The sequence below is a fragment of the Microtus pennsylvanicus genome, chromosome X (genome assembly GCF_037038515.1).
Source record: "Microtus pennsylvanicus isolate mMicPen1 chromosome X, mMicPen1.hap1, whole genome shotgun sequence".
Classification (NCBI taxonomy): Eukaryota; Metazoa; Chordata; class Mammalia; order Rodentia; family Cricetidae; genus Microtus; species Microtus pennsylvanicus.
Genome location: NC_134601.1, coordinates 55,215,392 through 55,320,710, shown reverse-complemented (window position 1 = coordinate 55,320,710; position 105,319 = coordinate 55,215,392). Strand labels below are relative to the sequence as shown.

Genomic DNA, 105,319 nt, shown 5'->3' with positions numbered 1-105,319 from the left:
TAAAAATGGCAATCTTACTGAAAGCAATCTACAGATTCAACACAATGCCCATCAAAATCCCAGAAAAATTCTTCAAAGACCTCGAAAGAACGGTACTCAACTTCATTTGGAAAAGCAAAAAACCCAGGATAGCCAAAACAATCCTGTGCAATAAAAGAACTTCTGGAGGCATCACAGTCCCTGACTTCAAACTCTAGTACAGAGCTACAGTACTGAAAACAGCCTGGTATTGGCATAAGAACAGACAGGAGAACCAATGGAACCAAATAGAAGACCTGGATGTCAATCCACATCTTCGAACACCTGATCTTTGATTAAAGAAGCAAAAAAATATCAAATGGAAAAAAGAAAGCATATTTAACAAGTGGTGCTAGCATAACTGGATATCGACATGTAAAAAAAATGAAAAATAGACCCATATCTATCACCATGCAGAAACCTCAAGTCCAAATGGATCAAAGACCTCAACATAAAGCCAGCCACACTGGACCTTATAAAAGAGAAAGTGGGAAGTACACTTGAATGCATTGGCACAGGGAACCACTTCCTAAATATAACCCCAGTAACACAGGCACTGAGAGAAACAATCAATAAATGGGACCTCCTGAAACTGAAAAGCTTCTGTAAGGCAAAGGACACGGTCAACAAGACAAAATGACAGCCTACAGAATGGGAAAAGATCTTCACTTGCCCCACATCAGACAGAGGTCTGATCTCCAAAAACTACAAAGAACTCAAGAAATTGGACACGAAAAGATCACATAATCCAATTTTTAAAAAATGGAGTACAGACCTAAACAGAGAACTCTCAACAGAGGAATCTAAAATGGCTGAAAGACACTTAAGGAAATGTTCAACATCCTTAGTCATCAGAGAAATGCAAATCAAAACAACTCTGAGATTCCATCTTAACCTGTAAGAATGGCCAAGATCAAAAACACTGATGACAACTTATGCTGGAGAGGTTGTGGGGAAAAGAGAACACTTCTGCATTGCTGGTGGGACTGCAAGCTGGTACAGCTCCTTTGGATGATAAGGGCGGGCACAGCCCATTGTGGGTGGTGCCATCCCTGGGTTGGTGGTCCTGGGTTCTATAAGAAAGCACACTGAGTAAGCCAGTAAGCAGCTGCTCCCAACATCACGGCTTCTGTATCAGTTCCTGCCTCTGGGATCCTGCCCTGTTTGTGTTCTTGTCCTGACTTCCTTCAGTGATGAACAGCAATGCTGAAGTGTAAAATAAACCCTTCCTTCCCCAACTTGATTTTTGGTCATGGTGTTTCAAAGCAGCAATAGAAACCCCAAGACAGTACCTAGTCTTAAAAAGCCCGAGCACGACTCTCCTCTATAGCCCATAGCCACACTTGATGTCTTATTTTTCCAAGTGCCTCCCCACCCAAATCTTCGTGATTAAAATCTACATTGTAATTTCTTTTTCCCTGAAGATTTAAAATTTTAGGTTTTATTTATTTTCATTGAAGTGTATGAGTTTTTATCTGAATATATACTTGTGTACCACATATGTGCAATGCCTATGGAGGACAGAAGAGGTTGCTAGATCCCCTGGGGTTGGGATTAGTGACCATTGTGAGCTGCCTTGTGAGTGCTGGGATAGGAGCCAGGTTTTCTGGAAGAGCAACCGGTGCTCTTAACTGAAATAGCTCTATATTTGCCATCCCAAAAAGATAAGATAGAAGATACTCCACCAGAGTTGGGGCTCTCCTTCCACCAAGTGGTTTGTGGGGATAGTACTCACTTGCAGGAGGTGCCTTTTATTAGTTGATTGATTGAATTTTTTCGAGACATGGTTTCTCTGTAGCTTTGGAGCCTGTCCTGGAACTCACTCTGTAGACCAGGCTGGCCTCGAACTCACAGAGATCTGCCTGCCTCTGCCTCCCGAGTGCTGGTAGCAGGTGCCTTTATTTGCTGATCATCTCACCAGCCCTTTAAACCCTTTAAATGAACATATTTTGAGTGTGTGCCTGTGTGTGTGTGCATGGGAGAGGAGACCAGTGGACACCCAGCAGGAGTTTGTTCTTGCTTTTCACCACCTGGAACCCCGGGATTAAACCGATTCTAAGACTTGCCATTTTGCCCGAGAAATCTCTCCAATCCTTAAAAAAAAAGATCCTTTCTGTAAAACAACTTTTACTTAGTGTCAGTGTGTACGCGTGTTTGCTTATGCAGAAGGTAAATGATACCATCCCCACCCCAGTTCTTTCTCTCCTGCCATCATCTGGGTCCCAGGAATGAAGTTCACATCCTCAGGGGTTGCTGCAGGCTCTTTTACCTGTAGTATCTGGTATTTTTTAAAGCTATTTTCTGACACTTTTTTTTAGAGCATGCTTGTTGAGGTGTACCTGTGTGCGTACCAGCAAGGAGATTATATAACAACATCCTCCCCCAAGTAGGTTCTCTGCTTCTACCAGGTGGGACTGGAACTTCAGAGAAAATGGATGACAGGAATCTTTATCACCTGATTCATGCTCCCCAATAAACACACAGTACCTTAGGGGAAAAAAATTAAATTAGTAGGTGATAAGCGCTGGAATGCAGACGCACCATGCATGTAGTACCCAAAGAAGCCAGAAGAGGGCATCAGATACCCTGGGACGGGAGTTGTAGACAATTGTGCCCTGATGTGTGAGTTCCGGGACTTGAACCTGGGTCCTCTTGGAGAGCAGCATCTCTTCAGCCCCCCAAATTTTAATCTTTTTTTAATGTCTTTATTTTGTGTGTGGTACACGTGTGTTTATGTAGCTGAGGAGGTGAGAAGTCATACGACCAGAGAGGGCTGAAACCTTCCACCTGGTGCTTTGCAGGGACAGAACTCAGGTCATAAGGCTTGGCAACAGGCACCTACACACACCTGCTGAGCTATCTCACTACTCCCTTTAAAATACATTCTCAAACTATTTTTTATTCATTGGGGTGTGTGTGTGTGTGTGTGTGTGTGTGTTTCTCTCTGTCTGTCTGAGAGCCTTCTGGTGATGCTACAGGCCAGCTGGCCAACTGCAGCTGCTCCACTCCATGGGTCCGGGAAATGAAACCCAAATCGCCAAGCTTTGCAGCAGGCGCTTCTGCCTTCTGAGCCACCTCACTGGACCTTTACCTTTTTTTCCTCCTTAAGCATGTGTCGTCTTTGGTTTTGGTGTGCTTGTGCTTCTGCACTCCTGGGAATGTTAAGATACCCAGACATCATTTGTGTTCCATTTTCACCATGTGGAAGTGGAGATGGAATCCTGAGGTTTACCCTTGGCACACACACCAGCCGAGGCATTTCACCACACTTCGTCATAAAACATGGTTTATTTTTATTTGTTTGTTTGTTTGAGACAGTGTGTTTTTGTGTAACAGCCCTGACTGTTCGGGAACTTGCTTTGCAGATCAGGCTAGCCTTGAACACAGTGAGATTCGCCAGCCTCTGTCTCCCAAGTGCTGGGATTAAAGGTGTGCCCTCCACCAGGCTTTAAAATATGTTTTTAAATAGTTTATTTTCTGTGCGGTGGTGAACTATGTGTGGCTACGGGGGTTTGTGTGCAGGTGCCTGCAGGCCATGGGTTTAGATGGCACCCAGAAAGAGTTGAATCTCTCCTTCCAACTCCAAGATTCTCAGAGGTCAAACTCAGGCTTGGCACCCAGAACCTTTATTTATATCTTGCCAGTGCTTTAAAAAAATGTGTTTGAAAAATTTGATCCATTTCGTGTATGTGCCTGGGTGTGTGTTTTGGGTGGCTGGGACACGATGCTCAGAGGACAACCTGCAAGAATTTGCTCTCTCTTCCCGGCTATTCAACTCACATTGTGAAATCTGACAGCAAGTCCTTTTACTTAGTGAGACACCCAAACACACACACACACAGAGGCACATACGCAAAATATATCCTTTCGCCAGCTTGGGTTCTATAGCTATGGTCTGACATCCAACAAGAATAAACCATGTCTTATAAATTGAATGCAGATATTTGTCACAGGAGGCAGGAAATCTCCTCCAAGAGCAAAATGCACCCGAGGTAAAAGGCCCTCCGCTTTTCCCCCTTCTCCCAGTTCCCCAAGGCATTGCCCATCGTGCGTCATTCTTTCTGTCATGTTCTGATGGGATGGAATTCAGATCCCTAAGCTTGGTGTCAGGGGCCTTTACCTGCTGGGCGTCTCATTAGCTCCAGGCCAACTAGGGCTATATAATGTTGCCCTATTTCAAAAACAAACAAACAAGCAAACAAGAAAAAATAAGAAGAACAAATTTCGTGGTAAGTCTTACTTCAAGTTGGGAGACATGAACAAATAAATGTCTATTCACTGCAGATAAGGAACTGGTAACAGACCAAAGTAAGGATACCATCAAAGTCCAACTTGACGAGCCAATGAGTTTTATTGGGGTTACTCACAGGGATGTGGGTGAATGGTTACTTCCAGTTTCAGAAATGACTCAAAGATATCACCAGTATGTGTGGTAAGGGAGGGGCTTAGGTATCTGCTCCGAGCCAGGGACTTTCTACAGCCTTGGCATTGCTTACTTCCTGAGCTTCACTGGCTTCTTTATAGGATGGAAGTTTTCCCTTCCCTTTAGAACAGTGGTTCTCAACCTTCCTAATGCCGCAGCCACAATGCTTCCTCATGTCATGTCATGGTGATCCCCAACCAGAAAAATATTTTCGTTGCTGTTTCACAAATGTAATTTTGCTACTGTTATGAATCATAATGCAGGTATCTCCAATGTGGGATATCTGATTAGTGACCTCTGCGAAAGGGTCATTCAGCCCTCAAAGGGGTGGAGGGCCACATGTTAAGAATGGCTGCTTTAGAACATCCGATGTCTTAATGAACTTCTCTCCAAAATAGAAGGTTTTAATCTGGAAGGAGTCTGCTACACAACACAGAATTCCACATAATTCTGGTTTGCACTTTTGACCTCCGACTAATTGTCTTTTTTTTCTTTCTTTTTGTTTTTTTTTTCAACATAGGGTTTCTCTGTAGCTTTGGAGCCTGCCCTGGAACTAGCTCTTGTAGACCAGGCTGACCTCAAATTCACAAAGATCCACCTGCCTCTTCCTCCCAAGTGCTGGGATTAAAGGTGTGCGCCCCCACCGCCCAGCTTGTCTTTTCTTTTTTCATAGTCTTTTTTTTTCATAGAATATATTCAACAGGCCGGGCGGTTGAATATATATATATATATATTCAACATAAGGCTCGCTTTTCCCATTTAACATTTCATACAACTTTCTCTTATATTTCAAAGGAAATGGCTCATACTCCAGTTTATTGGTTTTCAAAGTGTGATGAGTTACTGCTAGCCCTGATATTCCACTGCAAGTCTATGTGCCTTCAAACATCCAAATTAGAGCGGGCTGACAGTGCCCCCAGGAGAGCCATACACTCTATATAATAAAACTCCAATACCCGCAGAATTATTAATCAGGGTTCTCTAGAGTAACAGAACGTATAGAATGAACCACACTATATATAGAAAGGGGATTTATTAGAATGACACACAGGCTACAGTTCATCTAATCCAACAATGGCTGGCTGCTAACAGAAAGCCCAAGAATCCTGTAGTTGTTCAGTCCATGATGCTGGATGTCTCACTGGTCCAGGAGACACTGGAACCCTGAAGAAGGAGGTTCTAATGCAGTGAAGGAAGGCATTTGCCAGCAAGGCAACGGTAAGCGGGTAAAGAACAAAAGCTTCCTTATTCCATATCCTTATATAGGCTTGCAGCAGAAAGGTGTGGCCCAAATTAAAGGTGTGTCTTTCCACCTTAAGATCCAGATTTATTATTATTATTATTTTGGGTTTTTGAAACAGGTTTCTCTGTGTAGCCTTGGCTGCTTTGGAACTCATTCTGTAGACCAGACTGGACCCAAACTCAGAGATCTGCTTGCCTCTGCCTCCCAAGTGCTGGGATTAAAGGCATGTGCCACCAGAGCCCTACAAGATTCTTCCCATGTTTCTTCCCACCTCAAGATTTGGGTTAGATATGTATCTTTCTATTTTAGATTAAGCAAAAAATTCCTCCCTGGTATTCCCTCCATTTTTGGATTTTGTAGTTCATTCCCGATGTAGTCAAGTTGACAACCAAGAATAGCCATTACACCAGATAAGAAGCCCGCTTTTGGGTTATTGGTCAGAGGAGAGAGACTCTCCTAAGAGACTCTTTAAACATAAACTATTGCTGTTGCTCTTTGTTGCCTCTCAGAAGTTGAAAGTAAGTTCATATTTTGAAGGCACCACACACCAAACAAGGACCTGGAGGATCTAAGCTGGATCTGACCTTAAAGCTTCCTCCCTGAGGATTAGCTTTTGTGATACCAAAAGGTGCCATACAAGCTTCCAGAACAACCAATCGTCATACCTATGAACTACAACATCAACCGGCATAGCACTATATCCCTAAAGATGCAGTAGGGATATCCCTAAAGATGCAGTAGGGGCATGAATATCCTGGAAGTAACCTACAGCTCTCTAGTTGGCTGCACCCTTTCTTAGATAAGTCTGCCTGCCTTTGAGTCTGGCTTGTCGTTCATTTGTTTTCTCTTTGCATTTTTATTTCTGCCTGCCTTGCAATCTTTTCAGCCCTTTTTTCATTCCACCCCACAACCTTTTTACTTATCCTTTTATTCCTTACTTTTTCACTCATCCCCAGACTCCTTCATAAAGTAAAGCCTGCTCAACAAGAGGGAAGTGGTGCCTGGTACTAGAAACCCAGTCAACTAACTTCCCAGGGCTAGTTAGGACATTGATACTTGCAGAGAACCTACAACCATCACTTCACTAAACCAACATAGTTCTTACCTGCATTCTAAATTTTTATCTTAATACCCATAAATACAAGCATAACTATCACCTCTCATCAAAGAAACCTGTCTTTGCAAGAGACAGAGACCATCACAGAAAATTAAATTGCCGGGCAGTGGTGGAGCACACCTTTAATCCCAGCACTTGTGAGGCAGAGGCAAGCAGATCTCTGTGAGTTCGAGGCCAGCCTGGTCTACAAGAGCTAGTTCCGGGACAGGCACCATAGCTACAGAAAAACCAAAAAAACAAAAAAAATCACTGCTTGGCCTATTAGCTCTCGCTTCTTATTGGCTAACTCTTACATCTAGAATTAACCCGTTTCCATTATTTTATATTTTACCACGAGGTTCATGGCATACCAGTAAGGTTCCGACTGGCTGCTTGCATCTTTCTCCTCTGGCGGCTCCATGACTTCTCCTAACTCTGCTTTCTTTCTCCCAGCATTCAGTTTAGTTTTCCCTGCCTAGCTCTACTCTGCCCTATCTCAGGCCAAAGCAGATTCTTTATTAATTAACCAATAAAAGCAACACACATACAGAAGGACTTCCTACATCACTACGAGGTTTCAGCAACATCGTTACTTAAGCAAGACCTGAACAAGGATCACACCAACATATAGATAAGGTGAGATGAAAGAGGGAAATCACAAGAAGCTCCAAACCTAGACAAAGATCTACAGGCAACCAAGTAATGCTGAGAGCCAAGAGAAATAGCCTTCCCCCAATTGACTATCTAATACTAAGTGGTCTGCCCAGAAAACATATACATACAGGTAATAGTATATGCATTGAACAGGTTATTGAAACAGGGCTCCAGACCTTAGTGGCCCCCAAACCTTAGCACAACTGATTCCATGATTGAAGTACCATTAAGGCTGTAAAACTCAGCATGTAGACAGTACCACCTGCCAAAACAAAAGACCCAATCCATCAAAGTGTATAGTTCTGGAAAGTTTCTAGATGTACTAACCTTGTCTTTTGTCTTCTCTAGTTCCACTTCCGGCTGTTCTTGTTAAGTGAAGTATGCCAACCCAGGATATTTTTTTATTTGTTTGTTCTTAAAAGTTCACCCTGAGAAAGTCTGGGAGCTAAACTGAGATCCTGAACACCCAGTGTATTCGTTAGCTAATAAAGACTTTCTATTAGCTTAAATGCATGTCCAAAGCAGTCTTCTCTGTTAAATACCACACAATGGTTAAACAATTATATTTACATTCTTTGGAATATATATATATATGCACACACACAATATGTAATGACAATTAAAGAAAAATAAGCTATGAATTGAAGAGAGTAAGGAGGAGGCACATGAGAAGGCTTAGAGGGAGAAAGGGAAGGAGGAAATGATGTAATTGTATTTCAATTTCAAAAGAGATTAAAAAACCCAAATCAAAGCCGGCGATGGTGGAGCACGCCTTTAATCCCAGCACTCGGGAGGCAGAGGCAGGTGGATCTCTGTGAGTTCGAGACCAGCCTGGTCTACAGAGCTAGTTCCAGGACAGGCTCCAAAGCCACAGAGAAACCTTGTCTCGAAAAAGCAAAAAAAAAAAAAACAAAAAAAAACAAAAACAAAAAAAAACCCCAAATCAAAATTAGCATTTGGATGCCCTTTTTTTTTTAAAGACTTCTTTTTTTTAAATTTTTTTATGGTTTATTTAGCTTTATTTTATGTGCATTGGTGTGAAGGTGTCAGATCCCCTGGATCTGGATTTTCAGACAGTTGTGAGCTGCCATATGGGCGCTGGGATTTGAACCCGGGTCCTTGGGGAGAGCAGTCAGTGCTCTTAACCGCTGAGCCATCTCTCCAGACCCTTGGATGCCCTTTCACTTAAAATAGTATTTAATAAATAGAATTAGGGATCATTTACCATGTATTGCTGGACTAGTGTATGATGGACTAGTTTATGGGGCTGAACAAATTCGTTTTGTGGAGACACTGGTAGAGATGGGTGGCTGGGGGCTAAGTTCTAAGATTTTCCTCTGGGCTGTTTATTTAATCGGAGTGCAACAGACTGAGTTATCAGAATGTATGTCTTCTAAGAAAACCGAAAGACAAGGGTCTTAGATCAAAGCTTAAAAAAAAAAACAACATTTTTTTTTGGTTTGGGATTTCAAAAGAAAAAAGGAGCCGTGTGTGTGTGTGTGTGTGTGTGTGTGTGTGTGTGTATACATACATGGATTTTTTTTTTCTGAGACAGGGTTTCTCTGTGGAACGGAGAACTGGCTGTCCTGGAACTCGCTTTGTGGATCAGGCTGGCCTCAAACTCACAGAGATCCTCCTACCTCACCTCCCGATTTCTGGGATTAAAGGCCTACGCCATCACTGCCCAGGATAATTTATTTATTTTTCTTTTATGTACATTGATGTTTTGCCTGCACGTATGTCTGTGTGAGGGTGCCGGGTCCCCTGGAACTGAAACTACAGTTTGTGAGCCGCCATATGGGTGCTGGGAATTGAACCCGGGTCTTCTGGAAGAGAATTTCAGTGCTCTTAACTGAAAGACCCCACAGACCCCCTCCTCAAAACCCGCAGCTAGCATGCTCCCGGGGGAATGTCCTGTTTGTTTTAAACAAATCTCCGGATCAGCAGCCAGCCTGCTCCCATAAGAACATCCCAGGTGCCTGGGAGAGCAGGAGATAGAGATAGGAAGACTGCAAGGCAAGATGTCAATAAGATAGGATGTCAACAAAGCAGGTTAGTTATAAGATAGGAACAGGATGACTGTTGCCAGGCATCCATGCTGAGAGAGGAAACCTTTCATGCCCCCCGCCGCATTCCGATAACCATGCTTTTGCTTCTGTAAACTTGCTTCTTGCTGACACCCATGCTAAGAGGGGAAACCATTCATGCCCCCGCCTCATTCCGGTCGATCGATAACCACGCTTTTGCTTCTGTAAACTTGCTTTTTGCTCTTCCCTATAAAAAGCCCATCCTCCAGTTGGCAGGTGCGCAAGTCCTCCGAAAGACTTGTTGCCCGCAGGTACCTGTGTTTACTCAATAAACCTCTTGCTAATTGCATCCTGTGGCCTGGTCTCGGAGTGTCCTGGTTCTGGGGTCTTCATCAGAGAGGAAAGGTCCTCTCTGAGGGTCTTTCATTTGGTGCATTGGCCGGGAATTGAAGACCTTCACCCAGGAGCTACCGACCCACCACCGGGAGGTAAGCTGGCCAGCACCCATTCGTTAGTCTGTGTCTGTGTCATTTGTGTTCTTTGTTAAGCTCTGTACGCTCAGATCTGAGTGCTCTGAATCTGGCGAGGTAGAAAGGAACTGACGAGTTCGGACTTTCCCTCGCAGCCTTTTGGAAGACGTTCCAGGGGCGTCTGGAGCCTTCGGGGCTCAACCCGTGTCGGAAAGATACGTGGATCTGGTTGGAGAAGGGAGGTCTGGACTCCCATTGTCTCCGTCTGAAATTCTGCTTTCGGCATTACGCCGAATCCGAGCCGGCGCATCTGTATTGTCTGTGTATTTTTGTGCTTAATATGTTCTTTGTTTTGTATATCTGTTTGTACTCGAGTCTAAATCTGGTACCATGGGGCAGTAAATAACCACCTCTTTGACCCCAACTCTATGAAAATCCAAAAGGAATGCTGACAGTCTGCCCCTCCTTTACTTCTCTAGGCTGTGCCTTGCTGAGGCTGTGCTGCTGAACTGCCCTGCTTGCTATTGCAAGGGGGGAGGGAGCAGGGCTGTGATCTCCTGCGGCACAGCCTGGAGCCAGGCCTAGGCGGGCAACCAGCCTCTGAGCAAACTTCTCAGCAGGACGCAGGGCAGGGCATGGCAGCAACCCTGGCCCAAGTCAGAGAAGGGGGCAGCTGTGGGCACCCCCTGAAATCCTTGTGCTGAGAGTGACGTCCTCTCTTGCTGACCTGAAGTCCACCAGCAGCGCAGGGGAGGACTGGGGGAGGAGGGCTGCCTTAGACAGTCCAAGGTGTTCCCTCCCCCTACAGCCAGTGCAAAGGTCTTCACAGCTGCTACTGGCAGTGTGAGGGCTAAAGAGGAACTGAGTTGAGGCTTCCAGACGGTGGACCAATCCTGACCTCACAAGTTCCCTGGAGGGAATTCCTCCTGGGGCCTCTGGAATCCCATTCAGAGAAAAGCTGCTAGATTGCTGTGAGTACTGAGGTGGGGTATGGGAGGCTTGTGCTATACAACTAGGAGCTCACTATGGACAGAGCTGAGACTGAAGCCAGGTCCTGGGAGGATCCCCAGTGGGGTTCCCTGTGGAGAAGGCTTGTTTTCCCTGGAAAATAAGGTGCTAGAGATTGAATGGCAGCCCCCATCTGCAAATGCCATGTAAAACCTTGTGCCAAAGATCTGTGGCCCTTGCCCAGGGGAAGTAGCTGGTGCTAACGCCAGGGTCACAGAACTAAGGCCTCCTGTGGAGACACATGCCAGCCAGTTGGGTCCAAGCTGGTGCTAATTCCTCCCCACAGGACCCAGTAAGCCTGGGAACCTACAGTAGGTTATTTCTCTGGGGTCGGATACCCTATTAAAAAGCAAAGGTCCCCTAAAGAACCTGGACCTTTCCATTTTGGCAGTAGGGCAAGAGATTGCAAGTAAATATCCCTGTGGCTGTTGGTAAATGGTAAATGTGGATTCAGAAGTGGCAGGTAATGGAGTAAGCTGACATTAAAAGGGCCTACCAGCCCTGATAACATCTGTCTTCCGGGGATGCTCTATACCAGTCATCATGTGCTGCATCCAGGTAAAAGCCTCTGGTTTAAAAATTGGGAAAATTAAATTAAGTCACTTTAAAATAATATGCTTATAAAAAAAAAAAACTACAGATTGTTGGTTTCTATATTTCTTACTATGCAGTGTGTCCAGAGGAAGTAAATTCCCAGCTCTGTTTAGATGGATGCAGGACTACACTGTCTTCAAGAACTATTGCTGTAAAAGGCCTGGCACAGGGCCAGGGCCATATGAACAGCCCAGCTGAGCTTCTAAGCCAGCCCATGTTTAGATCTGAATTTAACACTTGTTTGCTCACAATGCTTGTGATAAGGTGGGGGCCCCGAGTTGCCCCACAAGGCAAAGATCTGCTAAAGCCTCTCACCCCACTACGATGGCAAAGGGGGTGTTACTGAATGATGAGGTTGAGTTAAAATGGCCCTTTTGACTCTTTATAATGTTTATGGCTATTTAAAAAAAAACATGGCAAAGATTCTCATTTATTATTAATATAAAAAAGGTGCATTTTGGGTTGTTTTCAGATTCTGTCAATGATAATATAAAGGATGTCGCTAAGTTTTTAAGGTAATATGTTATCTAATTCTGAAAATCCACCATGCTAATGTTCAAAGTAGCTGTAAGCATAAATTGTCAAATGATATTTTTAATCTTGGTCAGTTTTACAGGAATAAGATAAAATCTCAGAATTGTTTAATTTGCATTTCCCTGATGATTAAGGATGTTATATTTAAGCAAATTTTAAATATCTTTCAGTCATTTCAAGTTCATTTGTTGAGAATTTACAGTTTTGGTCTGTGACATAATTGTACTGAAATATTTGTTTTTATGAGGATTAAGTTCCTAAGTTCCTTATATGCCTCATGATACCTCCCCATTCTACAGGTTGATATTACATTCCGTTGATTATATCCTTTGCTATACAAAAAGCGTCTCAGTTTTAAAAATCTTATTTATTGATTGTTTCTCTCAACGTCTATGCCACTGAGGCTGTGTTTGAAAATGAATTTTAAACATTTTTTCCTTCTATAAAAAGTTCAATATTGTTGGTTTTATGTTAAGGTCTTTAATTTGTTTGGATTTCAGTTTTGTGCATAGAGATAAATATGGATCTATCTTCATTCTTCTACATGATAATGTCTAATTAATTCTTAAAGGGAGAAACTGACAGTCAAAATGCTGGGCTCATGGCAAATCTCAGGGGGGGGCTGCAAGGCACCCCACTAATTCGGCCAAGGTAAGAGAGGTTCTCCAGGGACCAGTTACAATCTATGCTCCTTAAATGATTAATAAAAGTTTACAGGCATTTTACCCAACCTCTGAAGGTCAGCAGACAGCAGTAGCCATGGCCTACATAGGACAGGCAACATCAGATATAAGAAAAAGTTACAGCAAGTAGATAGGTCACAAGATTATACCTAGTAAAATTTGGAGAGACCAAAAAAAAAATGTTAAACGAGGGACAGAGAAAGGGAAGCGAAAGAGAGAGAGGCGGGAAGCAAAAGAAAGATAGGACTCAGACAGATTAGGAGCCTGGGCAACAGAAGATCAAAGACAAATGAAGAGGAACACTGGAACTGAGTAAAGAATACAAACTGGACACCTTACGAACTAGAAATTTGGGAAAAAGACAAATAAATGACTCGTTCCTCCCTGGTCACTTCTGAATGTATGACCAAAGCCTTATGTTGACCAAACGAGGGACTTTTGCTTTCGCTGCTGTTTTCAGTTCTGCAGGAGACGCAGGCTGCTTGTCTGCCTCTGCCTCTACCACGCCCTCCTCAGCAGGATGACCACCTCTCCCTGCCATCACCGCTGAAGAAATCCTCACCTCCTAGCAACTGCCTTGGTGCTGTGCTTGCTCTAAAGCCTGCATGAGCTCTGACTGCTCACTCTACAGTCTTGCTCCCCTCACCCATGTCAGACTGTGATACAGCAGTCACCATGCTACCACAGGTGCCCTCCTGTGCCAGACTACTGCTCCTGTGCTGGGCTGACGTCGATGGACTATGGATCCTGCCAGCATCTGCATAAAGGACAGGCGAATGGCAAAATGGCAGGCTAAGCTGTGCCAGACAGAGCCGAAAATGAGGGCGAAGCTTGCCAGGGGCACAAGGCTGGCGGTCCGAGCTAAGCAGGTACACAAGACTGAAGGTAAGCGGAAGGCGGGGGCAACATTGGTGGACAGGAAGCAAATGATCTGGGCCAGTAACCTCCCTTCAGGGATGGCGGCCCGACTGGAACGCTGAACTTGTGGCTTTGATACAAGCTCTACAGATGGCAGAGGGAACGTCTATACTAACAGCAGGTATGCTTCAAAGCAATATACAGACAAAAAGGACTGTTGACATCTGCTGAAATTTTGAGCCTCCAGGAGGCCACACATTTGCCAAAGAAGACAGCCATCATACATTGACCAAGATTGAGACATCCAATGTAATGGCTAAGAAGATCATAAAAAAAAATCATCCTAAGGTTTGGGATGCCCAAGATAATCATGTCCCATAATAGACCTGCCTTTGTTGCCCAGGTAAGTTAGGGTGTGGCCAAGACATTGGGGATCAATTGGAACTTAAGCTTACCAACCCCAAAGCTCAGGGCAGATAGATAGGATAAATAAGATTCTAAAAGAACAAATTGACATAATTGGCCCTGGAGACCAGCAAATGACTGGACAGACCTCCCTCCTTCCTGTCCTGTCCTGGGTTCAAAACACCCCGGCAATCGCTGCCACTAGTTCTGTTGCCTGGCTAGTTAGCTGCTGCTCATGTATCCGCTGACAGTGGCTGACCCTGGTGATGAAATCCTGAGCTCAAGGCTTACACAGGGCAGGCACATCCGCTATAAGGTGGGCTTATATCACCTTTAAGGCTCTTCTTTCCTAGAGTCAGAAACCCACAGGGCTCTGCTCATTTTTTTAGGGTCTTTTGAAGCACAATATCAGACAGCAGAAGCAAAAGGCAATTCTGTTCTGTTCCTCCACTGTGTGTCTGGGACCTATTGACAGGAATTATTTTTTTACAGTTTGAGATTTTTCCGGATCAGACCGTTTTGTGCAGATAACTTCAGAGAAAAAGCAAACACACCTAAAGCTTCCTTACCTCTTGATAGGTTTTGTTTTTCTACAGGAAAATCTTGTTTTAATCTGTGGGGTTATGAAATGATATGGCTTTCAAAAGATAAACAGATATGGTTTAATATATGATAAAATAGATATCAATGGGATGTTAAAACTTTTTTTAATGCTGTACTTACAAATGTAAAGCCTGAGTAAGTCAGTCTCAAAAAGATATTTATGTCCTCATTCGCTGTCCTCTGGTTTTAGGGCTTTTTGTTTTGAACATTTGTCATCCTGTATTGTATTTTCTCTCATTGTTTGTTAAAGTTCTCACAATGGACACAACCCTGTACATTTGGATAAAGCTGATGCTACAGGATGCAATGGAAACCTGTAGATGCCATGTGGTGCCAGCTGGACCGAAACTGACTTCTCAGGCACATTCTCTGGAGTTGAGGAACAACACTCCCGGTGTCTACAGCAAAAGAGATTTGTATTCATAATACTGAACTTGCCTCTTATGAGAAGGCATCCATGTGTTTCTTAGGGCTGAGTTAAGCTCTTTGTAGTCAATAGACTATTATTGCCACAGTGTTGGGTGCTATTCTCGGGTCTACAGTGGTTCACAATGTCTACCATGTAGTTACTTTCAAGCCTCATTCAGATAATTTTGTTAAGAGCTATGTACACCCTAGAGATGTTCTACTATCTTCTCCCAATACTGCTCTGTAAAGTATAAGTTATTTTGTCCCATCAGTTGTACTAGTTTTCATATGGCTATTGTCTGAGCAAATCTTTCAGAGGTGGTGCTCCATAACAGGAGGGGCCTGGACCTGTTGCTTTTAAAGAAAGGGAGTCTTTGTGCTACACTCAGGGGAAAATGTTACTTCTATGCTGACCATACTGGATTGGTTAGAAGATCCATGACCAAGCTTAGAGAGAGGTTAAGACAGAGACAAAGCTGTTCGAATCACAACAAGGATGGTTCGACGGATGGGTTAATAAGTCTCCCTGGTTTACAACTCTATTGTCTTCTTTGATGGGTCCCTTGATTATCCTCCTTCTGCTACTCCTGTTTGGGCCTTGCATCTTAAACCGCCTGGTCCAGTTTATAAAAGATAGGCTGTCAGTCATTCAGGCCCTAGTACTGACCCATCAGTATCACATGTTACCACAACAAGATACCGAGGTTCTGTAATTGCTTTGAGTAAAAGATTTAACTCATTAACAAAAGAAAAAGGGGGAAATGAAAGACCCCACAGACCCCCTCCTCAAAACCCGCAGCTAGCATGCTCCCGGGGGAATGTCCTGTTTGTTTTAAACAAATCTCCGGATCAGCAGCCAGCCTGCTCCCATAAGAACATCCCAGGTGCCTGGGAGAGCAGGAGATAGAGATAGGAAGACTGCAAGGCAAGATGTCAATAAGATAGGATGTCAACAAAGCAGGTTAGTTATAAGATAGGAACAGGATGACTGTTGCCAGGCATCCATGCTGAGAGAGGAAACCTTTCATGCCCCCCGCCGCATTCCGATAACCATGCTTTTGCTTCTGTAAACTTGCTTCTTGCTGACACCCATGCTAAGAGGGGAAACCATTCATGCCCCCGCCTCATTCCGGTCGATCGATAACCACGCTTTTGCTTCTGTAAACTTGCTTTTTGCTCTTCCCTATAAAAAGCCCATCCTCCAGTTGGCAGGTGCGCAAGTCCTCCGAAAGACTTGTTGCCCGCAGGTACCTGTGTTTACTCAATAAACCTCTTGCTAATTGCATCCTGTGGCCTGGTCTCGGAGTGTCCTGGTTCTGGGGTCTTCATCAGAGAGGAAAGGTCCTCTCTGAGGGTCTTTCATTAACCACTTAGCCCTCTCTCCAGTGCCCACAGATTTCAAAGGAAAAAAAAAAAGGAGCGGTGTGTGTACGTGCACGCGCGCGCGCGTACGTGTGTCTGTTACATTACATACACAGATACAAAAGCTCACACCAAATAAAACCGCACACGGAACACATTGAGAATTGGTGTTGCTCACACAGCTACTCAATGAAATATGTACAGCATTCATCGTAACTTTGCTCCAGGTATTAGAGTTCCAGAACGAACAAAGAATTAGTGTTCGCGCGGTTTACATTTCTGAAGCCTCACTAGGAACTGTACGAGTCCGTGGCTCGAGTTTCCCGACCGGCTTCTTTATACTAATACACCCATCCCTTCCTGTTGGCTGTAAGGAGCTTGGGTCCAGGGGAAGGGGTTTACCGACGTACCCGGAACTGTTTCCAAGGGTTTTTTTCTTTTTTTTCTGGTTTGCTAAACGCTGCGGGCTCTCGGACGCTTGGCATCTTAGACCCTTTGGGGGCCGCAAGAGCGCCCCCTTGTCCCGCCCCTTGGCGGGTTCAGCTTCCACTACCATGGCTCCTGTGTCGGGCTCGCGTAGCCCTGAACGGGAGGCCTCCGGGGGAAAACGGCGCAGTTCGTCGAGGAGCCCTAAGCCCAGCAAGTCTTCCCGCTCCCCGCGGGGTCGCCGCTCTCGCTCGCGCTCTTGTTCTCGGCTCTGTGACCGGAATGGTCTGAGCCATTCGCTGAGCGGCTTCAGCCAAAGCTCTCGAAACCAGTCTTACCGCTCCCGCTCTCGATCGCGTTCTCGAGAGCGGCCCTCTGCGCAGCGGAGCGCCCCTTTTGCTTCTGCATCCTCGTCTGCCTATTATGGCGGCTACTCGCGCCCCTACGGGGGCGACAAGCCCTGGCCAAGCCTGCTGGACAAGGAGAGGGAGGAGAGTCTGCGGCAAAAGTGAGTGAGATCGCCGCATCCTCTCTTGGACGAGTCCGCCTGCCTTTGAGTCCGGCTAGTCGTTCATTGTTTCTGCTTCCCACCTACCTCGCACCTGTTCTTCAGTCCATCTCACGACCTTTTTATTTATCCTTTTCTAACTTAAATTTTCATTCATCCCCAGACTCCTTCATAAAGTGCCCCGTTTTCCCACTACCTACTTCCCTCCTCCTGTCTTTGCAGGCTGATAACGCTAAGAGCCTCGGCTCTATTGTAGTTCTTTGGTTGTGTCATTATCCGTGAGCTTCTCTTTATTCTTCACTAAACTGAACTTGTGGAAAGTAGAGGTTCTATTTTATTGTTCACAGAATTAGTAGTGCCTGCCTCTTGGTAGGCATGCAACAACCATCGCTTGTTGCATGAAGGAACAGACGAGCTTGCGGTAACACGATGTCAGTGGGAAAGTTTTGCTGGGAATTGGTAAGGATTTTAATTAAGGATCTGTATTGGGTAGGAGGAAACCTTCCTCTATGCAAGATGGTTAGATGAATGTAAGAAAAGTACTCTGCCAAACTGTGGATGAGGCTATATTAGGAAAAGTTTTGTGAAGTGGTCTCAGCCATTTTTGACCATGAAAAGCAATGCAGGTATTGAGATCAGATCTCCTCTAATGGAGTTCTTGGTTTAAAAAGCCTGTGGTTGCAACAGCTATGAGTCTCAGCAGGAAGTCAGATCAGTGTCGTCCTCATCTCCGTAGCAAGTTTAAGGCCAGCCTGGTATACACGAGACCGTATCTCAGAAAATACGTTAAAAAGGCTGGGCATGATGGCTCAGCATTCAGAATGGAGGGCAGGTAGCCTGGACTGCAGAATAAATTCAAGGTCAGCCTGAGGGAGAGTGAGACCCTAAGAGAGAGGCATTTATTGCTGCATTAGTCATAGTGCTAATATTATGAAGTTTATTATGTTTGTTAAGCATTATGTCTTAGGCACTGGACTAGGCCTTTACCATGTGTTTTAAAAGGATAAAACTTAAAACATTACAGGCATTAGGGGCAAGTAAACTCTCTAACTGTTGAGAAATGTTTTAGTGATATTTTTTTTCCTTCCAGGAGGGGAGGACATAAAGTCTAATAGTAAAAAGGGCAGGCTTCACAGGCACTCTGCTTAAGGATGAAGATTTTGTTTGCCATGAAGCAGGTAGCTTTGGGCAAGTCAGTTGACCTTTCTGAACTTCGCTTCTTCACCAGAAAGGGGTGCGGGAAATTAGCAACAAGGCTTTTAAGGTTCTACTAACTTCCATAAATGCGTGAAAACAGAAACAGTAAGATAGTTCTGAATTGTTAGAGACTTAATTATCCAATTTAAATTATTCAGCATGGTGTAGTCCCCACAGAGTATGTGGGCCGGAAAGCAAACGGTGAGCCAGGAGTTTTGTGAGCTCATGTCTCTAATCCCATGACTTGAGAAAGGATCAGGAGTTGAAGACTAGCTGGACCCTGCTATATGAGATCCAGTCTCAAAAACAGGTGGAGAGGGTTTACTGGAATGTTATAATTCCTTTTTTTTTTTTTTGGTTTTTCGAGACAGGGTTTCTCTATGGTTTTGGAGCCTGTCCTGGAACTAGCTCTTGTAGACCAGGCTGGTCTCGAACTCACAGAGATCCGCCTGCCTCTGCCTCCCGAGTGCTGGGATTAAAGGCGTGCGCCACCACCGCCCGGCTATAATTCCTTGAATGGAATTTGCATTTGTACTTTTAGATGACTTGAAGTTTATTCTGTCTGTTAAACATTGTGTCTTAGGCTCAGTACTAGGCTTTGTAGCATGTGTTTAAAAATGAGAACTTTTAAAACATTACAGGAGCAACGGGTATGAGGCTTTGTGTTCTTTGTGGTTGGGTAGGCATTCTTCCCCTAGCAGTTACAAAGAGATGAATTCCCTTTTAAATTATAGTTTTGACCAAATTAAAAAAAACCTCCAAGTTTTTCCCATGATGAAAGAAGTTAAAAGAAAATCAAGCCAATTATATTTGTGTTATAATGATTAATTTTTAAACTGTAAGTTGCAAGCTACTACACTTTAAGAAATTCAGGCTTCCACCCCAATAATTATTTTTTATCTTCAAATAATTATTTCTTTTGGGGGGGGTGGTTTAGACAAGGTCTGTCTATACAGCTGTTCTAGAACTTATGTAGACCAAGCTGGCCTCAACAAAAAGAGACCCGCCATACTTTGCTTCCCAAATGCTGGGACTGAAGGCACCAACCACTATACATGGTGTTATTTTTATTATGTTTTGAATTCTGTGTAGGAATGTGCGTCTATGTATGGATATGTACATGTGAGTGTAGATGCCTTGGAAGGCCAGAAGCATCAGATCTCCTGGAGCTGGAGTTACAGGCAGCTGAGAATCAACCGTCTTGGATGCGGGGGACCAAACTCCAGTCCTCTGCAAGAACAATATGTGCTCTTCATTGGGCCATCTCTCCCGCCCAGAGTTTGTATTTTAAGTTTATGAGTAGTAGTAAATATTAAAACAGAATTAGCCACATACACAAAATGAAAAAAGGTGTCCTCCCAAGAGTAGAGAACATACTCTTTCCCCTGAAAGGATCTGGATGGAAACTGGTCATAAGCCTTATGGAGCATGAGGACAGTTTTTGTTAAAGAAAATTTTCCTTTCTCTCCAGAATCCCCTTTATTTTTATTTCATTGTTATCTTCACTAATTCCTAGGTTTCTGAAAACAAAGTTTGACCAAATCAAAAGATTTCACTACTTTATAAATATACGTAAACAAATGAATTTATTTTTAAATATAAACCTTTCTTAGCCGGGGGTGACGACGCACACCTTTAATCCCAGCACTAGGGAGGCAGAGGCAGGTGGATCTCTGAGTTTGAGGCCAACCTGATTTAGAAAGCAAGTTCCAGGACAGACTTCAAACCTACACAGAGAAACTCGTCTCAAAAGAAAAAAAAAACCAACAACAAAACACCAACCTCCTCCACCCTCAAAACCTTCCTGTTACACTTTACAGTTAAATGGGCATTTAGAAGCTATGCCACACATTCAGTAAAAGAGATGCCCTTGACAGTCTGACTGCCATTTTTGCCTCTGCCACTGAAGCACTCTATAGTTTACACCTGTTTATGATACTATCAGAGCATCGACTCCTACCTACAGAGCTTATATTTAAATCAAGTTTTTATTAACTTTTCAAACATACATAAATCCAGGTGTTTCTGTAGCCCCAGCTATTTCGAAGGCTGGATCACTTGGGCCCAGGAGTTCAAGGCCAGCCTAGTCAACACGGTAAGATCCTGTCTTAAAAGATATATGAGGAACATAATACTAGAAGACTTGATTCCTGTTGAGTTTTATTATATGTCTAGGAAACAGTTCATCCATTGAGTTATAATTTAAATATTTATATCTTTTAGGAGATTAAGTGAAAGAGAGAGAATTGGAGAATTGGGAGCTCCTGAAGTTTGGGGACTTTCTCCAAAGAATCCTGAACCAGAGTAAGTAGGTTAAAAAAATATAATTTTAAAATGTTAATAGCATTTGTTTAAATCCTGGTCTGCAGGCAAAATTTTTTAAATTATTTTCTTACGTTTTATTTATTTGCACATGTATGTATGTGCACAGGTGGAGGTCAGAGGACAACTTGCAGGAGTCTGTTCTCTCCTTCCACTATGTGGGTCCCAGGGATTGAACTCAGGTCGTCAGGCTTAGCAGCAAGCGCCTTTACCTACTGATCCATCTCGCCAGCCCTACTGTCAAAATTTTTAAGTGAAGAGCTTCAAGTACTTATCAAATTTTTTTTTGCTTTCTTATGATTTATACTATTTTACCCCTTATATTAAAAAAACCCCATGGAACATGGGTAATGATTACAGATACAGTTAGTAGATTTTAGCACATTCATTGTGTGTGTGTGTGGGGGGTTGTTTTGTTTTGTTTTGTATTTGAGACATGGTCTGATTCCGTGATCCAGGTTGTTTGGAACCCACAGTGTAATAACCAAGGCAGAACTCAGCCTCACAGCAATCCTCCTGCCTTAACCCCCTAAATGCTGGAATTCCTGGCATAGATCACCATGCCCTGCTTAACTGCTGTCTTGAAATTATAACTCATGAATCATTAATTTCCTACTCAGATTCGTTATTAAAAATAATATATTTATAATATTTTTCTTTTTTTTTTCAACTAACCCACCATCAGACTGCTAGGTATTAGCATAAGTAATAAAAATAGAGGTAATTTACTAAGAAAGAAGGTCCTTCTGAAAGTGGAAGTGGGCTAGTGAGCTGGGGAAAGTAGACACTCAAAAGCCTGGAAAATTCATGTGTGTGAGTGATTGTGTGCGGGGTTCAGAATTTGAAGTCAGATATCTTCTGTGATCTCTTCTCTACCTTATATTTTAAGTTTACATTGATTTATTCTCTCTCTCTCACACACACAGTCCGTGCATGGGTGTTCTAGGTGTACTCACATAACACATGTGGAGGTCAGAGGACAACTTCCAGGAGTTGGTTATCTTCCACTGTGAGGGTTGTAGGAGATATAATTCAAGTTGTTAGGATTGGCATCAAGTGTTCTTACCTGCTAAGGCATCTTGCTAGTCCAGCACCTTATTTTTTGAGACAGAGTTTTTCAATGAACCTGGTGCTGATTTAGTGAGCATGATTGGTTGACCAATAAGCCCTAGGAATCTTGCTGTCTCTGCCTCTGAGTGTTAGAGTTACAGGTGAATGCCACCCCACCCATCATTTTTCTGTGGGTGCTGGGAATCTGAACTCAGGTCCTTGTGTTTATGTGACAAACATTTGATCAACTGAGCTACCTCTCTGACCCCTGAATTAAAAAAAAAAAACGTTCCGACAGATATAACATTGTCCATTGCCATATTCCCACCCCTTGCTTCCTTTTGTTCTCCTAAACACTTTCATTTTTTCTTTCATTTTATACATACATACATGATCTTATGGGACTGTATGGAATCTGGGAACCACAAATCAGATAAAACATGAAATTTGTATTTCTGGGACTGGCCTCATTTGCTCAACAGGATGATAGGCTTTTGCACCTGTTTTCCTGTACATGGTGGAACTCCATTCTTCTTTTTGACTGGAAATGTTTCCACTGTGCACATACACTACGTCTGTAGGTCTGTCTGTAGGTTTGTCCCACGGCCGAGCTGCTGTGAATAGTCTGCAGTTTACATTGTGTGTGTGTGTCTCTGTGATGTGATGACTCTAGTCCTTCGGGCAGATCAGGCAGATCAGGCAGATGCCCAGGAGTGGTAGAGCTAGATTCTGTGGAGGATCTATTTTTTTTTTTTTGTTGTTGTTGTTTGAGAAACCTCCATACTGCTTTCCACAGACGCTGGATCAGTCTATTTTCCAACTGATTGTATATAAAGGCTCCCTGTTGTCTACATCCTCAACAGCATTTGTACTGAGTTGTTCTCTCTCTCTCTCTCTCTCTCTCTCTCCCTCCCTCCCTCCCTCCCTCCCTCCCTCTCTCTCTCTCTCTCTCTCTCTCTCTCTTTCTTTGTTTTTGGTTTTTGGTTTTTTTTGAGACAGGGTTTCTCTGTGTGGCTTTGGAGCCTGTCCTGGAACTGGCTCTACAGACCAGGCTGGCCTCGAACTCCCAGTGATCCGCCTGCCTCTGCCTCCCGAGTGCTGGGATTAAAGGTGTGCGCCACCACTGCCAGGCTCTTAGTTGTTTTCTTAATGGCTGGGGTAAGGTGGACTCTCAGTGTAGTTTTCATCCACATTTCACTGATGGATAATGAGGTTGAATTTTTGTGTATGTGTTTATTGACCATGTGTATTTTGTCTTTTGAGAACCATCTGTTCATTTCATTAGTCTGTTTTTATTTATTTATTTTTTATTTGTATGTTTATTTGAGACAGGGTTTTTCTGTGTAGACCCAGATGTCCTGGAACTTATTCTGTAGACCAAGCTGGCCTTGAACTCACAGAGATCAGCCTTCCTCTGTCTCCCAAGTGCTGGGACTAAAGGGGTGTGCCCCCACCACCTGGCTGAGTGCATTTATTGTGTTGGTTTCTTGCTTAATGTTTTTGGTTCCTCATATTCTTGTTATCCTCCTCTGCCAGATGTAAGGTTTTCTCCCATTCTGTAAGCTGTTTCTTCACTCAATTTTTTTTTTGCTGTGTAAGAGGTTTTAATCTTGTAAGGCCCCATTTGTTGATCTGGGGATTTATTTTGTGAACAACTGGTATCCTATTTAGAAAGTTCTTACTTACGCCTATCTTTTTTGAAAAAAATATTTATTTTATAAGTGTTTTGCCTACATTGTGTATAAGTGTACTGCATACATACCCTGGGCCTGCAGAGGCCAGAAGAGAGCATTAGAGCCCCTGAAACTGGATTTACAGATGGTTGTGAACTGCCGTGTAGGTGCTGGGAACTGAGCTCGGGTCCTCTGCAAAGAACAGCCAGGGTGCTAAACCACTGAGCCATCTCTTCATCCCGTATGTTCGTATTTCAAAGGGTTTCCTCTTAGATTTTCAGAGTTTCAAGTCTATATTAAGGTCACCAAGAATTTTTAAAATTAATATGCTGCTATTTAAAAAAATGTTTCCTAGTGCTGATGACATCATTTTTATTAATTAAATTTGTTCTTTGACAATTTCAAATAAACGTTTTCTATATCTAATACTCTGAAGGCCTAGTACTTTTTAGTTGATGCTTAGTTTCTTTTTAAACGTTAATATTTTCTAAGCGGGTATCTGTGTGCCCTAGCACACAGGTGGAGTTGCTCTCTCCTTCTACAGTATGGAGTCTAAGGATTGCACTCAGGACCTCAGGCTTGACAACAAGCACCTTTAGCTTGCTGGCCCCCATGCTTATTTCTTTTATTTATTTTAATTTTATTTATTTATTTATTTATTTTGGTGTTTCGAGACAGGGTTTCTCTGTAGCTTTGGAGCCTGTCCTGGAACTAGCTCTTGTAGACCAGGCTGGCCTCGAACTCCCAGAGATCCGCCTGCCTCTGCCTCCCGAGTGCTGGGATTAAAGGTGTGTGCTACCACCGCCCGGCCTTTTTATTTATTTATATTTTTGGTTTTGTGAGAGGTTTGTCTGTGTAGCCCTGACTGTCTTGGAACTCACTCTGTAGACCAGGCTGGCCTTGAACTCAGATCCAGCTGTGGGGATTAAGGGTGTGAGCTACCCTACTCAGCTCCACTCTTGGATTTTTTTGAGACAGTGTACTTAACAAGAAACCTATAATTTGTGTCAGGATGATAAAGCGATATTATCTGAAACCTGTTCTTACAGATACCTGAACTCATTGAGTGAGGATTAAAAGAAACCCTAAAAATATTTTGATAAGTAATATCCAAGTTATATCATGTGATCTTCCAAACTTTAAGGATGACACAATATTTTAACTTTCCTTGGGTACCATCAAAGCATTTTAATTTTTTAGAGCCTGTTCCAAAGAATTAAAATTTTTGTTTAGATTTATTTACTAGTTTTGACAAGGTCTCACTATGTGGTCCCCAGCTGTCCTGAAACTCACTGTGTAGACCAGACTGGATTCAAACTCACAGAAATCCACCTGCATCTGCCTTCCAAGTGCTGGGATTAAAGGTGTGTATCACCATGTCTTGCTATTTTTATTATTTTTAATTATATGTATTGTGTGGGTTTCCATGGGTATGCACAGCTAGGTGCTAGTGCCCCCAGAGGCCAGGGATATCAGATTTCTTTGAACTCGAGTTTTAGGTGATTTTGAGCCACCCAGCATGGGTACTGGGAGTCAAGCTCAGCTGCTGTTCAAGAGCAGTGCACACTCTACTTGCTGTGCAGTAACAGCTGGTAGAGGGCTTGTCTAGAATGCCTAAGACCCTGGGTTTAATATCTAGCACCAAATACACCAGGCATGGTGGTACATGATTTATAATCTCAGGATTGAAGAGGTAGAGGCAGGGGGTGGGGGTGCTAAAGTGAAAGGCTATCCTTAGCTACAGAGTTAAACCCCAGCATGAGCTAGAGACCCTGTCTCAAAAGCCAACTCTACAGGCCAGCCATATGTTTCAGCAGATAAAGGTGCTTGCTGCCAACTCCGACAACTTCATCAGATCCACGGGACCTACATGGGTAGAAGGAGATAACCAAATCCTGAAAATTGTTCTCAGACCCCCACAGTAGTGTACACATATGCGCGCGTGCACTTGCGCACACCTACACACACTCACACACGTACTAAACAAGCTAAATGTGAAAAATGTTTTCAAACCCCCAAACAAAAAGCTTACTTTCAGAATTTATTTTGCTAATTCTGTGGTCTGTTAAGGTCTGGGGAGATGGGAGTTGTTCCAGTGTATATCCTTTACCTACTTAGAATAAAGTTCTGAAGCTAGGATATCTCCTGGTTATAGAGCAAATGCCTAGCATCAGTGAGACCTAGGTTTGATTCCTACAGTCAATAATAAAATCATGAACTCTTTCATCAACCTTCATGTTTGCCTTTTCTTGATCTTTCCTTATGTTTTCTTTTTTTTTTTTTTTTTTTTTTTTGGTTTTTCGAGACAGGGTTTCTCTGCGGCTTTGGAGCCTGTCCTGGAACTAGCTCCGTAGACCAGGCTGGTCTCGAACTCACAGAGATCCGCCTGCCTCTGCCTCCCGAGTGCTGGGATTAAAGGCGTGCGCCACCATCTCCCGGCTTCCTTATGTTTTCTATTTCTCAACTTTTATCTTGTGAATTTCTTCTGAAAATATAAATCTTACACATTGCTTTTTTTTTTAGATAGGGTTTCTCTGTGTAGCTTTGGAACCTGCCACGGACTGCGTGGGGAGCCACTCAGACCATGGGAGAAGCAGGTCTTGGTAATCAGGAAGGTGCAAGTTCGGTGAATGACAGACAGACACAACACACAAGAGAGTGGTTGGGATCTGCTGCGATTTTACTGAATTCATGTTTTCATTATATAGTATTTCAAACAAAGAACAAATCAGAAGGTCATGTATCATTGGTTGGCACAGTATGAAAGCTTCTTTTAGTCACATCAGCTATATTTAAGAAAAGTATATTATCAGGAACAGGTGTTAGACATAAAGCGTCCTTAGAAGAGGAAATCTTGTCCTTGGGAATGTAAACCTTAGGCAAGTGGTTTCATCTTATGAATAGAAAGTTTCTGTCTCATTATCGCTATCATGGCCCTTCCTCTTCCTAACCCTTTATTCATCTAGTGACAAAATATACCCAATCAGTTCTCTGCACCTGCTGAAATATACTTTTTAGTACCTCCTTATGCAGCAGACACCATGGGGGTTGGGATCTAGCAAGCCTATCCAGAAAGTTCAGAGTATAATATAACCCTCTTTGTCCATACCTTATCTATTCCCTTGCTCATCATACATCCCGTGTATGTAGTCTTATACATTCCCATACTGTGCTTCCCTATCCCAGAGCTGTTCGTGAAGAGACAATCCTTGTCTTGTAGATACATAGACTATCATTATTGGAGGCTGGAGAGATGGCTCATCGGTTGAGAGCATTGCCTGCTCTTCCAAAGGTCCTGAGTTCAATTCCCAGCGACCACACGGTGGCTCACAACCATCTGTAATGAGGTCTGGTGCCCTCTTCTGGCCCACGGGCACACATGCAGACAGAATATTATATACATAATAAATAAAAAAATATTTAAAAAAAAGAAAAAAAAGGATATCATTATTATAAAAGAGATTGTGCAAAGCCCATATCCCTCATAGCCAGCTAATCGAGAAACACATCTATGCCTCAGCAGTGGCTAATACTGGGCCGTCTGCCATTGACCTCCAGGGAGCCTAGTCCCATAGGACATGTAGCTCCCGTCCGGCATAATGACATATGTCATGTCACATAGACAACACTGGAGTTGGTGTGGCAGGAACCTGTCCTGGAACTCGCTCTATAGACCAGGCTGGCCTTGAACTCACAGAGATCTGCCTGCTTTTGCTTCCTGAGTGCTGGGATTAAAGGTGTGCACCACCACTGTCCAGCTACACACTGTTTTTTTAAACATTACTGTGTAAACTCTGAAGCATTATATAAATATAAGTTATTTTATTATTAAGGAGATGGTAGACTCTTGAATATACTCTTACAAAAATGGCTTGTCTTTGGGTGCTAGAGAGGTGGTTCAGTGGTTAAGAGCACAGGCTATCAAGCCTGAGTTTGAGCCACAAGACCCATATAGTAATTATTCTGTACAGCCAATTCTAGAGGACCCGATGCTCTTTCTGGCCCCTGTGGGCACCAGGCACAGTCATATGTGTCGGCAGAATGCCCACACAAGTAAGATAAAAGCAACATTAATAATAAGAATAATTTTACATGCTTTAAAGGTTCCTAGGCAATGAGCGCTGTTGCTGAAAAACTGTAAGTGCTTATTTTAATGCCCTATGGAACATATTTCTTACAACCGTTTTCTGTAATTCAGCTCTGATGAACATACACCAGTAGAGGATGAAGAGCCAAAGAAAAGCACTACTTCAGCATCTAGTTCAGAAGGTAATTTTGTAAAATAAGGAATTAATTCATAAATTTCAAAAGTATGTTTATAAATAATTGCACATTGGACCTTGCTTTTACCCAGGCTACCAAACAGCTGTTTCTTTTCATCATTTCCAATATAGTAAGATGTTTGGAAATACTTCTGTAGAAGTTAATTTTTCATTTGTACTTACAACAGATGAAAAGAAGAAGAAAAGGAAATCTGGTCATTCAAAAGAAAGATCCAAGAAAAAGAGAAAGAAAAAGTCATCTAAAAGAAAACATAAGAAATATTCTGAAGATAGTGACAGTGACTCTGAATCCGAAACAGACTCCAGTGGTAAGAAAGCTGTGTCATTCTGCAAACCTTGGACTGCATTCTCATTGTTCAAAATGTTATGTGTGGGAGTGTTTTGTCTGCAAGCGCATCTATGCACCATGTGTATTTCCTCTGCTGTCAGATCCCCCAGAACTGGAGTCACAGTTAGGACCACCATGTGAGTGCTGGGAATCAAACCCAGTCCTCTGGAAGAGCTGCCAGGGCTCTTAACTACTAAGCCATCACTCTAGCCCCTGAGCTTTTTAAAAATTTGTTGAATTATAGCCGTAATTCTAGCCATGTTAGTTTTCTGATTATATTTTCTGCACGTAAGTATGTGTCACTTGGTACAGCAGGCCTCTGCCTTCCGAGCTAGTCACTCCCGGCTTCGCCTTGGCTTACTCTGAGCAGCAGTGGACATGCAGTAGGTTTGTGATACACAGATTTCAAAAACAACTAGTCACCACTTCCAGGTCAACCATTCCTTAATTATTGTCCCAAATCAGCCATAGTTTTTATTACATTTTTCTTCATTTATTTTGTTCATATGTGTGTATGTGGACATGCATACCACAGGATATGTGTAGAAGTTAGAGAGTAACTTTGAGGAGTAGAAATTTCTCTCCTTCCATCATGTGAGTCCTGGGGGTTGAACTCAGGTCCTCAAGCCCAGCAATAAGCAATCTTATCAACTGAGTCATCTTGCCAGTGCATTTCTGGCTGCTTTTAAGATTCCTCTGTATCCCCATGCACCCTAAGCTGTAGTGATATTTTGTTTGTCATCTAACAACTAAAGCTTACCTAAAGATCAATCAGAGTGCAGAGCTAAGCCACTAGTTAGCCATAGAGGCCAGGCAGTGGTGGCACACACCTTTAATCCCAACACTCGGGAGACAGAGGCAGACAGATCTCCTTGAGTTCAAGGCCTTCCTGGGCTACACGAGATTGAATCTGTCTAAACAAGAAACATAGCCACACAAAGGTGATCCTAGCACTTGTGATCACAGGCCTTTAATCGTAGCACTAAGGAGGAGGAGACAGGAGTTATAAGGATGGGCAGAGAGGAATATAAGGTGGGAGGAGACAGGAGCTCAGTCTGAGGATGCAGTTGGAGATACAGTCTGAGGATGCAACCTGAGATGTAGTCTGCGGGTGCAGTCAGAGATACAGTCTGAGGATGCAGTCGGAAATGCAGTCTGAGGATGCAGTGTGAGATGCAGTCAGGATGAAGTCAGAGATACAGTCTGAGGGCAGTCTGAGGGTGCAATCTGAGAATGCAGTCAGAGATACAGTCTCAGATACAGTCTGAGGATTCAGTCAGAGATGCACTGTGAGATGTAGTCTGAGGATGCAATTTGAGATGCAGTCTGAGGGTTCAGTCAGAGATGCAGTCTGAGGATGCACTCAGAGATACAGTCTAAGGATGCAGTCTGAGATGCGGTGGGAGGATGCAGTCGGAGGGATTCAGAATTCGTAGAGATAGATGCATTTTGAAGTTTCATAGAGACGCAACAGTCTGAGGATTTGTAGAGATGGGGTCGGCCCTTCAATCTGAGCATTGGTAGAGGTAAGAACTCTCTAGTGACTAGCCACTCTGCTTCTCTGATCTCTCAGCTTTCACCCCCTAATATCTAGGTTTTTATTGTTAAGACCAGTTAGAGTTTGTTCTCCTCCATGCTTTCCTCTGTCAGCCCAGATTCTGCTTGTTTCATTACCATCTCTCCTCCATTCCACTGAGATTCTGGAAAGCATTCTCTTCCTCTGCTACATACACAGCGTTGTTCCTTTTTGCTTTTGTTTTTCTCGCTATGAAACTTTGACAATTCTCGGGAAGTAAAGGGAATAAGGTAATCATCATCTTTATTATTAGTTTTGTTAGCATTTTGATATAGTTGCATAAAATATGGGGATAGGGGAAGTTGCTGAGCTCTTCAGAGTAAGTTGCCATTTTCCTTGACTAATTTTTTTTTTTTTTGGTTTTTCGAGACAGGGTGTCTCTGTGGCTTTGGAGCCTGTCCTGGAACTAGCTCTGTAGACCAGGCTGGTCTCGAACTCACAGAGATCCACCTGCCTCTGCCTCCCGAGTGCTGGGATTAAAGGCGTGCGCCACCATCGCCCGGCTATATATATCTTTGAAATAGGACATTTTCCTACTTAATCAATGCTATTAACTCAATGAGTAAATTAATAGTGATTCCCTATATTATTAATACTTAGTGGGGACTTTAATATTTTACATTTATTTATTTATCGTTTGTTTGTGTTATGCATTCATACATGCCTATAAGTTGTGTGGAGATCAGAGAACAACTTATAGGAATCAAGTCTCTCCTTCCACCACATAGTTCTGGGGCTCAAATTCAAGTCAGTTTTGATAGTAAGCATTTTACCCATTGAGCCATCTTGCTGGTCCATGGCTTTAATTTCTTTGATTCCTGCCCCTAGTATAGTTCCTGGCAAGTTTCAATAAATGTTAGAATGAATAAATTTCTCTGAAACAACTAATGAATATTTACAATAGAATATTTACCTGTTAAAATATTGGGATTTTGAACTTTAAATTCTTTTTAATAATAATGTGCTTTAATTTTCAGATGAAGATACAAAAAGAAGAGCAAAGAAAGCTAAGAAAAAAGAAAAAAAGAGAAAACGGAGGACGTCAGTTTTTCTTTTCTTTTTAATGAAAAAGTTTAAAATGTAGATAAAATTATGTAAAATAGTATAATGTTCATACACACACACACACACACACACACACACACACACACTCAGTCTGGCCTATTACCCTCTCATGGGTAATCTCTACCACCCTCCAGTCATTTTGGTACTAATGAGAGCTATCATTCCCTCCATAAATAATTTGATAATTTAGTACCTTTCTCTAAAAGGTATTCGTTTAAAGAAAAGTAAAGATAGTAATTTCTATTGTGCTTAAAATGTTAACAGTCATTGGGGAGTGGTGGCTCACACCTTTAATCCCAGCACTCAGGAGGCAGATGTAGGCTGATCTTTGTGAGTTCCAGGCTAGCCTGGTCTACAGAGTGAGTTCCAGGACAGCCAGTTCTATTCAGAGAAACCCTGTCTTGAGAAAACAAAAAAATTTAATAGTCAATTCCCTGTAGTTTTTTTTTCCTGTAGTTTATTCAAATCAGAATACAATTAATGTCCCTAATCAAATTGGTTATTCAGAGTAAATTAGCATGTTTTTCTGTCTTCTCTATTTCCTGGAGAGAGAAGGGGAAGGTATCTTGAGGTGGGCAAGGTTCAAATTGGAACTTCGGCCAGAAATACTTTCTAGGTGGTGCTATGTAACACCATCAGTAGGCAACAGATGTCTTGTCTCTTTTTGACATATTAGCAAACACTAATGGTCTTTGTCAAGAGTCAGTATATCCCTGAGATTGTAAAGCAGTGTGGGAGTTTACTTTGAATGCTGCTATTTAAACATATTTGCTGTATTTTAACCCATTATACTGAAAACTTTTATTAACGCTTACATTGATGAGAACTCGTTTTTGTTTTGTGGCGGTTATTTATTTTTTTTTGCATTTTGTTTTGTTTTTGTGGGGTTTTTTTGTTTTGGGGATTGTTTTATGTGTGTGTGTGTGTGTGTGTGTGTGTGTGTGTGTGTGTGTGTGTGTGTGATGTTTATACAGGTACCTGGAGAGGACAATAAAGGGCATCAGGTCCCCTGGAATTACCTGATGTGCTGGGATATGAACTCTAGTTCTCTGAAAGAGCAGCAAGCATTTGTAACTGCTGAACCATCTCTTTAATCTCTGATGTTTCTTTTCTTTTCTTTTATTTTTACACAAGGGTCTATAAACCCCAGGCTGGCCTCAGGCTCACTAGATATCATAGGATGTGTTTGAACTCCTGATTTTCCTGCCTCTAGCTCCCAAGTGCTAGGAATACATGTAGTTAGTCTTTTTTTGTCCAACCAGCTCCCAAATCACACCACAGAGACATTTTATTAATTATGAAAGCTCGGCTGATAGCTTAGGCTTTTTTTATAACTTAAATTAACCCATTTCTATTCATTTCTATTCTGTGTGGTACCATGTGGCTCGTGGCTTTTACCTCTCTTCCTGCAGGTTTTGCTTCCTTTACGTCTGACTGGAGACTCAACCTTCTCCCCAGTATTCTCTGTCCTGAAAATCCTGCCTAGCTATTGGCCATTTAGCTTTTTATTAAACCAATCAAAGTGACACTTCTTTACAGTGTACAAAAAGATTTTTTTTTTGCAGCAATTACAGACATAAGCTATCACCTCCGGCCTGAGAGTTAACTTTTAAGTTATTTTATTTCTATTAACTTTCTACATGATAAATATATTTTATTGATCTTTTAGTTATTTCTTGTTGATAGTAAAATACTACTTGGTTAACTGAGAAAACTGAATTGAAAAGAAAACATGAGAATGCCTTTTAATATAAGAATACTTAATTTGTATTATAATCCTTGCAGGAAGAAATCTAAGAAAAAGAAGTCTAAGAAGAACAGAAAAGACTCCAGTGATTCAAGCTCCAAAGAGTCCCAAGAAGAATTTCTAGAGAATCCTTGGAAGGATCGATCAAGTAGGTTCTTGCAGTTGACTAACTCAAAACATGAAACAGTAACTGATTAGTCAAGTTGTGAATGTGCTTCTTAATATTTTTCATGCAGAGGCAGAAGAACCATCAGATCTCATTGGCCCAGAGGCTCCCAAAACACTTGCTTCCCAAGATGATAAGCCTTTGAAGTAAGTAGAAGCGTACAGTTGTGGGGTTTGGTGGTTCTCTTTATTGTAGGCTATTTGCTTTGTTTTCTGCATTACTGAGTATGGTCATGCCAGGTTAGCAGGCTGACCCTGAACTGTGCGTTCAGCCAGTAGCAGTGTATTTGCAGTATGTAAAGGACTTTCTTGGCTCAGTATGGTGCTTATACCTGTGATCCCAGCATTTGGAAGGACGAGGCAGGGAGATCTGGGAATTCAAGGACATTCTAGGCTACATCGTGATCTCAAGGCCAGTCTGGGCTACAGGAGACCTGGTTTCTCCAAAATAAAAACAAGCTCTTTAACTGTCCTTCAAAGTCCCCTTCCAATAGAAGGAGCATATGGCCAATCCCAAAGCTTCTACCCTCTTTAGTCCTCACAGCACTGCTTGTTTCTCGTGTTCAGTGCCATTTTTAAAGTTTTTATCAGTTTACCCATTTTTTTATGGGGGAGGGGAAAGCATGAAGTCAGAGGACAACTTTTAGGGGTCGGTTCTCTTCCTCCACCATATAGGTACCAGGGATTGAACTTGGGTCAGCAGACTTGATGGTAAATGTCTCTACCTTAACTGTGAGCCTCCTCTGCAGCCCATGCAGTATATTATTTGTGTTTCCCTTATAGTGTAGTATAGTTATCTTTATAACTATATAAATTTTGTAAGTGCAGAGATTACTTTTGTGTCACAAGCTTCAAGTTTAATAGGAAATACAAGAAACCATCACTGAACTGCTTAAAAAAATCTCTTTTAATCAAAGGCAAAAGATAATTTTTACCGTATGGCATTATTTTATTATTTGTTACAAGTTATTTTGCGATATATTATTTATTTGGGTTTTTTAGAGAGAATGCTGTGAGGACAAACAATAATTGTAATACCTGATTAATTAACCCACAGTTATAATGTGTGAGTTTTTACTTGTGAACATTGGTTCATTTGTTCTTCCTGATTATTTATACATTTCTAGGTTAGTAGTACAGTATAATGTTTTCTAATAAAAATGAAGTAACTCACATCAGGCACACAGCTGCTCAGTACTGTGATGCTCACTACTATCTGAGGGAAAATGACGTGTGCGCTCCTTTTCTATGGAGATAGTTTAATGAGTCTTTTGTGAATTCTGAATTACCTTGTAGCTATGGCCACGCCCTGTTACCTGGTGAGGGTGCAGCTATGGCTGAATACGTGAAAGCTGGAAAGCGAATCCCACGAAGAGGAGAAATTGGCTTGACGAGTGAAGAGATCGCATCATTTGAATGTTCGGGTTACGTAATGAGTGGTAGCAGGTATTTTCTGGGCATTGAATCAGTTTCCATAATTAACTCTTTTCCTTCTCCTTCTCTATTACTACTAGGATTATATTTTGGTGATGTTTTCACTAAGTGACTATTTCCTAATGGAAAATAGTATACACGTACACACATGCTCACACACACACACACACGCACACACACATAAATACTGGTTTCATTAGGAAAAACATACTTAAATAAGATTTAACTATGTATAAAACTTAGCCTCAAACTTTACAGTATCTCCAAATTTAAAGACTAGTTTCCAGTTTTATTTTAAACAACTGGTCCACCAGGCAGTGGTGGTATACACTTTTTTTTAAATAATGACTTTAATTATGTATACAGTGTTCTGTCTGCATGCTAGAAGAAGGCACCAGACTTCACTATAAGTGGTTGTGAGCCATCTTGTGGTTGCTGGGAATTGAACTCAGGTCCTCTAGAAAAGCAGCCAGTTCTTTACCTCTGAGCCATCTCCTTAGCCCTCCAGTTTTATTTTGTATTCATATTTTGGTATAATTTTCCCCCTGGAAAATATAGTTAAGTTCAGCCATCTATCATATAAGAATATGGGAATCCATGAGATAAACTTTGTTGGTTTTTGAGTTTGCCTCCAGGTCTCAGAGGACCAGAATTTCTGGAAGTGAGTAACAGTTAGGGATCATGAAGGATGCGAGGTTCAGCATGAGGAAATAAGACTATGGAAGAAACAGAAAATACTTGACCAATCAGGGAGAGGAAGGGCAGCAGTACTGAACTCATGTGGAACTGTGGCTTCTTTAAGATTACAAGCTACCTACTAAAACTGCTATTTTGAATTGATACAGAGACAAATATATGTGGACACTTCTTTCTAAAGTACCCCAGAATCTTAGATTTCTGCAAACCAGCATCACTTTGGAGGATGACAGTATGATAAGGACAATCCACTACAAATGTAAGGATCAGTAAGGAGGGTTCAACATAGCAATTTGTTTTGATTGAGATGATTATTTACATAAAAGGTCCCAAAGACTCTTCAGGGCGTTAACAAATGGTTGCATATAAAGTTATTACAGAACCAATTGTGTTTTTATATCTCAGCAACAGGAAACTAGAAAATACTATTAAATATATCATCAATATAACTAATAATGTATAACTGCATAATATATAAGGAAATATAATTAAACATTTATAGTTTAAGTATATTATATAGTATCAGAATATGAATAATTTAGCACTAAATCTTAACAAAAGGATCCCCAGACCCCCACAGGAAAAACTATAAAACATAAAGAATCCTTAAGAGAATGTAGACATTGCTTAGTGGTTAATAGCACTGGCTACTCTTTTAGAGAACCCAAGTTCAATTCCCAGCATCTATATGACAGCTCACAAGCAGCTTTAACTCCAGTCCTAGGGGATCTGAAGTCCTCTTCTGGCCTCTGCAGGCACTTCACATATGTGCTGTATAGATAGATATACATTCAAATATACAAAACATTCATACACATTTAAAAAATTAAAAAGTTTAGCTGGGTGTGGTGGTACAGATCTTTAGTTCTAGCTCTCTGGCAGAGGCAGGCAGGTCTCTGTGTTTGAGGTCAGACTGATCTACAGAGAGTTCTAGGACAGCCAGGGCTACAAGGAGAAACCTTGTCCTGAAAAACCAATGAATGGATGAATAATAAAAAAGAAACACTAAAGAAGAATTATGGAGACAGATCATGTTCAAATATAGAATAGCAATATTGTAAAATCAGTTTTCTCAAATTTATCTGTAGATTCAATAAAATTTAAAACAAAATCACAGCAGTTTATGAAACTTAATAAAGCTGTTCTAAATGCTCTAAATGTTCTAAAATGTATTTGTTAGTTTGAAAGGCCAAGATTAGCCATGTTACTTCTAAAGAAGAGTAGGCAAATAAGATGTGGCCTACAAGAGATGAGAATTAAGGAGCTTGCAGGCCTTAGGAAGCATAGGGAATAACCTAATTATTCAGTGGGATAAAATGCAGAGCCCAAGGACAGTTTTACATGTGTGGAATTTGTGTGTATGAGAGGGCATGCCAGATCTGTACAGAAAGAATTATTCAGGAAATGGAATAGGAAAAATGTCATCTATATGTTAAAAGAAGAACATAGAACACTGAGTCACTATATATAAAAAGTAGCCACTAGATAACATACTTTCAGAGAGGGTGCCTCTTAGATAAAAATGTATTTTATAAGCAATACAAAACATGTGCTACCTAGAAGTTTGCCTAGGCTAAAAGTAAGAACTTGTGTCCATCAAAAGACATTAAAATGTGAAAATTCCAAGCTCAGGTAAGATTCTTGCAATACACACAATTGATAAAGTGCTAATAATGAGAATATTTAAATGAACACCTATAAAAGAAGTATGGGGGAATGACAGAAGGTCAATCAAAAGAATACATGTATCCTATATATAAACCAAATGATGTTCATGATTATTGGAAATGGAAATCAAGACCTTGGTGAAATACTGTTTTGTACCCACTTAATAGGAAGAGATTCAAAGTTTTGACAGTGGCAGATATTGAGAGAATGTGGTACCACAAGACCTCTTAAACACTGGTGGTAGCATATCCATTAACAATGTGACATTATCTTGGAAAGTTGGATTCTCATGTGCATTATAGCCAAGCAGCACTATACTAGGGTACCCAAGAGAAAATCCTGCCCATGGACTAGAGACACGCATGTAGGTGTTCATTATAGTATCTTTCTGTTCCATGTAACTGCACTAAACAACTAAAATATATTCCCATTTCCTCGACTCTCCCATCTTTTTTTTTTTTTTTTTTTAAATTTTTTTATTGATAAAAGGAGGATAAAGAAAAGAAAAAAAAAAAACAAATTTCCACCTCCTCCCACCAGCCTCCCATTTCCCTCCCCCTCCTCCCACTCTTCTCCCCCTCCTCCCACCCCTCTCCCCTTCCCCCCACTCCTCTCCCCCTCCCTTTCCAGTCCAAAGAGCTGTCAGGGTTCCCTGCCCTGTGGTACGTCCTAGGTCCTCCCCCCTCCATCCATATCTAGGAAGGTGAACATCCAGACTGGCTAGGCTCCCACCAAGCCAGCACATTGCATAGGATCAAAACCGCGTGCCATTGTCCTTGGCGTCTCATCAGCCCTCATTGTTCGCCATGTTCCGAGAGTCCAGTTTTATCCCATGCTTTTTCTGGTAACAGTCCAGCTGGCCTTGGTGAGCTCGCAGTAGATCATCTCCACTGTCTCAGTGGGTGGGTGCACTCCTCGTGGTCCCGACATCTTTGCTCATGTTCTCACTCCTTCTGCTCCTCATTGGGACCTTGGGAGCTCAGTCCATTGCTCCAGTGTGGGTCTCTGTCTCTATCTCCATCCATCGCCAGATGCAAGTTCTAGGATGGTATGCAATATATTCGTCAGTATTGCTCTAGGGTAGGGTCATTTCAGGTTCCCTATCCTCAGCTGCCCAGGGAACTAACTGGGGACCTCAGCTTGGGCACCTGGGAGCCCCTCTAGGGTCAAGTCTCCTGCCCACCCTAAAGTGGGTCCCTTAACTAAGAATTGTGGTTCCGTGCTCCCCTATCCAACCTTCCTTTATCCCGATCCTCCTGTTTCCCCAAGTCCACCCTCCTTCCCTTCTACCTTTTCTCTCCCCATCTCCCCTAACCCCCATCCCACCCCACCCCCAAGATCCCACTTTTCCCCCCGGCAATTTTGTCTACTTCCCTTATCCAAGAGGATAACTATATGTTTTTCCTTGGGTTCACCTTCTTACTTAGCTTCTTTAGATTCGCCTATTGTAGACTCCGTGAACCCTATTTATGGCTAGAAACCAATTATGAGTGAGTACATCCCATGTTCGTCTTTTTGGGCCTGGGATACCTCACTCAGGATAGTGTTTTCTATTTCCATCCATTTGCATGCAAAATTCGAGAAGTCATTGTTTTTTACCGCAGCGTAGTACTCTAGTGTGTATATATTCCATACTTTCTTCATCCATTCTTCCATTGAAGGGCATCTAGGTTGTTTCCAGGTTCTGGCTATTACAAATAATACTGCTATGAACATAGTTGAACAAATGCTTTTGACATGTGATAGAGCATCTCTTGGGTAAATTCCCAAGAGTGGTATTGCTGGGTCCAGGGGTAGGTTGATCCCGAATTTCCGGAGAAACCGAAACACTGACTTCCACAGTGGTTGCACAAGATTGCATTCCCACCAGCAATGGATGAGGGTACCCCTTCCTCCACAGCCTCTCCAGCAAAGGCTATCCTTGGTGTTTTTGACTTTAGCCAATCTTACAGGTGTAAGATGATATCTCAAAGTTGTTTTGATTTGCATTTCCCTGATCGCTAAGGAGGTTGAGCATGACCTTAAGTGTCTTTTGGTCATTTGAACTTCTTCTGTTGAGAATTCTCTGTTCAGTTCAGTGCCCCATTTTTTAATTGGGTTAATTAGCATTTTAAAGTCTAGTTTCTTGAGTTCTCTATATATTTTGGAGATCAGACCTTTGTCTGTTGCGGGGTTGGTGAAGATCTTCTCCCAGTCAGTAGGTTGCCTTTGTGTCTTAGTGACAGTGTCCTTTGCTTTACAGAAGCTTCTCAGTTTTAGTAGGTCCCATTTATTCAATGTTGCCCTTAATGTCTGTGCTTCTGGGGTTATACCTAAGAAGCGATCGCCTGTGCCCATCTGTTGTAGGGTATTGCCCACTTTCTCTTCTATCAGGTTCAGTGTTTTCGGGCTGATATTGAGGTCTTTAATCCATTTGGACTTGAGTTTTGTGCACGGTGATAGATATGGGTCTATTTTCATTCTTCTACAGGTTGACATCCAGTTGTGCCAGCACCATTTGTTGAAGATGCTTTCTTTCTTCCAATGTAAACTTTTAGCTCCTTTATCGAAAATGAGGTGTTCATAGGTTTGTGGGATAAAGTCCGGGTCTTCTATACGATTCCATTGGTCGACTTCTCTGTTTTTATGCCAGTACCACCCTGTTTTCATTACTGTAGCTCTGTAATAGAGTTTGAAGTCAGGGATGGTAATGCCTCCAGAAGATCCTTTATTGTATAGGATTGTTTTGGCTATCCTGGGTTTTTTGTTTTTCCATATAAAGTTGATTATTGTCCTCTCCAGATCTGTGAAGAATTTTGATGGGATCTTGATGGGGATTGCATTGAATCTATAAATTGCCTTTGGTAGAATTGCCATTTTTACTATGTTGATCCTCCCAATCCAAGAGCAAGGGATGTCCATCCATTTTTTGGTATCCTCTTCAATTTCTTTCTTCAATGCCTTAAAGTTCTTGTCAAATAGATCTTTCACTTCCTTGGTTAGATTTACCCCAAGATATTTTATGCTGTTTGTGGCTATCGTGAATGGAGAAGCTTCTCTGATTTCCCTCTCTGCTTCCATATCCTTTGAGTATAGGAGGGCGACTGATTTTTTGGAGTTGATCTTGTATCCTGCCACATTACTAAAGCTGTTTATCAGCTGTAAAAGTTCTTTGGTGGAATTTTGGGGGTCGCTTATGTACACTATCATATCATCTGCGAATAACGAAAGTTTAACTTCTTCATTTCCAATTCGAATCCCCTTGATCCCATTATGCTGTCTTATTGCTATTGCTAGAACTTCCAGCACTATATTGAAGAGGTATGGCGAAAGTGGGCAGCCTTGTCGTGTTCCTGAGTTAAGCGGGATGGCTTTGAGTTTCTCTCCATTTAATTTGATGTTAGCTGTCGGCTTGCTGTATATAGCTTTTATTATATTTAGGTATGACCCTTGTATCCCTAATCTCTCCAAGACTTTTAACATAAATGGATGTTGAATTTTGTCAAATGCTTTTTCAGCATCTAATGAAATGATCATATGGTTTTTTTCTTTCAGTTTATTTATATGATGGATTACATTGATAGATTTTCGTATGTTGAACCAGCCCTGCATCTCAGGAATGAAGCCTACTTGATCATAATGGATAATTTTTCGGATGTGTTCTTGGATTCGGTTTGCCAGTATTTTGTTGAGGATTTTTGCGTCGATATTCATGAGTGAGATCGGCCTGTAATTCTCTTTCCTGGTTGAGTCTTTGTGTGGTTTTGGTATCAGAGTAACTGTAGCTTCATAAAAGGAATTTGGTAATGACCCTTCTGTTTCTATATTGTGGAATACATTGAGGAGTATAGGTATTAGGTCTTCTTGGAAGTTCTGGTAGAATTCCGCATTGAAACCATCTGGCCCTGGGCTTTTTTTGGTAGGGAGGTTTTTGATAACAGCTTCTAGTTCTTCGCGACTGACAGGTCTGTTTAGCTTGTTCACCTGGTCCTGATTTAATTTTGGTAAATCGTATTTATCTAAGAAAGTGTCCATTTCTTTTACATTTTCCAGTTTAGTGGCATACAAGCTTTTGTAGTAAGATCTAATGACTCTCTGAATTTCCTCTGTGTTTGTGGTTATGTCCCCCTTTTCATTTCTGATCTTATTAATTTGCAAATTTTCTCTCTGCCGTTTGATTAGTTTGGATAGGGGTTTGTCAATCTTGTTGATTTTTTCCAGGAACCAGCTTCTTGATTCATTGATTCTTTGGATTGTTTTTTGTGTTTCTATTTTGTTGATTTCAGCCCTCAGTTTGATTATTTCCAGTCTTCTACTCCTCCTAGGTGAGTCTGCTTCTTTTTTTTCTAGAGCTTTCAGGTGGGCTGTTAAGTCTCCAATATGTGCTTTCTCTGTTTTCTTTAAGTGGGCACTTAGTGCTATGAACTTTCCTCTCAGGACTGCTTTCATAGTGTCCCATAAGTTCGAGTATGTTGCTTCTTTATTTTCATTGAATTCAAGGAAGACTTTAATTTCTTTCTTTATTTCCTCCTTAATCCAGGTATGGTTCAGTAGTTGACTGTTCAGTTTCCATGAGTTTGTAGGCTTTCTGGGGGTAGCATTGTTGTTGAATTCTAACTTTAATCCATGGTGGTCTGATAAGACACAGGTGGTTAGTAATATTTTTTTGTAGCTGTGTAAGTTAGCTTTGTTACCAAGTATGTGGTCAATTTTCGAGAAGGTTCCATGAGCTGCAGAGAAAAAGGTATATTCTTTCCTATTTGGGTGGAATATTCTATAGATGTCTGTTAAGTCCATTTGCTTCATTACCTCCATTAATTCTCTAATTTCTCTGTTAGGTTTCTGTCTGATTGACCTGTCCATTGGTGAAAGAGGAGTGTTGAAGTCTCCTACTATTAGTGTGTGCGGTTTGATGGCTGCCTTGAATTTTAGCAATGTTTCTTTTACATACGTGGGTGCTTTTATATTAGGGGCATAGATATTCAGGATTGTGATTTCTTCCTGATGAATTTTTCCTGTTATGAGTATAAAATGTCCCTCTCCATCTCTTTTGATTGATTTAAGTTTGAAGTCAACTTTGTTAGAAATTAGTATGGCCACACCTGCTTGTTTCTTAGGTCCATTTGCTTGATAAGCCTTTTCCCAGCCCTTTACTCTGAGTAGGTGCCTGTCTTTGTGGTTGAGGTGTGTTTCTTGTAGACAGCAGAATGTTGGATCCTGTTTTCGTATCCAGTCTCTTAGCCTGTGCCTTTTTATAGGTGAGTTGAGTCCATTGACATTAAGTGATATTAATGACCAGTGGTTGTTATTAACTCCGGTCACTTTTTAAGTAGTAGGGTTTGTGTGTTTCCCTTCTTTGAGTTGCGCTGGTGAAGGGTCTCTAGATGTCTGAGTTATTGAGGTCTTTGTTGGACTCCTTGGTTAGTGATTTTCCTTCTATTATTTTCTGTAAGGCTGGATTTGTGGCTACGTATTGCTTAAATTTGTTTTTATCCTGGAAAATTTTGTTTTCTCCATTTATGGTGAACGAAAGCTTGGCTGGATATAGTAGTCTGGGCTTGCATCCATGGTCTCTTAGTTTTTGCAGTACATCTATCCAGGACCTTCTGGCTTTCATGGTTTCCATAGAGAAGTCAGGTGTAAGTCTGATAGGTTTACCTTTATAAGTAAGTTGGCCTTTTTCCTTTGCGGCTCTTAATATTCTTTCTTTATTCTGTATATTTTGTGTTTTGATTATTATATGGCGAGGGGATGTTTTTTTTTTGGTCCAGCCTATTTGGGGTTCTGTATGCCTCTTGAACCTTCATAGGTACATCCTTCTTCAGGTTGGGAAAGTTTTCTTCTATAATTTTGTTAAGTATATTTTCTGGACCGTTGAGCTGCACTTCTCCTTCTTCTACTCCAATTATTCTTAGGTTTGGTCTTTTTATTGTGTCCCATATTTCCTGAATGTTTTGTGATGAGAGTTTGTTGGACTTGCTGTTTTCTTTGATCAGTGCGTTTATTTTCTCTATGTTATCCTCAGACTCTGAGATTCTTTCTTCTATCTCTTGTATTCTGCTGGTTATGCTTGTTTCTGTAGTCTCTATTCGTTTATCTAGATTTTCCATGTCCAGCCGGCCCTCTGTTTGTGTTTTCTTCTTTGCCTCCATTTCATTTTTCAAATCATGAACTGTTTCCATTATCTGCTTGATTGTTTTTCCTTGCTTTCCTAGGGTATCATTCACTGATTTACTCAATTCCTCGAACTTTCTGTTATACTTCTCATCCATTTCTATAAGGGCGTTTTTTATATGCTGTTTAAGGGTGTCAATCACTGTCATGAAGTCAGTTTTTTCTCCTTCTTCATGATTAAGGTGTTCATGTCCTCCTGTTGTGAGGTCGCTGGCTTCTGGTGGTTTCGTGTTGTTCTTCAGATTGTTGGGTGAATTCTTGCATTGGCGTCTCCCCATCTCTTCCTTCCAATATTCTCCTATGGATCTTCTTTTACAGGATCAGGTCTTCTTGCCAACTGATGTACCTTCCAAGTGATGTCACTCCCCCGTGATGTTTCTCCTGGAGTCCAGTTCCGATCTCCTTGCTGCTTGGTTAGCTTCCAAACAAAGGCCCACCCTGCTTGCTGCAGGCAGGTTATGGAGACAAAGGAGCTACCACCTTCCCCTTTGCACTCACCTTCGGGTTCAGTCCCAGCGCCCAGGCAGGCTGAACAGGGAGGCACTCTGCTCCAAGAAGGGAGGGATGGAGGGAGACAGGGGGTTGGGGGATCTGGATGTAAGCTGGATGGGATAGGAAGAGAGAGGAGGTACCGGGCAGTGTAGCCCTGTAGGTTGATCAGGAAGTGTAGGCGGGCTGTTCCCGGGTGCCGCAGCACTCACTCACCACAATGATGTCTCACTAGGTGCCCTGATCGAAACTCCGTGCTGCTTGGTTCGCTCGCAGACAAAGGGCCCACCCTGCTTGCTGCAGGCGGGCTATGGGGACAAAGAAGCCCCCGAGCTCCCCTTTACCCTACGCTTGGGGTTAGGACCCAGCGCCCAAGCAGGCAGAGCAGGGAGGCTCTCTGCCACCAGGGAAGGGAGGGGGAAGAGAAACAGAGGGTGGGGGGATCTGGATGTAAGCTGGATGGGATAGGAAGAGAGAGGAGGTACCGGGCAGTGTAGCCCTGTAGGTTGATCAGGAAGTGTAGGCCTCGACTCTCCCATCTTATCCCTAGATACCATTACACGAACCTGAAATGATTCTCTCCTCTTGTTACCCAGTCTTTCTTGGTTTTTCTAAGAGAAGTTTCGTGAAATAATTATGTAGGCTTGGGTACATATGCACAAAAAAGGTCATTAATTTTTCTCTCTAAATAACAGACCCTTTGAATCCAACATTATAGTTTTCCTCTGCTTCTATACTTTACTGATCTAACTCTTAGACTGCATCCCGTTTTCTTTATGATCCTTCTGGATTCTAAGGATACTAAACTATCCACAGGATTCCTCGTCAGTTAGAGATTTTCACTTCATTCTCTTCTTTGTATCAGTGAAGTTGAACATTGATGTGACACTTGGTTAACTAAGAAATCTTTCATCTGCCCTGTTATGGACTCCACAAAGACAGAACCCACTATTACTGGCTGGGCATGGTGGCACGTGCCGTATATTACAGTGCTGGAGAGGCAGAGGCAGGTGGATCTGTGTGAATTTGAGGTCAGCCGTATTAGCCAGAGCTATTTAATGAAACTCTTTTTAAACAACACACAAAAACCCCAAAACAAAAAAATACACATCATCTAAAACATTTAATAAGTTTCCCATGTCAGTTTATTAGAAATAAGCAAAAAAGAATTGTCTTTAATCTGAAATTAATGATAATATCCACTATGCTGACAAACATTGGTGATCATAACTACTAGATATAAGTTGAAGGAAAAGGGACCATCGATAGATAAAATGTATAATCATTTGATGACCTATCTCCAGGTTCTATTGTCACCTTTTAAATAGAAGATTCTATATTAAGAAAGGATTAATGAGGATATAGTATAAGAATTATTAGTAAGAAATTAATTAAAAACTAAAATTGTCTTTAGGCATCGTCGAATGGAGGCCGTGCGACTGCGGAAAGAGAACCAGATCTATAGTGCAGACGAGAAGAGAGCCCTTGCATCCTTTAACCAGGAAGAAAGACGGAAGAGGGAGAACAAGATTCTGGCCAGCTTTCGGGAGATGGTGTACAGGAAGACCAAAGGGAAGGATGACAAGTGAGGACTTTCCCACTGTACAAGTGGACATTTCTAACATCAAAAAGGAAATTGTGGGTTCTAGGCATAAAAAGGTTATTGTTTTGTTTGTTTTTGGGGTTACTTTTTGATGTGTGGTTTCAAGCAGTTCAGGTTGGCCTCAGGCTTTGTGGCCAAGGATGACTCTGAGCTCTTGGTCTCCTGCCTCTACCTTCCAAGTGTTGAGATTCCAGATGTGTGCCACTATGCCCAGCCAAAAAGGCTACTGCGCTCTGGAATGGCTTTTCAGTGCTTCCGTGCCTTCTGAATCCTTCAGTCCTTCAATAAAAGATGCTTGTTGATACAATTAGTAAGTTATTTTGGGCTTTTCAAGGTTGACCCTAACTTTCTGGTTTGAAAGTCCAAATTTTGAGTGAAATCATGCAATGTTAGAAAGGCGTCACAGAGAGAAAGTGGCAGCGGCAGCAGAAGTTTAAATCTTATGTTGTGATTTGGTGTGAATATTTTTAGCCAGCAGAACTTGGAAATGGCATATCTCTGTCTTGAATGTGTCACAAATGGGCTGTTAACAAAATGAATGACAGTGTTGCTGTAAAAAGCAATTCTGGAATTTGAAAACTGACTGTTTCTATAGTCTGCCCTAGAAATGTATTTTGGGCTAAGTCTACCTCTGCTCTAAAAGCAAGCAAACCAAAAGGCTAACTCACAGATGTGTGGAATAGAAAATGTGAGCATTAGATGTTTTAAGTTGTTAATGAATTACTTAAGATAGTTCTTTCAGCTGCCAGGGTGTAGCTCAGAGTTAGAACATGTGGTTATCATGCATGCAGCCCTGAGCTACATCCCCAGCAGTGCAAAACAAAAAAAAATTTGAAATGCAGTCTTGGGAAGTCTATTGTTGTGCCGGTATAAAAATACTATTTCTAGCTAAGCTGATATTTAATGATAGGATAATATCTAAAGGAATGAACGTCAGGAGTGCTAATGAGGGAAAATATAATGTCAGTATTTTAATTAGCTGTTTCATGATAATGAAAGTAAAATATTAAATGTTTTCATTTGTGTTCTTTATGTACTCAGATTTTTTTTTGAGACAGAGTCTCACTGTGTAGCCCTGGATAGCCTGGGATTGCTAGAATTCCGCCTGCCTCTGCTTTCCTGGTGCTAGAATTAGAGGTGTGCGCCACTGCACCTGGCTATCAGCTTTGATTTTAAACATTGTTAAACTCTTCAGCTTTTTTATATCAACCAATGTCTTTAATCCCTAACTTTGTAGAAACCCTCCTCGCTTTATCACTGCTCGAAAAGTTGAATATATGTTCTTGGAAAATGTGTTTTTAGCCCACAGTTGCTGAACTGGCCAGCAGTTAGCATGTCGTAACATCTGTGATCTTTGAACTTGAAATGATTTCACTGTATCTGTTCTTCTCAGTCTAGTAAGTCTGCAGTTTCCTAAAACTTCATGGAAACTAGCTTCCAAAGTTTCAAGTCTTACTGTTTCCTACACCTCCTCATGTCATACAATGTAAAGTTTATAATTCCTACTTTAAACTTTATTCTGGAGGGGCATTAGCTCCTAGCGACTGGATGAATATGTTTTCATTTTTCTTAGGTAATGTAGTTTAAATGCAACAATTTTATGGTGTATAAGTATTATGGGTTTTATTTCGATTCTTCTCTTGTATAGAGTAGACACAGTCAATGAAAGAAAAGATAGGAATTTATTTCAAAACCTGCCATTCCTTGAGTCAGTTCATTTGGATAAGATCTGCAAAGACCAGCTTTAATAGCAGATCCTTTAAAAAAAGTGGAAGGCTAAAAGTATTTTATTTTTAGCTTGAGTTATTGCTTCAAACTGTGTTTTATCACCTGAGCTCTAAGCCAGCCACTGTTTGCAAAGGCAAATCTTCCTGGTTTACACACATATGCACACACACGCATGCGCGCACACACACATGCACACACACGTGCGCACACACGCGCACGCACACGTGCGCACACACGTGCACGCACACATGTGCACACACATGTGCACACACACATTTGTAATTGAACAAACATTGAGTTAGGACTTCTTACTGCTACACTCCCAGTGAACAAGATGGTGGCTAGGGTTCTAGCTGTATTGTTCAAGTTCTTTAGGCCCATTTAAAATCTATGTAGAATGATTATAATTTAAATACTTCATTTTGTTCTCTAAAGAGACTTACCTAGTTTCTTACCTCTTCACCTGTTGTTCACAGGGTTTTCTCTCCTTTTTAAATTGTTTTTTTTTTTGAGGTTGAATATTTATTCAGGGGGTTATGGAGGAGGAAGGGTGAAGGGGGGGACAGAGAGAGAAGAGGAGAAAGAGACAGAGAAGGGGGGGAAGCAGAGAAGTGGGGAGAAAGGCAGAAGCGAAGCTGCCTCTCCGAGAGGAAGATGGAAAAGCCTTTTTAAATTGTTGTACAAAGATAATAGTAAAAAAATAGAAGACTTGCTCAGTCCTACCACATGTCTTGTTTGTTACAAGTATTCTGTGTTCCTTGTATGTCTTTGTCACTCAAAGTATAGTGTAAATTTGTCTTGGACATTTTAAAATTGTGTGACCAAGCTTAGGAGTCTCATAGGGAAGGTAGGAATACATGATGACCCAGTGTGAAGGTAGAAACAAGACCAGAAAGGAATAAGGGCGCTAACCCCTCTCTAGTTCATTGTACTAATAAGCATGTGATGTGTTCTAGAAGCCAAAACATTCGGTTTCAGAATTTGGCAGTGAGGCTCACCTTACAGTAGAAGAGGTCTGTGAGTAGGCAAACCCTTCAGACTGGGTAGTATGAGCTCAGAAGTGTTGCCGTTTTGTTACCCAGCATACCCATAAAAATGTGTATCAAGCCTGGAGGCAGGCACAGAGAAGGACCAAACAGCTAAGGGCCAATGGGTGAACTTGAGCATTGTTGGAAATGCAACTCTGTGCTTGCCAAACTCCAAAATTATGATATAGTGTTGACAAAAACCTTTTCAAAAACAGAAAACAACTTATTACAGAATGGATAACGAATAAAAGCAAAAATGCAGATGGGTTGTGTACCACAAGTTTATTATTCAATAAATATTATGTGGTTTGATGTTCTGTTTCATATTTTAATGTATCATTAAGAGTCTTCAGACATAACACAAGAATCAGACAACTTTGAAAGGAATAGACTCCAACAAAATATGTTTGGTCTCAGTAATGTCTCTCAGCCATTGTTCTCGAAATCGGATCTTTCCTGGTCTATAGAGGAAGGGGAAAAACATGCATACACAAAGCTTTTATAATCAAAACATTGAGACAGGAATTCCCTCCTTACATTCCCAGTGAACAGGGTTCTGACTGGTTTCTACTGGATTCCTTACTGTTCTTTAAGCCTAGGTATAAAGTCTTTTGGAGGGCTGCCATGAAGTAACATGGGTTGCTACACTTGAGCAAATTCATTGTGAGTTTCATGTGGTTCTTTATTGGAAGCGGAAGTCCTGAAACATAATTTTACTCTATAGTCCAGTCAAGCCTGAAACTTACAGCAGTCCTCCTGCCTCAGCCTCTCAAGTGCTGAGGTTATAGACATACATTATAATGCCTAAAAGGGGTGTTTACCCATAGTAAATTCAGTATAATTGTCAAGTTTTCCTGAAGAGGGCTAGGGCCGTAGCTCAGTGGTAGGTTACCTGCCTCATGTATGCAAGGTTCTGGGCTTGATACCCAGAAAACACACGCACACACGCACTCACACACACACATTTTCAAGCTTTGATGTTTCTGTAGAAATAACAGATATGACTCACTTTGCATTACCCTGTTCTATCAACTAATTCATAAGTTTCTAATTACTGAAAAAAAAACACTAAGAAAAACAGTTTTCTAGACTGCTGCCAGAATCATCCTTTCAGCCAGTCCTGTAGGGAAAGTGGTCAAAGATGAGGTGAGCTCTGCATGAATTATCTGTGGGTGTGGGCCTGTGGGATTCCTAGAATGTGACAACCTTTACCTCACCCGTTTAGAACAAGTCTCCAAATTTTAATTACCTTTGAAGTAGTCCTGAATTCTCAAAGATATAGGAAACATCAACAGGCATATCCTAAGAGAGAGGGACAACTGTAAGTCTGGACCAAGCATGCCAACGCTCAATCCTCCCCCTCTCCCCTTATCCAGAAGTATATATTTGCATTTTCAGGACCCATAAGTGGGAACTTATTAGCTGGTAGTTCTTTTGTCATTTAAAGGCTATTCTGCTAAAGACTTTTTTTTTTGGTTACAGGTACCTTAAGCTACACCACAAGATTGGAGACAGTCGCCAGAGGCGAGTGTCCCTCAATAAGAGCATGACTCAGTCTTTTGCCTTCTATTAATTTCTTTTGGCAAGGGGGGGATTGAAATGGTTTTTTAATATCGAAGTTTAGTTCTGTTGTCTTCTTTACATGGTGCATTTTAGTCAGCTGTGGCTTTCTACCTCTTAGGAATGGAACAAACAAGAAGGAAATAACATAGATGAACAAGTTGGAACATTCTCATTTTGAAGCAGTGGTTTTGCTGTGTTACCTGTACTGGTGGTACATACATACACACCGAGGAATGAGGACCAATAGTTACAATAGTAAGTAAGACCCTGGCTAAAAAAGAAGCTAGGCGTGATGGCACCTGTCTGAATCCCAGTACTCAGGAGGTAGAGGTAGAAGGATTGTCACAAGTTTGAGGCCAGCCTGGTCTACCAAGTGAATTCAGTGTCAGCCAGGGCTTTATAGCAAGACCCTGTCTCAAAAAGCGGGAGCGTTTGGGGATGTAGCTCAGTTGGTAGAATACTTCTCTAGCATGCCTGAAGCCAGTGCCACATAAATTGAACATGGTGACCCGTGCCTGTCATCCCAGCACTTGGGAGGGAGAGGCAGGTTGGAAGCCAACGTGGACTATATGAAATCCTGACACATAAGATAGAAAAAAAGGAAGGAAGGAATGGGAAGGGGAAAGAAGTAGAGAGAAGAGGGAACAGGCAATGCATTGTTTGGGAAGAAAATGTTCTAGTTAGAAGGAATGGTGGATGTCTCTATCAGGTTTATTGGAAAAATAGCAAGATTGGAGTGGTAGAAACAGAATAGAGGGAAAGCGGTAATGAGAAAGCAGAAGTAGTATATTTATAATATGTATATTAGATATAGTCATAGCTCATTGTTATTCAGATACAGTCTCTAGGTGTGTGCTATCAGAATTACCTAGGAGTTTGCTGAGAATGTATTATCTCAGCTGGGTGCTGGTAGCCTATGCCTTAACCCCAGCACTTAGGAGGCAGCCAGAGGCCTGTGGATCTCTGGTGGCCAGCCTGGGCTACAAAGTGAGTAGGACAGCCAGAGCCACACAGAGAAACCCTGTCTCCAAAATAAGACCCTCTGAATCTGAATCTTCATTTAACAAGATCCTCAAGTAATTTCCATGTACTTTAAAGTTCAGCACTATTGCGGGGACATTTTAAACAAAGGACCTGAGGCTGGAGAAATGGCTCAACAGTTAACAGCTTTCCTTCAGAGGACCCATAGTAGGCAACTTAAAACTGCCTGAAACTCCAGATCCAGGGGATCTGAAGCCCTTTCTTGGCCTCTGTATGTTAGATGCACTCATATGAACACACACACACACACAATTAATAAAAATAAATCTTTAAACACAGGAGTGACAGAAATTCGCTTTAAAGGGCTACTGCATGTGGGCAATGACAAGGAGAGAGAACAGTTAAGCTATTGAAATAATCCTGGGGACAGAGGGAGGGAGAGAGACAGGAGATGTGGAACCCTGTCCATACTTTCTTGATGGGTGAAGGGAAGGACATGATGGAAAGAGAAGAGTCAAGGAAGATGCTGAGGAATCAGCCATCAGCTCAGATGCAAAGACTTGAAGTGGGTCAGTTGTGGAGCGAAATCAAACATTCAATTTTAAGGCTGGGGAGACGGCTCAGGGCTAAAGCACTTGTTTAGCATCCAAAGGCCCTAGGTCCAACCTCCAGAATCACAGAAACAAAACTAATTTTAAAAATAATAAGTGAAAGGTGCATTAAATCTCAAAATATGCTAGAGATTTGGAAATCATAAGATCTAGTGACATTAATTTTTCTTATTGAGTCACTTTTTTTTTTGGTTTGTTTTTTATTTTTCAAGACAGGGTTTCTCTGTAGCTTTGGAGCCTGTCCTGGAACTAACTCTTGTAGACCAGGCTGGCCTCGAACTCACAGATCTGCCTGCCTTTGTCTCCCTAGTGCTGGGATTAAAGGCATGCGCCACCACTGCCTGGCTTGATTCACTTTTTTTTTTTGAGATGAAGGAATCACAGTGTGTCACCAAAGTTGGGTATAAACATTCTCAAAAAGTGTTTTTTGGGGGGGGGTAATAAACATTTTCAAGGTTCTTATTTTTATTATTTTATGAGTGTTTTGCCTGCATGTATGTGTGTGCACCACACATGTACCTGGAACCAAAGAGGGTTTCAGGGTCTCTTGGACTGTAGTTACAGATGACTATGAGCTGCCTTGTGGATGCTAGGAATCTAACCCAGGTCCTATGCAAGAGCAGCCAGAGCTTTTAACCACTAAGCCAGCCCTGGATTTTATTTTTAAATTGTATGTGTGTGTGTGTTTGTTGGGGGATATGTGCTTATGAGTATCCAGAAGCTAGATCCTTTGGAGCTGGAGTAATTATGAGCCCTGTGTCTTGGGTCCTGGGAACCAAACTCAGCAAGAACAGCAAGCGCTCGTAACTGCCATAAACTGCGTTCAAGTGATTCTTAACCTCCTGAGTGCTGAGAGCAAAGTGCATCACTGTACCCAGCTTGAGGTTTTGTTTGATTTTGAAATGTACCTCTTGCTGTTGGTCAGGTTGGTATGCGGATTCAAATGATTCTCCCATTTCAGCCTCCTGAGTGGGTGGGGCGGCTATAGGCAGGCATCCACGTACCCAGCTCTGGGTGGTGGTTAAAGCCATATGACTGGATAAAATAACGAAGCTAAGTACAGAGAATGGATCTGGGCATTGGGACATTGTAACATGAAGTTGACCGTGTGAGGCAGACACCAGTCCATGCCGCAAAGGAGTGGTGAGTGCGGGACAAGGCATGCCAGGAGAGCGTACTAGAAACCAGATGCAAAGTGTGGAGGACAGTAGTCAGCGTGATAGGTGCTGCGGATGGGCCAAGTAAAATGAGGGCAGAAACGTGACTGCTAAGTAGAGTGGCATATTATTTGTGTTTTAATAAATAAAGCTGGCCTGAAGGTCAGTGCAAAGAAGCCACACTAGTCAGCCATACAGGCCAGGCAGTGGTGGCACACACTTTCAATCCCATCAGCCACACTAGTTAGCCATAGGGGCTGGATGGTGGTGATGCACGCCTTTAGTCTGAGCAGTAGAAAGGAATATGAGGTGGGATGAGACAGGAACTCACTCTCTCTCAGTCCGAAGGTTTCACTGAGGTCAGAGCTCTCTAGTGCCTTGACTGCTTTGTTTTTCCGATCTTCAGGTTGAACCCTAATATCTGTCTCTAGGTTTTTATTATTCATGCTACAATTAAGTTTTATGTGTTGGAGATACAGCTAAAGGACAGAGTAACTGCCTAGCACATGCAAGACCCAGGGTTTCATCCTCAGCACCACATAAATAAACAAACAAATGGCTTGAATTTGTTAGAGTGAGCACTGGTAGCACACACCTGGAATCTCAGCACGGGGGAGGCTGAGGCAGGAGGATCAGGATTTCAGGGCCATCCTTGGCTATTTAAGTAGTTAAAGATCACAACCTGTCCCCACAAAAGCCCAGTGTTTTGCAGTAGGCAGGGGAGTCGATGATACCCATGACCAAAGATGTCATCATTGCTGAATCCTCACTGAAGGGACCAGGATGCAAAAAGCAGAGCTTACCGGAGGTTTGCTCTTGTTGAACTTGATGGTGAAATAGGCGTTAGCACTGACTCTTGCTAGGGGTCTCACGGCAGTAGGGGCACTCCAGCGCACACGGTAGATATAGTGGAAGGAGTGAATTAAGTCTTTCCTCTCTATAAAATCTGCATAGTACACCCAGCGATTTTGAAACTCCCAAGTCTGTTTCACAGAAAAAAGAGAAAGCTCACAGAGAGAGAACAGCAGGATCAGCTCAACAAAGGCAGTACGTAACAGGGTTACAGATTCTGAAATCGTGACCTTGTTCAGTTTGTTTCGAACTAGGACCCACTCTCAGTTATTCCCACAGGAGAGAGACAGAATAATTCGGAAGTGCGAAACATTTGAGATGAGCTTTGGGCGGTGGCAGAAGCAGAATGGGGCAAGGGTTAAGGTGTGGATGTACACATCACACTTGACATTCTCACTTGGGAGGCAAGTGTGTGGCTAAATTGGAGACTAATCAGTGATTGGAATAGGTGTTCTGTTTACCCCAGGAGGCCTCCAGGGTAACGAAGCCCATTTCAAGCACCTGTCAAATTGGACTTACTTCCTTTGTTGTGAAACGTGGCTTAGAAAAGAAGGGCCGTGTTCTGGGGGAGATTTTTCTTTGAAGGCACTTGCTATGCAAGCCTGAGGACTTGAGTTCAAACCCCAGGATCCCCATAAAGGTCCCAGCTAACTCCATAGGGCTGTCCTCTGACCTCTCTATGTGTGCACTGTGGTCGGTGTGTGACCCCTCACCTCCCCCCCCCCCCGCACACAACAATCAAGTATAAAAGTAAAAGAAGGTCAGGCAGTTGGTTTATCTACCTCAAATGGGGGGCTGGGAAGGGGGTGGTGCAGCTCAGTAGCAGAGTGTTTGCCTCCTGTGTGGAAGGCCTTGGGGTCTGATCCCCAGCATGGGTCTTCTACACTCTCTTGAGACAGGGTCTCACTAGATAGTCCGGTAAGAAAAGGCGTGAGGGTGGCAGGTCTCATCTGATTGGGGGCTGAGGGTGTAGCTAAGTTGTCAGAGTGCTCATGTTTGCATGCACAAAGCCCTTGGCTTGTCCCCAGCACTGAATAGGCCAGATGTGGTGGAGCACACCCGTCATACCAGCTCGCGGGAGGTAGAAGCAGGAAGCTCCGAAGTTCAAAGTCACTCTTAGACATTCGATGAGTTCCAGGCCAGCTTGGGCTTCAGGAAATCCTGTGCCTTTCCACCCCCCAAAATGCAATGGGATGGAGAGACAGGTACACAAGGAAGTGCCCTGAAGTTTGGCTCCCCAGAAACCCATATAAATGCTGGCTGGGTAATGGTGGTGCAGCTGTAATTCCAGCTTTAGAAGGTCAAAACAGAAAGCTGCATAGGGCAAGCTGTGGGATTGACTCATTGAGAGATCCTTCCTCAAAAATAAGGTGGAAGAGTGACAGGACCCACACACACGCGTGCTCACACATGTATTCCCATAAAATGCATATTCATAGGCAACATATACCATACACATGAAGAAAAAAGTCATATCTTTTTTTAATCCAGGCTGTGGGAAATTTTGTTTTGTTTGCTTGTTTTTCGAGACAGAGTTTCCCTGTGTAGCTTTGGCTGTTCTGCAGCTCACTCTATGGACAGGCTGACCTCGAACTCACAGAGATCTGCCTGCCTCTGCCTCCTGAGTGCTGGGATTAAAGGCTTGTACCACCACTGCCTGGTTTAGACTGTGGGGAATCTTAAGTGGCACAGTGAGACATTTTCCCTTTCTTTTGGCCATTAGTAAAAAGTAACGGGCTACTGACGGTTTCAGAGCCGAGTTTGTAGGTTTGAAGCCAAGCTTAAGGAAAGTAGGCTTGGCTTCACAGTATGGGGTGTTCCGCAGAAGTGAGGTTCAGGGCAATGGAGTATAGAGAGGAGGCCACTGCCCAGGGTCTGGTGAGCACCAACAAAGGTTAAAATGGAGTAGTGGTACCAGGATCTGAGAGGAGTGGAGAGATGTGAGCCACAGTAGTAAAGGACCCACATGAATGAAGAGTTATTCAGTATATGCGCATTACAAAGGGCCAAAGACATGAATGAGTAAGATGTTGTTTATATGCGTATGCATATGTGGAAATAATGGTTAACCTTTTGTTATTTCTTAGGATAACTTGTACCTTTTCTTTTTCTTTCTTTCTTTTTTTTTTTGAGAAATGGCTTCTCACTGGTCAGTCCTAGGCAAGCATTTGCCTGTCTCTGCCTTCCTGGCACTTGGATTACAAGTACACAGCATCACGCATGGCTTTTTAAGTGGCTGCTAGGAACTGAACTCAGGTCTTCGTGCTTACACCATAGGCGCATTCCTGACTGAAATATCTCTCCAGCCTTCCTCACCTTTTGGAGACAGAGACTCATGTAACTCAGACTGGCCTGGAATGGTAGTTGAAAATGACTTTAAACTCCCAATCCTCTCACCTTCACCCCCCCACCCCCCCAGGGCTGGGGTTACAATCCTGTACCACTATACCTAGAGGTACTTCTCTCTCCTTAGGCCAGCTTGCCCCCATTGAATATGTCAGCACAAAGTGCTTATGTGGAAATAGCATATCTTTGGGAAATGTACAATTAGGACGATACAAATGCATAGCAATGTGGTTGCACTTTTCTCTTTCAAAGATCATCCTACCTTGGGGCTGGAGAGATAGTTCAGTGGCTAAGAATGCTTACTGATTGGGGAAGTGGTGCACCCTTTTTAAGCCCAGCATTCAAGAGGCAGGGGCAGATGGGATCTCTTATGTGTTTGAGGTCAGCCTAATCTACATAGCAAATCCCAAGCCAGCTTGAGTTTCATAGTGAGAGCCTGTTTCAAAAAATTAAAATAGGACTGGAGAAATGGCTTACTAAGAATGTTGGCTACTCTTTTCAGAGAACCTGGCTTCAACCCTCCGCATCTACAGCAACTCCCAGCCACCTCCCACTCCAGTTCTGGGGCATCTGACACTCTTTTCCAACCTCCACAGGCACCAAGCGTACACATGGTGCACACACATACAAGTAGGGGCAAAACCACTCGTACACATACAATACAAAGATGTTTTTCTTTTTAAAAGAAAAGAGCAGTGCCCGAAGGGTTACAATGCTTCTATTAAAAACATAAGACAAGTAAGCAAAACTTTCCAATCTTGACTTTGGAACTCACAGGAAAATTATGTTTACTTATTCTAGGTGTCTTTGATGCCACCCCTTTTGTTTTCATGACCTCAAACTTTTGATCAATGGAGGACTTTTTTTGTTGCTGCTCACACCCTGGGGTACCAAACTGGAGTGACCAAAGTCACTTACCGAAACAAACTTCTCAATTTGTTTCCGACCCTTTTCTGCTGTGAATTCTCCATGAGTGAGCCACTTAATGTTCTTGATGGGGTTTCTGGCTTCTGCAAACAAGGTAGAGGTGTGTTAGTTGCCTGGTAGTGTGCTCTTACAGCAACGAGACAATTCTTTAGACAAATAAACCAGAAACTTACCTTCCACAAATTGAACAGCGGCAGCCAGAACACCCTCAACTATAGTCCGAGCTACCTCACCTGTCCCATCGTCTTTTTTTTCCTCTACCACAGGCTTTTTCTCTTTGACTTCTGGCACAACTTTCTTCTCTTTTGTTTCTGTCTCGGGTGACTTCTCTTTTACCTCGGGTTCAGCCTTCTTGTCTTTTATCTCTTGTATTCGCAGAGACTTGAATCCCTTTACCTCAAGCAGAGGTGGCATGTCTTTCTTCTGTCTCATCTCTGGCATGAAGATCTTCTCTTTAAATTCTGGAACAAGTGGCACAGCTGGCACGACTGGCGCAGCTGGAGCAGCTGGAGCAGCTGGCGCAGCCGGTGCAACTGGCGCAACCACCTTTTCCTTTGGTTCTACTGGTGGCACAATTTTCTTTTCTTTGGCTTCTGGCACTACAGGCACAACCACCTTTTCTTTCATCTCTATTGACATAATCTTGTTTTCTCTCGTGTCTGTCACAATTCTCTTGTCTTTTACGTCTGTCACAAATGTCACCATCCTTTTGTCTTTCGTCTCTGGCTTCTTGTCCTTGGGATCTGAGATCGTCACAGTCTTCTTTTCTTTTGGCTCAGACACACTCTTTCTGTCCTTCTGATCTGTGACGATGGTCACAGTCTTTTTCTCTTTCTGATCTGTTACAGTCTTCTTTGGGTCCGCCGCAGTCTTGCTGTCTTTTGGCTCTGTAGCACTCTTGGGCTCTGGAGCATCCGGTTTCTTTGCCTTGGCTGCGTTAGTGTTCTCCACAGTCTTACCCTTCTGGGGTGGGAGTCTTTTTCTGTTATCCATTTTATTTTGCCTAGATTAAAAAAAATATTTATGTGCGTGAATGTTTTGCTTGTGTGCATATCTTGCAGCAAGTGTATGCCTGATGCCTGCAGAGCTTAGAAGAGAACATTGAATTCCCTGTAACTGGAGTTACTGACAGTCACATGCCACCATGTGGATGCTGGGACTTCAACCCAAGTCTTCTATAAGAGCAACAAGGGCCATAAAACAGAGTCATGTCTCCAATTCCTCCACCCTGTCCATTGGAAGATCAAAATACTCAGGCCACACCCGCTGCCTCTTGAGAAGAGACTAGGGGTGAAGGGTGCTAGTCAGACCTTTTACTACCGACCCTTTTGATCTGCTTGCTGAGATGGACCTTACTGAAAACCAAGGATTTTCCATGCTGCAAACTGAGAGAACTTAAATCGAAATGCAACAGAGGAATTCCTAGCTTCCTTGAACCATAACTCCAAATACTGACTCTAAATGCCTCAGTTCATGCTTTGAACAGATAAGGGGTCGAGACTAGTTTAAAATTCAAATTTCATTTTTTAAAGACTTATTTATTTTATGTGTGTATGTTCTTGTCTGCATGTACATCTGCACATCAGAAAGAGGGCATTGGATCTCATGACAGTTATGAGATGGTTGTGAGCCACCATGTGGGGGCTAGGAATTGAACTCAGGGCCTCTGGAAGAGCAGCCCGTTCTCTTAATCACTGAGCCATCTCTCCAGCCTCCAAATTTCATTTTTAAATCTGTGTGTGGGTTTGCTTGTGCATGTGAATATGGGTGCCTGGAGATGCCAAAGGAAGACTAAATTGCCCTGGAGCTGCGGTTATGAGGGGATGTAAGTCACTTGATGTAGGTGCTGGGAACCAAACTTGGGACCTCTGGAAGCTCAGTACATGCTCTTAACCACTGAACCATCTCTCCAGCCCCAGCACGACTTTTTTAAAAAGTTGTGAGTTGAGGGAATAAAAGTGTATTCCAGTAGTAGGCCATTTATCTAACCTTGAGAAGCCTTGGGTTCCATCTCTAGCAACACACAACACACACACACACATACATATACTCTCTCTCTCTCTCTCTCTCTCTCTCTCTCTCTCTCTCTCTCTCTCTCTCTCTCTCTCACACACACACACACACACACACATGCAAGCACACGTAATGAATCAAGAGGCAAGCTAGCAGATGAGTGTTTTCATCTTGAATTTTCCAGGTATATAATTCTCAAAGATCCCAGGCATATATTATCTCAAGGAAACTATTATTTTTACCATTTCTTTCCCGAACATGTTATGTCACTTGTGCTTAATTAGCTTTGGTTAACCCTTTCAAAAATGTTAAATGGAGGTCAAGATGATGAGTATTCTCCTTTCTGTCTGGATTCAGTGGGGCTCTAGAATCATTTGGGATGACTCTGGTTTATGTTCTGAGATTTGAAGCTGGGAATAGTGACAAATATCTTTCATCTTAACTTTTGGGAGATAGGAAGAGTGCCGCAAGTGTTGCAGGAGGCCTCTTGTTGGTTCCTGGCTGCTCAGAACCCAAATAATCACACAGAAACTGTATTAATTAAATCACTGCTTGGCCCATTAACTTGCTTTTTTTTTGTTTTTTTTTTCGTGACAGGGTTTCTCTGTAGCTTTAGTGCCTGTCCTGGAACTAGCTCTTGTAGACCAGGCTGGCCTTGAACTCACAGAAAACAGAGATCTGCCTGCCTCTGCTTCCCGAGTGCTGGGATTAAAGACATGCGCCACCACCACCCAGCTAGCTCTAGCTTTTATTGACTAACTCTTTCATCTTAATTTAACCCATCTCTGTTAATCTGTATATCACCACGAGGTCGTAGCCTACCAGGAAACTTTCAGCATGTCTATCTCCTGTGGCTCCATGGCGGCTCCCTGACTCTGCCTTCTTCCCAGCATTTACTTCTTTCTTTCCCGCCTACCTAAGTTCTGCCCTATCAACAGGCCAAGGCATCTTATGCTACATAGTGACACCCTGCTTTAAAAAAAAAATAAGTGAACGGAGCTAGAGATAGCTTAGTGGTTAAGAGCACTGGCTGCTCTTCCAGAGGACCCCTGTTCAATTCCCAGCAACCACCTGGCAGCTCATAACTGCCTGCAACTCCAGTTCCAAGGGGTCTGATGTTCTCTTCTGGTCTCTGCAGGCATCAGGCACATATGTGGTGCACAGACACATGCAGGTAAAACGCTCATACACATAAAATTTTGTCCCTGTTTGAAGGAACAGGAATGTTTTTCTTAAAAAAATCATAAATGCAGTTCGAGTTTTCCAAATACCTTCAGCATTTGCTGATACCGTTAACAATAACTGAGCCTTAGCTTTCTCAGGACTGTGGACATAATAGGGGTGTGTCCATCGGGAGTTCTGTTTTTTCCTTTTTACATCTTTCCTCTTGAGTCTTGAAACACTTCTGAGAAATCATTTCTAGCTTGTAAATCATTTCTTGCAGGCAAATCTTTTTTTTTTAATTTAAAAAATTTAGTTTTTTTGAGATGGGTCTTTTATAATTTATTATTTTTAAAAAGAAGAACTATCTTTTTTCATTTTACATACCAATCCCAGTTCCCACTCCCTCCCATCCTCCCATTCCCTTCACCTACTCCCCACCCCACTCCCCATCAAATCCTCAGAGAGGGCAAGGCACATTGCTTTGGGGAAGGTCCAAGGCTGTCCCTACTATATCTAGGCTGAGCAAGATATTCATCTGTAGGAAATGGGTTCCCAAAAAGCCAGTACAAGCAGCAGGGATAAATCCTGGTGCCACTGCCAGTGGCCCCTCAGTCTGCCCCAGCTATACAACTGTCACCCACATTCAGAGGATCTAGTTTGGTCCTATGCTGGTTTCTTCCCTGTCCAGCTGGAGTTGGTAAGAGAAGGGGTCTTATTATGTAGCGTTTGCTGGCCTGGAGTACCCCGTGTAGACCAGAATGGCTTTGGACACACAAAGATCCATCCACCTGCTTGATTAAAGGTGTACAACCCCATGCCAGCCTCCTTGCCAGCAAACCTATAAATGAAAGGGAGGGGGGTGGCAGCAGGTGTTTTTCCAAACTGAGCTCTTTATTTTTCTACAAATAAAGCTCCCAATTTTGGGATATTTTATGTGCCATGTTTCATTTAACTACCACGACCCTATGAATGAGACAGACACTGGCTACTTTCCACATCTTCTGTCTCCTGCTTTGCTGGAAGGCTGACGGGAGTAGACCACATGAAATGGCCCTCTAGTGTCCTAGGGAGGTCACATGCCAGGAAGAGCATGTGGACCTGTGAGAGGAAAACTACATTGCTTGCTGGCCCCCCTCTATGGAATACCTGTGACTGGCTGGCTGCCTAGAGAAACTTCTAGCTTCTCTGGGCTGCTGTCTTACACAACTTGTGTCTGGTTCCCTCCAACTCCTACAAGCCTCAGCAAGCTGAACTCTGTATGTCTGTACTATGGCCGCATCTTTGTATTTCCTTGACCAACTATCCTAATTTTAGTATGCTGAGTTTTTTTGATTGTTTTGAGACAGGGTTTCTTTGTATTTCCTTGACCAACTATCCCAATTTTAGTATGCTAAGTGTTTTTTTGATTGTTTTGAGACAGGGTTTCTTTGGTAGCCTTGGCTGTCCCAGAATTCACTTTGTAGATCAGGCTGGCCTCTAACTCACAGAGATCCTCCTGTCTCTGCATCCCGAGTGCTGGGATTAAAGATGTGCAACACCGCTGCCCGGCAAATAGAATGCTAATTTTTAAACATGTTGATTTAGTTCAGTTGACTGAGTGTATGCAAGTGTACTGTGTATGTGCAGGAGACTGTGGAAACTAGAAGAGGGTGGGATCCCCTGGAACTAGAGGATTTTTTTTTTGAGACAGGGTTTCTGTCTGTGTAAAAGCCCTGGTTGTCCTGGAACTAGCTCTTGTAGACCAGACTAGCCTCAAACTCACAGAGATCCACCTGTCTTTGCCTCCTGAGTGCTGGGATTAAAGGTGTGTGCCACCACTGCCGGGCCTGGAACCAGAGTTACAGGCAATTGTGAGCCAGCTGATATATAAGATAGGAAAAAGAAATGCAAAAATATTAATTCACAAAAGGCTTCAGGGGCCTGTTTTCATCTTCATCTGGTCCAGATTGTGCTCCTTCTTCCTGCAAGCCTCTTTTTTTTCAGCTCCTTAATGGGAGGGGGCATGGGTGCTCCAACACACATGTGGAGGTCAGAAGACAACTTGCAGAAGCTGGTTCTCTCTTTCTACCACGTGAGTCCTGGGGACCACATTTATGCCCTGTGCCATCTCACTCTTGCTGCAAGCCCCTTTCATGAAAGACAACCCTTTGTTTCCTTTTTTAGCATCATTGGTCCTAAGTGTATGGTGGACACTGTATAAGGCAATCAAATTCCATATATATATAATAGATATATATTATATATAAAGCCCTGCATATCCTTTAAACATTCCTGTAATAACTACAGATAACTACAGACTCATGCTCATTTAGGCCTTGATATTTTCATTTTCCGCTCCACTCCCCTCCACCTCAGTTGTCCTCTTGCGGCAGCTGGCGTCTTTCCAAAGCCCACCTTTGGCTACATAGCAAGTTTGAAAGCAGCCAGCCTAGGTTACATAGATTCTCTCATCTCCAAAGTAACAACAGCAAACCAAAAAGGGAGGGCTTGAGGAAGGAAAGAAGGAAGGGTTTTAACTTCACCCATCTACGGACACATCAGTCTTAGGTGTCCCTCCCACTGACTTCTTTGGGGTCTGGGTAATTAATAGAACCACTCCAGGTCCCCAGTTGAGGCCTCCCCCATCCCAAAGAAACTCCGGTACCTAAATGAGTAGATTCCTTTTTGAAGCAGGCTAAAGCCAGGGAAGCTTTAGCAGTTCTTGCAGGGCTTTGCCCCAAGATTCCTGGAGAGAATGTTTACAAATGCTGCCATGGCAACGACGGCTCTTTGAACAATGGGAAGCTAAGCACATGTGCCCCAGTCAATAAAAGCAAAGAAAGCAAGAGGAGGAACACACATTCTCCTTGCCATTTGGCCTCAGTACCAGAACTGAGCTGTGTGACGCAAGCTCAGCTTCTTCCCAGGACATATGAGCTTTCAGGGCAGTGCCTGGAGGACTGGTGATGCCGCATTCCTCAGCCAAGAAGCACTGGGCCTTTGTATGCTCTGCAGGTTACTGCAACAAGCTATCTACTTTCTGCAGTGCCGTCAGAATGTAGGTACCAGTGTTTCATATTTGGATGAAGCGAGGCACAGAGGATGTCATGCAAATTGCTGAGAGCTCAAACCCAGAACTATCTGACATCAATGACCACAATCTCATCTTTTCATGCCCACATTCTGAGGTTAGGAGCTCTAATATGTTCAACTATTCTGAAAGATGTATTTTGTGCATGGAGGATGAGAGAGTAGAACAATGATATCTGTACAGACTCAGACAGTTTGCTTTGCACTTTTCTTTTTCCATTTGTTGTTTTTTTGTTTGTTTGTTTTTTGAGACAAGGTTTCTCTGGGTAACAGCCCTGGCTGTCCTGGAACTCACTCTGAGACCAGGCTGGCCTTGAACTCATAGAGATCCACCTGCCTCTGCCTCCCAAGTGCTGGGATAAAGATGTGCACCACCACCCAACTTTTCTCTATTTCTTGTCTACAAAATAAAGATGATCATGGCTTAGAATAGAGGGTGTTGTCCTTTTTAGACAGTGTCTTTCTATAGAGCCCTCCCTCCCTCTCAACCAGGGTCTCATGTATGGGATCTGAACTTGCTACACAGCAGAGGATGGCCTTGAACTTCTGACCCTAAGCTATGGAATTCATGCAAGCTGCCAACTGACTTAACGTTCCAAAATCCCCGGGCGGTTCCCAAGTGGCCTGCCCAAGATTCCTGGGTGGTTTCCCGAGCAGCTAGCTGCGGGAAATGTTGGCGAGTCCCCGGGGGCCTCGCAGAGCAGCGGGGCAGGTGCCAGGCCCTGGAGTGGCTCGTGGCAGGTCCTAGGTCCCACCACCCGAGTGGCGGTGGGTTCCCAACGGCAAGCGGGCGCATGGGTAGGGACATGTGACAGACACATAGTATGAATCAGAACTGAACCTTTACTACTTAGAGGAGAGAAAGAGAGAGAGACAGAGAGACATGTGCACACGCACACCAAGAGGGGACAGCGAGAGAGATTCAAGATGGTGGGGCAGGGGTCAGAGGTCACTGGGAGTGGGTGTGGCTTGTCCCTTAAAGGGACCAGAGACCAAAAGAATAACATTCCCACGTCTTCCTTACAATAAAAAGCAGAAGATTAGACACCACAGTTTGAAGGAATTGGGGCGGCAGATTCTCAAAACTGCTTCTGGCTGATTGTGGGAATCGTCTTCGGGGGGAGGGGGGGCTGGGAAGGCTGGGTGCTGGCCACATCCTGGCATAGCTGGTCTCTTTGCTTCTGACTGGTGTCTGTGGCATGGAAATTTCTGGTGTCCCTTATCCTGTTTAAGGTATTGGCAGAACAAAGAACAAAGTTAAATTAAGGGAAAAAAATTTTTTTGGACCAGGGAATTGATGGGTGTAACTGACCTGTTTAAGATCCTTTAATTCGGCTCCCTGGAACTCACAAGAATTCCTTGGGTTTGTGAAAACAGAAGTTTTAGACACATGGAAGGCAGCATAAGAGAGAAATTTGATTTGAAATTTATTTGGTGTGGTAACCTGGCAAAACCTCTCAGCTATCAAATTGTCAGAGATCTTTGAGAAGGATAAGATTTTACTTGAGTTACTGATTAAAAAATGACAGAGAACTTACTTGGATGGCACCCAGAGCTACTCTTTGGGGCCCTCCATGGTCGCTGAAGGTTGCACTTGACCTTTGCTGGTTAGCACCAGGCCTGCCAGGCTCCAGAAGATCCTGTGGGCTAAGAAATCTGTAGGAAGACAGGCCTACCTTGACCTGAGCAGCTAGGCTGTCGATTCCAGTGATTCCGTCCACATCTAGAAGTCTTTAGTTTAGACGAAAGGCAGTTTTGCCCAATGGTCAGCGCTTGGCAGTTGAAGCAAACTGCAGAAGGATATTGTTCTGCGCCCATTTGTCTTCTTTGGAGGAAGCAGAGTGTTGCTGCTAAGGAGCCAACCTGTCTCTTCTTGTTATGAAAAGTTTTTTAATAATTAAATACTTAAATATCACATTCCCCGGATCTCTGAGCAGTTGAGGGCTATTTATCAGGCATAGCTGCAGCATAGAATCTGTCTGGAAGGTTGGATCTGAGCTTGACTGCACTGGCTCTTAACAGGTAAGATCCACACTCGTAAAAAGAGAGAAAGAAAGAAAAAACTGCTTGTAATATAAGATTAGTGGCAGAACTGACAATGGTAGAGAACAGCTTAATATTAAATATAAGGCGTTTCTGTAAGAGACTTAAGAGTACATACCAGTTTAAAATACGAGACTTATGATTTTGTAGTCTGAAATGAGATGTAATGAGCAATTATTATACACAGAAAGAGTGAACAGGAATTGGACAACATGGATGCCTTTGATGGACCCTATCAAAGGCATGCCATTGTACAAAACATATGTAACAGGGTTAACATGAAGAGTTTAGTGAAAACCGGGTGAAAAGACAGGGTATGCAGAAGTAAAAGTGGGAGAGCTTGGTCACCTGACCTGGCTCTCAGCCAAGATGGCCATAAAGTCACCTGACCCACCTGGCCCTCAGCCAAGATGGTGACAAAGTCACTGGACCCACCTGGCCCTCCACCAAGATGGCGACAGCCACGTGTTGTATGAAAAAAGTCACAATTTTTGAGCTGTAAGGATTTGAAGCTTAATGAGAGGGACTTAAAGGCATGATCTGCTCTGTTGCTGAGCCGCCATGACATAACAGAAGCCACAGAGGGGAGGGGCAAAAGGCTGGAACCGAAAAAACTGCATCATGCCATAGCTGGAATTGAAAAGCCGGCTGGAATTTTAAAGGCCAGGGAGCCGGTTGCTATCCAGAGCCAAAATCGTGAAAACCCGCAAAAACAGCGTGAGCACCCAAGACCACGTGGAAGAGCATCTGCTATCTGCGGGTGGGGTGCTATGGTCTAGCTGGATTCTGGTGACCCAGAAACCAGGGAGGCTGGGGGGGGGGCTGCTCCGAGTGGTGATTAACAGATGAACAAGTGTTGTGCTTTCCTGTTGCTTTAAGGGACAAGCCACGCCCACTCCCATTACCTCTGACCTGCCCGCTGCCATCTTGGGCTCTTCCTTTTCTGCTTCCTTGACATGCGTGCTTTTTATTATAAGGAAGACCTGGGAATGTTATGGTTTTGGTCCCTTTAAGAGACAAGCCACACCCATTCCCCTCCCCATCCGCTGAGGCAGGCTGATCTTCAGCTTCCGGCCTGAGCTTGTTCTCTTTTCCATCTTCCTCTGGGAGAGGCAGCTTCGCTTCTGCCTCTCTCCCCACTTCTCTGCTTCCCCCCTTCTTTCTCCTCTTCTCTCTTCTCTCTCTCTCTCTCTCTCTCTCTCTCTCTCTCTCTCTCTCCCCCTCTCTCTCTGTCCCCCCTTCACCCTTCCTCCTTCTTAACCCCCTGAATAAACATTCAACCTCACCCTGCATGTCGTGTCTATCCATGTTTCTGTCTTCTGCCCACCTGCCATGTGTCTTCCTGCCTGGAACCAGCCATTGCTCAGGGACCAGCAGCGGTCTCTTCCTGGGGCCCACTGCCTGCTGCCACAGGGCCCGCTGCCTGCCACCACATGGCCCACCACCACCATTTGGGACCTACAGCATTTCTGCTGCCTACTGCCACCGGGGATCTTGCAGCATTTTTTTTAAAAAAGAATAACAAGAAGAGAAAAAGGAAAGAGAGGAAATGGGAAAAAAAAGATAAACTAAGGGACCCTGGGTCCCTGGTCAAATGCACTGCACGGGAAGTGCATAGTGCTAAGGCGGGCAGACCTATCCCCAGGACCCATCCAAACATGACTCCGGGAAAGGAAAGCAACCATAGCAGAATGGGGAGACACTCACCATTGAAGCCATCCGGGAAGCTGGTGGTGGTGTAAGACTTTAAGACAATCCTGAAGCCATTTTTGACAATTCTGAATCCTCTCAGCCTCTGTGCCATAGTGCTTCCCCTCCTCCCCTGGGAACCAAGGACCTAACAGCTACACTCGCACGTATTCAGTTCCTGAACAATTACCCATATACGTATGTTTTGGTTCGGTCCCCTGGGAAACGGGGTCAAAATGACCTCTTACCTCATCTGATCTGGCAACAGCTCTCCAGTCAATTATTGGTAATAGTCCTTTCAAATAAGCCAATCAGAATAGTCAAAGAACAACCCCCTTGCTTCTGTGGCCCCTTTAAAAGTAGACTGTAAGCCAGGCGATGGTGGCGCACGCCTTTAATCCCAGCACTCGGGAGGCAGAGACAGGCGGATCTCTGTGAGTTCGAGACCAGCCTGGTCTACAGAGCTAGTTCCAGGACAGGCTCCAAAGCCACAGAGAAACCCTGTCTCGAAAAACCAAAAAAAAAAAAAAAGTAGACTGTACCAGCTATTCGAGGTCCCTCGGCTTCCCGAATGCTGGGGGACCCTGTCATGACAGAATTAATAAATTCCTCATGCTTTTGCATCGGCTGTGGTGTGTGAGATGGTCCTGAGGGCGACTCCTTCTCAGTGTTTGGACGCTAGAGTCCAACAATGGGAGTGGAAAAAGAACCCAGTTCAGGATATCCGAGTCACGTGGCACCAATTAATGTTCCAAAATCCCCGGGTGGTTCCCCTAGCAGCTATTGGCGGGAAATGCTGGCGGGTTGTATCCTCAAGCTCGAGATCCCCATATGTCAGCTTGAGGGCAGCATCATGCCCAACTTTGAATAGGTTTTCTTTTGTCCTTCTATTCTCTCTCTCAAATTCTCTCTCTTCCCCATCTCTCCTTCCCTCCTCCCTCCTCCCTCCTTTCTTCCTATGGTGTGGGAGTTCCTTCTGTTTGAGTGTTGCTTTCATTGGTTAATGAATAAAGAAACTGCCTTGGCCTAGTTGATAGGGTGGAACTTAGGTAGGTGGAGAAAACAGAACTGAATGCTGAGAGGAAGAAGGGCAGAGTGAGAGAAGTCATGGATCCTCTGCCAGAGATGGACGCTGGTTACAATCTCTGGTAACCCACTGCTACATGGCGATACACAGATGAATGGAGATAGGTTAAACTAATATGTAAGAGTTAGACAATAAAAAGTTAGAGCTAATGGCCAAGTAGTGTTTTAATTAATACAGTTTCTTTCTTTTTTTCTTTTTTTTTCTTTTTGGTTTTTTGAGACAGGGTTTCTCTGTGGCTTTGGAGCCTGTCCTGGAACTAGCTCTGTAGACCAGGCTGGTCTCAAACTCACAGAAATCCACCTGCCTCTGCCTCCCGAGTGCTGGGATTAAAGGTGTGCGCCACCATAGCCCGGCAATTAATACAGTTTCTGTGTGGTTATTTCAGGTGTTAGGTAGCAGGGTGGCCGAGACAAACAAGCAGCCCCTCTCTACAACACTCCTCCCTCCCTCCTTCCCTCTCAACCAGGGTCCCATGTATTCCAGGCTGGATCTGAACTTGCTACGTAGCAGAGGATGGCCTTGAACTTCTGACCCTAAGCTATGGAATTCAAGCACGCTGCCAACTGAGTTGCATCCTTAGACATGAATAGGGTGTTTGGACTTTTCTAGTTGTTGACTCTTGTTTTGTTTTTGAGACAAGTTCTATGTTAGCCCTGTCTGGCCTGAAATTTGTTATATAGACCAGGTTGGTCTTGAACTCACAGATATCTGCCTGCCTCTGCCTCAAAGAGTTGCTTTGCTGCTTTTTAAAAAAATGATAATTAAGCCCAGTTATTTATATGAAGATTAAAAGCAGTGCCAGATACATCACATACTTTCTTTATAGTGGTTGATAATATTCCTGGCAGCATCATTAATAATAATGATGTGTTTCTAAGATTTATTTTATTATTTTATGTGTATAAGTGTTTTTTACCTGAATGTATGTATGCATACCACATGTGTACTTCATGTTCATGGATGCCAGGCGACTGTGTTGGAGCCTGATGGAGGAAGGTCATTGGCTAATAAAGGAACTGCCTTGGCCCATTTCATTGGTTAGAAGATAGGTGGGAGGAGTAAACAGAACAAAATGCTGGGAGGAAGAGGAAGTGAGGGCAGACTCCACAGCTCTCCTCTCCGGAGCAGACGCCTCAGAGAGACGCCATGCCCCGCTCCCGGGCAGACACACGATGAAGCTCCGACCTAGAATCTTCCCGGTAAGACCAGTGTGCACAGATTATTAGAGATGGGTTGATCGGTATATCAGAATTAGCCAGTAAGGGCAAAAGCTAAAGGGCCAGGCAGTGTTTAAATGAATACAGTTTGTGTGTAATTATTTCGGGGCATAAGCTAGCCGAGCAGGCGGCTGGGGTGTTGGGGACGCAGCCCCGTCGCTCCATATTACTACAGGAGCCCCTGGATCTGGAGTTACAGACTGTTGTGAGTTGCTATGTGGGTGCTGGGAACTGAACCTGAGTCTTCTGAAAACAGTAAACACTCTTAACTGCTATACCATCTCTCCAACCCTATAGTAGTGACATTTTAAAAAATATTTTTATTAACGTAATTTCTTTATTGAATCTTTGGGAATTCCACATCGTACACCACAATTCCACTCACCTCCCAGTCCCTCCATATCCTCCCCACACCCTGAAGTGCCCCCAAACAAAAATTAAAAAATTAAACCAAACCAAACAAAAAACAAAAATAAAAACAACAAAAGAACAAACAACCATCCAAAAACCAACCAAACAAACATAAAAACCCCTTTGTTCCTCCATCATTCCTGCCTCTCCAACACCTCTTCATCGTCCTGGTAGCACTGGGAGCCAAGGTGTATCACACAGTCTACCCTTTTGTCCCATCAACTTTACTTGCAAATGTTTTCATTGCAATGAGTCCTTGACCTGGTTCAAGGCCTCTAGTTTCTGGTACAGCATCATCACTGGACCCTCTCCAAAACTCCTCTAGGATATCCTGTGGCTGCCCCAAGTCATGGAGAACAACATCCCTTCAGGAGCTCCAGCAGGTCCTAGATGGCGTAGATGTTAGGGCAGGCCAACCCAAGGCCTGACTGTGGGTTTGGGTGGTAGCTGAACTGGTCATTCCAGGCCACCAGGGCTGTCCCCCTCAGGCGAGGGGCAGAGCCAGCTCCCCTGTACCCATGCCATCAGGGTCAGCTCTCCCCTACCTGTTATGAGGGTTGGGGCCAGCTCTTGCTGCTGTGCCCAGCAAGGGGCAGGGCCAGCTATCCTAGGGCCAGCGAAGAGCAGAGCCTGCTCAGCATGGTTCTCTGATTCCATCACACATGGTTCCCATGGCCCCCTGAGGGGTCACAGGCCCCAGATATCGACACAGGCCTTAGTTGCAGTAGGACCACGGACCCAGATATGGCCCTTGGCAACAGCTTGGCTCTGGGTTGAAGCACAGGCCCTCAGATCAGGATGGTTCTTGAGGTGGCACACCATGTATCCCCCCTCCACAGGCCAGCCCCAACACCTAGGCCACAGGTTGCAGCCCTGACCCCAGACTTCCATATAACCTTTGGTGGCAACCCAGAATGTGGCTGCAGTGGGACCACGGACCCAGACATGGTCCTAGGCAACAGCCAGGTCTGGATGTCACCATTGCCCCAGGTGTCAGTGCAGGTCACTAAGATACGCACAGCCCCAGTGGCATCATGCTCTTTAGACACTAACACAGCCCCAGATCTTGGGTATCCATGTGGCCTTCAATGGTAACAGGAACTTCAGACATCAACACAGACCCTGGTCACAGATCCAGACATAGCCCTCAGCTGCAGCTCTGGCCTGAATGTCACAATGGCATCAGGTAGCAATGCAGGCCACTCAGATCTGCATGGCACCAGTTTTAGTATGTCCCTCAGCCACCAACATGGACTCAGGTGGCTACCTGATTGTGGGCATTCACATGGCTCTGGGTGGCAACATGGGCCACAGACTTCAACACAGACTCTGGCTGCGGTAATACCATGGACTCAGACATGGTTCTTGGCAGCAGCCTGGGTTTGTTTGGACATCACCATGGCCCCAAGTGACAGACTGGAATGGCCCCTATGGCAGCCTGGCCCTTGGAAACCAACACAGCCCCAGGTAGTGGCACAGAACCCAGGAATCTGCACGGCCCTTGATGGCAAGGAGCCACAGTCATCAACACAGGCCCTGGCTGCAGCAGGGCCACAGACCCAGACATTGCCCTTGTCAGCAGCCTGGGCCTGGATGACACCGTGGCCTTGGATGGCAGCATAGTCCACCAAGATCAGTGTGGGCTCTGGTGGCAGCTCAGCTCTTGGACGCCTATATGAACACTATTGGCAGCTTCAGACACTGGGCATCTCTGTGGCCTTTAGTGGTGACATGGGTCATGGTTGGCCACACACAGCCTGACTGTGATAGGACCATGGACCAGACCTGTCTCCTCCTCACTGCCTTCACTTCTTTGGCTCCACATACTTCCACAGCCCATGAGTCATTCTGCTTCCCTGTCTTTTCTATTTCCCCACTACACACTTGTTCATCATAATGGGATCCACCTAAGCATGGGCCCATGGCTATCTTCCTGCCAGTCCTGGTCCTGAGGATTCCAGGCTGGTCTTTGGGTGGCTCACACCTGCCTGAACCAGAGGGCATCAGATGAACTAGTAGTGACATTTTTAATGAAGCGAGCTTCGCTGATGAGGTAAAGATCTGATGACTCTTTATCAAGCTCTAGTCTCACTAGCCCAGGAAATACTCTAGTTTCTGAATCCCTGCCCAGCACCATGCTGTGGGTGTTCGGTGGTTGTTCACTGTGACACAGATGATCTGCATTGGAGCAAAGAAAAGAAATGCTCCCTTCAATGTCTTTATTTTGCTTACGACAAAAAAAAAACCCCAAAAAACAAACAAACAAAAAAAAAAAAACAATGCCGAGCTCAATACCTGGATGACACCATGTACATCAAGTTTCCACACAGTGAGATCCTGCTGACGAGATGGAGTTCCAGACAGGTGAGCAGAGGTGGTGAAGGGGGTGTGGATGTAGTGAGACAGTGTAGGAAGAACCCATTACATGCTGGGTTCCATCTCTAGCACCATGATAAAAGAGGAAAGAAAGTAGTAACTTCAGAGCTGGGTGGGATGTTAATGCACACCTGGAACCCCAGCCTCTGGAAGCAGAAGGATCACCACAGATTAGAGGATGTGGAGGCCCCAGGACAGTGCGTGAGAGACACATAGAGGACCTAGTGTGAGAATTTGGAAGTAGGATTTTTTTTTTAAGGTTTTTGTGGTGGTTTGAATGAAATGTCCCTCATACCCCATATTCTCAGGCATTTGAATACTTGGTCCCCAGTTTGGGCGACATTGGGTAGTGGTGCAGGAGAATTGTCTGTATTCTGTCAGTCATGTTATAAATAAATGCTGATTGGCCAGGCAGGAAATATAGGCGGGAAAACCAGACAGGAAGTAGAAATGATGCAATGAGAACAGGAGAATTCTGGAAAGGAGGAAGCTGATTCCTCCCACTCCTGCGCAGACCACCGAAGCAGCAGGATGTGATCTGCCCCACTGAAAAAGGTACTAAGCCGCCGGGCGGTGGTGGCTCACGCCTTTAATCCCAGCACTCGGGAGGCAGAGGCAGGCGGATCTCTGTGAGTTCGAGACCAGCCTGGTCTACAAGAGCTAGTTCCAGGACAGGCTCCAAAACCACAGAGAAACCCTGTTTCGAAAAACCAAAAAAAAAAAAAAAAGGTACTAAGCCACATGGCTAACATAGATCAGAAAAATGGGTTAATCAAGATGTGAGAGTTAGCCAGTGAGAGGCTAGAGCTAATGGGGCAATCAGTTTATAATTTATGGAGACCTATGCGTGATTTACTTTGGGGCTAAACAGTTGTGGGTTACCAGGTGGGACAGAAACCCCAACAACAAACAGGACCCTCCATGTTACAGGGTAGAACTAGGAGGTGTGTCCTTTTTTTTTTTTGTATTTTCGAGACAGGGTTTCTCTGTAGCTTTGGAGCCTGTCCTGGAACTAGCTCTTGTAGACCAGGCTGGCCTCAAACTCACAGAGATCCACCTGCCTCTGCCTCCCAAGTGCTGGGATTAAAGGCGTGCACCACCACCGCCTAGCAGGAGGTGTGTCTTTGATGGAGGAAGTACGTCACTGGGGAAGGATTTGAGAGTTCAGACCCTCGCCATTCCTGGTTTGCCCTGTTTCCTGCTTGTGGTTTGAGATGGGAGTGGTGCGGGACAATTGCTTATATTCTGTCAACTATGTTTCAAATAAATGCTGATTGGCCAGTAGCCAGGCAGGAAGTATAGGCAGGACAACCAGACAGGAAGTAGAGACCGGGCAATGAGAACAGGAGAATTCTGAGAAGAGGGAAGCTCCCTTCAGAGTCCTGCGCAGACACCGAAGAAGGACAATGTGATTGCCCCACTGAAAAAGGTACCTAGCCATGTGGCTAACATATACTAGAATAATGGGCTAATATAAGTTATAAGAGTTAATAAGAAGCCTGAGCTAATGGGCCAGTTTATCATAAATATAGACCTATGTGTGATTTCTTTGGGGCTAAATGGCTGTGGGACCTGGTGGGAGGACAGAAACCAGGCAGGACAGAAACCCAGACAACATGGGAGCTCACAGCTATTCTTGCTGCTACGCTTGGCTCTTGCTACCATGTTTCCCTATCATGATGATGCTGGACTTCTTTTTTTCAAGACAGGGTTTCTCAGTGTAGCCTTGGCTGTCCTGGGACTCACTCTGTAAACCATGCTGGCCTTGAACTCAGATCTGTCTGCCTGTGCCCCCTGAGTGCTGGGATCAAAGGAGTGCATTACCACTGCCTGACTCAGAGGTGGAGTTTTATCCTTCTGGAACCATAAGCTTCAAATAATCTTTCCTTCTACAAGTTGTCTGGGTCATGGTGATTTTATTACACAATAGAAAAGTAATTAATATGGTTTATTTTTATGCATGTGCCTGCATGTATGCCATGTGTGTGCAGGTGTCCTTGAAGGCCAGAAGAGGATGCTGGAGCACCTGGAACTAGAGTGATGGGTAGTTGTGAGTTGCCATGAAGAGGCTTGGAGCCTAGCTTGGCTCCCCTGCAAGAGCAGTAAACTCTCCTCATTGTTAAGCCATGTCTCCAGCCCCTGGGAAGGAGATTCATGATGGTCAGAGAAAGACGTGAAGGCAAGTAACAGGTAATGCCTTATAAACAAGATAGACCTTCTGCTGAGCCGTAAGAGGTCTCCCAGCAGGATAACCAGGCTTTTTCTCTGTAGCAGGAGCTGAAACATCAGCACCTGTGCCAAGCCAAGATGCAAACCAATTCTGGACATCTAGCCTGTAGTGCTAGCAATTAGAGGCCTCTCGTGCAGCGCTAAGTGCACATTCTTCCCAGCTCTGCCAACTCTAATGCCAACTCAGGTAAGTGTGGAGGAGTGTGGAGAGCAGACTAGGGGATAGCAGACTAGGGGATAGCAGAACAGGGGACAGTAGAACAGGGGACAGCAGTTAGAGGGGCAAGAAGGGCAGAGGAGAAGCTATGCCTTGGAAGCTCAGTCATCATTCCTTGCCTGGGAGGCCCCATTCCTCTACTCGGCCACCTCTCTCCCTGCTCCCGCCCACCCACTCGATGTGCCTCTAGTAATCAGGGTGTCTGACCTCTTCAACACTCTACGACTCCATTTCTGGCCTTAACCATACATAGCGCAGGACTCCACTGGCCCATGGTTCATTCATGCTCTGGCATTTACCTGCGAGAAGGTCAAACCTGTCTGTACACAAGGCACAATGCCCCCTCATTCCATGGGACACTGGATTCTAAGGGAAGCTGCCTTTGCCTATGGCAGGCCAGGCCAAGGTAAGTCTGTGTCCGTTATCTCCCAAGGACAGCTGCACATGCCCTGCATGGCTTACCTGGCTGTACTACCTGTGCTGTCCAGTACTGGACAGAACTGCAGGGAAGAGAGCAAGCGAGCACCTTGCTTGCTCTACGTGTGGGAAGTAGAGGGACTATCAAGGATACCGTGTTCACCAGAGAGTGCTGGCGAGATACTTGCAGGTTCCCACGGCGTTAGATTCTTGAATTGAGAAAAACCCAGAAACCGGCCCTGCATTAGTTTGCTTTCTGTCTATCACTGCGATAAAACACTGACAAAAACGTGGGGAGGAAAGGCTTTGTTTGGCTTACAAGTCCCAGTTTCAGTCCATCACCGAGGAAGTCAAGAGCAGGAGCAAGAACCGTAGGAGAAAGCTGCTTACGGGCTTGCTCTCCATGGCTTACTCGGTCTGCTCTCTTCCACAAGCCAGGACCACATGCCCAGTGGCGGCACCATGCATTGTGGACAGGATATTCCCACATCAACCATTAATCAAGAAAATGCCCCACAGGTTTGCCCACAGGCAATCTGATGGGGGAACCCCTCACTCTTTCCAGGTGATTCTAGCTGTGTCAAGTTGACAATACAAACTAACCGACACAAGCCCCTAAGCAGGAGTGGACTACATCAGAGCACATGGAAGAGGGGATGGGGGGGGGGACATTGTGAGAACCTTCTTCAGGACTTCACACATTAGGCCTTAAATTTCCCTTTCCACGTGGGTCCCTTCATTCCTGGGAATTTTTTCCTGGCTTTTCCCTCACTCTTCCCTTATAGCAGTGGTTCTCAAGCTGGGGGTCATGCCCCCCACAGAGGTAACAGGTCAGATATCCTACATATGAGATATTTACATTACAATTCAGAACAACAGCAAAATTACAGTTAGGAAGTAGCAACGAAAATAATTTTATGGTTGGGGTCCCCACAACATGAGGATCTGGATTAAAGGGGTCCGGCATGAGGAAGGTTGAGAGCCACTGCCTTTTTACTGTCACAGGACACTCTCCCGTCTGTCTTCTAACCCTCCCCACTTCTCCACGTTCCTTCCTCCTCTCCTGCCCAGTCCTTGCGAAGCTGATGGTTCTCAGCAGTGAGGCCAGCTGATGTCATTCTCTTGTCAAGTGGATCCAGTCAGCCAGTCTGTACCCAGTGGGTACCTGCAGCATTAGCACACGGCACGAACTGTGACGTAATGGTAAATCCGATTTCTTTCCCACCATGCCTCAGTCTAGTTGGGAAGGGACAGTACTGACATTAAAAAGTAACTTGTAGTGTAATCTTTTTTTTGGGGGGGGGCACCACCCAGCTCCCAAGTAAATCACACACACAACGCCTTATTTTTTATTTATTTTTTGGTTTTTTGAGAGTGTTTCTCTGTAGCTTTGGAGCCTGTCCTGGAACTAGCTCTGTAGACTAGGCTGGCCTCGAACTCACAGAGACCCACCTGCCCCTGCCTCCTGAGTGCTGGAATTAAAGGCGTGAGCCACCACCGCCGGCTATAGAGGCTTATTCTTACTTATGAATGCACAGACTTAGCTTGGTTTGTTTCTTGCCAGCTTTTCTTAAATTATCCCAACTACCTTTTGCCTCTGGGCTTTTTCCTTTTCTTACTCCTGTGTATCTTACTTTCAGTCTCACTCTGGCTCGCTGGCTGGCCAGTCCCTGATGTCCTCTTTGCCTTGTTCTGTTCTTCCCAGCCTGGCTTCGCCTTCTATTTATCCTCTCTGCCTGCCAGCCCCGCCTATCCTTGCTCCTGCCTCACTATTGGCCCTTCGGCTCTTTATTAGCACCAGCAGGTGTTTTTTTGACAGGCACAGTAACACAGCTTCACGGAGTTAAAAGATGCAGAGTAAACAAATCACACACCTGAAAATAATATTTCCCAACCGTAACTAGCAGTTGACTGTGGTGGCGCATGGGGTGTAGAATATCTTTCTACCAAGGACTAAATCAGAAGATGATACAAAAGGTGGAATGGAAGCCAGGGCCTTGCAATTGCTAGACAAGTCCTCTATTACTGAACTACATCCCCAGGATGCCAACTAGAATCTTGAACTCTGTGGGATCCACTCAGAAAAAAAAAAAAGAAAAAGAAAAAAAAAACAAGGGAAAAATGTTTCCATATTCTTCTAGCCAGTTTTGAAGAACTATAAATATCTTAATATCGATGATGCCATTCAAGAAGTATTAGATGCTCATGCAGAGATGACTGTTTGGTATATATTACATCAGTAATTTTACAGGCCTTTGTTTTTTAATTTATTTTTTTTAAAAAAGCTATCTAATTTTATATATCAATCCCAGTTCCCACTCCCTCCCCTCCAACAGGTCCCTCCACCTTCCCCCCTCTTAACCTCCATGCACTCCTCAAAGAGGGTAAAGCTTCCCATGGGGAGTCAAAAGAGCCTAGCACATTGTTTGAGGCAGGACCAAGGCCCTCCCAACTATATCTAGGCTGAGCAAGGTATCCCTCCAAAAGAATGGGTTCCAAAAAGCCAGTATAAGCAGTACAGATAAATCCTTGTTTCACTGTCAGTGGCTCCACAGTCTGCCCCATACAACTGTCACCCACATTGAGAGAGCCTAGTTTGATCCTAAGCTGGTTCCCTCGCCATCAGGTCAGTGTTCGTGAGCTCCCATTAGCTCAGGAAAGCTGTCACAGCGGGTGTCCTCAGCATGGTCTTGACCTCTTAGCTCATATTCTCACTCCTCCCACTTTTCGACTGGACTTTGGGAGCTCAGCCCAGTGCTCAGCTGTGGATCTCTGCATCTGCTTCCACCAGTTGCTGGATGAAGGTTCTATGGTGACCTTATTTAGGTTTCTAAGCAACTCTTTAAAGATAGTAACTTCAAAACATATTGTACTGGCTAGTTTTATGCCAACTTGACACAAGCTAGAGTCATCAGAGAACCTCAATTGACAAAATGTTTTTGTAAGATTGGACTGCAGAGGGGCTGTAGAGATGGCTCAGAGGTTAAGAGCATTGCCTGCTCTTCCAAAGGTCCTGAGTTCAATTCCCAGCAACCACATGGTGGCTCACAACCATCTGTAATGAGGTCTGGTGCCCTCTTCTGGCCTGCAGGCATACACACAGACAGAACATTGTATACATAATAAATAAATATTTGAAAAAAAAGAGAAGTTTAAAAAAAATTGGACTGCAGACAAGCCTGTGGGGCATTTTCTTAATTAGTGATTAATGGGGGAGGGCCCAGCCCATTGTGGATGGTGCCACCATGGGCTCATAGTCTTTGCTCTATGAGAGAACAAACTAAGCAAGCCACGGAGAGCAAGCCAGTAATCAGCACCCCTCCATGGCCTCTGCATCAGCTCCTGCCTCCAAGTTCCTGCCCTCACTGCTTTTGATGATGAACTGTTGTATGGAACTGTGAGTGAAATAAACCCTTTCCTCCCCAAGTTACCTTTGGTCATGTTTCATCACAGCACCTACCAAAACCTCATCACTGTAAAAGAAAAAGGAGACTCTCCAAGAAGCCACACCCACACTCTAAACTGTGTGTTTAGATACATCTTAGTTTCTTCAGAGTGCTTCTACTTCTCTCTCAACCCCCACGCTTATGACTGTATCAAAATAGCTTTAGTAAACTCCAACTTTACTTCGTAAGAAGGAAAATTGACTTTAGATATTTTTTTAATTTTTTATTCGGCATTATATAACTTGCGCATAGTATATAATATGCTGCATTTGCCTTTTAGCAAGAACAGATGATCATAGCTGAGTAATTTCTTTCATCAGCCAGGAAAATGCTTCCTTAATCAATGTTCTCCAAGCCCTGTAAAACAGTTTGAAAAGGAGAATGTGAGGATCCTGTTCCCATGAGAAATGTACCATGCTGTTGATTTCCAGTGTCACAGAATGACACTGTTAGTAAAGCAAGTGATTTACCATTCCACATTTCTCTAACTGCAACAATAGAAGCTGAATTGGATTTCATAATCCTTTTTTTTTTTTGCTTTTTTCTTTTTTCGAGACAGGGTTTCTCTGTGGTTTTGGAGCCTGTCCTGGAACTAGCTCTTGTAGACCAGGCTGACCTCAAACTCCCAGAGATCCGCCTGCCTCTGCCTCCTGAGTGCTGGGATTAAAGGCGTGCGCCACCACCACCCAGCTGGATTTCATAATCCTTGAATAAAGACCTTTGAGCCCCCACCCCTTTGAGACAGGGTCTCACTCCATAGTCCTGGGTGACCTCAAACTCACAGAGATTCACTTGCCTTTGCCCTCAGAGTGCTGGGATTAAAGGTGTGTACCACCACACCATGTCTGGCCTTTTCTCTCTCTTTTTTTGGATAAGGTCTCATGTAATCCAAGTTCATCTTAAACTCCCTATGTAACCAAAGGTAAACTCCTGATCCGCCTGCTTCCACCTCTCAAATGCTAGGATTGTAGAGTGCACACTATACCTCGTTCACTTCATTTTCTGACAGCAGCAAACATATTATATATATGAAAAGCCCTTTTCTTCGCCCTAACTAGAATTACAGTCAAGCAACTATTCACTTCCTGGATCCTCATACACAGGCCCCTCCATAAATTAGAGGACCACTACACTGTCTCACAAAACAGCACCAAACACAAGGCAAATACTATTATCCTCATTCAAACTCGTCATAAACAATGAAGCAGAAACTCAAAGAAGTTAGAAATCACCCGATTCTACCTCAAGAAAACAAAAACCACTTCTTTAAGTCAGTCAAATAGTAGCAAAGCCAAAATTCAAGTACAATGACCCTAACTCTAAAACCTTTGCTCCATAAATATGCAAACCTTCTAAAGAGGGCATAGTATCATATATCTGTAATCGCAATCCCAGCACTCGGGGAGGCAAAGGCAGGAAGTTTGCTCTGAGTTCAACTTTACTCTAGGCTACACAGCAAGCTCCAGACCAGCCAGAGCTATGTAGCAAGTGTCTGCTTCCAAAGAAAAGCAGTATCAAAACCAAAAAAAAAAAAAAATCATTCACAATGCTTAAGACTCTACTAGAGATAAGTAATGAAAGGAACATAGTCAGGGGAGATGAAGCCACTGAGCAGCAAAGCACGGACTTTTTAAAGGCAGCTACTTACTATCTACCTTCTCGTCCATAAGAGTTGATTCTCAGCCAGCATCAAACTGAGCCCTGCAATACTTTTTACTCATTCTAACCATGCTTTCTCATCTATAAAATGAACACAAAATTTACCTAAGTTCATTGCGGGGAATCTGTAAGCTAGGGGCAAATACAAAGTGATTTAAGAAACTGAAAGAATTATGAGGGTGAGAGGCACCTGCATGCAAACCTGTCAACCTGAGTTGGATTCCTGGATCCCACAAGGTTGCAGGAGAGAACTGACTGCCTCCAGATTGTCCTCTGACCTCCACATGCAACCTGCATTCACACACAAACACATGCACGCACACACAACACACAAACAAATAAAGTTAAAAGTAATTAAGAAAAAATTATCTTACAAGTTAGGAAAATATAGCATTAATCTGAGTAATATTAAAATGCTACTTGGCTATTTTTGACCTATAAAAATAACAGTTTCTTAAAACCCAATTATGCATAAAATTATATTCTTTTCTATGTTTTATGAGTAAGATCTTTCTATGTAGTACAAGTTAGTATCAAACTCATAGATTTTCCCTGCCTCAGCCTCCCAGAGGCTAGGATTACAAGCATGTGCCACCATGACAGCTATATCAATTCTTTAAACAAGGTTTAAAAGGGCTGGCAAGATGCTTCCATAAGTAAAAGTGCCTGACACCAAGACTGAGGAGCTGAATTTGATCCCTGGGACCTACATGGTGAAGGGAGAGAGCTGACTCCCACAAGCTGTCCTCTGAGCTTCATATATGCACCATGGCACACACACAGAAGGAAGAGAAATTTCAAATAAATAAACAGCCAGGCCTGCTACTACACACATTTTATCTCAGCACTCAGGAGACAGAGGTAGGTCAATCTGTGAGTTCAGCCAGCTTGGTCTACAGAGCAGGTTCAAGGCAAGCCAAAGCTACATATTCAGACCCTGCCTAAAAAAGAAACAGCAAACAAGCAAGTAAATAAATGGGAGAGTGTCGTCCACGTACACATTCAGGGGAAGTGTACCCACACATGTACGAATGCACACCACACACACATACAACACACCAACAAAGACCATTTTATGTATAAAAGACGGCATACTTCACTAGAAAAAAACATGCCAATTAAATGAGTACCGTATGAACTTAGGCAAGGAAGTACCAGAACACACTGCAATCTTTCAGTCATCTTACCTTGGACACATAGTAGCGGTTGACTCCAGAGACACGTCTATCTCTTTCCATCAAATACCATTGGTAACGAAAGCGACCAACTCTTTTTTCCTTCAAGTAAAGGATAATGCAGTTTATAAATGGGTGACCCAGTAAAAAGGGTTTTCTTGAGTGACAAAGTAGGGGTTGAAGAGGTGGCTCTGTGGTTAAGAGCACTTGTTATCTCTGGGTTCTCAATTGGTTTCTCAGTACCAACATGTTTTGTTTTGTTTGGGGGGAGGCAGGAGGAGACTAACTGCCTTGAACTCCATTCCAGAGGAGACTTGATACCCTCTCTTCTACTCTCCATGGTGCACACAGATAGAAGCAGACACACATACATGTAAATAGTAATAATAAAATACATTTCTACAAAAAGAAATAATTCGCTAGAAAACTAGAATCATTGCTGAAACAAAAGCAAAACCAGACCATCAATACCATTATTTTTTGGGGGGCGGGGCACTGATTTTCTTTCTTTGTTTTCTCTCTCTCTTTTTTTGGGGGGGGGGGACAGGACCTCATTACGTTCTGGGCTCTCCTGGAACTCACTATCTAGCCCCAGGTTGACCTCCAGTCTTCCTCAATCTCCTTGCCCAAGCTTCCTGAGTGCTAGATTACAGGCTAGAGCCACCAAGCCCAGCCGTTTTATTTTGCTGCTGAGCCAGTGAGATGGCTCAGCAGGGAAAAGTGCTTGTTGCCCAGCCTGAAGACTTGAATTAGCTCTCTGGTACCACGTGGTAAGAGACAACTGCTCCCTGCAAGTTGTCCTCAGATTTCTGAAGGCTTGCACACACACTAAATGGAAAGTTAATTTTTATAAGATAAAACAATTGGCAGCTGGGTGAGGCGGGTCATGCCTGTAATGCCAAAACTCTGGAGGTAAGAGCAGGAGGATCCACAAGTTCAAATCCAAGCAAGCCACGTCGTAGAGAATGCGAAAAATGAAGGAAAGAAAAAAAAATCTAGCTGTTGCTTTGTAACTCTAACAAACAATAAAGGTTAGAGTACACCTGAAAGAAAAGTCCAAACCAAAACAGAAGTCCAATTATAATCTGACAGTACTCTAAGGTCGCTGGGGAGGCCTAGGAAGAGGGAAAACGAAAGCCACGATGTGAGTTCCTTAAGGCTTACACATTCAAGTGGGAAGCTGAAAAGGAGGCAGGATTGATTAAGGATACATAACACACAGCTACGGAAACATGAATGTGGGAAATTAAGCCAACAGAGGGAAGGTGTCGGACGGCTTAACGGGTAAAGGCCCTTGCCCTAAGCCTGCGGACCTGGGCTGTATCCCCTGGACCCACATGATGGAGGGAGAAACGCAATTCTGGCACGCTGAATTCTGATGTCCGCAGGTGCGCCTGACACGCCCACACCCCCCCCCCCCCCCAAACACGTAAAAAGAAAAACGACCAGGAATGGAGAGATTGCTTATTGGTTCAGAGTGCCAGTCGCTCCCGCAGAGGACTTGAGTCCGATTCCTGGCACCCACTTCTGCTGGCTCCTACCCTCCTGCAACTTCAGATCCAAGCGACCCGGTGCCCTCTTTGGATCTCCGCAGGCACCTACGCTCGCGTGCACAAACAGTCACCCAATCGGTTTCCACAGGAGATGAATGATGGGAAGGAATGGGGACACAACTACCTCCTCTTTCCTCGGTCTAGGCAGTAGGGCCCGGCTCTTGCACGCTACCTTGCTAACTGCCAAACGCATCGTTTGCCTTTTGGGCCACTCTTCCTCAACCAAAACCTAGCTATGTTCTGCTAAAGGAAAATGTGGAGTCCGCCGAGTCTCCGCTTTCAGGCAACACGCAAAGGAGGACAGAGCGGAGCGGCAGCGCATCCAAACGGCCACCGTAGTCCCATGGTCCACAGAGCCCGGCCGCGGCCGCCTTACCTTGCCCCCGTTGGAAAACTTGTGGATGTACGCAGTGGACACCCCGGGGATGGTCAAGCACACGCCCATAATGGCGAGGCCAGGCAGAATCTCGAACCACATCTCCGAACCGTAACTCGCACTCCAAACCGCAACCGGCTCCTCAGAGGTGACCGGCTTTCACCTTCCTTCCGGCTGCACGCAGAAGGGGGCGGTGCCTTGTACGGCTCAGGAGGAAGCGACGGTGGCCGCAGGGGCTCAAAAATGACTGGCGTTCTCGGTCTGGCAGTCTTTCCCAGGCTGTATTTTTCGCCGCCCCCCCCCCCCCCCCATCCAACTCACCGAAGCGGAGACCACGAAGTCTGACGGCGCGGAGCGGTCCTGTACGCCGCGGCTGTTTCAGAGCTTGATGATCTCAAATGGCAGAACAACTTTCTCCGGGGAATTCGGCCGGCCAGGTGTGCACCTTCCTCTTCAAAAAGCCTGGGCGGAAAGGGGCGGCGGGGCGCCGAAAGCGCCCGCTCTGTGATGCAGGGTCCGGGGACAGTGGCAGCAGCAGCGACGAAAGCAGCGCTGTGGTTCGACCGGAGAAGAAGCAGGCAACCCACAATCCAATGATCCAGAAGACGCGTGGTAGCGGTAAACAGAAGACGAACTACAGCGGCTTGAGTAGCGAGGACGAGAATATACAGGAGGGTCTCGGCGTGGTCTACAAGTCGACCCGTTCGGCAAAACCCGTGGGGCCCGAGGATATGGGGGCTACCGCTGTCTGTGAACTGGACACTGAGAAGGAGCGCGATGCACAATCCATCTTTGAACGGAGCCAGAAGATCCAGGAGGAGCTGAGGGGTAAGGAAGATGACAAGATCTATCGGGGAATCAATAATTATCAGAAATACGTGAAACCCAAAGATACGTCCATGGGCAATGCTTCCTCCGGGATGGTGAGGAAAGGTCCCATCCGAGCTCCCGAGCATCTACGTGCCACCGTGCGCTGGGATTACCAGCCCGACATCTGCAAGGACTACAAGGAGACTGGCTTCTGCGGCTTCGGAGACAGCTGCAAATTCCTCCATGACCGTTCAGATTACAAGCACGGGTGGCAGATCGAACGTGAGCTTGATGAGGGTCGCTATGGTGTCTATGAGGACGAAAACTACGAAGTGGGAAGCGATGATGAGGAAATACCATTCAAGTGTTTCATCTGTCGCCAGACCTTCCAAAACCCAGTTGTCACCAAGTGTAGGCATTATTTCTGCGAGAGATGTGCACTGCAGCATTTCCGCACCACATCTCGTTGCTATGTCTGTGATCAGCAGACCAATGGTGTCTTCAATCCAGCCAAAGAAGTGATTGCTAAACTTGGAAAGCATCGAGCTGAAGCAGAGGGAGGTGATTTCCAAAAAGACCCTGAGGAGGAGAGTTCAGTTCCCATTATTTAGGTTTTCCGTAATTCCCAGTCGCAAAATAAATATTTTGTTGTTTGTTAAAAATCTTTTGGAATCTTTTTTTCTTTTAGGAAAGTGGCAGGCGATGGAATAGGGCCCTGGATGAAAGGTTTCAAGATAGGTATTATCTGGATGTTTTTAGCCTTGAAATAGATACCTAACTGGTGAGTATTTCAGAGCCCTGTGTCATAAGTTGTGTGGATGGGAGAAGTCACGAAAAAAAGCTAAGATGTACTTGGGGGAACCAAAGTTGTGATGAAGTCAAGAACTGGACCTATTTATTATATCATATTTCTATATTATGTAATAGTGTAGAAATTACTTTGATGCATTATGTTGTTGGAGCAAGTGTTGTTTTAGAATGCACATTGGAGGGTTTGAGTTGGTCCTCGATCACTTTGAAAGTGTACCTTGCAATCTTTGGAAAGTGGTCCATGTTTCCTTTGGAGCACCTATAGGTAACCCCCATTTCCACAGCTGATGAAATATGATAGATACTGTCCAGTATAATAGGTATTAGCCTCATGTGGCTACTTGTGCTTGAAATGTATAGATGGCCACTAAATTGGATGTTACACTTAACTGAATTTGTGAACTTGGAGATAGTAAAAGGTCTAATGTTTTATAATCCATAATCTGAAACTATCGATGTTCTCTTAGACTCCAATAGAACTAATCACACCTTGTTAAAATTAGAACTAATCACACCTTGTTAAAATTAGTGTACTTGTAGTCAAAATTGTTTGGGAACTAGTTTAGTGCTTGGCATATAGTTAAGAAATTGATGAGAGAGTTCTAAGAAAGGGGATTTAGACCAAAGCTTTGAGTCCACACCGAGGAATTTGAAGTTATATTCTGTAGGTAATAGGAAGATGAGGATTACACATACATTTGTGTAACATTACCGAGATGCAGAGAGGACAGGCCATACGATTAGTCATTATTTTAGTGATATAATTCAAATTCGGTTGAGATCAGGAAACAGATGAATGTATAAATTGAGTTAAAGTGGGCTTTATTCATATTTAAAGATATTCATTTAAAGATTTTCTTTGAACAGACATTCTTTTTTTGTTCCTCTTTGGCTTTTTGAGAGAGGATCTCTCTGTGTAGCCCTGGCTGTTCTGGAACTCACTCTGTAGACCAGGCTGGCCTCTCACTCACAGAGATCTGCCTGCCTCCGACTCCCAAGAGCTGGCATTAAAGGTGTGCGCCACCACCGCCTGACTGAACAGAGGTTCTTAAGCACTGTGTTTAGGACAGGGGATAATAACAATGAATACAGTAGACACAGGCTGCAACTTCTGGAGCTGTATACTGAATAGTAGCGACAAATGAGGTTGGTCTCAGCATCAACCTAATCTCTTGGGCTGGTGGCATGTCTCAGTGGGTGGAGGCACCTGCTGCCAGACCTGACCACCTGAATTGGACCCACATAGTGGAGGGACAGAGTTGACTCCCATCTTCAAGTACACACTGAGAATAAAGTAAATAAAATGTAATAAAGAAAAATAAGAACCTAGTCCTGGGACTGAGGGGAATATGGTTCCGTGGAAGAGCAACTGGCTGGAATGCCCAAGGGGAAAAAAGAATTGAAACACAACCTAGGACTCCACAGACATGAGACCACTTTTTCGTTTTCTTTCTTTTTTTTTTAAGACAGGGTTTCTCTGTGTAACAGTCCTGGCTGTCCTGGAAACTCACTCTGTAGACCAGGCTGGCCTCAAACTCAGAGTTTTGCTTGCCCCTGTATCCCAAGTGCTGGGATAAAAGGCATGTATCATCACCGCCTGGCAAGATCACTTTTTCTTACTATTTATTTGGGGTGTGTGTGTGAGAGAGAGAGACAGAGAGAGACAGAGCGAGAGATAAAGAGACAGAGAGAGACAGAGAGAGGCAGACAGAGAGAGACACACACACAGTGTATGGGCATCATGCATGTGTGTAGTGCCTTTGAAAGCCATAAGAGGGCACTGGGTCCCTGAAACAGGAATTGGGAGCAGCAAGAGTTCATATGTAGGTTCCCTGTGTGGCTAGGAAGGCCGCTTAACTGCTGAACCATCTCTAGAGCCCCGTGGACTCACTGGATAGACTAGGATAGACTTTAGTAAAGAGTGTATGTGGCGTAACTGAGGTATATGAGCAGTTTACTAGAAACAAGGCTTGAGGACACAGGAAATAATATTTAAGAGATGCGCAGAAGAATCAGTTAAATGGGAAAGAAAAGAGGCTATTGTAGAGAAGGCAGAAGAAATGAAGAAATTCAGAGAAATAAATACAACAGGGGCCGAAGAGATGATTCAGCAGGGAAGAGTACTCGCTGTGAAAGCCTGAGGACCTGACGTAGAAAAGTTGGCCATGATTGCACGTGCATGTAACCTTCAGCTTTGTGGGAGCAGGAAGCCTGGGAGCTCATTGGCCAGTCAGCCTGGCCAAAATGGTGAGCTTCCAGCACAATGAGAGACCCTGTCTGAAAGAATAAAGCCCTGGCAGATGGCTCGGTGGGCACGACTGTCCGCAATTCAAGCCAGGAGACCTCAGTATGGATCACGGGAACCCATGGAAAAACTTTGTGGCAGTGTGTGAACCCCAACATTTCTATAGGGAGATGGGAGGTGGACGCAGGAGAATACCCTAGAAGCTCAGAGGCCATCTGAACTGGGATACACAGAGCCATGAACACGAGATACCCTGCCTCAAAAACAAGAGGGACGAAGAGACTAGATCGTTCAATAGTTAAGAGTGCTTACTACTCTCCCAGAGGACCCACAGCAGGCTGTTAACAACTGCCTTTACTCCAGCTCCAAGGGCTCAGTGCCCTCTTCTTGTGTGCAGATCTCCACAGACCCCCAGACAAGCACTGTTTCTTATATGTGCCACCACACAGAAACCTGTATACAATACACAAAAATAAATGTTTTTATAAGATGGGGACTAATGACTCAGTATGCCCCCCCACAATACATAAATAAATGTAATTTTTTGAAAGAGTGAAGAGGGCCAGCAAGATGGCTTAGAGAAGGTAAAGAGGCTTGCAACAAGCCCAATAGTGGGATGCTCCAAGTGTTGTGAAGGGAGGGAGCTAACTCCCACAGGTTCTTCTCTGACCTTTACATGAGCACCATGACAAGACACCCGACCCTCAGCACACAAATCATAAATAAATGTAGTTTAGGTTTTTTTTTTAATTAATTTCAAATTCCTCTCTCTCACTCAGGACCGCGAGGGGTGCACCCACACACTGAGACAATGGGGATGTTCTATCGGGAACTCACCAAGGCCAGCTGGCCTGGGTCTGAAAAAGCCTGGGATAAAACCGGACTCTCTGAACATAGCGGACAATGAGGACTACTGAGAACTCAAGAACAATGGCAATGGGTTTTTGATCCTACTGCACGTACTGGCTTTGGGGGAGCCTAGGTAGTTTGGATGCTCACCTTACTAGATCTGGATGGAGGTGGGTGGTCCTTGGACTTCCCACAGGGCAGGGAACCCTAATTGCTCTTTGGGCTGACGAGGGAGGGGGACTTGAGGGGGGGCGGGGAATGGGATGGTGGGGAGGAGGCAGAAATCTTTAATAAATAATTAATAAAAAAAATAAAAAACCCACAAATTCCTCTCTCTCTCTCTCTCTCTCTCTCTCTCTCTCTCTCTCTCTCTCTCTCTCTGTCTCTCTCTCTCTCTCTCTCTCTCAGAGATTTATTTTGTTTACAGTGTTCCGTCTGCATGTATGCCTGCAGGCCAGAAGAGGGCACTAGATTTCATTACAGATGGTTGTGAGCCACCACATGGTGGCTGAGGAATTGAACTCAGGATCCAGGATCTCTGGAAGATCAATCACTGCTCTTAACCTCTAAGCCATCTCTCCAGCCCTGTAGCTTAGTTTTTTAATGGTGGAAAGCCAATAGAGGAAACCACCTGAAGTCAAACTGTCATGACACCTGTCCACACACACACACACATACACACGGAGACTTTAAATTTTTATTTGTTTATTACATGTAAAAGTCACACACACACACTGAGACTTTAAATTTTTATTTGTTTATTACATGTAAAAGTCACACACACACACTGAGACTTTAAATTTTTATTTGTTTATTACATGTAAAAGTCACACACACACACTGAGACTTTAAATTTTTATTTGTTTATTACATGTAAAAGTATTTTGCCTGCGTGTATATATGTATGTGCACCATGTGCCTGCAGTGCCTGGCAGGCCAGAGAGGGCATCAGATTCCCTTGGACTGAAGTTACTGGTGGTTGTTAGTTACCACATGGGGCTGGAAATTGAACCTGGGTCCTCCGGAAGAGCAGCCAGTGCTTTTAACCACAGTGCAATGTCACTAGCTCCAAATTTAAGTTTTAAAAATAAGTCTGTTGCTGTGGGATAATCCTTCTGTAGGCTGTGAATATGTATCACTCTCATTGGTTGATAATAAAGCTAATTTGGCCTATAGTAAGGCAGAATATGACTAGGCGGGGAAGCCAAACTGAACATACAGAGAGGAAAATGGGTGGAGTCAGAGGGAGATGAGGCTGACTCTAGTAACATGTCATCAAACCTCCAGACATCCGGACACTCAGGCGTGCATGTGCACGTGGGAGTGTGTGCGCACGCACACACACACACACACACACACACACACACACACACACAAATTTTTGAGGGATGTTGAGATAGCTCAGCAGATAAAGCCTGAGGATCTGAGTTTCATCCTTCAACCACATGACAGAAGTAAATTGTTCATTCTCTAGCCTTGCCTTCTGACCTCCTTGCCCTGGCAAACAGATAGGTTCTGTGTGCACATACAAAACAAAGAGATGTAAAATTATTAAATTTATTCATTTACTCTGTGTGTGTGTGTGTGTGGAGGTCACATCATTCATATGGAACTTAGAGTATATGTTATGGGAATCCATTCTGGCCTTCCACCATGTGGTCCCAGGGGTCAAACTTAGGTCATCAGATTTGATGGTATGTTGTGTGATAATTCTTTGGTATGGTGTGAATATGTTTTATTCCCATTGGTTAATAAAATTGCTGCATTGGCTAATATCCAGACAGAACATAGCTAGGTGGGAAATTCAGACAGAGATACAGGGAAAAGAGAAGGGTGCAATCAAGAGGCACAGGCCAGACTGGGTCTCTGAGAGCAAGATGGGCATGCCATACTGAGAAAAGGTACCACCCCATGGCAGAGCGTAAATAAGGAATACAGGTTAGCTTAAAATGCAAGAGCTGGTTAATATAAGCCTGGGCTACTGGTTGAGCATTTATAAATAATATTAAGCCTCTGTGTGGTAGTTTGGGAAGTGACTGCTGGGTATTTGGGACTGAGCAGCTCTGAGACAGGAAACATCTGCCTACAGTGGTAAGAACCTTTACCCATTGAGCCATCTTGCCAGCCCAGCATTTAAGGGCCAGTGAGATGTATCAGCCAGTATAGGTAAGTACCTGCTACCAAGTCCGAAGATGTGCATTTGATTCTGTTATGGAAGAATTGAGCTGATGTGGGTGAAATGTCCTCTAATCTCCTGGAATTCATTTACTTGGGCGTACACATATGTACACATACAAAATAAGTAAAAAGATTGAAGTTTAAAAACATTATTATTTATTTTTATATTACGTGCTTAGGTGTTTGGTGTGTATGTATGTATGTATGTGTGTATGTATGTGCATATGTACATGCTATACATGTATAGCACCTGCAGAGGCCAGGATAGGGCATCCGATCTCCTGGAACTGGAGTTATACAGATGGTTGTGAGCTGTCACATGGATGCTGGGTACCAACCACGCATGGAGAAAGAGAAAGCGCTTCTGCCAAATAGACTGTCTCCTGTAGACAGATTTGTCTTTGGACTGCCAGCCCACAAAAAATGACATGGAGGCATTATTAATTATGAAAGCTCGGCCTTAGCTTAGGCTTGTTTTTAACCAATTCTTTTAATTTAAATTGACATATATATATATATATATATATATATATATATATACACACATATATTTCTAATTTATGTTCTTCCACGTGCTTGTTACTTCGTCTCCATTTTGCCCACCCTGCTTCCTCTGCATCTGACTGGTGACCCCCCATTTTTTTCTCTGAGTCCTCTCAGCCCAGAAGTCATCCCCATACCCTCTGCCTATCTTAGCTTTTTGTTAAACCAATCACAGTGACACATCTTCACGTAGTGTAAAGGAATATTCCACAACAGTCTCCCAGACTATGGAGCCAAATGAAGGTTTCATTGACCCCAGACCCTTCTATTTCCTACCCCTCTACCTCCTTCTGAATCTTGTGTTTTGTCCTATGGGGGATGAATACAAGGACATGCTTCAAATCCCACTGCCCTCAGGCAGATTTATTGTTTGAGTTTTTTAGAATAAAAATTGATTTGTTAAGAAAAATGTGAAAAAAATGGGCTGGGGTGATAGCTTAGTGGTGAAAGCACTGGCTGTTCTTCCAGAGGATCAGGGTTCAATTCTCAGCATTTACACAGTGGCTCATAAGCATTTGTAACTCCAGTCCTCGTACATCTGATACCCTCATCTGGCCTCCTCAGACACAGACATGAAAGTGGTGCACAGATATACATGAAGTCAGAACACTCATGCAAACATAAAAACAAATAAATAACATTTTTAAAATGTGACTGGAGCTTGAGGGAGTATTCTATTGACCAAATTAATACAGTACACAATAGAGAGGTATGGTCAAATGATTAATAAAGAAGGGGAGGTAAAGAGGGCAAATAAATTGGAGAAAGTATGTTCGGAAGAAAACAAAACAAAACAAATGTATTAAGAAAGTTTTTTTAAATGTCTTCTTGCATCAGGCCTGCCAAGTTCAAAAGGCAAGACCAAGGGCTAGCACATTACCTTGTGCTTTTAGAAAATAGATTTTATGGGCTGGAGAGATGGCTCAACAGGTAAAGACACTTAATGCCAAGCCCGAGGACCTGAGTTCAATCCCTAGGACCCACATGGTGTGATGGAGGAAGGTCATTGGCTAATAAAGGAACTGCCTTGGCCCTTTTTTATTGGTTAGGACATAGGTAGGTGGAGTAAACAGAACAGAATGCCAGGAGGAAGAGGAAGTGAGCTCAGACTTGACAGCTCTCCTCTCGGGAAGCAGACGCCTCAGCAGAGACGCCATGCCCAGCTCCCGGGCAGACACACGCGATGAAGCTCTGACCTAGAATCTTCCCGGTAAGACCGGTGCTCACAGATTATTAGAGATGGGTTGATTGGGATATCAGAATTAGCCAGTAAGGGCTAGAGCTAAGGGCCAAGCAGTGATTAAAAGAATACAGTGTCTGTGTAATTATTTCGGGGCATAAGCTAGCTGAGCAGGCGGCTGGGGTGTTGGGGACGCAGCCCCACCGCCGTGCTCCTAATTACTACAATGGTGGACAGTGGCAACCAGCTCCTACAAGCTGTCTTCTGACCTGCACACACCCTCTGTTGCATGTGCACACTCATACAGATGCCCACAAAATAAATATAAAAGCAACTCTGAGGGCCTGAATATAATCCCTATCGCTACCACTATTACAACATGCTCTGTGTCCCAAAATGGGCCAAGCCACTTGGTGAAAAGAGAACTGATTCCTGCCATGTGAGCACATGTGTGTGCCACACATGTGTGTACAATGAATGAATGTACTTTTTAAAATGTACAAATAAAAGGAAAGAGGGGGAGCAAAAGGAAAACAGGCTGAAGTCGTTAGCCTGGAAACTAAAGGAAATTTCCCTGCAGTAAATGGAGAAATTAAAATAGATGACAATGCAACCTCTGATGGAGAAGAGAAGGAGGCCACACTTGATTAGCCACACATCGTGTCTGTCAGTGGACCCTGTTCTATTTATTATCCAATACAAAGGGCTATTTTAATCAACTGTTTATAACGTGACAGGGCAAGACAGTGAAGAGGTTCCTCCATCTTGTAGTCTCAGACCATTTTAGATTTGACTAGAACTTGATCACCTTGGTGGGAAGCACTATGGAAAATTACCCGACTCACAATGCCCAAGGTAACTGCTTATCTTAGCTTCTGTTAAACTGCTTGTATAGAATCCCATCCAGATAACTGCTTTCCTTAGCTTCTGTTAAACTGTTTGCTTGTGAAAAACCTTCCCATGAAGCCCCTGAGCAAGATACCAGGATGTTGTTTTTGCCACAAAAAATCCCTTACCCTAAACACTAAGAACTACACTTGGGTCTCAAATACCCGAGTGTGTCCCAGACAGATAAAGACTTTCAATTGGCTATAAACTGTGCCCTGAGTGGTCATCTCTGGTGTGAATATTTTAATAGTTCTATTGGAACAGTTTTTAAAAGGGGGAATCTTTTGATCATTCCGTTTTTAAGCGTAATTTTTTAATATTTTAACTTAAAAATTTATATATATACATATATATGCATGTTAATGAGTGCTATACATGTGTTGTTGCCCTTGGTGGCCAGAAGAGGGCATGGGGCCTTCTGGAGCTGGAGATACAGGTGGTTGTGAGCAGCCTGACATGAGTTTTGAAAACCAAACTCAGGTCCTTTGTAAGAGCACTGTGTGCTCCTAATTACCGAGCCATTGTTCCAAAGTGCGCGCCGCGCGCGCACAACACACACACACACATACTATGTGTGTATAAATTAAATCTCAGTATATAGCTATGACTGGGCTTGAATTTGCTGTGTATACCAGGTTGACCTCAAACTCATAGAGAGATGTGTCTGTCTCTGCCCCCTGAGTGTGTGCCACCAGGATTAGCTCGTAAATGATTTTTTATATTATCACTTTTTTGTTTTATTTTGAGTCAGGGACTCACCATGTATGTAGCCCTGATTGACCTAGAACTCACTTTGTAGACCAGGGTGGTGGTTAAACTCAGAGATCTGCCTTCTTCTGCCTCCCTAGTGCTAGGATTAAAGGCATGTGCCACCATGCCTGCCTTGGTTGTTTATTTTTTTTAGTGCAATTAGAAAATATTAGGATATTGAATCACAGAATGCTTTGACTCTCTTGGGTGTTGGCTTTAACATCCCATAAAGGGCAGTTAGTTTATATACTAGAATGCAAAGTGTGCTGAGCAAGTGTACCTTTGTATGAGTGTGTATCATTGATACGAGCACCAACATGTCTAGGACCACAATACTTCAGACCCAAATGAATGGCAGGGCCTTTCCCTAGTCTATACACAACATTTACAAACATTGACTTTTATCTAAAACAACTGGCTAACTACAGCCTGAGACCACTCTCTTATGGAAACATGCTTCTAAGATTAGCTAACCTGCAACTTTCCTTGGTGTTGGTTATAATAAGCAAGCTTCAGTTTCCTGGCTATTGCTAGGGCATCTCTGTCAGAGTACACAGCCTACACCATCTCAACCTTTCCTGTCTCATCCTGTCTTCATTTTCTGTTACCCTAGTCCAGGCCAGTTCCCGAAGCCATATAGGTCTCCAAAACAAAGCATACTAAGTGGCGTTTGGAGTCGCTGTCACACAGCTAATATGTCTTGAATATCTTAAATTACTTCTAGTCCTGAGTTTTTAGTAGGAACTATTTTCTAGACTCCAAACCCCTTGATTATTACCTGTCAGAACTGCTGCCCTCTGTAGTGTCGCTGATCCTGGTAGGCCAGTTTTCTAATAATTTTAATAATGTTCTGCAAAAGATGGAAATTTTGGGTATGTACTGTAATGGTTAAAAAGTAGCTCCATTTCAAACTCAGTTACGGTGTTATAAAAAGAAAAACCTAGGCGTCAGCAGAACCTTATCTTTAGCTTAAGGGTTGTTAGTCATGAGTTGTCTAGACCATGACCCCTAAGGTCAGTCATGTCAGCAGTTGAATCTCAACAGCAATGTGAAGAGGAGACTGATCTCAGAGCCAACGGTTCACCTTCCCTTATTTTGTAATTGCTATCCTAAAATATTAGCCAGATGCTCATAATGCTTCTGTAATCATCCTTAACCACTTGCTTGCTCAGAAAACAAAACAAATACGATAATGCCTCCCATAACAGAAAATCCCCAGAGTTGAGACAATTGTGGTTTGTGCCTTTAAAAACTCCAGCTCCTGTCTTTTCCTCTACAGAAGCTCTCGGGTTGGCAAAGAAGGCTGTTGTTGCAACATTGCTATAAATAAAATAACCTTGCTTTTTATCTTTTAAATGTCAATTCTGTTTGGTGGTCTTTCCCTGGTGGTCTTGGACTCACTCCACAACAGTACTGTGTATGATCTAACACTTTGAATCAGATGGACTTAGGTAAAGGTCTATTGGTACTAGAATGTATTCATATGTGAACTCCTCTGCAGGCTGATTGTCACCACAACTGAAGCTGGAATACCACTGGAAACACAGTACATGGGTCTTTAGACTTTTGGTACATGTGTTAAGAATTGTGTGTGAATTGAAATGCAATTAATAATGATGATGATGATGATGACGATGGTGATCCAACCAACCAACCAACCAACCAACCAACCAACCAAATCCCTGGAGATGGATGTAGTTGCCTTCACTTCTAATTGTAGCTCCTGGGAGGGTAAGGCAGACCACAAGTTTAAAGTCTTGTCACATGGCGGCAGGCAAGAGATAGGATAGGCATGCCACACAGAGTCAGGTTGGATATTTATTTAGTGGTTATGGAGGGGAGCCGAGGGGAGGGGAGGGGGAGGGGAGGGGAGGGGGGAAGAGGAGGGATAGGGGGAGGGGGAGGGAGGGGAGGGGAGGGGAGGGGGAGAGGAGGGGGAGGAAAGGGGTGGGGGGAGGGGAGGGGAGGGGAAGGAAAGGGAGGAGGAGGGGAGGGGAGGGGAGGGGAGGAGGAGAAGTCTTCCAGGACCCTGTAGGCTGAAATCCTTTACTAAAATATATAAAATAAGATAAAACAGTACAAAAATGGAGAGTATTATAAAATGACTACAGATGACTGTAATGGATTATTAAAAAATGCTGCAGGATCCCCTATAGCGGCAGGCAGCAGAAATGTTGCAGGTTCCCAAATGGTGGCAGGCAGTGGGCCATGTGGTGGCAGGTAGGGGGGCAGCGGGTCCTGAGAGCAGCCCAGTCCAGGCAGGAACGGTGCACGAGAGGAGACCACTACGGTAGGTCTCCGAAGGTGGCTGGTCTCTGTCGGCTTGTCACATGGTCGCGGGCAAGAGACAGGATAGGCACGCCATACAGAGTTAGGATGCATATTTATTTGGTGGTTATGGAAGGAAGGGGAGGGGAGGGAAGGGGGGGAGGGGAGGGAGAGGGGAGGGATGGGGATGGGGGAAGGGGAAGGGGAGGGGAGGGGAGGGGAGGGGGGCTGCCTCTCTGAGAGGGAGCCAGAAAAGACAGAGAGAGAGAGAGAGAGAGAGAGAGAGAGAGAGAGAGAGAGAGAGAGAGACAAGCAGGACAGAAGACCTGCCTGCCTCTCAGTGGATGGGGGGAGGGAGTGGGCATGGCTTGTCTCTTAAAGAGACAGAACAATCATTACAATTCCAGGCAAACTGGGGGCAGGAAAAGGAAAACAAGACTGAAGGCGGCTGGGAAAGAGAAGGCATAGATGGTGTAGGTGGTCCAGCTGACAATGACTTCAGCAGCACCCATTTCCAGTCAGACACCAGAGCAAGGATGGTATTACAGAACCCTGGGAAATGGGGGTGGGGGCTCATTTCTGAGCATTAATTAATGTCCTCTGACACTCTGGGTTTTTTCTTTTTGTTTTGTTTTTTGTTTTTTCGAGACAGGGCATCTCCGTAGTTTGGAGCCTGTCCTGGAACTTGCTCTTGTAGACCAGGCTGGCTTCGAACTCACAGAGATCCACCTGTCTCTGCCTCCCGAGTACTGGGATTAAAGGCATGCATCACCACTGCCCAGCCGAACCTCTGGTTTTTAAACCAAACCTGACATCTGACGACAATAGTGTCAACTGCAGTACGGAAAGCTGAACACGATGTAATTCGTCACATCTTGAGAAGCTACTTTCTGAGTGGTAGGCATCTTAGTGAAGTTATAGATTCCCTCTCTTCAGTTATGGAGCATCTCACTGCCTGGTCTCTCTCTACCATGTTTGTTTTTGTCCACTCTGTTAGTATTCAGGCATCTGCACTGGCCTGCCCTTGGGGTCCTGACAGGGTACATCCTCAGCTGCAGCCACTAAGAGCACCTCCTGTGGACATTCACTATGTTCCCTTTTAAAAGGGCCCTCCACACCTCCCATCTCTTTCTCTCCTCTCTCTCTCCCTCTCTCCCCCCCCCCCCTCTCTCCCTCTCTCTCTCCCTCTCTCCCTGTCTCTCCTCTCCCTCTCTCTCTCCCTTTGTCCCTATTTCTCCCCCTCCCCCGTGCCTCTCTTTGCTCTTTTGCTGCTCTGGTCCCCAGAGGCCAGTCTCCCTCTCCCCTTCCCTGTTTTTTATGTTTCCTTCCTCCTAATAAGAAACCCCTCCACCGGTGTCTTTCTCTCGTGCGCTGCTTTGCCGCTTTTTGTTTTGTTTTGTTTTTGTTTTTCCGAGAGAGGGTTTCTCTGTGTAACTGTTCCAGCTGTCCTGAACTAGGCTCTTGTAGACCAGGCTGGCCTTGAATTTATGGAGGTTTGCCTGCCTCTGTCTCCTGAGTGCTGGCATTAAAGGCGTGCGCCACCTCCGCTGAATTGGCGCCGCTTTTTAAAAATTACATTGGTTCCCTGACCAGGAAAGGCTCTGCTGGTGCTTCCTCTTGCCCACCAACAGTTTGAAGCACGCCAGGACCCTGAAACCCGGTCCACATAGGATGACAGTCTGGCTTCTCTGGATCGCTGGGTCCCTCCATTCAAAACTGGCACGGTTAGTGAGCTCCTCCCTCTTCCCCACCTCTTGCTATTTCCCACGAGTGAGAACTCATCTCTTGAGCATGGTTTCTTGCCTTTTGGCCTCGTTAAGTCCTGGTACTCAGGCTCAGAGCATTCAGCCCTCACCCTTTGCACGACGACTCACTTGGTGGCCTGTGCCTTTCTTGGACCCTTGAGTTCTTCCGGCTCTCCATTATGCACCCTTCCCTCCCCTTGAGTGATGACTCTCCTGAGCGACTTGTGCCTTTCTTGCTCCATCCTCACTTGTTAAAAGCCATTGGATCTTGTTCTGTCTCACTCATGGGGAATAAGCCTACCAAAAATCTATTTCCGGGCACTCTATATCCTGATATTTTACGGGACCTTTGCAACATTCTGCCAGCGATCTTGATAGATGGAAGTATCACCCTTTCACCGGTTCGCTTTCCCCTCCCCAATAAACCTCTGCCGCTAATTCTGTTGCATGCAGCATGCTTGCTCAGTGGCAGAGCTCACCGAAAGGTAATCACTTCACGCTGGGACCTTAGCCACCTGCTCACCCTCAACAGCGCCGTTCTCTTGCACCTGCAACAAATCTGCTTTCTCCTTTACTAGAGGCCTCGCTTTCCATTCAGTACTGGCAATTGGGTCTCTGGCGGGGCTACCTGCCTCTGACCATTCCCCTGGATGTGTGGCTTCATTTCTCAGGCACAATCCTCTTCTCGCCTGTATGCCTGCCTGTACACCACGTGTGTTCCACGTGCACAGGGAAGCCAGAACAGGGTCAGATTTCCTGGCACTAGAGTCACAGACAGTTGTGAGCCACGTGTGGGTGTTGGGAATTGAACCTGGGTCCTCTGGAAGAGCAGTCAGTGCTCTTAACTGTTGAGTGCTATTTTTCAAACCTGTTTTAAAAATGATTATTGGAATCATAGCATTGAGTCCTGGTGAATTACTTTGCAAATTTCCCAGGTTACAATGGTACAGAACGCAACCCCACCCAGAAGTATTCCCTAAACAAGAGCAGCAGCAATATTACACGGTTGACATTTAATTGTACACTAAACAGGAGCAAGTTGGTTCCTTTTTATTTTTGTCCCATTAGAGAGTTACAATTCTTTGGGTGAGATTCCCATTTGATGCTTATTTCAATTTTTTTATCCCCGAAGGCCACATTTAAAATTCACTTTACATGTATTGGATAGGGGAATATGCTGAAGTTTATTTTATTTCCAACTCCTCCCAAATTTTGCTTATTTCACAAAGATGGGGACACCTACGCGGATGCTTCTTCTGGTTCACAGGGCTCCCCTTCGGTTTCAACATTCACCGGTGTCCCAAGTTCCTTCCTAAGGGGAATAAAACAGCAAATGTTCAAGATTTTGTTATAGGTAAAATGGAATACATTAAACTGATGGTGACCCTCCTGCTTCTGCTTCTCAAGTGTTAGGATCCCATGAGTTGGGGATACTAACCTTGGCAAAGATGATCGTTCCCACCCAGTGGGCCCTACAGCTTTTGACTATGGAGGGGAGGGCAGGAAGCTGGGAGAAGTCCAAGGCACCCTGGGAGGAAACTTCCTGCCCCCTAGAGTAAGAGATTTACCGCCCAAGCACGTTGGGGAACTGAGTGCGCTGGAAGATCCGTTCTAGCTCCCTAAGGTGCAGCCCATTAAAGGCGGTGCAGATGGCTTGGAGCTCAATGTCATCCTGGAGCTTCTGCATCTCAGCTGCGGCCTCACAGGTTGGCTGGTTCTGGTCCCCGTAGCCTTTCTTTTCCCCATCGTTCTTCATGGTGGGTGCTACCACACCAACACCTATAAAACAAAAACCACTGCCTTCTCCCACAACTACTCCCAAATCGGGTTTGGGCCAGATTTTATCACCACCATTGCCCCCCCCCCCCTGCTCCCACGGACCACAGGAGGCTTGGCTTCTGAAAAGGAGGATAGAGAGATCGAGATGCCAAGACATCCAGAGACAGACAACACCCACATCTAAAGGCCACCACCGAAGAGTAGCATCAGTGGCATCCCGGTACCACCCTATCCACCTGTGTCCCCCACAGAGCTCATTTCTGGGGGGGGGGGGGGTTGTATAACCGCTGAATTCCCCCAGAGGTTTCCCAATTGTAGCCCGAGCACTGACCTTTGGCTTTTTCCAAAGAAGCACCACCTTCCAGGTTCTGGAAGTTGGAGTTCTTGCGCTCGAACTTGCGGGGATGCTCCATTTTGAAGACGGCTTAGAGCTCTCTCCGGGACTCTACTCTGCGAGGTGGCAAATGGACACCCGCTCACTGTGCCTCTGCCGACTGTTCTGCTCCAAGCTTTGTGAGGTAAACGCGAGGGAACGCTGCCTACCGACTGTGACGTCCACAGCGCTGGGGATTGGACGGCTAGGAGATACAGAATGATGGGGATTGGACAAATTGCACACTACTGCTGATTGGACAGTCTAGGGATTGTCCTTGGGATTGGCTGGGCTGAGATGCAGATACACACAATGCTAGGGATTGGAAGGGTTGAAATGTACATGAGGTACGAGGCTGGTGATTGGGCAGAGTGCAAAAAGCGCGAGATTGTGGGGTTTGGGTGGCACGCTTCCGGATGTGGCTGTTGTGAGGGTAAACATGTGACTTGTGGGGAGGAGGGGCAGAGGAACGAGAGGGAAATCTCGCGTGAACTGAGTCTGTGGAGATTAAAGTCCCCATCCCTCCGCCTCCTCACCCGGTGCGCATGCGCATTTTTGCCTTCGTGCCTCGTGCCTCAAGTGCTGGTGTGACAGAGACTGGATCGAGTCCCTCAAAGCAAGACAGGCAGCACTTCTTGCTCCACGGTTCTGGCCCATTCGTTCTCAAAGTCCCTACATTGTAAATAAGACGAAACAATCAGGCAGTAGTTTACACGCTAAGAGTTTGCCTAACCACACACAAAAAGCCGAGTTGTGTGTTGAAAGGTGTCCAGGTTGCTGGAGTTTGGGACTCTGGATGCTCATATGAAAGCTCCCTGCTTTGTTTGGAGCTATTTTCATTTTCGATTACATTTGTTCATGTATGTATTTGTACACTGGTGGATAGAGGCCAGAGGATAACTATCACAAATCCGGTCTCTCCTTCCATTATGTGGGTCTTAGGGACTATACTTAGTCTTCAGGCTTGGCGGCAAGCAGCTTAACTGTGGAGCCATCTCCTCTGCCTGGACACTCCTTTTGCAAAATGCCCCAGTGCTCAGTTCTGGTTGTATTGAACACTTCCTGGTGTTGATTATCCGAGAGTGCTTACGCGATAAGGGGTCCTCCTTTGCCTCTACATAGGACTGCGGGGCATAGAGCATGTAGGACCTGCTCCTGTACCATGAAGTCTCTACTGTGGCTGTAGATACTCCACGGAATCTGTGCTGGTGCTGTTGACTCGGACTTGTACATCCCAGAACCCGAGCCCTCAAACTTCCCCCACTCCTCTCCAACGGCCTCCTGTATTCCTCCTGAGATGTTTAGAGAGATCCAGCTCTATTTAGGAGCCTTCTGTTTTGGTTTGGCTTGGTTTTGTTTGGTGTTTTTTGGAAACAAGGGTTTCTCTGCACATCCCTGGTGTGATGGTCTGCGAGAAGTTGCATAAAAGACCACCAGCCACGTATGCAATAAGCAAGAACATTTTATTAATTCCAACATGTTGGGGTGGCCATGGTACCGACCAGAGAATCCCACAGACTCCTTTTAAACTGGGTTAGGAGAATTCCAGGGAGGAGAGATTGATTAGTCTGGGACTGATTGATGGGTGGCTCTAGTGGTTAGAGAATTTTTAGTGGCAGGATTTTTTTGGGGGGAGGGTTGTTTTTTGAGATAGGGTTCCTCTGTAGCTTTGGAGTCTGTCCTGGAACTAGCTCTTGTAGACCAGGTTGGCCTCAAACTCACAGAGATCCACCTGTCTCTGCCTCCCGAGTGCTGGGATTAAAGGCGTGTGCCACCACCTCCTGGCTCCAGCAGCAGGGCTGGGAAAGCCATCTTTAGCTCTCAGGAGACTGCTCATCTGCTGAGCCAGCAGAAGACCAAGGGGGTACCTGTTGATTGGTTGTCTCTGAGTTGTGATTTTTCCTGAGAACTGTTTGCTCAGTTTCAGCCACCTCCAGTAAACTTCAAGTTAGGCCCAATTCCTGGCAGGGGCTGTTAGAAACCTGTCATGGCTCTCAGGCCCACTCCCCTGGATGTCCTCAAACTCTGTAGACCAGGCTGGCTTTGAACACAGAGACCTGCCTACTTCTGCCTCTTGAATTCTGGGATTAAAGGCGTGTGCCACCACTGCCAGGCTCTTTGTGACACTACTACCCAACTTTTTCACCATCACCGCCTGTCTGGAAGCATTTTGGTTAGACATCAAGCACTATTAAATAATGTCAAGAATGCTACTGTTATTTTTGTGGTCGTACACATTTATTATCTCGGCATTTGAGCAGCTAGGGAAGGAGGATTAGTAAGTACTGCTATGGGGTACATGAAGAGAAAATTTCCTGAGATGCCTGAATAAATCAAGTGGAGTCCTTTTTCCTTATTTATTTCCTTCCTTCTTTTTTCTTTTCTTTTTTTTTGAGACAGAGTTTCTCTGTGAAACAGTCCTGGCTGTACTTGAATTCACTTTGTACACCAGGCTGGCCTTGAACTCACAGAGATCTGCCTGCCTCTGCCTCCCAAGTGCTGGGACTAACGGCCTGGGACACCACTCCCGGCTCCAAATGGAGTCTTTATTACCACTTGCAGGGCTGTCCCAAGCAGAGTATCAGGAAATAGTCTCAATGTCCAGTTGGAGTTTCTCAAGGCAAGGACCACAGTTGTGTGATGCGTACAGAGAGGCAGCTCTGGAAATCTGCAGCAAGAGTTATTTACAGTTGTTTGTAGAAAGATAGCAGTTCAGTGGCCAGGATCAATGCTGAGAGCTGCTGTGGAATTATACAGCAGGTGACATCTAGTGTTTAGCAGGTTGACCCAGCAGTCGAAAGACTGTCTGATGGAGAGCGCCACTTGGAAAATCCATGGAGTTACTGAATGTAAATAACCGGTTCCTTCTGTCTGTAATTTCGCTTATGCGCCACTACATTCCTTCCCTAATAACAGCTGTATGTGTGCCCAATAGAGCGAATATTTTTACGAGATAAACACACAAGCAGTGGGAACACGTCTAGGTGTCTTTCCCAGGTGTTTGTTGCTGATTCAGGGTCAGGCTTAAGGCAACTTTGGTAGACAGAAACCTCATGCAGCAAGGGCTTTCTGCAACCACTCCCTACCACTCAAGATCGAGCCAATTGTTATTGTTAAGCTTTGAATTGACATGGCATTTTCTGTCTGAGTGCCCTCACCAACTTAGAGCTATGTGCATGGCCAAGCTTTACTCCCTGACCTGAAAGAAACGGTGTGACTTACCTTGTGTTCTGAGCATGCATCAGGCCCTGAAAAGGAAATGTACAATTGTCCCGCAGTTTGGCTGTGAGAGAAGGCTGCTGTGTAAAGAGCTGGGAGAGAGAGAGAGAGAGAGAGAGAGAGAGAGAGAGAGAGAGAGAGAGAGAGAGAGAGATGAGAGATGAGGAAGAAGCATGAGACAAGTGTGAGAGAAGGAATGAGAGAGAGTAAAGAATAAGAATGCGTGAATGATGTAGAAGTGTGTATGTGTGCATGTGCGCACATGTGTGTGGGCGCGAGCGTGTGAAATGGATGTAAAAGAAAGGCGTGTAGCCCTGTGGAAATAGATGTAACTGTGTATAGAGATGTATGGCTGTGTAGAAGAGAGATGTATGTATGCAAACAGATATGTCGCTGTATGTAAAGAGTGTAGCTGTGTGGAGGTGCAGGAATAGAGAAAGTTACCATCAGAAAATATGTGTTTGCTTCACTTGCTGAGAAGGGACTATAGACCATAAGTGGGGGTGACGGCTTCTCACTTGCATCGTTCGGTTCAAAAGAAGTGAAGCCTAGGGCAGTGGTTCCCAACCCTCCTAGTCTAGGGGTTTGCCAGAAGGAAGAGGCAGGAACTGCCCAGGTCTGGGTTGAATTGGGGGAGTCCAGGGAACAGGGGGCACAACTGAAATCACTACAGGTATGCAGGGGAGACACTGTAGGGGAAGAAGAGGAAAGGGTACCCTAGGGCTGGGGCTCAGGATGGGGTCACCTTTCATTCAGAGACATAAGGTGGAAGTAGTTCCTCCTCTGCATCAGTAAATAGAATTTTTGGTGCTTTTTCCCCTTGGAGCTTAGGTACCAGAACCTTGAAACCAGTTTAAAAGGAACAGCTGCCTTACTTGGGGGTGGCCTGTGTTAGCAGGATAGGAAGTGAGGAGGGCAGAGCATTGTTGGTTGAAGGGGCGGCTGGAATGGTATTATTTAGAGGTTATGAGCTTTGTAAGTAGGGGCACCTTGCATCTGTTCACTGTCTCTCTGCACCATGGAACACTGGAAGATCACAGGCAGTCTCCTGCTGATCCTGAGAAACACAAAGGCGAGCACAATATATGTCTGGTTTTTTCAGGAACCCTTTAAAACGTTGCAAGAGTGGGCAAAAAGATTCAAGTATTAGCCTGTTTCTGAGCTACAAGAATTATACACTTTAGAAAGACCTCAAGGAGTGTTAGATTCTAATCTGGGGAGGAAGGACAATACGGCTTCTGGGCAGGCGGCTGGAAACAAGAGAGAAAGTGTGCCAGTGGACGGGATAGGATGGAGTCTATTGTCCCCTTGAAGCAGCAGGACCCCTGCCAGAGTAGCTGCCAGTGCCCTGTGTGCCACATAGAGGGGGACAGGGAAAAGAAGTAGGAACAGCCAGGATATGCTTGGGCTGGCTGCCTGCTTCTTCTGATCTTGTGAATTACCTCATAGGAAGTTTCTCCTATAGCCTAGGGTTGAAATGAAATTCTAAGCTTAGGCAGAACCAGCTCTGTCTGGAAAGCCACCGTCTCTCCCTAGGGACTTGCTCTGCCTCTTTTGCACATGGTCAAGGGTGGGGTGAGGACAACATGGGGGAGGGGACAAAAAGAAAGTGAGAGTCAGTACAAGTCCACTCTCATACTAGGAAAGGTCTTATGGTATGCAGCGCCTACTGATGGTCACTCAGCATTGTCACCTCATGGAAGGGAACCTGGTCATCCTGGTTAAAGGCCATTGCCTGACAACTTACACCAGTATCTTACTATTTTAGATGACACAGGAACAAATATATTGAGAATTTATCTCTTTATTGAAAATACAAGTTCTGAGGGGAAGGAATATGAGTATAAAAATTGACTGTTGGTGACAGAAAAAAAAAAGCATCTGCATTTGTCTCCTGGGCAAGGATGAAACTCGAGGGCTCCTCCACAATCTTCACGGAAAGCTGAAGTTTTCTGCTCAGCAGGAGGAGGATTGCTGGGTCTTTATTTATGCCTTTTCATATTTCCTGTATTTTTCTCTCTTCCTCTTAAACCAATTCTATCACATGAGAAACAGAAATTGAATTATCATATAAATAATCTAAAAGCATACCATGTTCTTGATCTGCCAGAAGACCTTTCTTCCTTACTGCTCTAATTTTGGCGGGGGTGAGGGTGTGCAACATGGTACAGTATCCCCAGAACTGCAGAATAGTCCCTGGACAAGTGTCCAGATGTGGCATGCCCTTCCCCGTCTCTACAGTAATCCACTCTGGAGGATGTGAGCAGCATTTTCAGGCAGATGCACCACTGTGCTTCAGACAATCAGAATGCTGGGTGCCCTAATCTGTGTGGCTTCACCAGGCTCTTCAAACAGCAGGAGGAGGACAGGGCATTTGGACTCTATGCTTCCCCCATTCCCATCAGTCTCTGTTTAACCAATTTACATCAGCATTATGAAGAGTGCAGGGTTCACCCTGTGAATTATCCTCACACCCAGGTTACCCCTGTAAGGATGGAATCTATGCTTAGTTTTCAGTGTTTCAAATAGTGTGGGATCGTGGTGCCCCTAGCTACGCTGATTTCAATCCTATATGTCATAACCCCAGAAAGACTCCACAGAGACATTCTACTTAAAGGATACTAATGATAAAAGGAGTTGTACAAGCTATGTACATGTTTATATATCTTATTGATCTATATACAATGCAGCTATGTGTGCATATAACATGGATGCATTTTTATAACTCAAACGCATATATTTATAATTTACACACAAGACAAGTGTATATAATATGTATGGATTTAGGGAGTGAAAGTAGCTTAGTCCCCACTCCTTTTTTGTTCCTTTGGGAAGTTGTGTTGAAATGACTGAAATCGCGAGGGGTGCACCCACACACTGAGACAATGGGGATGTCCTATCGGGAACTCACCAAGGCCAGCTGGCCTGGGTCTGAAAAAGCACGGGATAAATCCGGACTGGCTGAACATAGAGGACAATGAGGAATACTGAGAACTCAAGAACAATCGCAGAGGGTTTTGATCCTACTGCACGTACTGGCTTTGGGGGAGCCTAGGCAGTTTGGATGCTCACCTTAGGAGACCTGGATAGAGGTGGGCGGCCCTTGGGCTTCCCACAGGGCAGGGAACCCTGATTGCTCTTCGAGCAGATGAGGGAGGGTGACTTGATCGGGGAGGGGGAGGGAAATGGGAGGCGGTTGCGGGGAGGAGGCAGAAATCCTTAATAAATAAATAAATTAAAAAAAAACAAAAAAAAAAGAGAAATGACTGAAATCTGAAATGAGCCATTACTGTATAGTAAGGCTAGGTTATTCCCCTTTCTCTCTTTTCTACAAAGATCACAAACTTCTAAAGTCAAATTGACAGGGCTAGGAAGATGTTTCAGTAGGTAAGAAGAACACTTGCTGCTCTTGCAAGGGTCCTGTGCTTGGTTCCAAGCATTCAGATTGGGAGGCTCACAACTGCCTGCAACTAGGACATCAGATAATCTAATGTCCTCTTCTGGCCTCCAGCACTCACAGATATGTTATATACACAGACACATCCACACATCTAAAGAAAATAAAAATAAAATTAGTCG

General features: G+C 44.1%; 4 protein-coding genes and 1 long non-coding RNA gene across 6 annotated transcripts; 3 read left to right on the top strand and 2 right to left on the bottom strand.

Annotated features, from left to right (window-relative positions):
• Positions 1-5,498: 5,498 nt before the first annotated feature.
• Positions 5,499-61,871, bottom strand: Akap14 (A-kinase anchoring protein 14). Of its 2 annotated transcripts, XM_075957202.1 has the most exons (6): positions 61,784-61,871; positions 56,136-56,965; positions 55,954-56,045; positions 52,641-52,820; positions 48,775-48,827; positions 47,806-47,986 (listed from the first exon to the last, which is right to left on the bottom strand). In XM_075957202.1, the coding sequence occupies exons 2-6, from the start codon at positions 56,953-56,955 to the stop codon at positions 47,893-47,895; spliced, it is 1,239 nt and encodes a 412-aa protein (XP_075813317.1). In that variant the 5' UTR covers positions 56,956-56,965; positions 61,784-61,871; the 3' UTR covers positions 47,806-47,892. The 2 variants fall into 2 exon arrangements, with proteins under 2 accessions (XP_075813318.1, XP_075813317.1); XM_075957203.1 differs by lacking the exons at positions 47,806-47,986; positions 48,775-48,827 and adding an exon at positions 5,499-5,605.
• Positions 10,686-16,316, top strand: LOC142841067 (uncharacterized). The gene is made up of 2 exons (XR_012909006.1): positions 10,686-10,902; positions 14,867-16,316. It is a non-coding gene; the product is annotated as an uncharacterized LOC142841067 (long non-coding RNA).
• On the top strand, positions 16,769-47,837 carry Nkap (NFKB activating protein). Its single transcript, XM_075957201.1, has 9 exons — positions 16,769-17,320; positions 20,741-20,821; positions 27,761-27,831; positions 28,013-28,153; positions 30,727-30,790; positions 32,600-32,709; positions 32,798-32,873; positions 34,023-34,172; positions 44,581-47,837. Exons 1-9 carry the CDS (start codon positions 16,941-16,943, stop codon positions 44,753-44,755), a joined length of 1,248 nt encoding a protein of 415 aa, XP_075813316.1. The 5' UTR covers positions 16,769-16,940; the 3' UTR covers positions 44,756-47,837.
• Positions 61,872-77,548: 15,677 nt separating the features above from the next.
• Positions 77,549-82,291, bottom strand: Ndufa1 (NADH:ubiquinone oxidoreductase subunit A1). The gene is made up of 3 exons (XM_075957794.1): positions 82,104-82,291; positions 80,187-80,276; positions 77,549-77,697 (listed from the first exon to the last, which is right to left on the bottom strand). Exons 1-3 carry the CDS (start codon positions 82,203-82,205, stop codon positions 77,677-77,679), a joined length of 213 nt encoding a protein of 70 aa, XP_075813909.1. The 5' UTR covers positions 82,206-82,291; the 3' UTR covers positions 77,549-77,676.
• Positions 82,292-82,328: 37 nt separating this feature from the next.
• Positions 82,329-83,577, top strand: Rnf113a (ring finger protein 113A). Its single transcript, XM_075957792.1, has one exon. It carries the CDS (start codon positions 82,502-82,504, stop codon positions 83,522-83,524), a length of 1,023 nt encoding a protein of 340 aa, XP_075813907.1. The 5' UTR covers positions 82,329-82,501; the 3' UTR covers positions 83,525-83,577.
• Positions 83,578-105,319: the final 21,742 nt, after the last annotated feature.

Coding starts and splice junctions, on each gene's coding strand:
- Nkap (XM_075957201.1), top strand. CDS start 16,941: ATGGCTCCTGTGTCGGGCTCGCGTAGCCCTGAACGGGAGGCCTCCGGG. Junction 28,154..30,726: donor ATCCGAAACAGACTCCAGTG/GTAAGAAAGCTG, acceptor TTTAATTTTCAG/ATGAAGATACAAAAAGAAGA. Junction 34,173..44,580: donor TACGTAATGAGTGGTAGCAG/GTATTTTCTGGG, acceptor AATTGTCTTTAG/GCATCGTCGAATGGAGGCCG.
- Akap14 (XM_075957202.1), bottom strand. CDS start 56,955: ATGGATAACAGAAAAAGACTCCCACCCCAGAAGGGTAAGACTGTGGAG. Junction 48,828..52,640: donor TCAACAAGAGCAAACCTCCG/GTAAGCTCTGCT, acceptor CCTCTCTCTTAG/GATATGCCTGTTGATGTTTC. Junction 47,987..48,774: donor AATTCAGGACTACTTCAAAG/GTAATTAAAATT, acceptor CTTCCTCTATAG/ACCAGGAAAGATCCGATTTC.
- Ndufa1 (XM_075957794.1), bottom strand. CDS start 82,205: ATGTGGTTCGAGATTCTGCCTGGCCTCGCCATTATGGGCGTGTGCTTG. Junction 80,277..82,103: donor AGTTTTCCAACGGGGGCAAG/GTAAGGCGGCCG, acceptor CTTTACTTGAAG/GAAAAAAGAGTTGGTCGCTT. Junction 77,698..80,186: donor ACCGCTACTATGTGTCCAAG/GTAAGATGACTG, acceptor ACTGTTTTACAG/GGCTTGGAGAACATTGATTA.
- Rnf113a (XM_075957792.1), top strand. CDS start 82,502: ATGGCAGAACAACTTTCTCCGGGGAATTCGGCCGGCCAGGTGTGCACC.